The 139040-nt window shown below is 54.4% G+C and overlaps 4 protein-coding genes, 1 non-coding gene and 1 pseudogene across 16 annotated transcripts; 3 read left to right on the top strand and 3 right to left on the bottom strand.

Annotated features, from left to right (window-relative positions):
- Nucleotides 1–32949: 32949 nt before the first annotated feature.
- Nucleotides 32950–34634, bottom strand: LOC101435472 (ubiquitin-ribosomal protein eS31 fusion protein-like; annotated as a pseudogene).
- Nucleotides 34635–34945: 311 nt separating this feature from the next.
- CYB5R3 (cytochrome b5 reductase 3) lies at nucleotides 34946–57298 on the top strand. 2 transcript variants are annotated; one of them, XM_071219094.1, is made up of 10 exons: nucleotides 34946–35049; nucleotides 45059–45190; nucleotides 46183–46255; nucleotides 46519–46625; nucleotides 48981–49110; nucleotides 49623–49706; nucleotides 50072–50157; nucleotides 51998–52081; nucleotides 52228–52327; nucleotides 56275–56587. In XM_071219094.1, exons 1-10 carry the CDS (start codon nucleotides 35029–35031, stop codon nucleotides 56445–56447), a joined length of 990 nt encoding a protein of 329 aa, XP_071075195.1. In that variant the 5' UTR covers nucleotides 34946–35028; the 3' UTR covers nucleotides 56448–56587. The 2 variants fall into 2 exon arrangements, with proteins under 2 accessions (XP_071075195.1, XP_058164860.1); XM_058308877.2 differs by lacking the exon at nucleotides 51998–52081 and having other exon boundaries at nucleotides 34950–35049; nucleotides 56275–57298.
- A 4244-nt stretch (nucleotides 57299–61542) lies between these two features.
- Nucleotides 61543–61692, bottom strand: LOC111760832 (U12 minor spliceosomal RNA). The gene has a single exon (XR_002794416.1). It is a non-coding gene; the product is annotated as a U12 minor spliceosomal RNA (small nuclear RNA).
- Nucleotides 61693–61970: 278 nt separating this feature from the next.
- POLDIP3 (DNA polymerase delta interacting protein 3) lies at nucleotides 61971–91519 on the top strand. Of its 11 annotated transcripts, none has more exons than XM_071219088.1 (11): nucleotides 61977–62136; nucleotides 68617–69004; nucleotides 70167–70253; nucleotides 71964–72059; nucleotides 73794–73973; nucleotides 74090–74164; nucleotides 74931–75008; nucleotides 77814–77943; nucleotides 87698–87910; nucleotides 88439–88505; nucleotides 89269–91519. In XM_071219088.1, the coding sequence occupies exons 1-11, from the start codon at nucleotides 62078–62080 to the stop codon at nucleotides 89444–89446; spliced, it is 1551 nt and encodes a 516-aa protein (XP_071075189.1). In that variant the 5' UTR covers nucleotides 61977–62077; the 3' UTR covers nucleotides 89447–91519. The 11 variants fall into 11 exon arrangements, with proteins under 11 accessions (XP_004479628.2, XP_071075189.1, XP_071075191.1 ...); XM_071219092.1 differs by lacking the exon at nucleotides 61977–62136 and adding an exon at nucleotides 62379–63187; XM_071219090.1 differs by lacking the exon at nucleotides 70167–70253.
- A 6195-nt stretch (nucleotides 91520–97714) lies between these two features.
- Nucleotides 97715–107928, top strand: RRP7A (ribosomal RNA processing 7 homolog A). The gene is made up of 7 exons (XM_004479572.2): nucleotides 97715–97871; nucleotides 100218–100360; nucleotides 101170–101295; nucleotides 102042–102159; nucleotides 102544–102641; nucleotides 103006–103204; nucleotides 104395–107928. Exons 1-7 carry the CDS (start codon nucleotides 97730–97732, stop codon nucleotides 104478–104480), a joined length of 912 nt encoding a protein of 303 aa, XP_004479629.2. The 5' UTR covers nucleotides 97715–97729; the 3' UTR covers nucleotides 104481–107928.
- On the bottom strand, nucleotides 104879–128973 carry SERHL2 (serine hydrolase like 2). Its single transcript, XM_058309138.2, is given in 11 exon segments — nucleotides 104879–105247; nucleotides 123804–123885; nucleotides 124621–124728; nucleotides 125977–126051; nucleotides 126847–126866; nucleotides 127212–127259; nucleotides 127608–127715; nucleotides 127807–127925; nucleotides 127927–127969; nucleotides 128222–128615; nucleotides 128773–128973. Coding segments are annotated over 11 exon segments (1428 nt in total). The 3' UTR covers nucleotides 104879–105017.
- Between the last annotated feature and the right edge of the window lie 10067 nt (nucleotides 128974–139040).

Here is a 139040-nt window from a genome sequence, read left to right as displayed (position 1 = left end):
CAGGGGGGAATAAATAAAAAATAAATCTTTGAAAAAAAAAAAAAAATCACCAGAGGCAGAAAAGGTTCTGTTATTACGGGCAAGGAAACTGAGGCTCAGGGAGTTAAGTAACCAGCTCAAGGTCAAAGTAAGTGTCCAAGTCAGCCCCTCCCCCCAGGCCTGACCTCTGCACTCAGCCAAACCCCCCTCCTTGGAATTCTCCACTTATGGGGCCAAGTTCCAAGGAGAGCACAGGTGGGTTGGTGGCAAGGTTGTCACTGCTGCCCAGGAGGACAGGTGGGGCTGGAGAGAGTGCTGGATCTCCTCGGCCCCCTTGCTGGGCTCCTGTGCCTCCAGCTGGATGGAAGGAGAAGGGGTGGGGTGTGAACCTGTAGACCCCCAGCCCACCCTCACCTGGTAGCTCCCACAGTTCCCAGCTCGTTTAGAGGGGCCTGGGCCTGGAATTCCACCGTTGCACTTCCTTTGGGTTTGACAACTTTCTTGGAAAAGAGAAATGTCACTGCCAGGCCACCAGGCAGAGGGCTTCCCGGTCAGGAGAAGTCAGAGGGGGGCGCTGGGTGTGTCCTGATTTTTTCAAAAAGGAGACAGGCTCCGTTTTCAAGGAAGGCATGGAGGAAAGTTCCAGAGTGTGAGGGTTAGGGGGAGGACTGCCTGCCGCCTCCACCTCTGGGGGGCGCAGGTTCCTTGAGCACCTGCAGAAGGAACCAGTTTAGGGGCCGGGTCCTTCTGCTCAGCCACAAGTGCCCCCCAGTGACCACCCCCTGGCCCCAGCGCGGCCTGGGTCTGCCTATGGCTTGGATGGCAGGAGTCCCGTCAGCTGACGGTGGCATGTGACAGGCTGGCAGTGGGGACCCCTTACGCCCCTGCCCCTTCTGCCCTTCCCCCGCATAGTTTAAAGCCGCCGATCCCCACGGGCGGGAAAGACCGCGCGCTCCCCGCGGGGTGCGTGAAGGCAAGAGCCGGGCCCTCCTGCGCTCTGCCCTCCCCGGGTCTCCGGGGCCCACTTGGGCGCCGGGTCCCCCCTCCGCCCTCCAGGGCTCTGGGCTCACCAGCCGTCCTTCCCCGCCCTCCCGCTGGCGGGCATCCGGGCTGGCCCCTCGTCCCCGCGGGAAGCTCGCGGAACCCCCAACACCGTCCTCAGCACCCACGCGCCTTCCCGCGGGCACCCATCGGGCGGGACCTAGTTTTTCCCAAAGGTGTGGGGATGCCCCGGATGCCAGCTCTACCTCCATTCGAGACTGGCCCACCCTCTAGGGAACCCTTGGGGACGCTGGGGACGAGCTAGGGGTGCAGCGGGAAAACGGAATAAAGGCACGGCTGGGTGCCGCCACGTGGCGGCGGGACGGGGGCAGAGGCGGCCGAGCCGAGGCTCCAGGGGTGCCCGCCCCGCCTAGTGCCTCTCCCTGCTCCCCCCTCAGCTCCTCCCGCCGCGCGCGGCCCTGCGCCTGGACCCCCTTCCTCTCCCGCCACGCCTCCCGCAGCCCCCCTCGGGCAGCCGCCCCCGGCCACTCCCCGGCCCCGGGCCTCGCTCGCGCGGTCTCCCGCAGGCCCCAGCCCGCACGGCCCGAGGCTGCAGCTCCGCACAGGGGCCGCGCCCTCTCCTCGCCACGCCTGGGGGTCCCCCCGCGCGCGGAGGGGAGCGGACGAGGAAAGAGCTGGAACTTCAGGGGCAGCGGAGGGGCGGGCGGGGTTGGATAAGCCTCCAAGACCCGGAGGGCCGAAGGTGGGCCCGGGCTGCGCAGGGGAAGGGGCAGGGGAGGCGGGACCTGGGGTTCAGAGCTGGGGCGGAGGCGGCGGCTTAGGGTGGGTATTTGGGACGCGGGAGCCCGCGGGATGCGCGCGGGTTCCCGGCTCGAGGGCGCCCGCCTGGAGGCCGCGCTTCCCTGCACGCGCGTGGCGCGGCTCTGTGCGCCCCCGCGTCTGGCCTCGCAGCCAGGGACGCCTCCCGGGACCCCCAGGCTGGGCCTCCCCCGCTCTGGCCTACCCCCACGTCTCTCCAGCACCGTCTTGGGCTGGGGGAACCGACTACGGGTCCAAGTAGCCTGCGCGCCTCCTCGGTAAATCCCGGCGCCTGAGCGAGGCGGAGGGCGCAGGGCTCGGCTTCCCACGGGCCCAGACGCGCCCCGGGGCTTTCGGTCCCGGACGCCTCCTCCCCTCCCCACGCTCGGTAGACACGCACACACGTGGGCACAAACGCACGTGCAGGATGCCTACGCTCGGGCGCACGATCCACCGTATACACGCTGACATGCACACGCGTGTGCAGAGACTCGAGCGACACGGGCACACGCGGCGCTCACACACCTACGCATGCGTACACACACACACTCACGCGGGCCCACTGCCCTTTCTGTGCGTGCGGTCCACCCTCCCACCCATCTCATCTCACCCGGCTCAGCACCAGGCTGCTATCCCTCCCCTGCCACCCCCCCACCCCGCAGCACCCCACCCCCACCCACCACCACCGTGCCTTGAGTTAAATGCCTTTGGCTGCTCTGGTCGGCTGCAGTGGTTCCCTGTAATTTACTCCAGAGTGGGAACTAGCAATTCCTGGCTTCCCCAAATTCCCAGGGGTACCCACCTTCCCCACCAGGCCCCTCAGCTGCCCTCTCGCGCAGCCCCCTTGGGTGCCAGCCCTAAGCCCTGCGCTGAGAGGGGCCTTGGTGGTGGTGAAGCAGACTAGTGAGATAGGGAATCAATAGACGGATCTGGAACCTGGCAGAGTCCCCGTAGACATCAGTAACCCCACGATGGCTGCTGGAAGACCCCACCCCCATTCTGCTATCCGGAACAAAGAGTTCTTCTGAAGCCAGGAAAAGCCCCGGATATTCCCCCAAGGACTTGATCATTGGGTCCTCACTGGAGGATTGATGGGTGGGGTCATCAATCAAACCAGCAAACGGCCAGAACCCCTCTTAGCAAAGGGGTGGAATAATTAATAGTTTATAAAGCAGACCACGAGGCCTGCGTCTGGAGCAGTTCCTGCCCTCTGCGCGCCGTTCTCACCATTTTTACTCTGCAGGTAGACCTGAAAATTTATAACCTATAATGAGAAATTGTAGCCTGTGAATCAGCCCGCTTTATCACTTCTCAACCCCTTCCTCTCTACCTGGGACCCTTGATCTCCCATCTCTTCCCTCCCTACCTGAATAAATTACTGGCCTAACTCACCCGACGTGCTCTTGAAATTCATTTCTGCAGCACAGCCAAGAACCTACATAAAATCTGGTGACAGTGGGCTGGTGTGGCTACACCTTAACCCAGCTGAAGGGCTCTCTGATGGTGGCAGGGAAGGGACAGGCTGGGGGGTGGGGCTCTCAGCAGCCTCTTTCCCCTAACCCCACTCCACCAAGGTCAAAGGCCCCAGGACCTTACCTTTTAGGCCCCAACTTGGAAAAAATAATAAAGAACAGGCACTGACTTCTCTCCGTGGCTCACCGTGCAAGCCCCCCTCCCCCCATGCCTCTCCTGACCCTCAGCCCCCATCCCCCCAGCCCAGCCTCCTTCTGTCTTAGGAGAGACCATGCCCGGCCTCTGCTGCTTAGTTCCTTTTCTCTTCCCACCAACCCTGTGGATTACAAGTTCCTTCCCTATTTCACAAATAAGAAAGATCTCTCTTTTTGGAATTTTATTTGCATGTCCTTCTTGATGAGTGAGGCATTGAGGCAAGGCCCCTTTCCCGTGTGTACATTGGCTATTTGCATTTGTACATCAGGGAACCACCCACCCGGGCCTTCGCCTGTGTTCTTTATGGGTTATCTGTCTTACTGATTTGTGAAAGCTCTTTGTATGTTAGATAAATTAGCTCTTTTTTTAATGTCATATGAGTTTTATTGTATTGTCTCCAGCACAACTCATCTTTTGACCTAGTTTATGATACTTTTCACATGCAAAACTTTTACATTTTTATGGAGTTAAATTTCCCTTTTTTCCTTGAAGGCATTTCGATTTGGTACCATGGTTGGAAAAGATGGTGTGAATTATAAACACATTCATTCAGCTTCCGTAATAGAATTCTTATGGCTCTATTTTGTACATTTACATATTTGCTTCCTCTGAAATTTATGTTGATGCAAAGAATGAGCTAGAGATCCAGCTGTATTAAAAAGTCCATTTATGAGGGGTGGGGGGGCATATGGGGGCCTCATATTTTTTTAATGTAACATTAAAAAAAAAATAAAGACAAAAAAAAAAGTCCATTTATTAAATTATTCATCCCCCTGCCTCCCTAATTTGAAATAAAGCGTTTATTCTTGGGTCTATTTCTGGACTCTCAAAGGTCCCATTGATGTCATTCTGCATTGGAAAGAACGGATTTTCCTTTTATAAAGAAAACAGTAGAACCTTCTGTGGGGTTGGAAATACCCCGTCCCCTCCAACTTGCACAGAAGGGATTTTCCTTAGCACTTAGGCGTCTGGCCCCAGGGGAGAGAGGAGAGGCTGGCCTGACTGGTGAGCTGGGATTAGGAGCAGGCCTCGGGGCCAGCACCCCACCCCTAGACAGCTGCTGCCACCGTTCCTTGGAGGCAGGTATGGAAAGTTTGCCCCCCTCTGGGGCTCTGAGTTAAGTAGCCCCTTGTTTCCACCCACCTGCACCTCGCTGTGAGGGCTGGAGCTCTGTACCCCAAAAGGACAGGTTCTTAACTCAGTGCGGTCCTGTGGGGGGAACATTGTCAGTAGGACCTTTTGATGAGGTGACTGCGGTTAAGCTGTGGCCCACCTCAGTCACGTGGAGGGTTTTTTTGTTTTAGATTTATTTTTTTTATTTCTCTCCCCTTCCCACCCTGCCCCAGTTGTCTGCTCTCTGTGTCTATTTGCTGAGTGTTCTTCCGTGTCCGCGTCCATTGTTATATTGTTGTCAGTGGCACCGGGAATCTGTGTCTATTCTTGTTGCGTCATCTTGTTGTATCAGCTCTCCGTGTGTATGGCGCCATTCCTGGGCAGGCTGCACTTTCTTTCGCGCTGGGCGGCTCTCCTTACGGGGCTCACTCCTTGCGCATGGGAGGCTCCCCTGCACGGGGGACACCCCTGCGTGGCAGGGCACTCCTTGCGCACATCAGCACTGTGCATGGGCCAGCTGCACACGGGTCAAGGAGGCCCGGGGTTTGAACCGCGGACCTCCCATGTGGTAGACGGACGCCCTAACCACTGGGCCAAGTCCGCTTCCCAGTCACATGGAGTTTTAACCCTCTTACTGGAGTCCTTTATGAGCAGAATGAAAGTCAGGCAGAGAGAAGGCCACAGAGAGCAGCCAGAAGCTGAGGGTCAGTGGAACCGGAAGAGAAGGTGTTGTAGAATTTGAGAGAGGTTCAATTATTTGCGTATAGAGAGGCCCAGGACTCAGGAATGATTTTGAGAAGGAAAAATGGTTTATTGATGGCTGGCCAAACTCTGGAGCTTCCTGTTGCAAACCCGAGCCCGGAACAAGACTTTTGAGTTTCTTTTATACAGAGAGGAAAGGTTAAATGGTCCTTTTGTTTCAGTTCTCAATAGGCTTGAATCAGCATATATATCTTCCACATCTTAGGTAAGCTTTTAGCATGGACTTCAGGCATTCTAGATAAGCTTTTAGCATATTTGGTTTGCATTTCCCCTGCATACTTAAAATTTATAGACCTTGCATTGTTAAACTGTTTCCTGGGACTGGAGTCCTTGCCATGGTCACCAAGGGCAGGCCTGCAGCCTTTTATCATCCCACACCCACAAGTCACAGATAGTTTAGGTTATCTCTGAAGAGACAAAGAGCCTCCCACCCATAGCCCACATCAAAGGGAGAGGCTGGGAGAGCAGCCATGTGCTTCCTCACGTGTAGCAGTTTGATATAATTGTTGAATTCCAAAAAGATGTATTGGATTCTGCTTGTAATCTGATCTGTACCTGGGCAGGACTGAGTTATCATCAGGGCGTGGAGCCCCCACCCAGTCCCCACCCCTTGGTGGACGGAGACACAGATAAAAGGAGCAACAAAGGACAGAGCTGGAGCTTTTGATGTGGGGATTTCTGATGTTAGAGTTTGATGCTAAAGACCAGGGAAGCCAGCCCCAGGAAGGAAGGAACCTTGAACCCAGAGAAAAGCAAGCCCCAGGAATTTGGAACCCAGGAAGCCTGAGCCCTCACAGATGTCAGCAGCCGTTTTGCTCCAAATAGACTTTGGTGAGGGAAGTAAGTTAATGCTTTACAGCCTGGTATCTGTAAGCTCCTACCCCAAATAAATACCCTTTATAAAAACCAACCAGTTTCTGGTATTTTGCATCAGCACCCCTCTGGCTGCCTAATATACCACTGGACAGAAGAGCCAAGGACCGGGGGTCGCCGGCAGCCAGCCCAGAACAGCAGTCTTCTGGGAGAAAGCATCGCCCAGGTGACGCCTCGAGCTGGACTTCCAGCTGCAAAGCCACAAGCCCATAAATTCCTGTTGCTTAAGCCAAGCCGTTGGTATTTGCTTTAGCAACAAGGACACTGAAACACTCGCTCGCTAACGCAGGCTGCATCAGTGCTGGAGAGGACGTGTTGGTCTCCACCTGCCCAACTGCCACATCTTTTTAACCTGGGCAGGACAAAGAGATACAGGCCCTGAGCCCTCCAGCCTTCCCACCTACCTCCTCCCGGGGTTGTTAGGAAGGCGCTGACTCAGCTCTTGTAAAGCCCTGGGACAGCCTGAGGCCGACTTAGTGCTCAGTTATAGAGGATATATAACTCCAGCACCGCCTCTTAGAATAGCGCACGGAGATCAGCCTTCACCATCTTCCTTTACTCTTCTGGGCGAGTCATTTTGATTAAGTGTTTAAATATCCTGTTGGGATTTCGTTAAATGTATACATTGATTTATCAAAAATAGAAACTTTTATGATATGAAGTGGTAGGTTTACAGAAAAATCATGCAGAAAATACAGAGTTCCCATATCCCTCTCCCCATTATTAACACCTTGTGTTAATGTCCCTTTGTTACAACTAATGAAAGAATATTTTTATAATTGTGCTATTAACTATAGTCCAGGATTTATATCAGGGTTCCCTGCGAATGCTGTTATGCATGAGGACCTGTCTTCAGGTACTTACTCTAATCAATAGTTACACATCTATACCTAGGCAATTGATTTTTCAATATTTTGTAAGAGATGAATTTTCTAATTCTCCTGAAGTTTCTCATAGTCTTTCTAATTGATTCTCTTAGCTTTCCAGGTAATCTAGAAATGGTGGCATTTTGTCGCTATGTGTCAACCACTTAACTTTCTTTTTAGTTGCCCTGTCTAATTAATTGCACGGGCTAGTGCCCGGAAGCCACGTTACAAGGAGGCGATGACAGGAAATCTGGCCTTGTTTCTGAAGTTAGTGGGAATGGGTCTAGTGTTTCACCATTGGGTCTAACACTGGCTTTTGGTGTCCCGTATTTATTTCTTTAATCATGTTAAAGCATAAAATCTCTTCCTACTTCAATAATGTCTTTTTTAAAAATTAAGAATGGATCTACCTGGCATCTATCAAGATAATCATCTAGTGTTTCTCCTATAATCGATGAATGTGGTGAAAGGTGAGATTTTCTACAGCTCAGCCTGGGTGAGGAAATGAGACTCAGAGAAGTCAAGCAACTTGCCCAGCATCACACAGCAGGCAACCGAGCTAGGGTTGCATGCTTTCTTCTTCGAGGCCTGCCCCTGTTCCAAATGCCCGGACCTTGCAGCTCCTGGGACATCCCCCCAACTTAATCCCCCAGGTCTTACCTGTCCCTTGCCCCCAGTCCTCAGGGTCCCTGTGGCCCCTGCCCTTCTGCCCTCCTGCAGGAGAAGCCGGCCAAGTCAGCGGCCATCTGTGTCTCACCCACGAAACAGCTCAAAGCCACAGGAGTTAGGGGTGGGACAAGTGGGAGGCCTGGGCCAGGCCAGGGGTCAAGGGCTGCTCCTCCCCCCTCGGGGCCCCACCTCGGCTCTGCCAAGGCCACGCCCTTGGCCCCTTTCCCCCGAGAAACTGGAACCAGAGTCTCTGCAGAGTCCCGCTCTGCTGCTCGGCCCCCTCAGGTTCTGCTCTGGGCTCTCTCCCCTCCCTTTGACAGTCTCTGGGGCCTCTCCCCACCCCACCCTGCGGTGGCCTCTGCGCTTTCCCCTGGGGTGAGAGCCTGCACCTTTGCTGGTCCCCTGCGGGACCTGGGTTCTAGTCCTGCCTTGCCTCTCACTGGCTGTGTGGCCTTGGGCCAGAGAATGAACATCTCTGAGCCTTGGTTTCCTTCTCTGTATCAACGAGCCTGCCATTTGTGGGCCCTTGGCCCCAGGCCGAGCCCTGAGGGATTGAAGTGTATCCTTTTGTTTAACATGCACAGCAGCCCCAGGGTGGCCGGGTCCTGCTTCAAAGAGGCTGCGGGTGCTCCATTCAGCAGCCCACTCCTGGGGCCGGGGGGCCCTTCCATCTTCCCTCTCCCGTCCTGGCCTCACTCTTCCACCCCCGCCCCGCCCTCCACCCACGGTGGCCCCTGGTCAGGCAGCAGAGGTGTCGGGACCGGAAGGAGGCAATGCCGCCTCTGAGCCGCCCAAGCTCTCAGCGCGACGGGGAGTCTGGGCGTCGTGATGGGGTCAGGACGGGCTGCTGTGGGAGGCGCCTGCGCAGCCTGGGCACCCAGAAGGCTTCCTGGAGGAAGAGACCACACAGAAGCACGACCGAAGCCAGGCGGAGGCAGGCGACAGGCGGGAGGGCAGACGAGGATGCATTTAGACTTGTCCTCAAGGCCCTGCACGGATGCTTGGCTCGTAGAAGCTCACAGGAAATACCCGACGTGGCTGCAAAATCTAGTTAAATAAGTGAAGCTCTAACACAAGAGCCGGTGGCTGAAACAAGGACAAGGCAGCACCATGTGACGCTGGTCTGAGGCCGGCCCAGGAGCGGCAGTGGACCAGGCTGCCTGGCTTGCTCCCGTCCCTGTGGGCGGCACGTGCGCCCCTGCGAGGGACGCTGAGGAGACTCGCTTGTCCACACATAACCTTTTTATTTTAAAGATTAATTTTGCTTATTTCTCCCCCCTCCCCAGTTGTCTGCTCTGTGTCCGTTCACTGTGTGTTCTTCTGTGTCTGCTTGCATGCTTGTCAGGTGGCACCGGGACACTTGTTTTTGTTGTTGTTGCGTCATCTTGCTGTGCCAGCTCTCTGTGTGCCGCCCCACTCCTGGGCAGGCTGAGCTTTTTTCACTTGGGGCGGCTCTCCTTGCAGGGCACACACCCCCTATGTGGGGACACCCCCGCGTGGCACGGCACTCCTTGCATCAGCACTGTGCGTGGCCAGCTCATCACACGGGCCAGGAGGCCCTGGGGATCAAACCCTGGACCCTCCATATGGTAGGCAGATGCTCTATCAGTTGAGCCACAGCCGCTTCCCGACACATAACCTTTTTCGTCACAAACTCATAGTCCAAAGATCTTTCCCCCTGGAAACCATATAAGAGTCAGTTGCCAACCCAACACCCAGTCACCCCAACATTTCAATGTGTATTTCCCACAGACAACGACTTCCTCTTGCACACCCACAATCAACCCTTGCTGCCATCTACGCCTCAGACCCCATACAAGTTTCTCTAATTGTCCCATCAACGCCCTTTACACCCCAAGTTTCCAGGTCGGAATCCCACGCACTTCGTCATCATGTGTCTACTTTCCTTCGTTGTGGAACAGTTTCTCAGTCTCCCTGCACTTGGCGTTGTTCAGTAGAGCAAGGGTAGACAAGCTACAGCTGCAGCCAGGTGTCACCGGTGCTCAGTAAAACTCGTGTCTGTTTTGTCTTAGCTGATTTCACCCCAAGGGCAAGGCGACACACAGCCCCAGAGCCTGAACCATTCACTCCCCGGCCCTTGACAGAACATGTCCCCCGACCCTGTATTCGACAGCCCCGGGATTTGGGTTTGTCCGATGTTTCCTCATGATCAGGTCCCGGTCCCATGGCAGAAGCCAGGCTGCCTGGCCCTGGCCGCCACCCGCAGGGCCCGTGCTAGGGTGTCTGCCGGCTCCTCCGCTGTCACGGGCTGCGTGTCCCCTTTGTAAACCAGAGGTATTTGTGGGGAGGTACTGTGAGGTTGTTATAAAACCTCTCCTTCCTTGTCACAGACAATTGGATTCTGTCCCATTGAGTCATCGGGGGATAGTGCATGGCAGTTGTTCTGATGCTCAAATTGCCCCCGATTGGCCCAGCGGGAGCCCTGCGACCTGCGAGGTGAGTTTCCTCGGCCAGCTCCACCGGGCCACCCTGGTTTTCTCCCCGTCCCAGCATCCTCAGTAGAACTGTTAGCTCCACCCCCCTTGTGCACTATAGCCCCCACCCCCAGAGCACCCCTCCTCACCCCCTCCCTCCTAGCCGCAGACACCGTCCCCCTGGGCCACTGCAGTGACCCCCACTTTCCCTAAAGGACGTCACACACAGGCGTCACCCGATTTTCACACGATGTCACTGAATTGTTCAGGGAGGGAAAGGGGGAGGAAGAGAAGCGGGCAGAGCCTTCTGTGTTGGGGGAGGCGGTGGCCTGCAGCGGCTTTGAGGCGGGTGGGGGTGTGAAGTGGACACAGAGGGAGGGCAGGCTTCTGCGCACCTGGCTTAGCCACTCCCGCTGGGCTGGGTGGCCTGGAGGGGTCCGGGTGAGGCCAGGTGGCAGTGGAGGCGGCACAGGGGAGGTGCAGGCCTGCTCCCTCTTCTGCCCGCCACCCCCACCCCCAGGCTCTGACTGTTCCAGTCCAGCCTCCAGGGAAGAGCTGAACCCGGAGGCTTCTCAGGTCCCAGCAGGACAGCTGAGGAGCTGCGGGCCCACACCAGCGTTCTTCCTCCCATTTAATGCAGATGCCTCAGTTACATTTGCTCCTGGGAGCCCTCCCACCTGGAGGCAGGCAGAGCCTATCTCATTCACCCCACCTCGCAGGTGAGGCTCCGGAGGGCCCTGACCCACCCAGGCTCTTTCCGCATTCAGGGGGGCGGTGAGGGGCTGAGAGTCGAGCGTCCTGCCTCTGGCTGCAGAGGCTCTGAGCCCTGCGGGCCACGTGGGGATTCGTCAGGTGCTGACCCACCAGTGAAAACAGCTGGGTGGGGACGGGCCTCCGAGGAGCCGAGGGCCTCCCGGGATTTAATCCCGTTGGATGTCTGAAAAAATCTGGCAAGTCGAGGGAGCTGCCCGAGGTCCCAGGGCAAGTAAATGGTCGCCACCAGGCTCAGATCGCGGCCACCTGACGCGGCCCGAGCTGCCACTGCGTCTCCTGGGCCTCCGGTCCCCACCTGGGAAACGAGCGCGGCTGGTGCCCTTTTCCTTTTCCAGTCTTCGGCCATTCTCAAGGTATCCACTTGGGGGTGCTGGTGGCCTTGGCCTGATCTGGAAGCCCATAAGGGCAGTGACAGGAGCGTTGCAGAGATCCGTAACGAGAGACGCACCCCGGCCGGCCGCGGCGTCTCCCCCACCCACATGTCCTCCAGGAGCCTGGCAGACCCCCCTGCCATCCCCAGCACCCCCTTCCCACCCCCCAGCTCTAGCCAGAGCAGAGGACGGGGGGCCTGGAGCCAGGGCCAGGCCTGGGCTGAGCAAGGCCCAGCGCCTCTCGCACAGGTGCACAGGTGCAGCCCCCTCCAGTGCCTGGCCCTCGCTCTGCCACCACCAGGACTCCTCCCTGCCCTCCGTCGTCACTCCAAAGCCTGGGACCCAGCGGGCGGTGGTGGCAGGGAATGCCTACGCCCCTGGAGCTCCCACCACCCCCTCACCTTCTCTCTCTCTCTCTGTGCCTGAGCTCTCGGGACCTGTAGCCCCTCGAGGGGCCCAGTCTGACCCCCAGGGCAGGTCCCAGGAGACCTTTGTGCCGTGAGCTGAGTGAACGAACAGGACAAGTCCCCTTGCGGCAAGAGGGGGTGTGTCCAGACAGCGCAGAGCCTGGGGGGCCAGGACATGCTGGGGCCTGTGGTTGGGTCCTCTGCCCCCCACATCCCAGTGCACTGACCACGGGACTTGGCTTCTTGCTCCCCAAGAGACCAACCAAGATCTCAGAACGGCGAGCTCCTACTTTACACGGAGGGACACACCTGCGGCGTCACCTGCTCAGGTGAGCTGCCGAGGGCGGTGGGAGCCCTTGGGCCACGAGCCCAACACCCTCTCATGTGAGGCACTTGGGGTTCACCCAGCAAACCTTCCCCACTGCATTCAGCGTGGGTGCGACCCACTGGGGGTCCTTGAGTCATTTGGGGCTGAGTGGACGTGGCAGGAATTCAGTGGACCTCCAGGTGAGACGGGACTGCCTCTCAAGTCTCTCTCCAGGCTTCTGACGAGGTCAAGGGACAGCCTCAGGTCGGTACTGGGAAGCCTCGGCCGTCCGGAACACTGCTGAGCACCCTTCCTACCCAGGGGAGAGCAAGCCCCAGCTCAGGGCTCTGGCTGGCGACAGAGAATGGCTAGAACTGAACTACATTTTTTCCTTTTTGCTTATCTTTATGGCTACTTCCTATTTCTGGCAAATGATACTTGTTTTCTATGTGTGATGGCATAAAGTTTCCTTTTTTAAGGAAAAAAGTGAACCGAGATAAGGACAATAGGGAAGTGGACATGGCTCAACTGATTGAGCATCTGCCTACCATTACGGAGGGCCCAGGGTTCGATCCCCAGGGCCTCCTGACCCGTGTGGAGCTGGCCCATGCGCAGTGCTGATGAGCACAAGGAGTGCCCTGCCATGCAGGGGTGTCCCCCACATAGGGGAGCCCCGTGCAAGGAGTGCACCCCACAAGGAGAACCACCCCACATGAAAAAAGCGCAGCCTGTCGAGGAGCGGCGCCGCACACACGGAGAGCTGACGCAGCAAGATGGTGCAGCAAAAAGGGACACAGATTCCTGGTGCTGCCGAGAATGCGAACGGACACAGAAGAACGCACAGTGAATGGACACAGAGAGCAGACAACGGGATGGTGGGGGAGGGGAGAGAAAAAATAAAACAAACCTTTAAAAAAAAAGATAAGGATGTAAGGGAAGGGGGCACTCAGGTGGAGCAACCCTCGTGAAATGCCTGGGAGTGGCTGCAGCTCGGGAAATGGGGGACAAGCCCCTCTTGCTCTCCCAGCATCTCTGTAGGTGCCCACGGCTGGGATGTTGGCTCCTTGCACAGAGGAGGAAACTGAGGCCCGGAGAGGGACAGCACCCACAGGAGAGGAAGCTTTTCGACTGGGAATCTGCCAGTGCACACTCCCGACGCCCCCCTGGCAGCCCCCCAGGCCTGGAAGGGCGAAGGGCCCTGAGCAGCACGTCAGTCTGCAAAGCCCCTGTCCGGTGTGTCTTAGCACAGCCCTCTGGGGCACCCCCTCCTCGGCTGAGGGGGCACATCTGACTTGGTCTCTAGCTTCCTGGGTCTGCCTTAAAGCACCACAAAGTTGGCGGCTTCAGAGGCAGAATTTCCTTCTCTCGCAGTCGAGGAGGCCGCAAGTCTGAAGGCGAGGCGTGGGCAGCGCCGTGCTGCCTCAGACGCCCTGGGGGGCGCCTTCCCTACCTCTGCCGACTTCTGGGGGCGCCCGACCATCCTTGGCTCGTGGGCGCATCCCTCCAATGCCGGCCCCTCGCTGCCCACAGCCTTCTCCTGGGTGTCCGCAGCTGACTCTTGTCTTCTTACAAAGCCACCAGGCACGTGGATCAGGGCCATGCTCAACCAGCATGACCTCGTCTCAGCCGATGACACCTGCCCTATCTCCAAAGAAGGTCATAAAAATAAAAATAAATTAAAAATTTTTTTAAACAAAAAGCAAATAAGGTCCTCCACACAGGCCGGAGTTAGGGCTTCAGCAGATCTCTTTTGGGGCCACAGTTCAACCCCCAGCACTTTGCTATCATCCTCTCCACGCTGCAGACGGAAAGAGAGACGCCGGTCGAGTGATATTCCCAAGGTCAAACAGCTGGTGGGACTTGAACCCAGCTCCTCTGGTACCAGAACCTGTGCTCTTTCCTTTGCCTCAACTCCCAGCTCTATCAAGGGTCTGGATCCTGGAGGCCGAGTCCTTGGAGACCCTCCCCAGGTCTCCCTCTGGACACATTTCATCTTGCCGTGTTTATTCCCATGATGCTTCTCGTGGGGGCCACGCCCAGGTGGTGGGAAATGGGGGGGGGGGCTGCTGATGCCCTCCTTTGAGCTTTGATTATAGCATCTGGGAGATGGGCTCTCAGTCCCGCCTGCATACCTCGTGGGGCTCCTGTGTGGCTCCAAGGAGACAGTGGGTGGACACGCTCAGACTTGTCCTGCAGCCTGGCCCTGCCGGGGCCTCTGGCCACTCGATCCCCTTCGTCTCCCGCGCATGCGGGAGGCTGGGAACCAGTAGAGCTCCTTCGTGCTCCACAATTGGGCCCCGGGGATGGTAGGCTACAGGAAAGGGTCATTGCTTGTCGGAGCTGTGGTCGTGAATGGCTCGTGCAAGCCTTCACGTTTGCTGTAACTTCTGTAAGTGGACACCTCTCGTTTTTCTGTTGACCTGGGCGGCTGGAGCTGCCGGCTGGGGCGCGCCTCGTGCTCCCTGCCTAACCCACCCCCCTAAAGCAGCCCCCACCACGTCCAATCTGGGCTCCCCAGGGCAGGGCTGGAAGCCTCCTCTGCTTGAGCAGGCATCCACGCGCAGAGCCTTCCAGGCTCAGCGGCTTCCTCCCGCTCTCCAGCCGTCATCTCGCTCACCTAATTCGCAGGGGGTTTTAAAGCAACTGGCCTGTGTCAGGCTTGTCCGTGGAGCTTAGATTTACTTTCACAGAAAACATCATGCTTTTTTCTGTTTGCCCTGGCATTTCAGCCACTTACGTAACATTTAATTCCGTTGGGGTTACAACAGCAAGGACTCGACAGGCACAAACCGGTTTGGGGACAAAGACCCTGGATCTAGGGAAGCACGTGACGGGGTGAGGGCGGGGCCTGGAGGGGAGCCCGTGGGATGGGGTGTCAGGTAAGAGGGGCAGAGCCTGCCTCTTTTGTGGGGGTTGCAGGGACCCTGGGGGCCTCCTGGGGACCAGCCTGGGGTGACACAGTCCCTGCCTCCCCAGGGACTGTGCAAAGCCAGGCGCCCCCATGGCACTTCCATTCCTTGCATCCTACGGACAGTGGCGTGCCCTCCAGCCCCCTCCCCCGTCACACTAGGACACCCACCAGAGTGGGTGCCCCTCTCCCTTGTCCCTCATTCTCATCCCACACCTGATCAGCCAAAACCTGTGGGAACTGGTGAGGTGCCTGATACTAAGGCTCACAGCCCCCTCTTCTTTTCCTTCAGATGAGGACTGGGATGGGCTGAAGGTGCAAAACTGAAGGGGTGCCCCAATCAGTAGTCAAGGCAATAACCCAACTAAAAATGCTTTAAAAAAAAAGGCTTGCATAGCCATTTCTCCAAAAAAGACGTACACCTGGCCAATAAGCACAGGAAAAGAGGCTGAACATCATTAGTCCTTAAGGGAAATGCAATTCAAAATCACAATGGAAAAAAGACACAGTGAGTGGCCACTTCACACCCACTAGGATGGCTAGCCCTTAAAAAAAAGAAAAAGGAAAATTGGTGAGGATGTGGAGAATTGGAAACCTCCTACCCTGCTGTGGAAACAGTCTGGCAGTTCCACAAACGGTTAAGTGTAGAGTTACCACGGGAGCCAGCAATTCCGCTCCCAGGTGTAAACCCGAGAGGAATGGAAGCATGCACCCCACAAATGCTTGTCGGAGATTGTTCCGAGCTGCTCCATTCATAATAGCCCCGAAGTGGGAGCAGACGAAATTTACATCAGCTGCTGAAAGGATAAGCAAAACTTGGGGTATCCATACAACAGAATATCGTTTGGCTAGAACTTGGTTTCTAACACCATTCTCCAGGAAAAGGAACCAGGGTTCCTTGGAGAAATGGCTGATTCTAGGACTAGGGCAGGAATAAGCAATGACTCCAGTCCAGGGAAGGCAAATTAGCAGTGCAAACTCTATATACATACCAGTCAGTCCAGGGAAACTCTGATGGTGGTGATGCCGAAGCTTAAGGATTCTTGGACTTGGCCTTGAATGGGAAATATAATATAGCCTGTGCATAAATTCAAAATCATCTAATTCTGTATCCAAGTGTGCCTAGTCTCTAGGAATCCAGTTAAGTGATATAGGTCCTATAGGCTTTGAATGTTCAGAAAGGATGTAAGACTGAATGTGTACTCAAAGTTGCATCCCGACGGAATGTGGGTGAGATGTTAATTCAAGCTCACCTGAAATGTGGGATAAATTAATTCGAAACCTATCTGGTACTCAGGCAAACACTTAACTAACAAAGAAAGTAGTTTTTTTTGATAAAAGCACCATTTGACTCCCCACCCTGTATAAAAGGAACTTGAAAATCTCGTTTGTCGCTCGGATTTGAAACAGAAAGCTCCCTGTGTCTGCCGGACTTTTTCCTTCTCAAAATCATTCCCAAGTTCTGGCCTTTCTATACTCTAATAATTGAACCTCTCTCGTCTTCTACAACACCAGAAGCTAAGTACTTAAGAAGACCCAAACTCTTGGGGAGCAGATTGAGTGGTTGAGTGCCAGCTTCCCACATATGAGGTCCTGGGTTCAAACCCTGGCCCCGGTACCTCCCCCCAAAAAATAAAACTCGCAATGATGGGGCAGCTCAGTGGGACACAGGAGCCAGCTGGAAGAGCTTCCAATGGCTAAAGCTGGAATAATTTGGGGAAGGAGAAAGGAAGGAATAAGGTTTTATAACCCAAAATGTTAAAGAAATATCATGTGTCCATACTGATGATAAATAAATGACTGAATAAATAAGTGGGGAGACTAGACTGATCTCTCACACAGAAAAATTCCATATTACTTAGGGAGCCACTTCTCCCTCAAGAAGGTGGAGCAGAACTCCTCGTCCTTGAGTATAAGCCTTGCACAGTAATTCCCCCCAAAGAGGGCGGTGCAGAAAAGGGGAGGGAGGAGGGTAACTTTCTGGGGAAGAGACCTGAAACACTGCCCCAGCCCGAGTGACAGCACACTCAGATGGTGTCATGAGAAGGGCACTTTCCCGCCAGGGCCCTCTTCTCCATCCTGGGCTGAAGGGTCCCACCCAAACTCCTGTCCGTCTGGAGGCTCGCAGGGTGACCTTGTTTGGGATAAGGGTCTTTGTAGGTGAGATTACAGTAAGGATAGAGCTGAGCTCCTACTGGGTGCAGGCAGGCCCTAGGTCCAAGGAGAGGGTCCCTGGAAGAGACGGAAAAGGAGGCGCCGGAGGAGAAGCCCACGGAGGGAAAGGCCGTGTGGAGACCGAGGCTGGGCCCAGAGAGCCGCAGCCCAGCCCGGGACCACCAAGGATGGCGCGCCCCCAGAAGCGGGAAGAGGCGGGGATGGGCCCCGAGCTTTCAGGAAGGGCTCACTGCGTTGGTGGCGACTGGTGATGGGGGACCGAGGAAACCAGCACCCCAAACACATAAGCCTCGTGGAAGTGATGTGGGCTATGGGTGGCAGGCTCTTTGTCTCTTCAGAGATAACCTAAACTGTGACTTGGTTGTGGGATGATGAAAGGTTGCAGTCCTGCCCTTGGTGAGCAGGAGACAGTTTAACAATGCAAGGTCTATAAACTTTAAGTATTCAGGGGAAATGCAAAGAAAATATGCTAAAAGCTTATCGAATGCCTGAGGTCCATGCTAAAAGCTTACTAAGATGTGGAAATATATGCTAATTCAAGCCTATTGAGAACTGAAACAAAAGGACCATTTGGCCTTTCTTCTCTGTATAAAAGGGACTAAAAAATCTTATTTGGGACTCGGAATTCAAACAGAAAGTTCCCGAGTCCGGCCGGCCATCAATAAACCATTTTCCCTTCTCAAAATCATTCCTGAGTCCTGGCCTCTCTATACTCAAGTAATTGAACTTCTCTCAAATTCTACAACAGAAGGAGAACATCAGACAAACCCCTGTAAAGGAACATTCCGCAAAATACCTGACTGACGCCTGAGCGTGTCAAGGTCCTCAGAAACTAGGGATGTCTGGGAAACAGTTACGCCCGGAGGAGTCCGAGGAGCCCGGACGACTAAGTGTAAGACGGCATCCTGTCCCAGGAAATGGGCAATGGGCATCAGGGGAGAGAGGAGGAACTCCAAGCAAAGTGTGGACTTCAGTTCATAACAGGAAGGTATTGATACGGGTTCATTTGTTGGGGAAAATGTGCTGCACTCATGTAAGTTGTATGGAAAGGAAAAGCTGGGTGCAGGGTTTATGGGAACTCTCCCTACTAGTCTCACAGTTTTTCTGTAAGCCGAAAACTGTTCTAAAATAAAAAGTTTATTTTAAAAAGTTCACTAAAAAAATGACGCTTGATGCATGCCCTAACTTGGATGAAGCCTGATATAGCTCAGTGGTTGAGCCCCTGCTTTGCACAGATGAGGTCCCAGGTTCAATCCCTGGTACCCCCCTCCAAAAAAAGCATTATACTCAGTGAAAAAAGCCAGTCACAAAAACCACATATTTTCTGATTCCATTCCTATCACATTTCCAGAATAGGCTAATCTATAGAGACAGAAAGGAGATTGGCTAGGGCCGGGGGGGGGGGGGGGGGGGGGGGGGGGAGGGAGGGGTTGGGAAAAAGGAGGAGGGTGACTGCTAATGGATATGGGGTTTCACTTGGGGTGATGGAAATCTTCTAAAATTAGATTGCACAACTAATTTGTAATGTTGCCCAATTGGGCGAATACACCAAAAACCCTGAGCTGGACACTCTGAATGTGTGAGTTTTATGGTACATAAAGTTTATCTCAATGTGGGAGCCCAGAGACCAGGATCCCCCCTAAATGAAGCACAGCCTGAAGCACCTAGCCGCCCGGCAGGACCTGGACACTGACTAGTTAAAAGGTAACCGACCTCCCGGAAGGAAAGAATGTGCAAAAGGCCCTGTAAACTTTAATCCCCCGAGGCTGGACTCTCCCTTCCTTCCTGTGATGACATCACGGAATGGCAGAACAACTCCCGGGCTGGTGCCCCTCCTGTCACTTTTGCAGAAGCTCTGTTCTCATACCATGTGGAATGTCTTTGTCCTGAGACCCCTTAGGGTCCCCTCCTTTTCCTGCTTCTTTGCGAGCGATCGCTAACTTGGTACTAACTTCGTACTTCCACCAGCCGCCCGCTGCTAAAGTCTCTCCTGTTGGTAAGTCCCAATAAAGCTAATGTCTCACTATTTGCCTGATTTGTTCTTTGGTCTTGTGGCTGCCCCAACCTGTGCCCTTCAAAGTTGGGTTGAAACATCTCAATAAAACTGGGAAAAAAAAAAGATATTTTAATGTGATATTTTTTAAAAATCAAAATTAATGAAAAAAATGGAATGAACATACATCAGAATTTTAAATAAAGACAGGATCGGTATTACGGAACTTTTTTGTTTGACCTCAGGCTCCAGTATGGCTCATTTGGCACTGCCGCTGATAGACATTAATAGTTGACTAAGAAATGGGGGGTGTAATGGTCTCCTGTAATGATACCACGGGTGGCAGAATTATGCCCCCAAGAGGTCCCTGTCCTAGCCCCAGAGCCTGTGCATATGTCACCTTTATAGCTAAAGGGACTTTGCAGGTGTGATTAGTTAAGGGTCTTGAGATGGATTGATCCGGGGTAATCATCGGAAGCATCCTGGGAAGAGGGAGGCGGGAGGAGTGGGACCCGGAGCAAGACATGTGACAACAGAAGCAGAGGTTGGGGTGACGCGGGGCAGGAACGCTAGGGCTTCTGGAGGCTTGAAAGGGCAAAGGAACGTGAGGCGGGCTAGATTAGGGAATAAAAAGACAGATCTGGGACCTGGCAGAAACACATGGCCGTGAAACACGTGGCCGTGCAGACCCCACAAGGTGGCTGCTGGAAGAGCCCCGCGAGAACCCCGTTAGGAATGGGGTACCGCCCGGGATCAAGGAAAAGCCCTGGATCTTATTAAGGGGCCTTGTCATTGAGGAGTGGGGCAAACAATCAAAACAGCAAACAACTGGGATTCCTCCCCCGACATTAGCAAAGGGGCAGAATAATTAAGGATTTCAAAAGCATGGTGGAAGCTGAATCTGCCATGTGATGCCCTTTTGAAGCAGGCTAGTAAGATCGGGAACCAATAGATGGATCTGGAACCTGGTAAGAAGTCTGCGTGGACATCGGCAACCCCAAGAAGGCTGCTGAAGACCCTCCCCAAGATTGTGCCACTCAGAGGAAGACTCCTCCAGAAGCTGGGAGAAGCCCCGGGTATTCCCGAAGGACTTTATCATTGCGCCCTCCTGCGAGATGACGAGGGAAATACGCAATCAAAACAGTAAACAGCTGGAACTCCTCCCCTGCTTTTAGCAAAGGGGTGGGCTAATTAACAGTTCAAAAGCAGGCGCTCCCGCTCTCTTGCCTCTGGACCCAGACTCCAACTGCCTTCTCGGCAGCTTAGGTCTCCATGCAAGTAAAACGTAGGAATTTATAATCTGAGCCCTTTCCTCTCTACCTAGGACCCCTGATCTGTTATTTTCTCCCATTTCTCTTCCCTCCCTTCCTAAATAAATTACTGGCCTAACTCACCCGACGTGCTCTTGAAATTCATTTCTGCAGCATAGTCAAAGAACCTAAATGGAATCTGGTAACATTTCTCTCCCTAACTTGCATCCAAGTAGACCTGGGACTTGTCGTCTAATAGGGGCTTGTCGTCTGTAAATCAGCCCTTTTAGCCCTTTTTAGCCCTTTTCCTCTCTCTGCCTGGACCAATGCGCAAGTATATCGGGGACCTACAATCTGTTATTTTCTCCCACTTCTCTTCTCTCATTTACTGGCATGTTTTTAAATTCCTTTTTGGCGCATAGCCAAGAACCTAGAGAAACTCCAGCAAAAAATGGATTGTCCCCTAGAGCCTCCAGGGTGCAGCCCCGTCCCCCAACTCCCCCAACGTCAGCCCCGTGAAGCCTCGAGGGCCTGCGGCCTCCAGGGCTGTCCACCACGCACCTGTGTGAGGCCCTGAGTTTGCGGTGGTTTGTTCAGCGGCCTGGGAAACCTCATGCAGGTCCAGGGACAGGACAGCCACAGGCGCTGGGCCCTTGGCTCTGCCCGCAGGCACCAGCCTCCGCTACACACCTGCCGGCTAGTCCTTGCAGCAGCTCCGTTAGGTGGGAGCCGCTGGAACCCCACTTTACAGATGGGGGGGGCTCTGGGGCACTTTTTTCTGACTTGCATGAAGGCATCCTATAGGCCAGCAGTAGTAGGGGGGGCAGCTGGGGTCCATAGACCCCCGTCCACCCTAGCCCCTCCCCCCCCAGCCCCTCAGCCCTGGGTCCTCCTCCAGAGGGCTGGGGACACTTTCCTCCTCCTTGCTTCCAGGACCCCTGTCCCTGCTGGGAATCTCCTGCGCACCCTCCAGGCTGGCTTCTCTGCCTTCTGCACCGCCTCGCCCTTCCCCCGGGAACAGAGCACAGCCAGACTGCCCGGAAAGGGAAGAGGGAAGTACAGGGGGAAACAGGGAGAGCCAGCCGGGTGAGCAGCTCTGATCCTCCCTGCCCGCAGGCAAAGCCCTGGCTCCTGCTCCCACACAGCGCAGCCCGCCCCATCCTCCCCCATGCACACAAAGTCCCGCACGTGTTCTCAGAGCATCTTCCCATCCTCTCCTTCCTTTGCATAAAATTCCACACCTTCCCATCCTCCCCTTCATTTGCATAAAATTCCACACCGTTTTCGGAGCACCTGCCCACCGTCCCCATTCCTGGGGTCGCAAGGCAAGTCCTGGAAGGGCAGCCCAGGACCAGCCCAGGGCCCTGCGGTGCCCACACTGGAGTGGCAGCCCGCCGCCCTCAACTCCCCAGGGGCCACGGGTGTGTGGGCCCAGCTCCAGGTGCCTCCTGCCCCTGCCCAGTCCTGTGTCCCCATGGGAGTTCCCCCCCCCAGGTGACTCGGCCTCCCTCATCTGGGCGATGGGCCAAGGCGTGGGCACCTGACCCCACTGGGCCCGCCGGCGTGGTTTGCCGGAGCAGGGGCAGCTGTCTCTGGTGGGCGGTGCTTTAGACCCTTGGCCTCACTGATTGCTCCTCTGAAATTGGGATGGTAAATGATTTTACTAACCAGCCTGATCTGCTTGAGCTTCCGTAAGGAACGGAGATTAGTTTAGTTTTCACATAAAAGAAGAAAACATTAATTAATGTAACCTGGCAGCCTACTGCCTCAGTCTCCCACTCCTAGGTTAAGCAGGAACAAAGGAAATCAGCTTAAGCCAGTCCTATAGCCAGTAAAAGGGATGCACAAGAAAGAGCTAAATCAATACCAATTCAGCACTAAATTCCATTCCTTGTTTGGCAAAAGGATCAGGTAAAAGCTAAAATGGTTGGAACGTGATGGGGAAGCAGTGAATTAAAAACTTTTGCACCTGGGAAAGTTAGACTTCTCGGATAGGCTGTGACCTCTGAAGTATCCAATCTACAGAGAAGCAGGAAGGGCTTGCGTGCTAGACCTAGGGGTATAAATTGTGCCATTTTTCTTTGTTCAGGGCTCCCGCCCCGTTTTCTGGTTGTGCGCCCCTTCTTGCAAGATTGAGAATAAATTCTTTTCTTCTCCACAATGGGCAAGCCTTATTTTCTTCCAGAAGAAGATTTCTTTCTTACAGCTTCCATTTTATCCAGGGAATGAGGAAGAAGAAACGGAGGTTGACTGAAGCAGGCTGACATACCAATAATCCCTCGCGGTGCTGGTAAAAACCCCTGCCCCAGCCTGGGGGAAGAATTGTAACAAAGAGCTCTAGCCGGCACCAGGGAGGGCTGCTGTCTCACAATGACCCCAACATCCTGCTGGCTAGAGAAGGAACTGGGCCTCAAGGACGCCCTGCTCAAACAGCCCCGCAGCCCCCGAAGTCCAAGCTGCCCGCTCGATGCACCTACTAAGCACACCTCAGGCCCCCTGCATCCCCTCCCATTGCCCCACACCTCTCCTTTGTCTCAAGCAGCCATATCCGCTGCTCCCCCGGCTCACTCCTTCGAGCAGACACCTCTGTTGGCGCTGCTCCTGCATTACTGCAACTTTAGCTCAATAAACTTGCTCTGCACCCCCTTTTTAAGTCTGTCTGTTTTGTTTTCAGCACAACAGTCCAAAGATGGGCACATGACACAACGGACCAATCAGAATTCTTCCCTGGGATTTTTCCACCTGGGATCTGCTAGGTGGCAAGGGTGGGTGGGCCTGAGCCTAAAAGACTCAGCGCCAGGTGAGAAGACATCCCTGTGGCAGAGTGAGGAGGCTGCTGGCGGGAGAGGCAGAGGGGGGCAGGTGGGGCCCCATCCCCACAGCCCTGCCTCTGCTGGGCCCCCTCCTCTTACTTGGTGAGCTACCCCAAGGGCCTTCGACGAAATTCCTCCCTGCTTAGCTAGTTCGAATTAGGTTTCTGCCCAGGTGGGAGCACATCACCTTAAGAACATGGGCTCTGGAGCCAACCAGCTGGGTTTGAGCCCCCTCCACCACTCGTGAACTGTCACCACACCTCTCAGTGTCCTGCTATCCCAGTTGTTACCCCCCTTGAGTTGCTGTGGAGATTGAATCAATTATAACAGCAGCTGGCACCCAGGGAGTCCCCCACAGATGCTGGCTCTTCAGCCAGGAGCCCTCGGCCTCCTACGCCTTCAGGGGCCCCTGGTGCCTTCCCACGTGGCCCCTGTGGCCTGCTGGTCTGTCCCCTGGGGTAGCCTGGGTGTGGTTTGCCAGGGCGGTGGGTAGCTGAGTCTGGGCAGCCGCGGTTCAGCAACCAAGACGGGCGGCAGTAGGCAGTCCTGCCCTCCCTGGCCGGCTGGGGCACCATGTGTCCCTGTGGCTTGGCAAGGTGGCCGAGTGCCCACATCCAGCCTTCCATAGCCGGCAGCCCAGGTGCTGAGGGTGGCCCAGAGAGCAGAGCTGGTGATGGGTACCGAGCAATAGGCTCCTCCCAACTGCCCCTGCCCCTTCCCTCGGGGGCTAATTTGGTTTTGAGGGCCCGCTTGCTCATATGGCACCCAGAACCGTGCGTGGGACTCAGTCATTGCTGGGTCAGCTGCCCAGGTGCCCAGCGCCCCCTCCTGAGGCCAGCTCTGCTCTCAGGAGGGCCGCCCGAGCCCCAGGCTGCCCACGGCTTAGGTTCAAGCTGGAAATATCCTGTGGCCCTGCAATAACGGGGCTGTGGCAAAGAGCCTGGGAGGCACAGCTCACACACTGCCCAGTGGCGTGCACACAGGCAATTTGACGGTGAGTCTAGAAAGCTTTTAAACCGTTTTCCTTTTTGAGTGATCTATGTATCTTTTTAAAAAAAAAAAAGGCAATTAAAAAAACATTTTCCTTTTGCTCAAGCAAATCTACATCTAAGCATGTATTCTGCAGAAATAATTGGACCAATGCAAAGACATACACGCAAGGGTGTTCACCACGGCCTTGTTTCAAATGGCGAAAAATTAGGAAAAATTAGAAATCAGTGGAGCTCAGATAAATAAATGGCAGTACCTTCATGTGATGGAACATCAGGCAACTATTAATCCCAACGATGAAGGGCTGGAAAGAGGTTATGTAGTCATATGTGAAAAAAAAAAAATCATGTTTCAAAATAGTATATCTACACCAAAAAAAAAAAAAAATCCTAAGAGAAAAGATTGAAAACAGGACTTTTTTTAAAATGAAGAATTTTGCTTCATCAAACTATAACATGAAGAGGCTGGTTTCAAGTGCCAGTCCCCCGTTTACTGGCTGAACTAATCAACCCTCTCTGCCTCAGATGCTCAGCTGTCAAATGTTGGCGGCTTCTTCACGAGGTTTCTTCCAATTACCTGTGGCTGTGTAACGAACCACCCGAAACGCAGCGGCTTAAAACAACAACCAACGATCATTTATTTTGCTCACAAATCTGCCATTTGGGCAGGGCTGGGGGTGGCTCACCCCTGCTCCGCACAGGGTGAGTCGGGGTGGCACAAACGGGGACTGGAGCATCTACTTCCCGAGGGCGTACTCATCGGGTGGGAGCCGGCGCTCTGCTGGGAGCGCCACTGAGCCGAGGGTGGGAGGCTTCAGCTCGTCTCCACATGGGCCTTTCCAGGGACTCCTTGGGCTTCCCCACAGCATGGTGGCTGAGTTTCAAGAGCAAGCACCCCAAGAGACAGGAAGTGCAAGCTGCCAATATCTTAAGGCCTGGGCCCCCAAAATGGCAGAGTCACTTCTGTGTCCTGTTGGTCAAGCAGTCACAGAGCCTCGATCCAAGGGGAGGGGACACAGACCCCATCTCTCAAAGAGAGGCAGATCAGAGAACTGGCAGGCGTGTTTTAAAACTGCTGTGGGGTTGCTGTGAGGGTTAAATAACATCATGGAAACACAGTTTAGTGGATCATCTCGTTGATCACTGATAAAATATAAAGAGGGAAATACCTCTACAGGGAGGAGCACGGCAAACATGGCCTTGTCAAGGGATCAAAGCTAACCTCACAGTAGTGGGATGAATCAATATCACGCACGTCCTGATTGAATGTCCCAAGGACACACAGCTTCTCTGTGGGTTTTCCAGCCCAAACAACCATGAAGGAACATCAGACAAATCCTAAAAGGATCTCCTGCAAAACAGTGGGCCTGGACTCCTCAGGACCATCAAAGGGAAGTAAGACAAACGAGTTGGGAAGGGTAGCTGTTTAGGTTAAAGAGGTAAGACGACCGCCTGCAATGCTAGGCTTTGATTGGATGCTGGAGCAGGGAAAAATGACAGCGATGAAGGACCTGGGGTAATTGGAAACCCTAAATGTGACTGCATATTGTAGAAGAACATGATATCAGTGTTAAATCCCCTGATTCTGATCCTGGTAATGCGGTTGACTAGGAGAAGGACTTTGTTCTTCAGAGATGCAGCTCAAGTATTCAGAGATGAAGCATCACGATGTCTGGAGCTAACCCTTACATGGTTCAGCAGAATAAATAATAATACAATGTGTGTACTAGTCGGGGTCCTTTAGGGAAAGAGAGGCAACAGAAAATTTCTGTAAATATTATGCTATTTTTATAAGAATTGTCTCATGCGACTGTGGGGATGGGCAAATCCGATTTGCATAGGGCAGGCTGCAAGCTGGGACCTCCTGTGAAGATTTTGCATGACTTCCCCAGGAGAAGCTGGCTGGCTGAAACCGAGGTGGAAATTCTCTCTTCTGACGGCTGAAATGATCACTTCTCCTTTTAAAACCTTCAACTGATTGGATGAGACATTTCTCATTGTTGAAGGCAGTCTCCTCAGTTGGTTGTAGATGTAATCAGCCGTAGATGTGATCAGCTCAGAGATGGCTCAAGTCCATGAAATATCCTCATAGTAACAATCGGGTCAGTGCTTGCTTGACCAAACAAGTGGACACGATCACCTCGCCAAGTTGACACGTGACCTTAACCATCACGGTGTGTAAAAAAGGTAGGTAGATAGATAAAGGAGCGGGAGAGAGCACCACACATTTCAAACTGGTGAATCTGAGTGGAGGGGTGAGTCTTCATGGTGCTATTCTTTCAACCTTTCTGTGGGTTTAAGAGTTTTCAGAATAAAAAGTTCATAAAATTTTTCAGTAGTGAAATAATGAAAAAATAATGAAAAAAATTAAAAAGGCATGAAAAATATTTAGCACCATGCCTGGCACATAGCAGACACATGTATGTATTATAGAAAATGAGGGAAACGGACTTTGGCCCAGTGGTTAGGGCGTCCGTCTACCACATGGGAGGTCCATGGTTCAAACCCCGGGCCTCCTTGACCCGTGTGGAGCTGGCCCATGTGCAGTGCTGATGCGCGCAAGGAGTGCCGTGCCACGTAAGGGTGTCCCCTGCGTAGGGGAGCCCCACGTGCAAGGAGTGCACCCCGTAAGGAGAGCCACCCAGCGCAAAAGAAAGTGCAGCCTGCCCAGGAATGGCGCCGCCCACACTTCCCGTGCTGCTGACACAGAAGCGGACAAAGAAACAAGACGCAGCAAATAGACACCAAGAACAGACAACCAGGGGAGGGGGGGAATTAAATAAATAAATAAATCTTTAAAAAAAAAAAGAAAATGAATTATCAAATTTTTACTTCACTCCACACCATAATTATAGTTTTGTAGCCTGCTTTTATCATTTAAAATTTTATCCTGGACTTCTAGGCGTCAGTCAACACTTTTTATATCATTTAAAAGGAGGCATAAAAGCCCATCACACATAGCCCATCTCCTGTGCTGTTAGAACCGACAGCTTGTTTCCACTTTTCGTGAAGATTTTGCCCCTTGACCATTGTCCAAGTTTTTTACTCCTGAGTGATAATAGTATTTACTACATAGGATGGGTATGAGAATTAAATGAGATAATATGTTTAAAGCACTTGGAAGAGTGCCAGGGGTTTGTATTAGTTAGTGATCCCTGCATAAAATATGACCCCCAAGACTTTTTAACTTAAAACAGACATTTATCATCCTGCGGCTCCTGTGGGTCAGGAGCTCCAAGGGGGCATGGCTGGGTGGCTGTGGCTTGAGGCATGTCCTGAGTCTGCTGCGTCGTCCTCTGCTGGGGCTGCCCCTCTCCCGGCTCCACTGGGCTGGCAGGTCCGCGCTGGCTGCTGGAGGAAGCCACCCTCCCCACGTGGCGCCATAGGGCTGCTCGGGTGTCTTCACGACACGGCATGGGGAAGCTGTGAGATTTTATGACTTTGCTTTGTAAGGCAACACTGTCCCTTCCACCACATTCTGTTCCTTTGAAGGGAGTCACTAAGTCCAGCCCACAGGAAAGAGTAGGGGAAGTATGCTCTAGCGCCACCTCCGGGAGGGAGGCCCGTCAAAGAACTGTGCAGACATTTTTAAACCACCACGATTATCCTGGTCAAAATTTGCTATCACTCCTTAGATTCGATTCTAGATGGGAGATTATGGACACTAGGTCTGCCCTCCCTGGGGCCCTGGACACAGCAGCCAGCGTTGCGCCTGTTGATTCTCAACTGTGGAGAGTGCTGATCTCACCACAGCTTTGCCAGCACCAGGTGTTCTCATTTTGGCTCTACCCTGTGTGTCGGCTTGGAGTGATGTACCCCATAAAAACATGCTTTTAATCTTAATCCATTCCAGTGCGAAGAGGGGACCGTCGTTGTTTGTTGTTTTTTTATTTTTCACATTTTAAAACTTTATATTTTTTATTTTTGCAGAGGACTTTTGATGAGGTTACTTTAGTTACGCTGTGGCCCAAAAGAATCTGGGTCTTAATCCTAGTACTGGAGGCCTTATAGAGAGATGCCGTGGGGAGCAGCCGGTGGTGGGAGTCAATGGAACACAGAAGAGAAAGGCAAAGACTTTGCCATGCACATTGCCACATGATGGAAAAGCCAAGGAATGCCAAAGACAGCCGGGCGGCCAGAAGATACCGACCCTGGAGGGAGTCAAGCCCTCTAGCTTCTGGAACTGTGGGCCAATATAAATTCTTGTTGTTAGGTGAACCCATTCCACGGCATTTGCTTTAGCGGCCAGGACACTAAAATCCTCTCCTGGGCCTCCAGATCTTGGCCTTTTCTGTTCCCTGTGCCTGGCCGGCCCTTTCCAGCCTCACTGATGCCCCTGCTTCGGTCCTGGGTCGCCTTAGTCTGTTCTCCAGAGGGATCCTGGGAATACTAAATCAGAGAGGGCCACTCCTCTGCTCAAACCCTGCCCATGGCCCCAGGTCACAGGAGCAAAAGCCACAGCCCTCCTCAGGCCCCCCAGGCCGCTCCGCCTGACCGGTCTCCCTGTGCTCCTTTCTCACCCCCTCCCTCACTGCGGCCTCTTAGGGAAGCCAGCTTACCCCTGCCTCAGGGCCTGGGCAGCCTGCTGCTCCCGCTGCTCCCGCTGCTCCCGCTGCTCCCACTGCTCCAGCCGCTCCAACTGCCCCGGCTGTGCCTGCTGCCTGGAACGTCCTCCCCCAGTTAGCCACAGGACTGGCTTCCACGCCGGCGCAGGCCTCTGGACCCCACCACTTCAGGACGGCCTCTGGCCCCTTGTATAAAACAGCAACCCAGGCTACCGCCCACATCCCCCCTCCACCTTTCCCTATTTCACCTGACACCCCGGTTGTTTATTTTTATTGTTTTTGTTTATTCTGTTCTCCCCGACTAGAATGTCAGGTTGTCAAGGATAAGGACATTTGTCTGTCTTGTGCACTGCTGTACCCCAGCATCCAGATGGGGCCGGGAACATAGCAGACACTCAGTAAAGATATGGGGAATGAACGAATGGATGGATGAAACAACAAGTGTCAAATGTCACCTCCTTTGTGAGGCCTCCCTTGATTTCACCCACGCATTATGGGCGTGCTGCCCTCTCTGGGACTCAGCCCCCATCTTCAACTTGGTGTTTGTGTGACTCTGGGGCCTGAGACATGCGCAGCTCTGCGCCCCAGCCCCCATCCTTCAGTGCTCCTGGGTCGAATTGTCACCTACCCACCGAGCTGGCTTATGACGCACGTTTGTGTCCGGCATCTCAGATAATCCCCACTGCAGGCTTCTGAGCTGGGCAAGACCATCCGCAGTTCACAGGTGAGGAAATGGGGGCCCGAAAAGGACGGTGGCTGGCCCAAGGTCAGACAGCTGGGTGGGGCACAGCCACACGTGGAATCCCAGGCTCCAGCCTCCCAGGGAGCAAAAGAGCGAGAATGACAGGCCCCAGCAGGGATCTTAGAAATCAGCTCGACCAGGCGTTGCAAATCTCCGACTCCTGCTGCACCAGCCCCCCCGCTGCCCCTAGCAGGTAAACCTCGGAGCCTGAGCTCAGCGGCCGCCACCCCTGCCCGCCAGGCCCCACCCTCTGCCCGGACCCCGCATGCACCAGCCCGAGCCTCCTCACGTCACTGGCCGCTGTGGCCGCCCCGAGTTTAGCCCTGACCTTCTGTCTTGCCCCCTTCCCCCACCCCGGTAGCCGAAAGAGCCTTCTAGAACTTTCTGGCCATGGCGCTCCAGGTTTCAGTCCCTTTTCCCAGGACTGGAGCTCCTCCCAGGCGGGGAGCTCTTCCTGGCATTCAAGACCCAGCCGACCTCACCTGCCACGTCTCTCCGCTTCCCTCGGCTGATAACATCTGCCACATGTTTTAACTTATCCGTGAACAAATGATCTGCTGCTTATCTAAAATTCAGATGTAACAGAGCGTCCTGTGTTTTACCTGGCAACCCTAGCCCCAGTCCAAGCACTCAGGACGTCATGAAGTTTTAGTATCAGTTTTAGTGTACGTGTGTTCTGTGCAATGTTTGGGACATACTTATCCTAAGCAATTATTTGTTACCTGAAACTCAAATGCAACTGGGCATCCTCTATTTTATTGGCTGAATCTGGTAACCTTAGCTCCTGAGCAGGTAACAGGGGGCTGGGGGGTGGCCAGGGGTGGGGCAGCCCCAGCCTGGTTGCTAACAGCTCTGCAGTCTGCCTGACACCTGCTTTCCAAACTGCCTCTCCAGTCCCTGGAAGGGCTGGAGGCCGCAGCTGCCTGGGGGGATAGCGCCACTACCCACCCCCTCTTCTCCCCTTCTGGGCCTCAGCTTCCTCCTCTATAAAATGGAACTAAAGGTTTCTCCGGCCTGCCCACCTCCCAGCCTCTTCCAAGGTTCACACAGGGTCAGAGATTCCTACCCAGCCAGCCCTGCGTGCCTGAGGCCGGGTGGAGGTGGGGGGTGGGGATTTTCTGTGCAAGGCTCAGGGCAGGACCTGGAGAGATTACGAGGAGAGTCTTTTTTTCCCACCCCCCAAAGCAGTTTGTAAACCAGTTGAACCACCTCGGGGATGATTGGTTCAGGCAAGCATCATCAGCAAAAAACACTGGGGGAAAGTTGATTGGAATTAGGACAGTTCTCACGGTATCAAAGGAAAAGATACCTTTACAATAGGTACAACCATTCCACAGGTCCCCAGATCAAAGGAGCTTAAGGAGCCCTGAGGGAACACCACGCTTGATCTGGGAGCCCATCCTAGACCTGGGGGGAAAAAAAGATAGCAATAAAAGACATTATGGAGATATTGGATCAATATTATCTATGGATCGGATCATAGTTTTTTATCAATGTAAAGTTTCCTGAATTTGATAATTGCACAGTGATATGGAGCGAAACAGGGTCCTTGTTCTTAGGAGGTACGTGGGGAAAAGTTTAGGGTGAAGAGTCACTTGTCTGAACAGATCTCAAATGGCTCAGCAAAACAGAGAGAGAGAGAGAGAGAGGTGGTCCCACCGTGGTGAGGTGGCAGCTGCTGCCTCAGCAGGGCGTTCACTGTGCCTCCTTGCAGCTTCTCTGCCCACTGAACATTTTTTCAAAATGAAAAGTCCAGGTGGGACACTTGTCACAGATGTAGAAGGGCCCTTTGAGACCGCCCCTTCCCGAATAAAGACCCTGAGAAGGGAAGGCCACGGCTGGTGGTGACATCAAGTGCAGCAGAGCAGGCCAGAGCCTCTGCGGGTTGTGAGCGCACGGCCGCAGCGGGGTCCTCCAGCGGATTCCCACGAGCAGGAGCTCACTAATCAGGCTAATTAGTTTGAGGAGGAGGAAGAAACCAATCAAAGTTATCTCCCCCACCCCCGCCGTTTGGGGGCCGGGTCCTCCTGTCCCTGTCACGGTGTTACAGCCCCCCCAGGCTGCCCACCAATCAGCGGCCTGCAGGGGGTCAGCGGCCCCCATGGTCCAGGGGAGAAGTCCACGGCTCCCTCTCCAAAGTGGCTCGGCCACCCACGTGTGCTGCCCACCACTCCTGGAGAGGCAGCCCCTCCCTGAGGTGCAGGCGAGGTCAGCCGGGCGGGGGGAAGGGGCGCTGTAACAGTGTCCCCTCAAAGCAGCAAGTCCCAGCCATTGCGAGCAGATCCAGACCCCCGGAAGGAAATCTGTTGGGAGTTGAGGTGGAATCAGCAACTGGGCAAAATAAACTGCCCTGGGCCAGTCCCTGGCCGGGGCTGGGGGTGGCAAAGGACCACATCGCTGGGCCTGGGGACCAAGCAGGCTGGAACACGTGGGTGGCAAGGGGTCTCTGCCATGCAGGAGCTGCCCAGAGCTCATAAGCAATGTCCAGACAGCGTGAGTACCCCAAGTGGACCCCACACGCACCCCCCCATACTGACTTCCTCTTCAGCCCTTGTCCACTTCCGCATCAGATCTGCCTCCCTGTGCGCACACGTGGCCAGGGACTGAGCAGCCACACAGCCAATCAGGGGCCAAGGACAGCACGTAGCCAGGCCTGCCACGTGGCTCACTTGCTAGGGAAGCTTCTAGATGTAACAGGAATGAAATCTCCTTCTGAAGCTTGATACATTGAAGCTGTGTAAATTTCAGATTGAAAAATTGAAGCGAAATGTGTCGATAACTTATGTTGACTGTAAGCAATGTAATTTCATGTACAGAAACAGTTAGGGAGAGCAGTCAGGTAAACAGGGAAAGGGACAGGCCTAACATCTTAAGAGAGGCAGAGACAGCATGGTAACTTCAGGAAGAAAACGATTACGTTCTTGAGGCTACAAGTGCATGGAACAATCTAAGTGATGATACAAAGCAGAATAACAGGGAGATCGCATCCTAATTCCAATTTTTTTTCCTCTATTTTTAAAAAAAATGTTATGTTAAAAAACCTAATTCCAATTTTGTCGGATTACTTGCCGGTCTAGCATTTGGAAGCTTAACCTGAATAACATTTTCTGCAAGGTCTTGGAGTTTTGTTTATTTAATGCCATTAAGGCTGTGAATCTTCGAGAAGTCCAGGTGGGAATTCTTCACAGCCCATGAGGAGGATTAAGAGGGGAACGCCTACTTAGTCACCTCTAAATTTCACAAGAAGACGTTGCGGCATCACACGTTCCCAGTTCCCATCGATGATCCTTAAAACAAAAAAGGAAGAAAACCAGGAGGTACTGGGGACATGAGAAGACTGGGAGTGACCTTCTCCCCTGACCTCCAAGAAAACTGACTGTGGCACAGAGGGGGTGGCACCCCACCAGGGATTGGGAACGTACCTTTCCATGTGCTGAGGTCAAGTTTACAATCTATTTGAATGTAACATTAGAAAAAATAAAGACAAAAAAAAAGTTTACAATCTGGTCGCATCTTTATTTTTTATTTTTTAGTTCGTGTTTTTTTATTAATCCACACACAATTACTTGTCTTCTGGTCTGTGGAAGCAGTAAGTCAGACAACACTTGCCACAGTAATGCCTGTTGAAGAGGCTGGCCATAAAAACCCCAGCACCACATTTGCCGGAAGGGCACTCTCTACGGAGGCCAATGCCGCTCTCGTCCACCTTAGAGTATTTCAGGACAGCCAGCCTACCCTTCTCTCTCTTATGCTTGTTACCCTTGGGGTAGTGTAAGACTTCCTCTTCCTTTTCTTAGCATCACCACGAAGTCTCAACACAAGAAGAGTGGACTCCTTTTGAACGGTGTAGTCACACAAGGTCCGCCCACCTTCTAGCTGCTTGCCGGCAAAGATCCGTCTCTGCTGCGCAGGAGGAATTCCTTCCTTATCCTGGATCTTGGCTTTCACATCTTCTATTGTACCCGAAGGTCCAACCTCAAGAGTGATGGTCTTTACCGTCAGGGTTTTTACAGAAATCTGCATCTTGGTGGTGGTTCCACCACAGATGGCGAATCGGAAAGGATGGTCGCTTCTTCTGTAATATCAAAATTGTAATCACTGAAATGTAAATAATAGCTTATGAGATGTCAGATTTATCCTTGTATGCTATGATAATACATCTTCCCTCTGTTCTTCCTTTTCCACCATCCCCAGAGTTTCCTTTTGTCCCCCTCCTGTGATGGCGCCCTCATCTGTCTGCTCTTTGTCTGCTCGCTGTGTCTCCTCATTGTCTCTGCTCGTTGTCTGCTAGTCTTCTTTAGGAGGCACTGGGAATCAAGTCTGGGACCTCCCATGTGGCAGGCAGGTGCCCAACTGCTTGAGCCGCATCTGCTCCCCCAGAGTTTCCATTTTAAATCCAGCAGGCCACCCCACTTGTCTAGATCCACCCTGGTCTTGTGGCCCCACCCTGCCCTCACCTAGTGCCACTGTGCTCCCAGCTCTGGCCTTGCCGACCTGGTCTGTCCAGCTGGGTCCTGCCTCCAGCAGCTGTGCACCTGTTCCCTCTGCCCAGCCAGCATCACACTGCAGGGACGCAGCCGGGGCGGCCAGAGCAGCAGGAGCAGTACATCCATTCCCAAGGCCCCTCCAGGCGGGCAAGGTGCGGGAGCTGCCCTGGAGCCAGCATGGCCTCCGCAGAGGAGCTGCCCGCTGTCTGTTGGCTTCAGCCACTCAGCACGGATTTACGAGCACCTACTATGTGCCAGGAGCTGAGCCGGGCTCTGGGCACACAGGCGCCTTCAGGACAGTGGCTGCCCACAGGAAGCCCACAGTTCACTGGGACACACAGGATGACTTCAGCTGAGGGCTCTGCTGCTGACAGCCCCCGGGAGAGGGTGGCGAGGGAAGCGGGGCTGCTTGGAGAGGGGCGGTCAGGGCGAGGGGGGGACATCTGACCTGCCCAGCACTCCAAGCAGCAGCTGGACATGAGCGCTGGGGATGGGGTTCCAGAGCGACCGTGGGACCCGCTGAAGGTTCCAGAGCAAGGAGGCCAGGGCGGCCGGACACGGTGAGCTGAGGGCTCAGCGGGATCCGGGTCAGGCCAGGTGGCAGGGCCCCAGGCCTCTGAAGCCGCGGAGAAGGTTCCGGATTCCAGACTTCATTTCCGACCCTCGCAGGCTTGGGGAGGGAGGGCGCCGCGGCCCCCGCGCCCCGGGCCCCCCGGCCCCCGCGCCCCGGGCCCCCCAGCCCCCGGGTCCCCAGGCCCCCGGCCCCCGGCCCCCCGGCCCCCGGCCCCCCGGCCCCCGGCCCCCGGCCCCAGGCACTGCCAGGCCCCGCCCCGCCCCCAGGCATTGCCAGGCCCCGCCCCAAGCACTACCAGGCCCCGCCCCGGCCCCGCCCCGCCCCCAGGCACTGCCAGGCCCCGCCCCGGCCCCGCCCCGCCCCCAGGCACTGCCAGGCCCCGCCCCGGCCCCGCCTGGCCCCGCCCCCTGGGTGCCGCGCCGGGGGCGGGGCCTGGGCGCCGCGGCGAGACGAGCCTGGCGGCGGCGGAGTGAACCCGCGGCGTCGGAGCGAGCGGCGCGGCGCCACCATGGGGGCCCAGCTGAGCACGGTAGGCGGGGGCGGGCGCGGAGACCCCGGCGCGGGCCAGGCGACGGGCCGGCCCAGACCCTCGATCCCGGGCTGTGCCGACTGCCACGCGGCGCGGGGGCGCGGGGGGCGCGGGGGCCCCTCCCGGGCCCTGCTGGCTGCGGGGCGGCGGCCCGCGGGGACCGTGACTCACGCCGGACTGGTCACCGCTCGGGGGCGTGGGATCGCGTGCCCGGCCGGCCCACCCTTCCTCTCCCCCTGCCCCTCTGCATCCCCCCTCCCCCTCGACCCACTCCCCCCTCTCCATCCTTCTCCCCTCCCCCATTCTTCCCCCCCATGCTTCTCTCCCTTCCCCTCTCCCTCCCCCCATCCCTCTCTCCTCTCTCTTCCCCTCCCTTTTCTTCACTCTCCCCCTCCCCTCCCCCTCTCCCGTCCCCTCCCCCCTTTGCCCCTCCCCTTCTCTCCCCCCCAGCCCCCTCCCCCGCCCCGGCTCCCGCTCTGGTCCGCTGCTCCCTGACCCCGCCCCCCTTCCCTCTCGGCCTCCGCCTGGCCTCAGCAGCCAGTAAGAAACCCGGGCGAGTGAATGTGTGTGAGTGTGAGCGTGCCTGCGTTTCTCTGGGTGTGACAGTGTGGAATATAATTGTGGGGGGGAGTGGATGGGTGTGAGACAGGAGTTTGTAAGTGAGCGGGACGGCGTGGCTGGGATGTGTAAGTGTGCAGGAGTGTGAGTGTGTGACGTTGCGGCTCAGACACCCCTGTCTCCAGCTTCCCCCAAGCAGTAGCGGCAGCTGTCCTGGGGGCTGTCCTGGGGGCTGTCGCTGGGCTTCCAGCTCTGGCCAGCCCAGGCAGGGAGCAGGCCCCAGGGCACGCAGGGCCCAGGGCGTGGGTGCTGGCACCTGGAGCCTGCGCCCTGGAGGGCCTCCTGCTTCTCCCTCTGGATCTGAGGCTCAGGTCGGCCCGAGGCCCCTGGCCTGGGCGTTGGCTCGGAAAGGTGTGCCCAGCCCAGGACTGGGACATGTTCCGGCCCAGGGCAGCCTTGCCTAGGGTGCACCTGTGGGCACGGCTCAGCCCCTGTGTGACACCCTGTGTTCCCCAGAAGTCGCCGTGGGTCACCCCTTCCCCCCTCACTGTCCACAGTCCCCTCGGCCCTGCCCCTCCCTGGCCCTGCCCCCTCCCCCACGGCGGCTCACCTGCTGGCCGGTGCCGGTTGGCTTTGTGCCCCCTCCCCCACGGCGGCTCACCTGCTGGCAGGTGCCGGTTGGCTTTGTGGCGCCTCCGCAGCCCTGGCACCTGCTGTTGAGCAGACAAGCAGCCCCTCGGCACACTCCCTGCGTGGGGGCAGAGTCCCTTCTGCAGGGCTCGGGAGGCCCGTGGGCTCCTTGCTGGCCTGCCGGGAGGGGTCCTGCTGAGAACACGCGCAGCGGCCCCAGGCAGGCGTCCCGCAGGGCCTCCGGGAGGGCAGGGGGCCGCCTAGGCGCCCAGTGCACGGGGCATCTTATCTGGGACGCACAGGCTTCTGGGAGCCTCCTCCCAGACGCAGGGGCCCGGCGGGGGGGCTGGCACTTGGGTCTGCCAGCCTCTGGTTGGGACTTCAGGGTCTTGGCCTTTTGTCCCGCAGTGTGGTCCCCCCACCGAACGCCCAGGCCGCTGCTGCTGCAGGTAGAGTCCCCAAGGCCCTCCCACTGCCCCTTGGCAGGTCCAGACCCCACCCCGGGACAGCAGGGCCGTCTCCCACCTGGAGGCCACCCCTGCCGGGCCGGCCAGCTCCAGTCTCCAGAGCAGGCGGACGGGGCGGCCCTGCTGTCCACCTGTCCCTTGTCCTTCCCCTCCCCCCACAGTCCCCGGCCAGGAGCCCCCCACTGCACAACTTCCTCTGCTCCCTCCTCCTTCCTCCCACTTCCCAGAGAAGGGGCCCAGGGGAGCTGGACGCTGAGATCTGGTGCGGCGGCTGGCGGTGGCAGTCAGGTAGGCCAGGTGGCCTCCTGGCTTGTTGGGGGCCCCGGCAGGGAGCTGGCCCCCAGGGGGGCTCGCCTGCCGGTCCCTCTCCCACCCCCGACCTGGCCTGGGCAGGGAGGACACCAGGGTCCCATGAGGGATTGTGGGTGGTGGGCAGCAGTGCAGGGTGTCTGGGGTATGGGGGGGCAGCTCAGCTTTGGGGGCCCCTGGGGCTCCCGGGAGGTATCCTGGAGGCAGCCTCGGACTCTCTCCCGTCTTTCCTTCCCCCACCCCCTTCTGTGTTAGCAGAGGCAGGTGATGGGTCCCCTGGAGGGGAGCTGCCACCCAGACCCCCCAGACAGCTGGTATGTGTCCATATGTGTGTGCTCATGAGCCCGCGCACGTGTGTGTGTACAGCCCAGCTGAGGAGGGGTGTGTGTGTGTACAGCCCACCTAAGAAGGGGTGTGTGTATGTGTGTACACGGCACAGTTGAGGAGGGGCGTGAGTGTACACGGCCCAGCTGAGGAGGGGGGTGTGTGTGTGTACACGGCACAGCTGAGGGTGTGTGTATGTGTGTGTGTGTGTGTACACGGCACAGCTGAGGGTGTGTGTGTGTGTGTGTACACGGCACGGCTGAGGAGTGTGTGTGTACACGGTCCAGCTGAGGGTGTGTGTGTGTGTGTACACGGCACAGCTGAGGGTGTGTGTATGTATGTGTGTGTGTGTACACGGCACGGCTGAGGAGGGGTGTGTGAGTGTACACGGCACAGCTGAGGAGGGGTGCATGTGTGTGTACACGGCCCAGCTGAGGGTGTGTGTGTGTGTGTGTGTACACGGCACGGCTGAGGGTGTGTGTGTGTGTGTGTGTACACGGCACGGCTGAGGAGGAGTGTGTGTGTACACGGTCCAGCTGAGGGTGTGTGTGTGTGTACACGGCACAGCTGAGGGTGTGTGTATGTATGTGTGTGTACACGGCACGGCTGAGGAGGGGTGTGTGAGTGTACACGGCACAGCTGAGGAGGGGTGTGTGAGTGTACACGGCACAGCTGAGGAGGGGTGCATGTGTGTGTGCACGGCCCAGCTGAGGGTGTGTGTGTGTGTGTGTACATGGCACGGCTGAGGGTGTGTGTGTGTGTGTGTGTGTACACGGCACGGCTGAGGGTGTGTGTATGTGTGTGTGTGTGTGTGTGTACACGGCACGGCTGAGGAGGAGCGGGCGCGGCCCTGGCCTCAGCAGCGCCTCCTGTTCACTGCCTGCGCCTGCGCTTGGGGTTGGGGCGTGGGCCGTGGGCCGGGAGGGTCCCCAAGCCTGCGCGGCCCCCACTGCCCGTCCTGGGAGCTTGGAGAGACCCCGCTTCCCGAGGCGAAGCCTGGCCCTCCACTGCTCCTGTGCCCCCCTTCCTCGCCCGTGCCTGGCCCTCCACTGCTCCTGTGCCCCCTTCCTCGCCCGTGCCTGGCCCTCCACTGCTCCTGTGCCCCCTTCCTCGCCCGTGCCTGTCCCCCCATTGGCCAGAGCCTCGGGTGGGGCCTCCCTGGCCTGCGTCCCACGGCCCGGCACGTGGGTGGTGCCCCCCGGGTCAGTGGCCTGCAGGGCAGGGCCTCCCCAGGTCCGAGTCTGCCTGCAGCCCACCTCTGCTCCCCACGGCCAGGGCTGCCCCTGGCAGGCAGGTGCCGTGTGGCCCTGCGGTGACGCCTGGTGCGCGTCCCGCCCCCGTGCGGGCGACAGCAGCACTTGGCTCCTGGACTCGAGGTGAGCTGACCAGGCTGCCGCCTGGCCACTGCAGGGCGGGGGTGGGCTGGTAATTGCCCGTGGCATTGCCCATGGCTCTACCCAGCTCTGCAGGGCCCCCTGTTGACGTTTGTCACCTGCGCCTCTTGGGGCAGGTGTCCGCTCAGCGGGCTTGCAGGTGGGAGCTCCCAGGGGGGAGCCAGGCTCTTAGAGGGCGGTGGCTCCTGTCCTGCTTCCGGAAACTTCCAGACCAAACAGAAAGGGTCCGAGGGACTCTGGGGACTGGGGGCTTGTCGTCACACTGCCACATTCCTCAAGGGTTTTACTGAGCCCTGGGGAGACGGCGGGGTGGGGGGCACGGAGAGCCTGCCCTGGTGGGCTCCCCGCAGGCTCCGTCCTTCCGCCTGTGCCTCCAGGCGCCCAGCTGGAGCTCGTGGGTCCTTTCCACGGCCTGGACCACCCCAGGGAGAGACGCGGGGTGAGCCTCCCGCCCCCCTCGGCCCCCTGAGCCTCAGGATGTCGTTGTTCTGCCTCCCGGGCCTGGGGGAGGGTCTGCGGGCGAGTGCAGGGGGTGCACTTGGAGGACGGTGAAGCAGGGGTGCAGACGGCCGGCCGTGCAGGGGGAAATAAAGCTCCAGGAAGTGCCAAACGGTGGCCTCTTAATACCATTTTGAGTTCCTTCCAAGGCTCCCAACAACGGGGACTTCCTGAGCAGTGCCTGCACTTCTCTTTGTCCCCAGGGAGGTGGAAGGGCCTGTAGGAGGAGACTGCATAGAATGGCGCTTGCTCCTGGGAGGCAGAGAGGGGCCAGGGCTGGGGAGGCCGGATTAGGTGGGCAGGGAGCAGTCAGGGAGGGCTTCACAGGGGAGGTGACATTGCAGCTGGGCTCAGGAAGATGAGAAGGAGTTGGTGGCTGGATGAGAGCAGAGGCAGGGCGTTCAGGGTGGGAGAGGGGAGGCGTGCAGAGCCTGAGGCACGGGCGTGGGGTAGGAGCCCAGGGTTGGGCCATCCTGCAGGGCCTTTGGGCGTGGGCACTGGGGAGCCAGGGTGGGTGTTTGAGGGGGGGTGGAGTGGCCTGTGGGTCTGGGCAGCTGGGGCTGGGAGCAGGAGCTCGGGCCTCACTGCCGGAGGCGGGCTGTGGCTGCAGCATGGCAGTGGACATAGGGTGGGCGCCAGGGCGCTCAGAGGGCGGCGGCTTGGGGAGAGCAGGGCGGGCCTGACCCGAGCCCTGGCCGACCCCTGGCAGGCTGTGCGGCCCCGGGCAGGGCTCCTCGCCCTCTGCCTCCAGAGGCAGGGATGCGGTTTCGTGGTGTGGCTTGTGCGGTGGCCTGCGGGGGGGCTTCAGAGTGCTGGGAGAGGTGCTTTTCCTTTCTCCGCCTCGTCTTCTTATCTGACACTTGGCAGGAGCCGCAGCTCCTGAGGCTGGGGGCATTGGAGGGCGAGCCTGGTGACGGGGGTCCCACGTGGAGCAGGGCCGGCGGGCCGCGGCATGCGGTGGGCTGTGGGGTGCAGTGGGCTGCGGCGTGCGGCGTGCAGTGGGCCACGGCTGCGGTGACTGGGCCGTCGCACTTGCTCCACGCACGGCTCCCCCTGGCCTCCCCCCGCCCCCCCCGCCCCCCAGCCCCGACTGAACTGAGGAAAGCAGGCCCAGGCAGGACTTGAACCCAGGTCCTCCCATCCGGGCACCATGGCCGCTACCCAGGATGGGGGAGCCGGCCCGGTTCACCCAGGTGGACCAGCTGTTAACATTGCGCTGTTTGCTCATTTCTCTATAAACACACACGTGTATCTGCCTGTGTCGTGTGTCCGGCGTGGACGTGTGACGTTTTTTGAGCCATGTGAGAAGAAGATTGGCCGTTTGAAGGGGCGGTGGCGGGAGCAGGCCAGGCCTGCAGTCACCCCAGGGCCCTGGGGAGCGAGGCCTCAGCTGCACCCAGTGGGGAGGCCCTGCCTGGGGGAGCATCTGAGCCCCACAAAGGGTCTGTAACCGCAGCTGGAGCTGCGGGCGGTTTGGGGTGGGGCCGGGTCTGGTGTGGAAACGGAGCCGGCTCTGCCCTTTGCTCAGGTATCCCTCTGCCAGGTGGGCGTGGACGGAAGCGCCTTTGCTTGGGGCCCATGTTTCCTTGGGTTACAGGCCTCTCTGACCCCGGGCTCCACCTCTGTCCTCACCTCCTCCGGGAGGTCTCCACAGGAGGTCACTGAGGCCAGAGGGGCGGGCCCCTTGGCGGTTGGGGTCCTTAGCTCTTGTTTTGTTCACATCCCACTGGCACGGTGGGGGTGGGCGGGCTGCACCCACTCTGTGCCAGGCTTGTCCTGGGCCTCGTGGCGGCTGTGGCAGGGAGGGCTCAGATCCCGCCTTCCCCCTGGCCTCCAGGTTGGGGAAGGTGGAGATGCAGCCAGGTGGCTTAGGCCGTAGCCAGGGAGCCCTTCTCAGGGTGCTGGGGGGCGGGGAGGCCTGGCAGGGCATCTGGGGGTGGGGAGCAACGGGGCTGGGCCCCGGGAGGTGCAAAGCAGCTTTCTGAGCCCTGAATAGCGCAGGGACCACTTCCAGGTCAGGGCTTTGCAAATACACTGCACTGAAAGACAGTCATACCTGGGCCCACAAAAGAAGCAGAAAGGCCTCCGTGTGAACGGGGGACTTAGCTGTGAGCTTCCTGGCAGCCAGGGTGAAAAGGGGGAACTTGGAGAGTTATGATAAGAGAACACACATGGTCATTTGCAGGGAGTACCAAATTCAGGGAGGGTACCCTAGGGAAGGATAAGCAAACGAGCCGTGCAAACATCTTTGAGGGCTAGTGTTTTATGTAAACTTTTTTGGTTGTCAACTTGGTCTTTGAACCACCAGTTTGGACTCTCCTCACTCCCCCTTTTTAAAAATTTTCCCTCCTCCCTTGCAGCTTGCTTGCTGTCTGTTCTGTGTCCATTTGCTGTGCGTTCTTCTGTGTGTCTGCATTTAAAATTTTAAAAAAAATTGTTCCCTCCCCTTGCAGCTTGCTTGTTGTCTGCTCTCTCTGTCCATTCGCTGTGCACTCTTTTGTGTTTTAACTTGTCTCCCTTTTTGCTGTGTCACCTTGCTGAGTTGGCTCTCTGTGGCATGTGGGTGAGCCTGCCTTCACAAGGAGGCCCTGGGACGCGAACCCAGGGCCTCCCACATGGTAGACGGGAGCCCAGCTGGCTGAGCCGCAGCTGCTTCCCTTGCCCCCTTTTTGTTTTGAAATAGTTTCAGACTTACAGAAAGAATATTTAAAGCTACCTTTCACCCAGATGGACCAATTATTAACATTTGCATTATTCGCTTTACTTCTTTTTCTATAAACACACATATAAATGTGTATCTATATTATATATTAGGTGTGTACATATGGTATAAGTTTTGAGCCATGTGAGAGTCATTGCAGAGATGATGGCCCTTTGCCCCTGAAACTCCAGTGTGGCCCTCCTGAGGGCAAGGACGTTCTCTTGCGTAACCACTGAACATCCAATCAGGAGAGTAACACTGGCATACCGCTCCATTCGAGCCTGTGGATTTTGCACATCTCGCCAAAGTCCCGGCGTTGGCCTTTATAACTTTTGCCTGGCCTGGGATCTAATCCAGGGCACACGTTGCTCAGTTGTTCTGCCTCTTTGGCCTGGGGATTGTTCTCCAGAGCTGCCCCAACAGACTCCCTCTGACTTGGTGGCGTCAGCCCTCAGGGCCTCTTCTCTCCCGGCTCCAGAGGCCTCAGTCCCGACATCCAGGCTCGGGCAGCCCTGACCCCTCCGACAGCGCCGGGGGCCGGGCCTCGCCAGCTCCCGTGGCTCCCGTGGCTCCCGTGGCTCCAGTGGCTGGCGGCTGCGCCCCCCCCAGCCCTGCCTCGGTCTCCGCGTGTCCTCTCCTCCTCTTAGGAGGACACGTGTCATAGTTGACCCGACACGATCTCATCTCGAGATCCCTAACTTGATGATGGGTGCGAAGGCCCTTTTTCTGAATAAGGTCACATTCCCAGGTGCCGGCGGCCTTACCTTTCGGGGGTCCCCCATTCGGCCCACCCTGCTTTCACGGGCCTCTCCCTGTTTTCCGCGGCACTGGCATTTCCGCAGAGAGTCTGGAGGAGGCCCCGCGGTTTCCCAGTGGCCGCGTCAGGCGGGTGCCTCTGCAGGAAGGCGGCGGCGTGTCCTTGGTGGCGGCGTGTCCTCCGCGCGGGCTCGCTGGTGACGGCGCTGCCCATTGGGCTCTCCTCTCTGGACTCGGTCCGAGGTACCTGAGGCCCTTCTCAGCTTCTCACCTGTGGTCCAGGTGGGTGCAGGTGCCCGAGACCAGCTCCCAGAAGGCTGGGGGTGGCTGCTGTGTGGCACCTGCCCTGGGGCTGTAGGGGTCCTCTCCGGAGTGGGCGAGGGGCAGGCCCGGGGCCCACGACCCCAGGGAGTACGGTCGATGTTCCCCATTTCACAGACGGAGACGTTGAGCCCAGAGAAGCTGAGTGGTCTGCCCAGGGACAGGAGCCGCTAGTGAAGGTGGCGGCCTGGTTGTCTGTTTGCAGGGGTGTCCTGTTTCCCCGGTAAACCCTGAGCGGTGGGCTTTGTGGCCTTAGGGTCTGTGCGAGGCTGAGACGAGCGGGGCGGGGCGGCCCGGGCCTGGTGCTTAAGAGCACGATTTGGGGGAAGCAGACTTGGCCCAGTGGTTAGGGCATCCATCTACCACATGGGAGGTCCACAGTTCAAACCCCGGGCCTCCTTGACCCGTGTGGAGCTGGCCCATGCGCAGTGCTGATGTGTGCAAGGAGTGCCCTGCCACGCAGGGGTGTCCCCCATGTAGGGGAGCCCCACGCGCAAGGAGTGTGCCCCATGTGGAGAGCCACCCTGTAAGGAGAGCTGCCCAGCACAAAAAACTGGCAACCTGCCCAGGAATGGCACCTCACACACAGAGAGCTGACGCAGCAAGATGATGCAACAAAAAGAAACAGGGATTCCTTGTGCCGCTGACAAGAATATAAGTGGATGCAGAAGAACACACGGTGAATGGACACAGAGAGTAGACAGTGGGGGAGGGGGGAGAGGGCAGACAAATAAAAAATTAAATATTTTTTTTAAAAAAGCATGATTTGGGAGGCAGATGGACTTGGGCTCAGATTGCTGCTCCCCACCTGCCGGCTGTGTGACCCCAGATGAGTTGCCTCCCCTCTCTGAGCTCAGTCTCCTCTGTAAAGGGGCAACAACAACAGTACCTACTTGGTGGGGTTGCCGTGTGATGGACAACTGTGTAGTGCTCGCTCCCGGGCGGCTGCTGGCCGTGGTGTCAGAGCTTTAGGGTCTGCACCTCGGAGCCCTGTGGAGCACCTGGCCAGGTCAGAGAGGGCCAGGGACTTGCCCAGGGCCACACAGCCTGCGAGGGACAGAGCTGCTGCCAGTGCCCACCTCGGCTGCCCCTGACACCTGAAGGCCGGAACCCGGGGCACAGGGAAGCTTGTGGAGAGCAGCTGGGGCTGGTGACTCGGTTTACCCACCTCTCCCTGGTTGGTTCTCTTTGTAGCAGGCTCTGCAGGAGAGCAAGGAGGAGGCAGTGTGACCCCAGGGACTGGGTTCAGTGACACAGGACACACAATGCCAGTTGGTCAGGGAAGGCCCGTCAGGGATTCCGAGTTATCTGTTTACCTGAAGTAGGATATGACATCACTTTGTAGGGCCAAGAAACTTGACCGATTACGGGAGCACGGGTGTCCCGCCCGCAGGGTTCCGTGCAGTTGCTTGGGATCTTGCCTCCGAGCTTCCTGGCAGCCAACTGGAAAAGGACCCTGTTCCGTAGCTTTCTTTGTAGCCGTTCTCGGGGGAAGCAGACGGCTTGGCCCTAAAAGAGCTATTCCTCCAGGGGCCGAGTGCGAGGACGGAGTCCCGTGGAAGCGCAGAGCTGGGTTCCGCGAGGCCGGTGTGGCGGCTTGTCGGGCGGGCGCCGTCCCCGTTCCCCGGCTGCTCGTAGAAGCGTCGTGCAGGGTGGCTTCAACACGGGGCCTCACTGGCTCACGGTTTTGAGGCCAGGAGGCGCCCAAACCTGGGGCGCACGGTCTCCCCGAAGGCTGCGGCACCCCGGGTCTGCCTGCTGGTGATCCGTGGGCCTCGTTTTCCCGTCTTGCGGCAGCGCCTGCCCCGTCCTCTTCCGGGTTGCGCCGACAGCCCCCCCGGCCGCTCCCTGCGCGCCCCCTTCATGCCCACTTCCTCGGCCGCCCCCACCCAGCTTGGCGTCACCCTAACTGGGAACGTTTTCCGAGGCCCGCGGGCCCAGAAACGGGGACATGCGCAGTCCCCAGACGGAAGCCGGGGTTGCCTGGGCGAGGCGGGGGGCGGGGGCGGGCGGCGGGCACCCCGCTGAGGCCGCGCCGTCCTGTCCTGCAGCTGGGCAATGTGGTGCTCGCGCCCGTCTGGTTCCTGTACAGCCTGCTCAGGAGGATGTTCCAGCGCTCCAGCCCGGCCATCACCCTCGAGAGCCCGGACGTCAAGTACCCGCTGCGGCTCATCGACAAGGAGGTGGGTGCGGCTGGTGGGGGCGCGGCGGGTGCCCCGGGGGCGCCGCGCGCGGTCAGCGTCACGGCACTTCTCGAGCCTCTGTGTGCTCAGCGTGGTGCCCTCTGGGTGCGTCCTGTTAGCTGCCCATTTGACAGATGGGAAGAGTAAGGCGAGGCCCCTTGCCAAGGCCCCGGTGAGTGGCAGAGTCGGGATCTGAACCCAGGTCTCTGACTGCAGAGCCCTTTCTCTGAGTCACACTCACTGTCCCACAGAAGGTCACAGTGGGAGGGGCCCTTTGGGGTTTGGGGTCCAAGTCCCCGTTGAACAGATGGAAAAACAGGGTGAGGAGCAAGGTCGCTGGAGGTCACCCTGAGTTGGGTAGAACCTGGGCTCAGAGCCAGGCCTCCCAGGGCTTCCCGTCCAAGCGTCCAGCTCCCTGGAAAGACGACGCGCCCCACTCTGTCCTCCTCCATCCCAAGCGTCATCTGCCCACGGCCTGGCACGCAGAGTGCCCGGTGGTCGGCGCTGTGTGCCTGGAGCAGCTCGCCGGCCCCCGAGCGTGAAGAGCCGTAGGGGCTCCTGCGGCCCAGCCGGTCTTCCCCTGGCCCCACGCCACCCTGGAGGGGCCGCGGTGCCTGGCTCGGGTTCCGGGCCCCGGCGCTGCCGCACGCTTGGCCGTGGCTGCTCCGCTCTCAGGGCCTTTCGGGGCAGCGGCCTCCAGAGGGGGGCCCTTGCCTCAGCTCAGCGCCTCCTGGGCCAGGCCCAGCCCCCAGGCCGCTCCTTCAGCTGGCGGCAGAGGGGCCCTTCCCTCACCTCCTGGAAGTTTCGGGGCCACCTGGCAGTCCCCCTTTGGACCCGGGGTTCACCCCACCCCGCCCCCTCCCCGGTCCTCGCGCGCGCAGGAGCGTGGCAGCGGTGTCGCTTCTCGCGAGGACGCTCAGGAGCCCGGTGTTGGGGGTCCGCGGCCCCTCTGCCCCCGGCGCGGGCCAACGCCTTCAGGCCTCTCTTGGCAGATCATCAGCCATGACACACGGCGGTTCCGCTTCGCCCTGCCGTCGCCCGAGCACGTCCTGGGCCTCCCCGTTGGTGAGCATGGCCGCACCCCAGCCTCACCTGCGCGGGCCGGAGCGGTGGTGTGCCCCCGATAGGGCAGGGAAGGCTTCCTGGAGGAGGTGTCCTCAGAACGAGAGCTGGGGGCGGGTGGGCTGCAGCGTTCCGGGCGGTGGCACCGCTTGAGCGCAGGTGTGGAGGCGGGATGCCGGGGTGTGGGAGCCGCGGGCGGGGGGCGCGCGGAAGCCGGCGCCGGCAGGGTGGCCCCTGGCCCAGCGCCGCCGCGCCTCCCGCCGCAGGTCAGCACATCTACCTCTCGGCGCGAATTGACGGCAGCCTGGTCATCCGGCCCTACACGCCCGTGTCCAGCGACGACGACAAGGGGTTCGTGGACCTGGTCATCAAGGTGAGCTCCGGGCCGCGGCCACCGGGGGGCCCGCCCGGTCCCGGTGCCGCAGTGGGCGGTTCACCCGGGGTCCCCGAGGCCCGGGGCTGGGCTCGGGCTGGCCTCGCGCCAGGACCTTTCACTGAGAAGAGGACGCCAGGAGGGAGTGCGGTGCGCAGAGCCGCCTGCTCTTCAGGACCGCCGTTCCGCGGTTAGACGGCCAAGGCCGGGCCTCGGGGGGCCCTCTGGGGGCTGGGGCGCTGGGCGGCAGGTGGGCACAGGAGCTGGGGCGCCGTCCGGGGCTGAGTCTGGCCCCCCTCGTTGCAGTAGCCGCGCCCTGGGGTCGACCCGGGGGTCCTTCCCGAGCTTTTCTCCGCACAGCGTCCCACAGGCCGAGGGGCAGAGTGGGAGGTGCCTGCCGGGCCGCCTCTCTAGATGGGGGAGGGGGCCGGGGGCCATCATAGTGGGGGTGGTATGAGGGGGTGGGCGCAGCCATCAGGAGCAGCGGATAGAGGGGCCGGGCAGCCGGCGAGGATCTTCAGAAACCCCGGGCTGGGTGGGGCGGTGGAGCAGTGGCGGGTGTAGCATGGTGGTTTTTTTTATAAAAATTGGAAGTACGAGCTTACCGCGGCAACCCTGGTTGGCTGGTGACGGCCACCGCAGGAGAAACAGCTGGCCAGGGGCGTGGGCGGCCCTTTGCTGCCCAGGGAGAAGCCGCCGGGCCAGGCCTCCTGTTCTCCCGTGCAGCCCCTTCTTGGCTGGAGGGTCGGGCCGAGGCCCCGCCTGGCCGCGACCCCGAACCTCGCCAGGTCCCGGCTGGTGTTAGAGACTTCAGGATGGACGGGAGCTGGCTCTGGCCTGGCGTCCTCCTTCGCCTGGGTCCTTCGGAGCCACACGCCTGGGTTGGCGTCACTTAGATGCTGTGCTGGGGGCTGGGGATTCGGGGTGCCCCCGTCAGCCTGGCCCCTCCCTGGCAGCCTGTCTCTGGTTGGAGAGAAATAATCGCCCAGAGAGGTCAGGCTCGAGTCATGTCATGCCCACTCCAAGTGGCCCCAGAGCTGGGGACAGGACAAGGAGGGCTGTGCCCCTGAGCAGGCGGCAGTGAAGCGGACGTGTGAGTGGCCGAGCGGGTGTCAGTCGCCAGAGGACGAGGAGAGAAGTGTCCAGGGCAAAGGCCCTGAGGTCGAAGCGGGCGACGGATCGAACGGCCCGAGGGTGGCTATGGGGGCTGACGTCAGCGGGCCCAGGCCGCGCAGGGCCTCGGAGGCCCCTCTGAGGGTTGGGGCTTGGTCTGCAGCCCTGGGGGACGTTGGTGGGTGTCTGGGGTCCATCGCTGCCCGCTGTGGGCCAGGTGTTGTGGTTTCACAGGGAGGATGGAAAACTCATGGGTGCCCCTTGGCTTTCTGGTTTCCTTGGCCCCGGGCACGCTGCATTCCCGGCATGGCACTCGTGCCCAGGGTGGCGTCCCCTGTCCCCTCCGCTCTCTGCCCCCCACAGCATTCCTGCTTGCCCCCAGGCCCGGCGCCAACGCTCCCCCTGCCTTCCCCAGCCCCACGCGGGGCGAGCCGCTCCCCCAGCTCTTGTCCGTGTGGCCGCAGCACTGCCCTGTTCCCACGGCGGTGATCCCAGGGGCCCAGGGAAGGGAGCTCTTCCAAGAGCCTCTCGGGGACAGTGATGTTTTGTTTTGTTTTGAATTTATTTTTCTCCCCTCCCCCGCTGTTGTCTGCCGTGCCCATTTGCTGTGTGTTCTTCTGCGTCTGCTTGCATTATGGTGCGGCACTGGGAAACTGTCTCTTTTTTGTTGTGTCATCTTGCTGCGTCAGCTCTCCGTGTGTGCGGCGCCACTCCTGGGCAGGCTGCGCTTTTTTCGCACCGGGCGGCTCTCCTTGCGGGGCGCACTCCTTGCACGTGGGGGATGCCCCTGTGTGGCACGGCACTCCTCGCGCGGCAGTAGCACAGCGCGGGGGCCGGCTCATCACACTGGTCAGGAGGCCCAGGGTTTGAACCCTGGACCCTCCATATGGTAGGCAGATGCTTTATTAGTTGAGCCACGTCCGCCTCCCGACAGTGATGTTTTGATGACCGAAAACAGCACAAAATGGAAAGAACAGAAAGTTCCCCCGGAGGGGCGTGGCGGAGCAAGTGCAGAGCTTCCCTGGCGCTGAAGGGGGTCTGCTGGCAGGAGGTGGCCTCGGAGCGCGGGGTGGACGCCGCACGCGGAGCCCTCCGCGACGTGGACTCGTCCACGGGGCTGGCGCTGGGCTCCCCACGGGCGCAGGGCGGGGAGCCTGCTGGGGGCACGGGGCGTGGGCCGGCCACTCCTGCCCTCGTGACCTGGGCTGGCCTGGGGCTGAGGACGGCAGGTGTGTCTTGCAGATTTACTTCAAAAACACCCACCCCAAGTTTCCTGCCGGAGGGAAGATGTCGCAGTACCTGGAAAGCATGAATATCGGTGACACCATCGACTTCCGGGGCCCGAATGGGCTCCTGGTCTACCAGGGCAAAGGTGATTGGGGTTGGAGCCCCCGGGGACCACGCGGGTGTGGTCAGTGAGTATGAGTGCTTGGGGAGTCCTGACCACTTTTGTCTGGAGGTGATGCCAAGCCGTTTTCTCTCTGGGCCTCAGTTTCCCTGGCTGTATAGGGCCAGTGCAGGGATTGCAGGCTGGTTGTCCTGCTGGGGGCACATCCGGCCCAGCTTTGTTCAGTGTCTTCAGCATCTGGAAACAGACAAGCGATAAGCCTGTGCTGCAATCCCCCAGTCCTGGTTCCCACTGCTCCTGCTGCCAGAGGCAGCGAGGCCCTCATCCTTACACCCCCTCTGGCGTTTGAGTTTGGGACCCTGGGCTGCAGCCCCTGACCCAGCCGAGTCCCTGAGGGAGGGGTCCTGGTGTCCCCACCCGGTGCGGCTCTGGTCGTCTGGCTGCTGCCCCAGACCCTTGCAGGGGGCCTCCCCAGCCCGTCTGAGCCCCGAGCGTGGCGCGCTGGACAGCTGGCCCCACCCCTCGCTCCCTCCCAGGGAAGTTTGCCATCCGCCCGGACAAGAAGTCCAGTCCCGCCATCAAGACAGTCAAGTCCATCGGCATGATCGCGGGAGGAACAGGTACGTGGGGCCCCGGCCCCTCCCGGAGCCTGGCAGGTGGACGCGGCCCGGCGGGCGAGTGCCGTGAGCGCGAGGGGCTGGCCGTCCTGGCACCGCGGTGGCGCTAACTCAGCGGTCACGGCCGTCCATCCTGGCACTGCAGTGGCGCTTGCTCAGTGCGCTGGGGGTGGCTGTGGGGTGCGGCCTGGCTGGTGAGCGCTGTGGGCTGTGTGGGGCTGGCTGTCCTGGCACCGTGGTGGTGCATGCTCGGCAGTCAGTGTCGGCCGTCCTGGCACCGCGGTGGCGCCTGCTCAGTGCATCGGCGTCAGCCGTCCTGGCACCGCGGTGGCGCCCGCTCAGTGCGTCGGGGCCGGGCTGTTTTGCAGGCATCACCCCCATGCTGCAGGTGATCCGCGCCATCCTCAAGGACCCGGCTGACCACACCGTGTGCCACCTGCTCTTCGCCAACCAGGTCAGTGGGCGATGCCGCAGGGTGCCCGCTCGTCCTCCGAGGGGCACTGTGGGGGCCCAGCGGCTCACCGGCGCCCCCAGTGTCCCCTGCCCTGGCAGCCTCTGTGGCACTGACGCTGACTCCCACCCTCAGCCCTCGCCCTGCCAGCCGCAGCCTGCCCTGAGGCCCCTGAAGGCTGCGCCCCGCCCCCGGGCCTGGCTCCCTCCCTGGAGGGTGGGCTTGCCCGCGGGTCTCCCGGTGTTCGGGTTTGGTGACTGCACGCGTGGACCTGATGAAGTGACGTGCTTTTGCGGGAAGGCCAAGATGAGAACCCCCAGTGGCGTGGGTGTGCCCAGGGCCTCTGCGCCTCCTTGTGCTGGGTGAGCGTGTCCCCAGGGCCTGACCCGGGCCGTGCTCTTCTCCTGTGAGGACACGGTGCCCGGGGGATGGCCTTGCTGGAGGTCCTTGGGCGCAGGAGGCCCTTGTAGATAAAGCTCCAGTGGAGGGTGCAGCGGGGGCAGGGAGCACCTCCCCCTCCCCTCCCCCTCCTCTCTTCCCCTCCCCTCCCCTCCCCCTCCTCTCTTCCCCTCCCCTCCCCTCCCCCTCCTCTCTTCTCCTCCCCTCCTCCCTTCCCCTCCTCTCCCCTCCCTCGCCTCTCTTCCCCTCCCCTCCTCTGCCCTTCTCCTTCCCCTCCCCTCTCCTTCTCCTCCCTCTCCCCCTCTCCCCTCCTTCTCCCCTCCCTCTCCCCTCCCTCTCCCCTCCTCCCCTCTCTCCCCTCCCCCATTCCTCTCCCCCCTCTCCTTTTCCCCCCTCCCCTCCCCCCATCCTCTCCCCTCCCCTTCTCCTCCCCTCCTCTTCCCCCGACACAGCTGCACAGAGCTGCCGACCAGTGCAGGTGGCCCTGCCCAGGCCCAGGGGTGGAGAGAGTCATTTCTTTGTCGTGGGTGGCAGGGAGGGAGGTGGGCGGCAGTTAGACTGGGCGGTGCGGGGCTCGAGTGTCCCTGGGGCCTCTGTCGGCTGCTCGCTCCCTGGCTGCGGGGCAGTGGGATCGCCTCTTGTAGCAGTGGACGGAGGCGCAGAGAGGGCTGTGGCCTGGGTGCCCGTGCTCGGGCCAGCCGCGTCTGGCGTGGGAGTTGCGGTGTGCCAGGCCAGGCCTGCTTGTGTGTCGGGCCCGGCGGGGGCCGCCCCACGCACCCAGGGCTGGGCAGGGCATGGGGCGAGGGGAGGCGGGGGCTGCGTGCGTGGCGGCGCCCCTGGGCGTGCAGTGGGCTGGGTACTGGGGAGCGGAGAACAAGCGTCTTCCTTGCCTCCCGGGGAGGGTCTCCCCCCCGGCCCCTGCCTGATGGCCCACGAGGTCAGTCATGCCGCACCTGGCCCAAGGGCCCTGTCTGTCTGTCTGACCTGCAGACATGGGGTAGATGTGCGGGACAGACAACATGGGGTATGTGCGTGGGGCATGGGCCGATGGCTCTCATCAGAAATGGAGAGATGGGCCAGGCCAGGTGGGGAATCCGAGCAGAGCTCCCTGCTGCCTCCTGGGGAGTCTGGGAAGGCTTCCTGGAGGAGGCGGCGCCAGGTTGAACTCAAGGGCCGCGAGGAGCTGGTGGGTGGAGGAGGCCCGGGGACCATGGGGCCCGGCAGAGACCAGCTTAGGCAGGGCTATGGGGGAGCAGGTGAGATGGGGGGGGGGGGGCCAGGGTCTGAACCTCCCAAGTTACGGGTGAGGCGCCAGAGTGTGAAGACCTGCCCAAGTCCACGGGAGCCCGGGCGAGCCCTCCTCGGAGCTGTGCCTGCCGTCCGGGTGCCGCGCCCGCCTGTGCCCGCCTGTGCCCGCCTGTGTCCGCCTGTGTCCGCCCACCAGGAGCTGCTGGCGTGTCCTTCCCGCCTCCTCTCTGGGTCCTGGCGTGGGGCTCCCGGACTCGCGCTGAGCCTGCGCCTCGGGGTGGTGAGGCGGCCCCTGGGGGTGGGCATCGCTGCGGGGCTCCCTCCCTGAGCCGGGGAGCGCGCCTGAGCGTTTTCGGGAAGGCCTGTGAGGGCGGCGGCAGCGGCGCCGGCCATCCCGCCTGACCCCTCGGCCCACTGTCCCCGCAGACCGAGAAGGACATCCTGCTGCGGCCCGAGCTGGAGGAGCTGAGGAACGAGCACTCGGCCCGCTTCAAGCTCTGGTACACGGTGGACAAGGCCCCTGACGGTGAGCATGGCGCCCCGGGCGGGTGGCGACGCAGGACTTACCCCGTGCTGAGCCCAGCACGGTGCCGAGGCTGGCGCGCCTGGTCCCAGCGCCGCCCGCCGGCCCTGGGGGACGGAGGTGGCGGTAGCCATCTCGCAGCAGAGTCCCCGCGCCACGCACGGGAAACGCCAGAGCCGGCCTCGCGCTGGGTGCCCGCCTCCAGGGCCGAGGCCTTGCCCACGCTGCCCCGCCGGCCGGCGCCTCTCCTGGCCTGGGCTTCCTCGGGGGCCGGGTCTCGGGGCGGGGGCCACTGGGCCCCCTTTGCGGTCCATACCCCGTCAGGCACTTGGCGTCCATGGCCAGCCCTGGCGGGGAGACACTGGGCGGCTGCCCTCGTTCTCCCTGCCCGGCTGGTGAAGGTCTTGGCCAAGGTACACAGGAGGCGGTGAACGGGGGCTGCGGCCCCCCAGACCTGAAACGAGGCTGCTCTCTTGAAGTAGCAGGAGGATCCCAGTGTCTTCACTGTGAGAGGCGGCTGCCCGGGCCTCCCCGGGGTGCAGGCCACGCAGGCTTCAGAGCGGGGAGACTCCAGGGAGTGGGGGGCCCTGCGGCGACCCGAGAGCCCCTGCCCGCCCGGCTGTGGGCAGTCCCGCCGTGCAGGGCCCAGCCTTGCCGCTCTCCGAGAGGACCTGAGGACCGGGAGGGCCGTGGGCAGTTTCTCAGTGCGGACGCTGGCCGTTTTTGAGGCACCCTGTAGGCCCACGGGCACCCGCTTTGCAATCTGCAGGTCCCGTCCCATCATGCCACAGTCCCCCAGAGCACCCAAGTGGGGGACACTCGCCCCCCCGCCCCCGGCCTCCCTTGGAAAGCGGGCAGAGGCTCTGGGGGCCGAGGCCCGTCTCTGAGCTGGGTTGTCCGCGCCCGGCTCTGGGGGGCGCTGCCCCCCGAGGTCACCGAGTCGGGCGTCTGAGCCTCCGGCCAGAGCCAGGCCTGGGCCTGGGTGCACCTGTGGACTGGCCCCTGGGGGTGGACAAACGGGCCGCTGGCCAGGTAGGGGATTACAGAGCACGGGGTGGGACTGGGCGGTGGAGCCAGGTCAGGGCTGTTTGTCTCGGCGCTTATCCCGTCCCCATGTCCCAGTCAAAAGAGGACAAGGAGCATGACTGCAGGTGTGGTCAGGGCTGGCCTCGTGGGTCCCCGTGCCCTTCCCCTGTGCTGCCAACCCAGGCCGGGCCGCAGGAAGGGCCGCCGCTGCCCCCTGGTGGTGGCATGGCAACACGGCGGCCAAGGGCTGCCTTCCTGGGATGGGTTTTTTCAAAAAAATATTTATTTATTCTCCCCGCCCCTGCCCCCCATTATCTGCTCTCTTGTGTCCATTCACTCTGTGTTCTTCTGGGTCCGCTTGCATCCTGCGGCACTGGGAATCTCTGTCTCTTCTTGTTGCGTCATCTTGCTGCGTCAGCTCTCCGTGTGTGCGGCGCCACTCCTGGGCAGGCTGCGCTTTTTTCATGCAGGGCTGCTCGCCTTACGGGGCGCACTCCTTGCGCGTGGAGCACCCCTACATGGGGGACACCCCTGCGTGGTATGGCCGTCCTTGCGTGCGGCAGCACTGTGAGTGGGCCAGCTCACCACACGGGTCGGGAGGCCCGGGGTTTGAACCCTGGACCCTCCATATGGTAGGCGGATGCTTTATCAGTTGATCCACGTCCTCTTCCATGGGGATGGTTTTACCAAAAAAAAAAAAAAAAAAAAATAGCCAACAAGAGGTACAGTTGTGTAGTCGAGCATCTTCAAATTTATTATTGCCCTGACCCACAACCGAGTAGTTGGAGCTTTGCAATAATGTTAGTGTGAGCTGAGCTTCCAGAAGTTGGGAAGGAAACTGGTAACAAGCCAGCACAGCTGTGCCCCGCCTTGTTCCAGAAGGGGCCTTAGGCGGCTTAGGAAGACTCGTCTGGTGAGTCATAGTAGTATAAATGGAAAACGGGAGTGAGAGGAAAACAAGGGCAGGGCCAGAGACAGAATTAGGAATGAGGTTTTCACAAAAATGTAGGCTCTGATGCACAGCTGCCAGGGATGGGCCACTTATGGTATTCTGAGCTTCCCAGCAGCCAAGGTGAAAGCAGAGATGTGGTCAGTTACCTCACTCACAGTGTACATGAGGTAAAGAGGACCCCGCTGCCCAGCACAGGTGACTCTTCTTGGTCATGCAGTCAGCAGGGGGCCACCCTGGCCCCTCCCACTCCTGGGGTCCCCCCACTGGGTGGTTACAGTTTGGTGCAGTGAGCGTTGAGCATCCAGGCAAGGTCCCCTGTAGTTGGCCAACGCCCCCCTCGCCTTGGATTCTGCAGCTTGTTTCTGTTGGTGCTGAGAGCTTTAAGCTTTCCAGCAGCAGAGCCGAGCCAGGTGACCGTGGACTCTGCTAGAGGGACGTGGGGCAAGAACCGTCCCCCAGCCTCAGCCAAGCTGGCTGGGGCCCTGGGTGTGCGGCAGCCCTCCCCGGCGGGCCTTGGTGGCCAGTGTCCCTTGGACTCCTCAGCCGCTTCTAGCTCCTCCCTGCTCCTGCCCCCGCCTCTCTCTGCCCCCTATTGCAGCGCCAGAACCCAGCCACAGGGTCTCTGGGTGGGCCAGCCTACCCATTGCGGAGCTCGGGCTGGCCTGGCACAGGAGGAAGGGGCTGCCCCTGGGGTCCATCTGCCTCCCTGGGGGATGAGCTCCCCGAGCCTTGCTCTGCAGGTGTGGCTTGAGGGCGGCTGGCCCCGCTGTACCCCGGAAGGACCACTGTGGAGGTCGGTGAGCCTGCCCCCGGCTGCCCCCGCAGGCGGTCTGCCCAGGAAATCCCTCCCGGTCCCCTCGGGCCGGCCATGAAGCCCGCTCCGGGCCTGGCCCTCTCTGGGTGCGCTGAGTTAGGCCCGTGGACGTGAGTGCCAGGCGGATGCCTGGCCCCTGAGCCGCGCTGCCCCCCGAGGGTCTGCGGGCACCGGGGCCTCCATGCGGGCAGCCGAGTCTCCAGTTGCCTGAAGGCTGGGGCGTGTAGCCTGACAGCGGGGTCGCGGGGGTGCGGCTTACCCTGGCACCAGGAGGCAGGGGGGTGTTTGCCGCGCGGGCGCTGGCCGGCCTCTTCCCGGGGAAGGGGCCCTGCCCCCCTTGCCCACTCATCCAGAAGTGTCAGGGCATCTAGCAGGACCCTCAGGGAAGGCAGGGGCCACCGGGCGGCATGATCCCCCAGCCCGGGAGGTGGGCAGGTGGGGCTGAGAGCACAGAGGGAAACTGAGGCCCGAGGAGGAAGTCCGAGTCGGCTGGGCATCGCCTCTCCCCCTCCCCCTGCCTGGCCCCCCCGTCGTCAGAGCAGACCCCTGGGGTTCTCAGGCCTTGTTATTCGGGGAGTAAAAAGAAGGCTCGGGAGCTTGGGAATCCTGGAGGCACAGACTGTGTGTGTGTGCGCGTGTGTGTGTGTGCGTGTGTGCACGTGTGTGCATGGGTGAGAGCGCGGGGCAGGCCATGGAGCAGCTGACGCGTGGGGCCGGGGCCTGGCGCTGGTGTCTGGCCCTGCTGCCCTCGCTTCTGCACCAGCTCTGGGAGCCCAGCTGTGGACGAGGGTGGGTGGGCATGCTGACGGGGTGGCGGCTGGTGGCGGAGAGTGGTGCCCACCAGCCGGGGCAGGCCCAGGTTCGGGCCTCTCAGCTGCAGGTGGCTCTGCCCCTGCCCTGTTTGCCACGTGGTGGCTCTGAGGGCCACGGGAGAGGCCGGATGGGAGCCAAAGGCTTTGCCAACTGCAAAGTGCGGCGCCGGGCCCACAAAGGGCTTCCGTTCTGCCTTTCCGGCTGCTGGCCCGGGTTTGGGGGGCAGGTGCCGTCGGGGTGAGGGCCGGCTGGGCCGGACCTCCGCCCCCTCCTCCAGTGAGCGCTGGTGGAGGGGAAGGGAGGGCTCCGGGCCCACGCCACGCGTCCCTTGGCCTCTCCCCGCAGCCTGGGACTACAGCCAGGGCTTCGTGAACGAGGAGATGATCCGGGACCACCTCCCGCCCCCCGCGGAGGAGCCGCTGGTGCTGCTGTGCGGGCCCCCGCCCATGATCCAGTACGCCTGCCTGCCCAACCTGGACCGCGTGGGCCACCCCAAGGAGCGCTGCTTCGCCTTCTGAGGCCCCCCGCGCCCGCCCGCTCCTGCGCTTGCGCTGCCCGGAGCTGCCCGCGCCTCCCGCCAGGCCCAGAGCCCCCGGCCTGGGGTGGTCGTCCAGCCGGGCTGGTCCCCAGGGGCGCCCTGGGAGCCGGTCCTGGTTTGGGCGGGCCACAGCCGGGCCCCCCCCAGAGAGGCCTGGCCCTCCCGTCCTCGTCACCGTCCCGGCGCCCACACCACAGGGCTGAGCTGCCAGCCCCGGTGCCCTGCCCACCCCCGCGCCCCGGTGGTGGCCCACGGTCGGGAGGCAAATGTGGGCGCCCGGCTTCTGTCCTGCCGCCCCTCATTGCCGGCCTCAGGGCCCCGGGCCCACCCCGACCTTGGGGGTCTCAGCTCCAACACTACATGAGACGCCCTCTTGGAAGAGGGGTTTTGGGGGTGAAAGCTGCACCCCCCAACCCCAGGGCCCAGGCAGGGAGCTGGTGTGCAGAGGTCCTGGCCCAGGCCTCCGGGCTGGCACGCGGCCTTCCCTGGAACCCCAGGCCTGGCACGCGGGCCCCCCCATTACCCCTGGGCTGCCTTGGCGCTGGGGCAGAGGCCGGGGTGCCACCTCGGAGCGCCGGGCCCTGGCTGGAGCCACCAGCCCCTACAGCGGCGCGGGCGGCGGGCACCCGCTCCCTCGCCCCAGGCCCGCCGTCCTGCCCTGTCCCAGCGGGGACAGACCTTGAGCTGTGCCTCTTGTCCGAGGGACGTAGAAACACCCGGCGATCTAGACGTGGTCTTTAGACGACAGCTGCATTAGCCTCTTTGCGTATCGGCTTTTTCAGAGTCATTTATGAGTAGACGAAATTTGAAGTAAAACTTTGCTAATCTGAAGCCTGCGGCTCTCGAGGCTCTGTGGCCGCGTGGGTGGGTGCGTGGGGGCCGAGCGGGCGGCGCCACGGGCCCAGCGCTTAGCCCCGCTGCTGTGCCTGGGTTCGCCCTAGGGAATTGGGGAAGTACAGAAAAGTAGATGCAGGGGAACCAACGCCTGACGTCGAGGCAAACGCTCCCGTTGGATGGGAACCGCGGCGCGGCGGCGTGCCCGCTGCTTTGCCCTGGCACGGGACGAGCCTTCTGGACTCCAGCACGGAGGGGCCATGGTTGGTGGAGTCCCTGCCGCTGGGCCTTTAGGCGGTGCCCATTAGGGAGCGCTGTACGTCCCAACACGAAGGGGCGCTGCCTTCACCCACCTCGGGTGACTCCTCTCGGGAGATTCCTGCGCAGAGCGCCAGGCAGGACGTGGCACCGCGTGCGGCCTGGGAGCCTCCCCCAAGCCTGGCCGTGCCATCTTGGCCGCATCGAGAGGTGCCCTGGACAGTGCCAGGCGCTGCCCGTGCTCTGGGTGTCGCCCCGGGCCGCCCGTGGGGAGGAGGAGATCTGGAGGACCGTGAAAGGCCTTCAGGTGGGGGGGCCGGGGGGCTCAGCCCTGTGCAGGCCCGAGTTGTTCCCTCGTTGATGCTGGCGTTGTCGCGGCACAGGGGACGCCCAGACGGGCCCTTCCCTGCTGCGTGGCACTGGGGTTCTGTGGGGGGGTGGGGGGTGGGGGAGGACACGACATAGCACGAGGTCGCGCATAAGTGGCAAACACCAAGATAGAAACTGGTGGGGGCAATGAGACAGTGCGGGAGAGGGCTGCTCCTAAAATGGGGGCGGCAAGCCCCGGGAGTGATGCCTGGGGGGTGCAGGAGGAGCTGGCCCTGCGGGGCAGGTGTTCACGGCAGGGAGAGCAGCAAGTGCAAAGCCCTGAGTGTGGAGCAGCTGTGTCGAAGAAACTTCCAGAAACAGCTCGCAGAAGACGGGGTTGGAGGGCACCGTGGAGAGGAGGTTGGAGAGGGAGGTTGGCACTTGAGAGGAGTGGCCGCCCGTGCGAATGCCCTGGGGCAGGGACGGCCCAAGGGACACGAAGACAGGTGTGGCTGGGGCCAGGAACACTGGGAGCCCCCCCTCCCGGGAATCCACAGTCCGCAGGGGACGAACTCGGGGACCCCTGGGGCTCCAGGTGCTGTGCTGAGCCCTTGGCGTGCACTTGGCCTCCCCTCATCTCTGCCCCCACTGAGGAGGCACAAGGCGTCGCCTGGACCTGCGAAGACGGGGCTGGGATGGACCAGTCCTGACCCCATCCTGGCCTGTTCCCTCTAAAAACAAAGTGGTGAACTGAGGCAGCGGTTCTCAGAGCACCTGGCACCTCTTGTTATTGTTGTTTCTTTTCTTTTCAAATTTTTATAAAGAACAATCACACATACTATACAGGACTCCCATAGGTCCCCACACACCTCCTTACATTATTGTGACGCGTTTGATTCAAATGATGAAAACACGTCACAATCTTACTGCTCTCTAGAGTCCATCGCTTCTATTCAGTGTATTTTTCCCGCAAACATCCTATTACTAACAAAATGTCTTAGTATTATGTACGTCCCAGTTCATGAGAGAAATTCTCACGTTTGTAGTTTTTTTTTAAGATCAATTTTTCTCCCCTCCCCACGCCCTATCTGCTGTGTGTTCTGCATCCACTTGTATTATCAGGCGGCACTGGGAAACTGCATCTCTTTTGTTGCATCATCTTGCGTCAACTCTCCAAGTGTGCAGCACCACTCCTGGATGGGCTACACTTTCTTCATGTGGGGCGCGCTCCTTGTGTGTGGGGCTCCTCTACGCGGGGACACCCCTGCGTGGCAGGGCACTCCTTGCGCGCATCAGCACTGTGCATGGGCCAGCTCACCACACGGGCCAGGAGGCCCTGGGTTTGAAGCTTGGACCTCCCATGTGGTAGGCGGATGCTCTCAGTTGAGCCATGTCCGCTTCCCCACATTTGTACTCTTGACCACAGTCCATCCCTCACCACGGGGCTCACTGTGTTACACGGCCCCTGCTTTGTACGGTCCATCCAAACTGTACACTCCGTGGCTCTCGGCTTCAGCAGAGTTGTGCTATCAAACTTTATAATACAAGCCGTGGAGCTTCCCATTTTAATCTCTTTCAAATATACATTTCAGAGGTAGTAATTATATCCACAATGTTGTGCTCCCATCACCACCTTCTGTTACTAGAACTCCAGGCAGTTGATGTTTGACAAGGGTCCCGAGACCATGGTCTTTTCAAGAAATGGTGCTGGGACAATTGGTTATTTGCATGCAAAATAATGCAGATAGACCCCTACTTCACAGCATATACAAAAATTAATTCAAGATGGGTCATAGACATTAATGCAAGGCCTAAAACTAAGATTGTTAGAAGAAAACAGGAGTAAAGCATCAGCCATTACCAAAACTTTGCCATCACCCCCAAATTCTGTACCCCTTAAGCATTAACTCCCAATTCTGCCCCCCACCTGTCATTTACTTTGTTAATTTGCATATTCTAGCTGTTTCATACCTATCTTTTAGTGTGTGTCTGGCCTATTTCACTCAACATGTCTTCAAGTTTCTTCCATGTAAGAGTTATCACAACATCCTTTTTATGGCTGAATAGTACTCCATTGTATATACCACATTTTATTTTTTTGCTGTAATCATTTTACTACAATTACTTATAGCAGCCCCTTGTCTTTCCTGAAGTGAATGAGCAGGTAATATCACCTACCTATAAGCAACAAAACTCCACAAGGACTTTGTAATAAAATGTGTTTTACATATAAATGCTGGGCCTGGGGCGGGGTGGGGTCGACACCAGCTTGCCCAGATGCAGGCTCCCCAGGCTGTGTAGCCCCAAATGCAGCTGGCGCGCTTAAGACATTTCCAGACAGAACTGGGCCAAGTATCTTGGGTTTGCAGCACAGCTGCTACCCTAGAAGTGCAGTGTAGGTTCACGCCGACCGTACAGGCTCATCTAAGAGATCAGGACAGACCTCAGTCCTTCAGGCAGACCTGGGCCCATGTGAGGGCTTCCCCCCCCCCGCCTTCGGCCTGGGTTCCACCGAGAAACACCCTGCAAATGTCAATGCCTCCAGTCAGAGGGGCCCACGATCCCAGAACTAGATGTTCTCCTTTTATCACCCCGTTGTGCTGGCTTTCAAGTTTTTTGGTTTTTTTTTTTCTTTCAAGTTTTTAAGTGGCTCTTTTGTTTTGTTTTAAGAGGTACTGGGGACTGGTCCCAGGACCTTGCACTTGGGAAGCAGGTGCTCAACCACTGAGCTACATCCATCCCCTTTCAGTGACTTTTTTTTTTATTAAGATTTTATTTATTTCTTCCCACCTTATCGTTTGCATTTGCTGTGTCTGTTTGTTGTCTGCTTCTCATCTTTTTAGAGGCATCAAGAACCGAATCCGGGACCTCCCATGTGGTAGGCAGGAACTCAATCACTTGAGCCACATCCACTTCCCTCAGTGTCTTTTTTTTAATCTTCTTTTTTTCTTTTTTTTAAAGACACATAGATCACACAAAGTAACTTTTTAATGTTGAGTATTTTTGTGTTAAGACGCAGGGGATCTGACTCCTGCCGTCCTCCCAGTTTCCCCTTTTCTGCCCCCAGCCCATGATCCTCCCGGTACCGCCCTCCCTGGGTTAATGATTCCATTTTACAGGAGACCCAGCGAGGCGAAGAGCCAGAATCCAGATCACAGCGGCCCTGGTTGGAACTGGATTCCCGCGGTCTGGTGCCCAATCCCAGATACTCTACCGCCTCCTGCCCAGTTTCTCCAGGAAGCTTCTGCTGCCAGGTGTCTTAATTTTGTCTAGAGTCGACATAACTGCTTCCATTATCGGCCTTGTAAAAGAATGGTAACTCAAGGGGCTCTTTTTCAGTCTACGCCAGCCACGAGCTGTTATTGAGGCAACAAGTATTTAGGAGCACCTTCCTCATGTCAGGCCCTGCACTGGAGGAAGGGAGTACATAGATCTAATGAAGATTGATCGGATCACTGCGACAGCCAATGAGGCCGGCACTGCTTATTCCATTTCACAGACCAGGAAAAACGTCACTGCGTGGAAAGACCACGCCAGTGAAACGTAGCCTGATACAGGAGCATTAAAGTGCTTAATGACAAGGTAAAACCCCAGAAACTCTAAGCTTCCACCCACCACAACTAAACAAAGACAAAACGCTCCACCTCGTCTGTTCTTTGAGAATAGGTAGGGGTCGGGCAGATCGCGACTCCCAGGCATCCCGCAAAGTAGGCGGGTCACCTTAGGGGCAACCTTTACCCGCGCAAAAATTCGTCTCACATTCGCAGTGAGGATTCGGGCGTCACCCCGAATCGTTATTTTCCTTACTCATAAGTTTAAGGCATAAAGACAAAACAAACTTAGTTCCTTGGTAACAAATTCCATTCTCATTAGCCCTACGTTGAGTACAAAAGTGGATCGCTAAGCAGATAGACGCATTTCTTTGAAGTTCATCTTATTCATTAGTTGTTTTTTATGTCATTTTTCATTTGATTTGTTTGTCCGAAGCGAAAAAGAGAGAGTAATGCTCCGACTCGCCGTATGCAGATAAGCTGCCGGCATCGCGAAGGCTCACGGGGAGTAGTCCCCTCCCCTTCCTATGCTTTCTGGAATGAGCTGTCGCGAGAGTTCGTCAGCCGGAAGTAGTTAGTCTCTCCGGAGCTACCGAAAGGGGCGGGCTCGAGGGCGGAGGGAGTGTGAGGTGCTCCTCGGCTCGCTCGGCGGTGCAAGATGGCGGACATATCCCTGGACGAGCTCATCCGGAAGCGCGGGACGGCGGCGAAGGGGTGGTGAGTGGTCTTTTCGCCCTTCGGCGTTCAGGGTCCACGGTGTAGCGGGGCTCGGGGCGGAGGAGGGAGCGGCCCGGGTGCGACGCGGCCGGCCGTCTGCGCCCGCCCCCTGCCGCAGCCGCGCTCCTCATTGGCTCGTTCGCGCCGCCGCCTCGGGCCCGCCCGCCCACTGGCTGGAGTCGCCGTCGCTCCCCTAGGTCCGGGGAGGCTGGCGGGGCCGCGGCCGGGGTGGGGGGGGGCAGGGTGTCGGGTTCTGGGGAGCGACCCGAGCCGCCGGGAGGGGCGAGGCCGGCCCCTGGCGCCCCGGGCCTGCGTTCCCGGGGTCTGGAGGGTCTCCCCGGCGCAGGGCAGTCCCCCGAGAAGACCGCCCTGTGAGCCGCGCTCCTCCATCGTCTCCGCTGCCCTGGGTGGGCCGTAGGAGTTGAGGCCACTCAACTTTAGCGCGGAGCGACTGGCACAGACTCTGTCGCGACTCAGAGCCGGGACTTTAAATTCCAAATCCTGCTGCCGTTTCACCTCTCCCTCTGTGAAGACTCAGCGCCCTCTGGACGGCGTTCTAAGTTGCCTCAGCGCGTTGGGAGGCGCTGCCCCGTTTGCTTTCGCAGATGTTCTCCCCCTTGTACAAACGGGGAACTGGAGCCTGGGAGAGGGCGCCGCGGAGAGCCGGCGGCTGGGCTGGGTGTGCGCTAAGGACTGGCGGAGCCGGCCTCAGGCCTGGGCCGAAAAACTAGTGGGACGGGCCGGAGGCTGATTGTTGATGGGTGTAGCTCCGCACTCGCGGGGCCAGCCGTTCTTGGAACCCTGTGAGGAGCCGCGGAGATGATTGCAATTATGTACCCTCAAACTTCTAGACGCCTGGCAACTTATTAGTCATTTCCACCCTTTTTTGAGCTGAATGCACCTATATGAAGAAGTGAGAACTCTGCCAATAGTTTCCAAGTCCAGATGTCGTTGTAAACATCCACGCTGTAAAGCTGTTCGATATTGTTTCCTTGGGCAGGTGTTTTTATCTCCAGCGGGCCTGTGGCTAGAAAATAGATTCTTTTTCTAGGTATCTGAAATGTATCCCCCCTCTCCACCCCCTACGCACATATTCCACTGCATCTGTCGCCTGCCACATACAGGCATGCGATTAGTATTAGTTTCCTCACCCGCTATCCGTGAGTAATTCTTTCCCAGAGCTGCCACTGGTCACCGAGATGGAGTTGGTGCTGGATCTTCTGGCCAATTCTAAATCTCCCCATGTCTTGGGGGCTGGTTCAGCACTTGTTGGACGAACAAGCTTCCCAAGACGTGTTCCCTCTGCTCCTACTCCCCTCATTTCCCTGCTGTAGGTCTGTACTTTTTTGCTGTTAGTGTGTACAGTCTTGTGTTGGACAGGAATTGGAGCTGCAGGAAAGGGGGGATGTTTGAGTCCACAGGAAGAAGAGGGATTGTGTTGCCAGGCAGACATGGTCCCAGGCAGACACAACTGTTTGCGTCTGGCCAGGCAACCTCCGGGCTAGGCAATTTTCTTATTTGTAATGATGGTTCTTGGCAAGTCATTGAGAAGATTAAATGTGAGGATGTGTATTTTAAAGTTTGTACTGTGTAATATCTACCATGTAAGTGTTCAGCAAACGATGGCAATTATCAGAAGTCATGGACCTTTCCCTAAAGGTATAAAAAGCACACGCCTCCCAGTTATTTGTGCAACAAAGGGGGCAGAAGAGCGTGAGAGAACAGCTTTTTTCACTTTCCATGTAGTCTAGTCTTACGTAAGTTCCTTTACCATTCTGTGCCTTTTTCTTATCTATAACGTGTGTGAGTAATAGATACTCATTAGAGTATTGTCCGGATTAAGTGGATTATTTATTTAAAATACTTAGAAAAGTACTTGAGAGATACTCGTGCTCATTAGATGTTAGTTTTCATCGTTGTCCTCATCATTGATGGTTTTTAAGTAAGAAGTAACATGATCTAATTTTCTTTGTGAGACTTGTATTGTTATTTTCTTAAGATTGGATGGGGGTAAATGAGGAGCACAAGCAGAGTCTAGTGTAGAATAAAACTAGACTATATACTGTGTTTGGGTTTAAATTTGATGGAACCTCCATTTTTATTTCATTTGCACAGCCATCAAAGAGAGAAACTACATCTGGGGATCCCTGACAGAAACTGTAAAAGGTCCAAGATTTTACTGTACTTGCAAGCTAACAAGCTAGCTTGTCACAGTTTCTTGGATGTTGGTAGAAGACGCAGGATTCCTGGGTCAGAGACAAGGAACAGTTTATTACTTATGATAACTGTCACGAGAGTATCAGTATTTTTACATCAATTCCAGAACTCAGTTCCCACCGGGCAATGCCAAAAGGGCCATATGACACCTGCATCATCTGTGGGATGTATTAGAGGAACCCTGAGTTTAGGGAACCCAGATCTTTGTAATGGTAGCAGGCATGCCAGCCCTTTTGTTCTGGGGGAGCCAGCAGAAAGAACTCAATGCTTTAATAAGTTAGGAAGAACCTCTGAACATCTCAGCAAGCTTCCTTCCTCTTCTTCCTGGAATAACAAAAGGGAGAGCCTGGAGAAATGTCTATGACCTCTTTCTGCACCTTGTGCCTTGTGACTTTGAGGTATTTAAAGGTGCCTATTTCCCATAGCAGCCATTCTGTTTTGTGTTCATCACATTTGTGTGGGGGAAAAAATCATTGTCGTCATTATTATTATTACCTGGACCATCCAAAGATCCCTTGATTAATAAGAGATTAGAGAAAGGGATGAGTGATACTGCATCCAGGCCACGGTGGGACCTTCCCCAAGCACAGCACATCTCTCTTGTGACTTCTGTTGCTCTTGACCCCTGGCCGGGTCTCCCTTGGACGGCATTGGGTGCTGGCCAGCTGCCACGTGGACCTGTACCCGTCTGGATCCTTCCTTTGGATGAGAGCATTGCTGGTTAAGTTAGTCAAGGCATCCCCTCATAAGTGTTGATTTGATTGCTTTAACGTTCACAGGATAGTGGGCTGCCCCGTCTCCACTGTCTCCACGTAGTTAGATAAAAGTGGCAGCCTTAGTGGGAAGGTCGTGTGTCACAGGCCGGGAATGCACTGGAGATGAGCAGCTTTGGGCCGGAAGCACCATCTGGGAAGTGCCTGCAGCTGGGGGTGGGGTGGGGTAGTGGGTGGGTGGGTGTGGTGTACTTTTCAATTCAGGCCGGGCCTCTCTGGTCCTGGTACTCACTGCTTTTTTCCTTGTTGAAATAAGATAAAAGAAATGGAAGGAAATGAGTTGAGTTACATAACTTGGAGGGGAAGCATTAATTCAGTTTTAAAATGAAACATCTGCACAAGACTCTAGTGGATAAGGTGATAGAGTTGTATTTGTGTCCCTAGCACCAAAAGTGCCTGATTTATAATAGACCCTCAGTGATAGTTTGAACTAAACTATTTTCTCTCTATAAAAATAATCCTAACACACACATACTCACTCTAACTGCACCCAGGTACATTCCAAGAACCCCCCAAATCCACTTTAGAATAATCCAGAGCTTCTCTCCGTGGGCCCAAATCCTTCGGTCTGGATGTTGTACAGAGCCGGCTGCTGCCCCGGCCTCCACAGACAGAGCCAAGAGGGGGAGGCATTCCTTGCCCCTGACAGACCTTCTTTGGGCATCCCGTGTGCTCCAGGCTCCAGGCAGGGGCCTGGTGGGGAGAGCTCAGGGTCCCGCGGGTGTTTGCCCCTCATCCACCTGCAGCACTGAGGGTCAGAGGCAGGCAGCATGCTTCCCAGGCCCCCTAAGCAGTCAAGAGCCTTGCTCAGAACCTCCTCCCCGCCCCCTCCAAATAGTTACAGAAGCCCGAAGTGCAGAATGTGCAGAATGTGCGTGCGGAACATCAGACGGTCCCTGCTGAGGGAGGTGCACTGCCGGCAGAGGCTGGGGTCAGCAGGGAGGCAGCCTGGAGGGGCTGGGCTTTGTCTGGGAGCTTCGCATAGTTGGGGGGGGGGGGGGAGGGCAGCATAGTAGACTCTCTGTTTTAGAGCCCTATCCCCAGCATGAGTGTTTATTTGAAAAATTCCTGGTGACTAATGCCTGCCTTATAAGCAGTACCGCTGCCTGCTGCGATGAATAGCTATCTTTCCATGCAGGGAGAGGTATGGTGATTATCACAAGCCTTCACACCGAAACCCCCTAAAGCCTTCACAAAAGGAGTGTACAGAACTGGCGTTACCAGGGAACTGGATGCGTGGAACTAGGGAGTCACTTACCTCGCTGCGCCTACACTCACCACTGCCCTCACCGCCCTCCCCTAAACAGACCTTTTATCTCACTCAGAAAAGCGCTGGTACAGGGCATCCCGGTCCCCAAGCGAGTGCTCTGGTGGCCATCCTTGGAGTATGCACTTATCCCTGGTCTCTAGAAAGCCACTCTTTGTTTTTGAGTGCGACTGGAATCCTAAAATTTTCCTCAGCCTGAGGTTTGAGGGAGGGCTCACACTTGTCTTAGCTCTTCTAGTCTGGCCCGTGCTTGATTTATTGGTGCTTTAAGTAGAGGTGGTCAAGTTCGCATCTAACTTTCACCTTGAGTAGCTCTGTAATCTTGTGGCAATCTTGAACCTCGGTCTCCTCATTTACAAAATGGGGGTTATAACCTAACTCACAAGGTGGTTATGAGGGTCAAGGGGTGTGTGTCAAAGCCTATTGAATGAGTCTTTCAGAATCCCCAATGGCTATTGCCCCCTTTGTGGCCAGGGCAGACATTGCTTGTCAAGCACAGCACTCAACCTGGAGACTCTGGACATGTCTTCAGAATTCTCAGCTCCACGTTTCAGACAGCCATTACTGGTGATCGCAGCGCGGATGTGAAACTGTTGAATAAGAATATGCATAAGGTTGCAGAGGCCTGATGTCCCCTCTTTACCTGAAGGTTGACGAGAATAGAGTTGGAGTGAATTAGAAAACTTTTTGAGTCCACCTCATTCTGTATCCCTTGTTCAGGGATGTGGCACTTATTTTTAAGAACCCTATTTTTTTTTTAGTTATTCTACATAATTACAGTGAATTGGTTATCCTCTGTGCCCCCCCTTTTTCTGGGGTATGTTTTATGCTTGAATGATTAGTAAAGTTGGGTAACTGGACTTCCTGAAAGTACAGTTGGGGCTGTGGGGTCTGGGGCCCGATCCTTGTGGCATTGTAGAAGCATGGAGTGGCACGTGATGACATCGTTCCACCCCTCAGGCAGGAATACGAGGAACTGCTGTATTGAGGGGTGCCCTGGTGATGGGAGGAGGTGGACATTGGAAAAAACAGAAGAAGATGGGAAATCTGTGGATCAGGTTTGAATTGGGATGTGTGCAACTCCCTCTGTGAGTAAAACCTTTCAATTGGTTGTAGTTTACGCTCCTGTGGGAGGTCCTTGGAGCTAGCGAGAACCCGTGGCTCCTGCTCTGGGGTCAGTGCCCGCCGTGTGGGTGGTTGGAAGCTGGACCCTTGTGAGCATCTGGCTAGAGGGGAGTGCTGGCTGGGGGCGATATCTTGGTAGAGGCAGTCTCCTCTTGGAGCAACCTGTCCCAGGCAGCCGCTGCTTCTCCCTGCTTCTCCCTGTCCTTAATCTTTCCAGGGGCCTCCCAAAGAGGGACGGTAGCCACAGGAGCAGGGCTTGCCCAGGCACAGCGCCTGCCCCAGGGTGGTGGTTGGAGGCTTATGGTGGCGGGTGGGGGTAGGGGTGGGGGGAGAAGCCAGCAGACCTGAGGAAGGTCCTCCAGGGTTGTGCTTGAAAGGGTCTTCTCTTTACTCACAGACCAACAGGGGAGCCCTGGAAAGAGGGAACAGGGCCTGTTTGATGGAGTTGGTTTCTGACTTTGAGCTGCTGTTGATGTTGTTTGGGTGACTTTATTTCCCTTTTCTACCAAGTCTTTATCTCATCAGTCTGTTAGTTCCTTACGTCTCAGACCCACGCTGGCCTTCTTGGTGCCCTTTGGAGGCATCTCCCTGCATAGAGGCACAAGGCTGCCAGAGGCTGGCTGCGTGCCCTCTGTGATCACTTAACTTCTCCAAGCTTGTGTCTCCCACTACAAAATGCTTGTAAGAACATCCACCTCACAGGACACTGAGAGGGCTGATGGAGAGAATGTAGGTGGATGAGCTTTGGAAACTGTAATATTGCTGTTTGCATGTGTGGGGTTGTGATATTTTGGGGACTTGTTTATTTTATATGACTGGCATGGGTTGGAGGTTGCTGTCCAGACTAGTATCTCAAAACTTGATCTAGGGAGCAAAACAGCCTTAACTAGTGATGGAAATCACGAGGCCCTCGTTCCAAATTTAGTTTACCAAGTTCAGAAGCCTTTACTTTTATGAAGACTTTATTGTTTACTCAGGCAGGAAACAGCTTTCTGGTTTCTCCAGGACCTCCTCTTTTCCAATTTCTACCACAGCTGTCTACTTCCACAGGCACCTGTTGATTCCAGATCCACTTAATATTGCAATTTTTATTTGCAGGCTCAATGCCAGACCAGTAGGAGGTGTGCGATCTCGGGTTGGGATCCAGCCGAGCCTTCTTAGCCAGCCAGCCCGTACAGCCACCTTCCAGCAGAGGTTTGATGCCCGTCAGAAGATTGGCCTCTCAGATGCCCGACTCAGGCTGGGAGTCAAGGATGCCCGGGAGAAGCTTTTGCAGAAAGATGCCCGGTTCCGGATCAAAGGGAAAGTGCAGGATGCCAGAGAGATGCTGAACTCCCGCAAACAGCAGAGCACAGTACCCCAGAAGCCCCGGCAGGTGGCAGATGCCCGGGAAAAGATCAGCTTGAAGCGGAGCTCTCCTGCTGCTTTCGTGAGCCCGCCCGTCGGGACGGTGACCCCTGCTCTGAAGCTCACCAAAACCATCCAGGTAGGTGGTGGCTCTCATCATAAGTCCCCAGAGAGCCAGTGACAGAGGTGTATTTAGGCAGGGAACAGGGACCAGGAGTGCTGGGGAAGAAGGAAAGGTCCCCCAAGTGTTGGTACAGCATTTTTGCTGCTTACAAAGGCCTTCCGTATGAGGAAGGCAAGTTGTTAATCTCAGTTTTATCTCAGTAAAAATTAAGAAATGAAGGGACTTTCTCAAGTGAGGCGATGGAAGAGGGAGAAGGGGAAAGGATCAGAGGTCTGTGAGCAGGTGCTGTCGGAAGGCACTCTGCATGTAGTATCTTCTTTTAAAAAAAAAAATATTTATTTATTTATTTCTCTCCCCATCCCCCCCCCCTTGTCTGTTCTCTGTGTCTATTTGCTGCGGTGTTTTTGTCCGCTTCTGTTGTCAGAAGACAGGAATCTGTGTTTCTTTTTGTTGTGTCAGCTCTCCGTGTGTGCGGTGCCATTCCTGGGCAGGCTGCACTTTCGCACTGGGCAGCTCTCCTTATGGGGTGCACTCCTTGGCGCGTGGGGCTCCCCTACATGGGGGACACCCCTGTGTGGCAGGGCACTCCTTGCACGCATCAGCACTGTGCATGGGCCAGCTCCAAACAGGTCAAGGAGGCCCAGGGTTTGAACCGTGGACCTCCCATGTGGTAGGTGGATGCCCTAACCACTGGGCCAAGTCCACCGCCCTGTAGTATCTTCTTTATCTTCACTGCAACCCAAGAATTACCACCCCAGTTTTACAAAAAAAAGCATCGGAGTTTCAGAGATGTTAAATATTGTACACAAAGTTATACAGCTTGTTAGTGAGATGGCCAGGGTGGGCGCCCAGTAGATCTGCTCGCTCCTAATGGGGTGCCCTGGCCACCCTACCCAGCTGCCACCCCAGAGGGAGAGAAAAGAACATTCTTTAGTCTTTCCAGCAGCCCTGCTTACGCTAACAGCAGGCTCACTGAGCCTCCATGTACAGGATTGCTCAGTCTCTGGGATGATGGTTCTTCCTCTCACTTTTCTGTGTGTGTGGGGGTGAAGCACTCTGTAATGCCTTTTACCAGAGCCCAAAACTGGGTGCTCACCATATTTCACGTTACCTGCACTGCTCATGGAGAACGCAGGTGGACTCTGTGGGATGAGTTGTGACCCGTGGGTGTTTCTAGGTTCCTCAGCAGAAGGCCATGGTACCACTTCATGCGCATCCTGCTGGAATGAGGATCAACGTTGTCAACAACCACCAGGCCAAGCAGGTAGGGTGTGTGTGTGTGTAAACGTTTATTTACGAGCACACACGGGTTTTGCTGGGGCCTTTGGTGAGGATTGATTGAGGCCTGGCCCAAGACTCCCAGTGGGAAGTGTTGGAGGGGGATTTACATTTGAATTTTTGCAATTTATGAGTTTTAAGAAAAAACTTTTTAATAGGAGGAGGGGGATGATAAGGGACATAGAGGCAAATTGCAATTCTTTATTAATTTTTTGTTATAAAAGTAGTGTATGTGCTTAATACAGAAAATTTGCAAACTAGAGAAAGGTTAAGAGAAAGAAAAAAGTCACTCATGTTCCTATTCTTCAAAGCCAGCCACTGCTGAAATTTTGCTATGGTTTCTTCCTGAGTTTTTGTTTTATTCTTGTTTTTTGTTTTTGTCATTTATTTATTGCATATTTGTAGTTGTGTTTTTTTTTTTTAAGATTTATTTTTTTATTTATTTCTCTCCCCTCCCCCCTGGTTATCTGTTCTGTGTCTATTTGCTGTGTCTTCTTTGTCCACTTCTGTTGTTGTCAGCAGCACGGAATCTATGTCTCTTTCATTGAGTCATCTTGTTGTGTCAGCTCTCTGTGTGGGCGGCGCCATTCTTAGGCAGGCTGCATTTTCTTTCGTGCTGGACAGCTCTCCTTACGGGGCATACTCCTTGCACGTGGGGCTCCCCTACACAGGGGACACCCCTGCGTGGCATGGCACTCCTTGTACGTATCAGCACTGCACATGGGCCAGCTCCACACAGGTCAAGGAGGCCTGGGGTTTGAACTGCGGACCTCCCATGTGGTAGTTGGACGCCCTAACCGCTGGGCCAAGTCCACTTCCCTGTAGTTGTGTTCTTAACCCAATTTTGTGGTATTCCTTTTTTCACTTTATAGCTCAAGCATTTTTCTGTAGTGTTTCACACTCACTGTAAATAACATTTTAAAGATTTATTTATTTTGCTTTATTTATTCCCCCCTTGTTGTTTGCACTCATGGTCAGCTCTCTGCTGTGGCACTGGCCAGCGTGCCTTCAACAGGAGGCCTTGGAAATTGAACCCGGGGCCTCGCATATGGTAGATGGTGGCCCATTCTCTTGAGCCATGTCCGTTTCCCTTAACATTTTTTTTTAATTTATTTCTCTCCCCTGCCCCCTCCCCAGTTGTTTGCTCTTTGTGTCCATCATTTGCCTTAACATTTTAAATAACTATGTAATCCATTAAGTTGATATTGTAGTCTGTTTAAGCCACTTTCCTAGTTTTTCATGATTAGAAATCCTGCTGCTATGAGTATCTCTGTGGATAAAGCTCTTTCCAGGCTGTGAATTCATTTCTCTAGCTTAGGTTCCCTGGGATGGCCTTTCCCAGCCAAAGGATGTAAACAAGCATTTGGGGACACCTGCTGGGCTTTGCCCCTTGTAAAAGGCACTCTTGTACCCCTGGTAGTTGCAGGACTTTCATCAGGCCTTGGTAGACAGGGGTCAGCCTGTCAGGACTGGAGCCTGTCAGGACAGCCACTGAGGCCTGCCTCCCAGGCACCTCTCTCCTCCCACACCCCCACCCTGGTCCCACCTGACCCCTTGCGCTCTGTGGTGGTCATAGCCCTGCTGCGCCTGCCTGTCAGGGGCCTGCTTGGAGCACAGGCCTGGGTCTGGGTTGCAGTGAGTGCTCTGGGCGCTCCTGAATAGAGATGCATCTTAGCTTATATTCCTTTATTCTCAGAATTTATATGATCTGGATGAAGACGATGACATTATAGCTCCTGTTCCTAGTAAACAGATGAAATTTGCGGCCTCAGGCAGCTTCCTCCACCACGTGGTATGTTATTTCATGTTTTTCTTAAGCTCACTGCGTGGGTCTGAGCAGGTAGAGGGAGAGTTTATGGAGTAAGGGCTTTCACTTCAGAAGTGTCTTGGTTTGGGTCACAAGAATTTGAGGGCTGGTTATTATGGTTAATAAAAGCTGTGGCTGGGCACAGGGGCTTGCTCCAGGTCCTGCAATTGGTAAAGTGCAGAGCTGTCGCTCCCAGTTGCCGTGCTCGAGACATGTCAAGGGCACTGTGCGTAACCCCACACAGGGGTATCCCATTTTCTTTCCTTATGGTAGGCTATGTCCCTTGGTCCTCCATGGTCAGCAGCTTTGGTCCCATTTTTGAATTCTGATTTCCTTGGTTAGTAGGTTAGCAAGAATGAACCAGATCTCACCTGTGGGCTCCACCAGTTGCAGCTACATGCAGGGATATCCTGGTAGGCCAGGGTGCTGGCCAGATACCATGCCAAAAAAGAGGGAAAGAAAGAAAGCAACAAATACCTGGTTGTATCAGGGAGCTCTGCACTGCTCAGCTCAGTGGAGGTTGCCAGAGTAGAGAGATAGGAAGGCCGGGGCTATCCAGCCAGGTCCCTGTGCTAACACATCCTTTGTTTTGCCTTCAGTGGTCCAATGACTCCATTTTGGTCACTGCACTGAATGTGTGGACCAATCTCTTGGGCACTAATGAAGCTCTTACAATGACATGTCAGGCTGAGTGATGCCTGTTTTTTTATAGCTATTAACTCATTTAAGACTCCCTCCCCGACCCTGGATGGATAGCTCCATTATGCCCTTTTTACAGATGAGAAATCAGGCATAGAGAGATTTAAAACACCTACCTGAGTCCCCCAGCTTGTCAGTAGTAGATCCAGGAGTTGAGCCTAACCTGTCTGTTCCCAGGTCCATGTGTTTAACCATCATACCATATTGTCTCTTGAGACTCAGAGAGTGGCTTGGGAGTATGGAGTTCAGCAAGGGAGAAGCCTGGTAGCTGATGCCTGCCCGTGCTTTGGTCAGCCTCTCTGGCTACAGCATTCCTCCTCCTGTTCTGGGCCAGTGCCTGGTAACCCTGCCCTAATGGGCACAGCCACCTGTCTCTTGTGCTTCATGTACCCTTTTCCTCAGGCATGTTAATACAAGGGTGTTCATTGGCTTATCTTCTCAAGTGACCTCATCCCAAGTTGGGGAGAGCGGGCTGTTTTGGATGGTCCACCAGTGCTGACTGCGTGGTCCTGGCAGTGACATCCTGGGAGCCGATCAAGCAGGTCCCTGTGGGGTGCCTCCCTCTGGCTAGAGCAGGGACCATAAAGCTGGGGGTTCTGCGCCCTCTTCAGAGTGGGCTCCTGTGCTCAGCCATCCTGGAGCTGGTGGTCAGAAGCATATCTGGGAATGAACTTGATCCCAAGCTTTTGGCCATTTGACCAGCCCCAAACTGTATGGTTTCCATAAAGTCCAAATGCAGTGTGTGAGCCTCTGGTTTCTGGATGAGTTTCCAAGTCAGGATTCTATGGAAGCCTCTTGCCAAGAGCTCCTGATGCCATGGAAAGCTGCTTCTGTAAACATGTGTGCAAAGTTTGTTTTTCTCCCCTCCCTGTGGGTTATCAGTAGCAGTCTTTTTGCTCCAGGTATCTAATGGAATTCAGGAACTGGAAGGCATGGAGGGCTGGTTGTCAGCCCCTTGGGGCTTCTTCAGAAGAGTCCAGATCTTCAGCTTCTCAGCCTCTTTTCTGTCTCTTTGTTTAGGCTGGGCTGAGCAGTTCCAAGCTTTCCATGTCCAAGACTTTGCCTCTCACTAAAGTGGTTCAGAATGATGCATACACAGCCCCTGCTCTCCCCTCCTCTATTCAAACAAAAGCCTTGACCAGTGTGTCCAGGACACTGGTGAACAAGGAGGAACCCCCCAAAGAGCTGCCACCAGCTGAGGTGAGTTGAGGGTAAAGAGGAGGAAGTGACCACTCCAGTTGAGTCAGCCTGAGTGGGTGGGAGTTGCTGGGCTCTGAAGTATGTACCCCCATTGAATTCTTACTACCCTTCCACAGGGTAGTAGGCCTTGCCACCCCCAGTTTACACACAAGCAGACGAAGACAGACCGGCAGCCAGATCACTGTGCCCAGGTATAGAACAAAGGTCTACCTCAAAGAGAGCTGTTGGGAGCACTGAGGAAGAGCACCTAATTCCTCGTGGGAAATCTGGAAATGCTTCAAAAAGAAAGTGCTAGTTGAGCTGGGTGGGTCTTGAAATATGAGTAGTGTTCCAAGCAAAGAGGCTTGGGGATCTGAAAGGCCCTGGCAGAGTTGATGGTTTAGTTTCCTTGTTGCTCTAGCAAATACCATGAGGTGGTTTAGCTTAAACAACAGGAATTGATTGGCTCATGGTTATGAGGTGGAGAAGTCCAAATAGAGGTGCTTCATGACACTGCTTGATCCTGTGCTCCTCTGTCACATGGCAGGTCCATGTTGGCCTCTCTTGGCCTCCGCCTTCTCTTCTGTGTTCTCTTGCCCTTCAGCTCTTGCTGCCTGCGGCTGTCTCTGTCCCTCTGAATTTCATTCTGCTCTTAAAGGGCTGCAGTAATAGGCCTAAGGGCCATCCTGATTGAGAGGGCCACAGCTTCACTGGAGGAACCTCATGAGGTTCTGCTTAACGACAGGTTCATACCCACGGGAATGGATTATATCTAGGAACATGTTTTTCTGGGGTACCTAGCTCCAAACCACCACCGTTGGGAAATGGTGGGAGCTTCTGTTCCCTTCATAAGGGGTGGTGGGGCATGACGCCCCTCCTCGAGGGTTTCCTCTGGGCTTCCTTGCCTGGAGTAAGTTCTGTTTGTGGACATGCACGCCTGTTCTCTGACATCTGGTAATGCTCTTGTCCATGTGGCAGCCTGTCTTCAGCCCCCTGGAAGGCACCAAGATGACTGTGAACAATCTGCACCCTCGAGTCACCGAAGAGGACATTGTTGTGAGTACTGTGGCCTGCCAAATTTTAAATCTCAAACTGCTGCTGTGTCAGGGGTCCCCAAGACCACCTCAGGTTGGATGATTCTCTAGGAAGAATACAGTTGTTCTCATGGCTAAGATACTTTACAGTGAAAGGATTCAGAGCAAAATCAACAAAGGGAAAAGCCAGAGGGGATGAAGTCCTAAGTAAACCAGGCACAAGCTTCCAAAGTCTTCTCCCAGTGGAGTCACACAGGAAATGATTAATTTCCTCCAGGAACAAGTTGTGATAACATGTATGAAATGCCCACCAGGGAAGCTCATTAGAGACTCATGTCCCGTGTTTTATTGGGGGCTGATTAGATAGATGGGCAGCCTTTGCCTGGCATGTACCAAAATTCCAGACCCCAGAAGAAAAGCAGGTGTTAAGCATAAACCATATTGTTTGTACAAATAGTTTAGGCACAGTCATGTTTTAGTTTCCTTGTTTAGCACAGTTAGTTCAGGTGCTGGGAACCCTCCTGAAATCCAGGTTCCCAGACCCAGTCAAGGGCCAGCCTCGTAAACAGGCCTTTCACAGGGTAGCCGCCAAGCCTGCAAGGCCCATTTTTTTCTGTGGTTTCCAAACCAAAGCCAGACACCTGGTCCAAATCTTAGGCCAGGGAAGGTCTGTGCATAATGGGTCCTAAACGGGATCCTTTATTCCCACTGTGCAATACCCTGTGGTTGAGATTTTCCTACAAGCTTTTAGAATGGCCTTTCTCCTTTGGAAGTTTACACGATGATTCGAGAGTAAAAGGAATGAGATGGATTGGTTTTAATCTGGTCATGGGCCCCGGTGGATTGTTCTCCTTGTCCATCCTCTCCCACTCATGATAGTCATGGGTGAAACTCAGCCACCAGGCAAAATCCCCATGAGTTTAGAAATCCAGGCACACTTTTAACTGTGAACTGTCTAGTCACAGAAGGAATGCAGCAGGAGATTCTGGCCTCTTCCTGCTCCTGAGTCCCAGGTTCTTTATCAGCTCACACTGGCCACCACCTTTGTTCAGGGTTTTACATGTGAAGCACATGAGTGCTTTGTGATTTTAGAATTAAGCGGGCTCAGCAGAGGGTCCATTCTCTCCTTAGCAAGCACGCAGGGAACAGTGTACACCAAAATGGGTGTTGTAACCTCCTGTGAGTATTAACTGGTAATTCATAAAGAATTAAAAATTTTTTTGTGATTATGAAAATAATAAAAACTGCCATATAGTGAGCACTTACTGGGTGCCAGTGCTTTGTATGCCGGATCTTTGAAAATGCAGAGCAGTGGAAAGTGGAGTATATTGGTTGGGGTTCTCCAGGGAAAAGGGACTTGCAGGGGAGATGTATGTGTGTAAATCTGAGATTTATTATAGGAATTGGCTCATGCAATCATGGGGTTTGGCAAATCCGAATTCCATAAGGCAGGCCATAAGTTGGGAACTCCAGGTGAAGGTCTCAGTGACTCTGTAGGAGAAACTGGCTAGCTGAAGTAGAAACAGAAATCTTTCTTTATGACTCCTGACATGATCAGTTCTCACTGTAAGGCCTTCAACTGATTGGATGAGACTTCTTTCATTGCTGAATATGATTTCCTTTGTTGATTGTAGATGCAATCAGCCATAGATGTATTCAACTGAAAAACATAAATCCATAAAATTTTCTCACAGTACCAAGCCAGTGCTTGCTTGGCCAAACACCTAGACACCATAACCTAGCCAAGCTGACACTTGAACCATCACACTGATCATTTTTTATCCACATTACTTAGAGAAATTTGCCAATGAGAAGCACTCTCACTTCTTTTCTATGCAAATATGTAATAGTAAAACAACAAAATCAGGGTAACTCCTAGCACTCAGTTCCATGTCCTGGTTTTGATGTTTAACATTTTCCCTTTTATCATTAAAAACAAATCTCAAAGACCTTTATTTAAACTTCCTGTTTTGATCTTCACATAGCAACTTCATGAAAGGTCATTTAAGGAGAAGAAATGGCCTTGGTGCCAGTTGGCCTCTGTTCTCGCCCTGTGTATTTTCTCTGGCCTCTGACTTCTTGCCTGCAAAATGAGGAGATCAGAGTGAATGATGACGCTGGCACCTGTGGTCGGAGCCTTAGGAATTGTGTCAGCTGAGCTTTACGACAATGCTGGCCAGTCCTTTTCTGCCTGTATTCAAAAAAGAAACCTTGGCCCCAGAGAAGTTAACTAACTTGTTAGAGGTCACACAGCTGATAGGGGCAGGATCAAACCTGGGTTGATCTGAGTCTAGGTGAACAACCACTCCCATTAACCTGGGTCTGTTCCATTGTTAGCACTGGAAGTCCCATGTTCTGGGAAACCCCTCAATCCAGGCAAATTAGCAGAGCTGGAGCTCCAGAATTTGTATTTACAACAAACTCCCAGTCAGTGTATTTGCCGCTGTGTTTTTTGGATGAGCTTCCACTTGGGTTCTCATGACAGAGCTCTCTTAAGTGAAAGGTCCTGTTACCTCTGTGGAGGGAACAGCTTCTGGGGCCGGAGTACTCTTGTGGTTACGTGCAGCAGAAGGCCCCAGGGACTCCAGAGCTTATAAACCGAGGCCCGTTTCTCACTGCCAGCACAGATTGTCCTCTCAGATGTCCCGTGCTGTGAAGCCTGTGGGTGTCCCTAGGACACTGTCTAAAATGAGACTTGCTGAAATCTTGGCTATTGGGCTTTACGCAGCTGCCGGCCAACCCAAAGCCCTCGGAGCGTGTGGATGGTAGGCAAGCAGGATGGCTGCCTGAAATTCTCCCCACCTCCAACCCCTCTTGGTCTGTACAGGAGCTTTTCTGCGTGTGTGGAGCCCTCAAACGGGCTCGGTTGGTCCAACCTGGAGTAGCAGAAGTGGTCTTTGTGAAGAAAGATGATGCCATCACCGCGTATAAGAAGTACAACAACCGGTGTCTGGATGGTAAGCAGCCACCTCACCCTCCTGTTCCTCACCCTGCAGACTGTCGGGCAGCCTCCAAGGGGGTGGGAGGACGTCCTCCTTCAGCCCCTCTGTCGGGGCGCCTTTGCACCAGGAGCCAGCAGGTTGGCTCAGTCTTGTAGTGCAGAGTTGGGTGTTCCAAAGCCCTGGATTTTCACTCAGCCCTAGCACTTAAGACAGTGAGAAGGGATACACCATTTCTCCATGGTTGACTCAAGGCATCTTCCCTGGGAAGCCACGAGCCACAGCCCCTTCCCCCTCCAGATGTTGGTACCTGGATGAGTAAACCACTGATCCTGCTGAATTCAGGTTCATGTTACTCATCTCAGGATAGCCGATAAAGAGGAGTCTGTCTGCCCCACTCCTTCCCACTTACTGTGCTTTCCTGTTTTTTGAGTGCCTTTTGTGAACTAATGCCCTGCTAGAAGTAGAGATGCAGAGATGGAAAAACATGGCCTCTGCCTTCCCTGATGATACACCTTTTAATCAGAGGGTTTCATTTACTATAATTATCCATATAATTGGGTTTAACTCTACCCTTGTACTACCTTTTTTTTATTAGTCCAGTCTGTTCTCTGTTCACTTTCTCCTTCTTGTATTGCCATATCTTGGACTGAATATTTTCCATGATTCATTTTATCTTCACTGTTGGCTTATAAGTATACTTCCGTTTTATTTTTTTAGTCATTGGCTAACCACATACATTATACACCTTTAACTTACCACATTGTACCTTGAAATGATGTTATTATACCTCACATATATTGTAAAGACCTTACACAACAGTGCAATTCTGTTTTCCTTTCTGTCTAGTTTCCTATTACTGCTGTAACCATTTACCACAAACTTAGTGACTTAAAACAACATAAATACATTATCTTACAGTTCTGGAGTCAGAAATCCTAAAATCAGGGTGTCACCAGGACTGCGTTATGTTCCTTCTGGAATCCCCACAGAAGAGTCTGTTTTGTTACCTTTTCTATTAATAGCTTCTAGGGGCCACCTGCATTCCTAGTCATGTGGCCTAATGCTCCATCTTCAAAGCCAATCACATAACATCTTCCAATTTCTCTTTCTCTTTCTCAACTTCCTGCTTCCCTCTTATGAGGACCCTTGTGATTAGATGGGCCCATCCGGATAATCCAGGATATTCTCCCTATCTCAAGAACCTTAACTTAATCACACCTGCAAAGTCTCTCTTGCCATGTAAGGTAACTTGTTTACAGGTTCTGGGGATTCACATGTAGACTTCTTTGGGGGGCCATTATTCAGCCTACAACTCTGTATTCTGTGTTGTGTTTTTCATACATTTTAATTCTACGTATGTCATAAACTCAACAATACATTGTTACATTTTTGCTTTAAACAATTTTTAAGTAAAAATTTTTTTAGGAGGTACTGGGGATTTAATCTGGGACCTTGTACATGGGAAACAGGTGCTCAACCACTGAGCTATACCTGCTCCCCTTAAGTAAAAATTTTAAGGTAATATTCGTATACGGTACAATTGACCCATTTAAAGTATGTAGTTTCGTGGTTTCTACTATATTCACAGAGCTGTGCAGCCACCACTACAGTCAACTTTAGAATATTTTCATTACCTTACTTTACATTCCCATCTCTACCCACCCCACCCTGGGTAACCACTAATCTACTTCCTGTCTATATGGATTTGCCTATTTTGAACCTTTTATATAAATGGAAATTTGTATGAATCTCGTTGATTAGTTGTCTCAAATCCTGTATCTCATCTGGGGCTTTGATATATTCCTTTGCGTAGGCCATTTTTTCCATTTTCCTAGTGTGGTTTGTAATTTTTTTGCTGATGTGTAGGCATCACTTTTTTGGCCCTCATATATCATTGAAATGCCTGTTCAGATCCTTTGCTCATCTTTTAATTGGGTTATTTATCTTTTCATTATTTAGGTGTAAGGGTTTCTTATATATTTTGATTACAACTCCCTATCAGATAAATGATTTGTTGCTGTATTCTCAAGTTCTGTGGGTTGCCTTATCACACTTTTTAAATGTATGCATTTACAGTTACATATTTCCCTCTCAGAACTGCTTTAGCTCTGTCCCATTAAGTTTTGTGTTTTTTTTTTTTTTTAAGTTTTATTTTATTTATTTCTCTCCCCTTCTCTCCCACCCCGGTGGTCTGTTCTCTGTGTCTGTTTGCTGCGTCTTCTTTTTGTCCACTTCTGTTGTTGTCAGCAGCACAGGAATCTGTGTCTCTTTTTGTTGCGTCATCTTGTTATGTCAGCTTTCCATGTGGGTGGCACCATTCTTAGGCAGGCTGCACTTTCTTTTGCACTGGGCGGCTCTCTCCACAGGGCGCACTCCTTGCACGTGGGGCTCCCCTACGCAGGGGACACCCCTGCGTGGCACGGCACTCCTTGCGCGCATCAGCACTGTGCATGGGCCAGCTCCACACGGGACAAGGAGGCCCGGGGTTTGAACCGTGGACCTCCCATGTGGTAGACGGATGCCCTAACTGCTGGGCAAAGTCCGCTTCCCTGTCCCATAAGTTTTGATATGTTGTATATTCAATCTCATTTACTTCAAAGTATTTTCTAATTTCCTTTTTGATTTTTTTTTCTTTAACCTTGTTTAATTTCCACATATTGTGAGTTTCCCAAATTTCTGTTACTGATTACTAATTTCATTTCATTGTGGTCAGAGAACATGCTTTGAATGACTTTAGTCATGTAAATTTATTGAGACTTACTTTATGGCATAGCGAATGGTCGTCTATCCTGGAGACTGTTCCCTTTGCACTTGGGAATGTGAATTCTGCAATTGAGTGGAGTGTTCTAAGAGGTCTGTTAGGCCTAGGTGGTTTGTAGTGTTCAAATCTTTAATTTTTTTAAAGATTTATTTATTCCCCGCCCGCCCCTCCCCTCCCCCCGTTGTCTGCTCTCTCTGTCCATTCGCAGTATGTTCTTCTGTGACTGCTTCTATCCTTATCAGTGGCACCAGGAATCTATGTTTCTTTTTGTTGTGTCATCTTGTGTGTCAGCTCTCCATGTGTGCGGCACCATTCTTGGTTAGGCTGCATTTTCTTTCGTGCTGGGCGGCTCTCTTTATGGGGCACACTCCTTGTGCGTGCGGCTCCCCTACACTGGGGACACCACTGCATGGCAGGGCACTCCTTGCACGCATCAGCACTGCGCATGGGCCAGCTCCACACATGTCAAGGAGGCCTTGGGTTTGAACCACGGACCTCCCATGTGGTAGGCGGATGCCCCATCCATTGTGCCAAGTCCACTTCCCTGTTCAAATCTTTTGACACTATTTGTTGATCTGCCTGGTGGTTTTATCCATTAATGAAAGAAGGTATTGAAATATTTATTGTTGGCAGTAGACTTGGCCCAGTGGTTAGGGCGTCTGTCTACCAAATGGGAGGTCCTCAGTTCAAACCCCGGGCCTCCTTGACCCGTGTGGAGCTGGCCCGTGTGCAGTGCTGATGTGCGCAAGGAGTGCCGTGCCACGAAGAGGTGTCCCCCGTGTAGGGGAGCCCCACGTGCAAGGAGTGTACCCCGTAAGGAGAGCTGCCTAGCGCGAAAGAAAGTGCAGCCTGCCCAGGAATGGTGCCACACACTGAGAGCTGACACAAGATGACACAAGAAAAAGAAACACAGATTCCCGTCCCGCTGACAACAACAGAAGCAGACAAAGAAGACACAGCAAATAGACACAGAACAGACAACCGGGATGGGGGGGAAGGGGGAGAAATAAATAAATAAATAAATCTTTTTTTAAAAAAAAGAAATCTTTACTGTTATTGTCTATTATTTCTCCCCACTTTTGTCAGTTTTTGCTTCCTGTAGTTTGAGATTCTGTCATTGTGTATTTGTTTATAATTATGATTTCTTGATATATTGACCTTTTTATCATTATAAAATGTCACTATCTCTGGTAACTTTTTGTTTTAAAGTCCATTGTCACTAATAAGTTAGCTGTTAATCTGTGGTTCTCTTGTACAGGATGAATTGTTTTTTCTCTTGCTTCTTTCACAATTTCCTCTTTTAGTTGGCTTTCAGTTTCTTTACTCTTAATATATCTGTGTGGATCTCTGCTTTTATTCTGCCTGGAGTTCATTGAGCTTACTGGATGTGTACATTAATTTGTTTTTCATCAAATTCGGAATTTGCCATTTCTTAGAATTTTTTTTTTCTCAATTTTTTTTTTTTTAGTTTATTTCTATCCCCTTCCGCCCCCCCCCCAATTGTCCGCTGTCTGTGTCCATTTGCTGTGTTTTTAAAAAAAGATTTATTTATTTAATTCCCCCCCCCCTCCCCTGGTTGTCTGTTCTCTGTGTCTATTTGCTGCGTCTTGTTTCTTTGTCCGCTTCTGTTGTCGTCAGCGGCACGGGAAGTGTGGGCAGCGCCATTCCTGGGCAGGCTGCACTCTGTTTCGTGCTGGGCGGCTCTCCTTACGGGGCGCACTCCTTGCGCGTGGGGCTCCCCTACACGGGGGACACCCCTGCGTGGCAGGGCACTCCTTGCGCGCATCAGCACTGCGCATGGGCCAGCTGCACACGGGTCAAGGAGGCCCGGGGTTTGAACCGCGGACCTCCCATGTGGTAGACGAACGCCCTAACCACTGGGCCAAGTCCGTTTCCCTGCTGTGTTTTTCTGTGTCACTTGTATTCTTGTCAGCGGCACTGGGAATCTGCGTCTCCCATTGTTGCATCATCTTGCTGCATCAGCTCTCTGTGTATGCAGTGCCACTCGTGGGCAGGCTACGCTTTTCTCACGTGGGATGGCTCTCCTTATAGGGCACACTCCCTGCACGTGGGGCTTCCCCACATGGGGGACATCCCCACATGGCACGGCACTCCCCGCGCATGTCAGTTCTGTGTGTGGGCCAGCTCACCACACAGGTGAGGAGGCTCTGGGTTTGAACCCTGGACCTCCCATATGGTAGGCGGAAGCTCTATCAGTTGAGCCAAATCCGCTTCCCTTAGAATATTTTTAATGCTCTTTGTCTCCTCTCCTCCCGGTATTCCCATTTGTCATATGTTGTCCTTGATGGTATCCTGCATTTCTCTGAGGTTCCATTCACTTTGCCTCATTCTTTTATCTCGCTATTCTTTGGATTGCATATTTTCTGTCAGTCTTCTAAGTTCACTGAATCTTACTTCTGCCAGCTCAGCTTTTTTTTTTTTCAAGGAGGTACCAGGGATTGAACCTGTAACTTCATACATAGGAAGCAGGTGTTCAACCACTGAGCTACACCTGCTTCTTCATTTTTGAGTTCCCTCAGAGAATTCCTCATTCTGGTTATTTTAATTTTCAACTCTAAAAATTTCCCTTTGATTCTGTTTTATAATTTTTGTGTCTTTATCGATGAGATATTGCCATCACACCTTCCTTTACTTTTTTTTTCTTTCTTTTAAGATTTATTTTTTATCCCCCCCCCCCCCACCATCGTCTGCTCTCTATATCAGCTTGCATTCTTGTCAGTGGCACCAGGAATCTATCTCTCTTTTTTGTTGCATCATCTTGCTGTATCAGCTCTCCATGTGTGCGGTGCCATTCCTGGGCAGGGTGCGCTTTTTTCACATGGGCGGCTCTCCTTATGGGGTGCGCTCCTTGCATGTGGGACTCCCCTGTGCAGGGGACACCCCTGCGTGGCAGGGCACTCCTTGCATGCATCAGCACTGCGCATGGGTCGGCTCCCCACATGGGGCAGGAGGTCCTGTGTTTGAACCCTGGACCTCCCATGTGGTAGGCAGACGCTTTATCAATTGAGCCAAATCCACTTCCCCCTTTACTTTTCTAAGTATAGTTTCCTTTAGTTCTTTGAAAATATTTTAATGGCAGCATTGAAGTATTTATTAAATTCAACATCTGGGCCATCTTAGAGGCAGTTTCTGTTGCCTGCTTTATTTCTACTGAATGGGTCATGATTTTCTGGTTTTTTGCATGTCTCATGATTTTTTTGTTGAAAACTGGACGTTTTAGATAATCTGTTGCAGCAACTCTGGATGCTGGTCCTATTCCCCTTCTGGGGCTGCTTGCTCTTTTTGCTTGCTTGTTTAGTGAGCTGGCCAGACCTTTTAAGTGAAGTCTGTTTCCCTAGCAGAAGAGCAACTCGGGCAGGCATACAGCCACCCTAAGATGACAGTGGTTTCAGCAGGGCTGGCTTTGAGTCTTTCTTTGTTTTCTCTTAAACTGTTTGGCCCTGTTGGTATCATAGCTGTTAGTTTCTATTAATTGTCAAATCATTGCTGCTTTGTTTTCAGCAGTACCTTGGGGCTTTCATTGCTCAAAAGTCTTGTCCAATTAATTTTGGGCTCTTTTGCAGAGGTAGTCTTTGAGGCCAGTCTTTGAGGCTTGTTCTGATCCTAGGATTTTTCTTAACTGTCTCTTTTCCTGCCTTTTTTGGTTAAACTTGTAGACGTTCTGGAGTCTAGTTTTTTGCTCTCAAGCCACCAGCTTTCTCTTAATTGTTGCCACCAAATTCTCCATTGCTTTTGACAGTGCCCGTAGGCTTGAACTTTCTCACGCTCTGTTCTGCTTTGGAGTGCTCCATTCTTATGGTCTGCCTTTCCCTCTGGGCCAAACCTCTGAGCCAGTGCTCTGGAGCTGGGTTAAAGGCCCACTTTTCTTGGAATGACATCAGTTATTTTGAGTAGAGCTCTAGGAAGAGACAATAGCCTTCTCAGACTGTGTATTCTAGCATTGAACCTCCTATTCTGTAAGAGCTAAGGTTAGGGCAAGCAAGGCACTAGTATTTTCAGATTGCCTCTCTTTGGTAGAGCTTCTGCCCTACAAGTTGGAGCTGGGTACAGTAGCCACAGACTTCTCAGCCTCTGCCTGGAATAGAACCTGTACAGCCCAGAGCTGGGAGGATGGGAAATGCTGGCTGCCTCCCCATCCTGGGAGTTGAGTGGACTAGAAGCCCTGTCCTCTTGGCTGTACCCGCCTGGGTTGGAACTTTGTCATGTGACCTTGGGGTGAGGGGAAAGTGGGTCATGGCTTGAATTCCACAGGTCTCAGTGATGTTACTGAGATTTAGTCCGTTATCTTGAATAAATGTTTCTTTGCTTGCTGTATGCTTTAGAACAGTTTCCAGGGACTTCAACATTTCTTTTTCTTTGTTTTTTTTTTTTTTTTATAATTTGCAACAGTGTTTGGCTGAAGAAAGAATCCACAGAATTCCTTACGCCACCATTTTGGAATTTGTTCTCTTCAGTTATCTTTTAAGGAGACTAAAATATGAGATACCAAAATATCTTTTATATTTACTCATATAGTAACTATTTTCTTTGTGTAATGCTTGTCTGCTGGCAATGAATTCTCTCAGGTCTGTATGAGAAAAGTATTTCACTGATTTTTTGAAGATATTTTCACTGGGTATCATATTCTGGGCTTGGCAGTTTTTCTTGAAGCATTTTAAACATGTTTGCCTTTTGGCTGCATAATTTCTAACAAGAAGTATATTAGTATTCTAACTATTCTATAGATTTTTTGGGGGGGTCTGGCTGCTTTTAAGTTTTTCTCTTTACTGCAGTTTTACTCTTTTCAGCAGTTTGAATATGATATGCTTAAATGTGGTTTTCTTTAAGATTATTCTGCTTTGGGTTTGTTGAGCTACTTAGATCCACGGGTTTATAGTTTCAGCAATGTTGGAAAAATTTAAGCCATTATTCCTTCAAGTATTCCCTCCTTTTCCTCATGAGACTCCAACTACATATATATTAGACCACTTGACATTGTTCCACAGGCTATTGTAGCTCTGTTTGTTATTTTGTTTCATTTTAGATAGTATTCTTATGATGTTTTCATGTTCACTGGTCTTTTCTTGTGCATTGTCTAATCTGTTAATCTTATTCAATGACTTTCTAATTTTATTTTATTTTATTTTTTTTAAAGATTTATTTTTTATTTATTTTCCTCCCCTTCCCTGCCCTCCCCCTCCCACTTGTCTGCTCTCTGTGTCCATTCACTGTGTGTTCTTTTTTTTTTTTTTAATTGACTTTGTAATAATATTACATTAAAAATATATATGTGAGGTCCCATTCAACCCCACCCCCCCACCCCCCCACCCCCTCACCCCCTCCCAACAACACTCATTCCCATCATCATGACACATCCATTGGATTTGGTAAGTACATCTTTGGGCACCTCTGCACCTCATAGACAATGGTTCACATCATGGCCCATACTCTCCTCCATTCCATCCAGTGGGCCCTGTGAGGATTTACAATGTCCGGTGATTACCTCTGAAGCACCATCCAGGGCAGCTCCATGTCCCAAAGACGCCTCCACCTCTCATCTCTTCCTGCCTTTCCCCATACCCATCAGCCACCATGTCCACTTTTCCCAATCCAATGCCACCTTTTCTCTGTGGACATTGGATTGGTTGTGTCCATTGCACCTCTATGTCAAGAGGAGGCTCAGATTCCACATGGATGCTGGATGCAATCCTCCCATTTTCAGTTGTAATCACTCTAGGCTCCATGGTGTGGTGGTTGTCCTTCTTCAACTCCATCTTAGCTGAGTGTGGTAAGTCCAATAGATCAGATTGTAGGTGCTGGAGTCTGTTGAGGCTCAGGACCTGGCTATCACATTGTCAGTCCAGAGATTCAAATCCCCTAAATATATCTTAAACCCCAACATTAACTGCACCTCCAGCACATTAGCATGAAAGTCTTATGAAGGGAGATCCCATCTGAGTCCAGATTCATCACACATAAACACCATTTCCAAAGAGGGGCCATCTGCCCTGGTAGTTAACCCCATCGGCCATGACCATAACTCCCATGGGTCTCTTTAGCCTTCAAAGGAACCAATATCTGGGGGTTGTATCTGCTTTATCTGTCTCTCTGACTCTGCTCAGTTGTGCATGAGGGCAATCCTTCTGCCAGCCTCCAGACTCTTTTTTAGAAACTCGTAGCCATAGAAACTCATTTCTCCTTTCCATTTCCCCCTTACTTTAGGTCAAACAGCATTTTAAAGTCATGGTATTTTATGTAGACATGGATATTCTGCTGATCCGCATTGAACCTTCCGTATAAGGTCATTTTCCAGTTGCATCATCAGTTGGTAGTTGATAGTGGTCCCTCGTTGCCAGGGAGGCTCATCCCCGGGTGTCATGTCCCACGCTGGGGGGAAGGCGACTTTCTAATTTTAGATACTGTCTTTTTCATCTTTAGAAATTCAGTTAGCTGTTTCATATTTCCATTTCTTTCCTTCTTGTGTTTGTTTTCCTTTACCTCCTTGAATATATCCGTCGTATTTATAATACCTGTTTTAATGTCACTGTTAATTCCATTATATCTATCATTTCTAGGTCTGTTTTCTTCACTGGCTTTCCTCCTGGTTATAGACATTTTCCTTCTCTCATAGGTCTGGTAATTACTGCTTGAATGCTGGACATTGATTTTTATGTTGAGTGCTGAATTTTGTTGAATTCACTAAGTGTATTTCTTGCTAGTAGGTAAATTGCAGATTACTTTGATCCTTTTGAAGCTTGGAAAACTCTCTTATGATGCTCTAGAATAGACTTTATTCTTATGCTAATTTAGCCACACTACTAAGGCATGACACAGTTGATTGCCTCATATATTCAGTGAGGTCCCTCTACTGTGGCTGGAGGAAACTTGAACAATTCATGGCCAAGTGTGTGCTCTAGGAATTTGCTTCCTAAAGTTGCCCAGAAAGTGTTCTTTGTTTGGAGGTTCTACTTTCCCAGCCTTATGAAGTTTTACCCTAAATGTGTACAGATTGGAATTCAGCCACAGATCCAAGGGGACCTCTGCAGATTGCTAGAACTCTTCTTCCATGGCGCTCCCTCCCCTTTAGAGAACCCTGTTGCACAAATTCTAGCTGCCTCAGCTTCCCTGAACACCTATCTCTGGCTCTTCTACATATCAAGACCACCCGGCTCTGTTTGGATTCCCCTCCTTGTGCTGTGGCCCGGAAACTACTGCCAGGAGGTGAGCTGGGCAATAGTAGGGCATATCTCATATTTTTTCCTTCTTCCAGTGAGCGCAGTCCTTTACTGCCTGTTGTCCAGTGTCCAAAAAAAATGTCACATATTTTGTTTGGTTTTCGAGTTGTTCAGAGTAGGAGTGCAGTTGTCGTAGCTTCATGGGAGAAGCAGAGGTCTGTAACTAAAAGACTTTGGATCCTCTTACTTAATTTCACAGCATAAATATTTTTCCTTGTTTCACAAATGGTTTTGAATGCTCCACGCTGAGTACAGTTTCTCCGTCCCTTCCACTCTCCTCTCTACCATGCAAAGCAGTTTGTTGCTACTTTGCTTCTTGGTGCTGTCATTCCCATTGGGCCCCACACCTGGTATTTTCATAGTTTCTGGGCTCGGCTAAAATCCTGCAGCCACATCCCTAGCTGTGGACCCAGAAATCCAGTGGTGGATGCTGTGGCCCTTGGTGATGGCCCTTGTCCTTTTATCTGAGGAGCTGCAGTCTCAAAGTGGGGCCTTTTCTTTCTTGGTTTTTCAGGGCAACCAATGAAGTGCAACCTTCACATGAATGGGAATGTTATCACCTCAGACCAGCCCATCCTTTTGTAAGTTCCAGAGGCAGGGGTGCTGGGCCGGGGTGCTGGGCTGGGGTGGGATCTTTCTGGGAGCTTGCTCTGCGTGATCATCTCTCTTCCTTCCAAGAGGTCAGTTGCCTGCTTCACAGCTTTCCTCCTGCCCTTCCTCCATTCCTTTCCCTCTCTTCCTGTGGTGCTGCCCTTCATGAGTTCCTGCTCTGGTCAGCCATGCTATGTGGTTATAAATTGTGATAAGCCTGGAAGGAAATGGCAGGGGGAGGGGTGGGGGACCCCTGTGCTGGAGAATAAGAGCAATGGGCTGCTTTAATTCAGGGAGGAAGAAGGGGTGCAGGGCAGGCCTGACATAGGTTTCAAAAATTTAAAAGGCCAGGATTTGAACCCTGAGTAATGAATTGTGTGATTTGGACAAGTTTCTTAATCTGTGTTCTGGAAAGTTGTGTTCTGAAAAATACTAAGATTTTGTGACCTAATAAATTTTCAAAACATTGGGCTAAAAAGAGACTTCTCAGAATGTACGATGTGCTAATGTGTCGTGTGCCTGGCTAGAAGGGACATGCAGTAATTCCTAAACTTATAACCCCAGAACACAGCAGACTGCATCTGTGTTCCCATCAGTAAACTTAAAAAATGATAGGTTTGCTACCAAATGAATGAGAAGAAGGGGTATGGAAAGCATTACACCCAGTGCCCAGCTTATATCAGATGCTCAGTAGATGCTGGGTCCACTCCCTGAGGGAAAAATGACAAGATTTTGACTCTGCACTCTCCACAGACGCCTGAGTGACAGCCCCTCAGTGAAGAAGGAGAGTGAGATGCCTCGCAGGGTGAATTCTGCCACCTCATCCAACCCTCCTGCCGAAGTGGACCCTGACACCATCCTGAAGGCACTCTTCAAGTCCTCAGGGGCCTCCGTGACCATGCAGCCCACAGAATTCAAAATCAAACTTTGAGCAGGGAGCAGGCCAGCCATCAGTGGGGGCAGAGGAGGGTGGCTCTGCTTCCCAAAGCAAAGCTTGTGACCAATGGGCCGCGGGACTGGAGGCCCCTGTGAGTGGGAAGGTTCGCCCAGGTAGCACTCCTCCTTCCTGGACGGGACCGCCTTTCTGTGTTGTGTTCTACCCTGCGCTCTTCTCTGTGTTAACATTTCCTGCTCTTTGTTTCTTCTCCCCTTTGCCTCACTACCCAGGTAGGCTTGTGTTTCTCAGAGTGTCCTCCTCACCTCAGCCCCAAACTGAATTCTTATTGGAAATGGAGCCCTAAATTCCCTGCGAGGCCCTCCTGTGGCCCTGTGGTATATAGAATAGGGGCTATATTGAAGACTGCTTTCTGCAGGGGGCGAGGGGTGCCTTCCCCCCTTTCTCTTCTAAACCTCTCAGTCCAAGGGGGAAATGGAAACCCCTTCCGTCGCGGTGGGAGCCAGGTCGCTGTGCTGCTCACACTCCTGGTTGGTGGAGGTGACTGGGTGGGGATCGGGTCCTGGCGTGATGATATGCTTCATGAGGAGGGCCGTGTGGCAAAGGCAGGAGGAGGCCACTGCTCGGCTGTGAGGGATGCACCTGCAGCTCTTGGCTTGGAGGGCCCTTGTTGTCTCGGGTACTCCAGAGTCAATTCTCAGAGTCCACATTTCCCTTTTTTCTTGAGTTGTGCCGAACGCTCTGCCCCAGCTGTTTTAGCCTTGTGGGTTTTCACTGCTGGGAGGGGCTTACACTGGTAGCTCTCCCGGTCTCCATATGGCATGGCACTCATCACCCCCTTGGGTTTGGTGCAAACGCTACCTGGGTCAGCTCTCCATTCGTTGGATCTTCAGAGGCTTGACCCTTGTTCTGCAACACTGGGGGTTTGGGGAGTGGTGAATAGAAGATGTTAGCTGCAGCTTGCTCCTGGCTCCTCTTCTCTGGCCTCAGATATCTGTAGAATAATATTCCAGACATATTTGCAGCTGCCACCATTGGGCACTGTCTCTGCCACTGTGAGACACACACACCCCCGGGGGGGGGGGTGATAATTTAGGGAGTAGAGCAGCCCTTCTAGGCAAACCAGTGGCTAGTTCCTCCAGTATGGTCCAGGCAGTTGTGCCCCTCGCCCTACCCGAGGCAGCATTGCTGCTGGTATCACTCAGTCTTCTGCTGGTTTGTCGGGACTCTAGGCTCATTCTTCTCTAGGTTTTTTTGGGACTGCTGGAGGTCGGGGCGTCAGAGCTGAAGCAGGTTAGGCAGCAGGATCCTGGCAGCTCTACGAAACCACTAGCAAGGGCTGTGACAGGCACAAGGCAGGCAAGTCAACCCCAGACCTGAAGCACTAAGAACTTCTCAGGCCCTGCCTGGGTTTAGTCCAGTGAAAAAAAACCTAGAAATTAATCTTTCCATAGTTGATAAATCTGTCAAGGGTTTCAACCCATCTTCAGTCCTCTAGCTTTGTTTGGCCAGACCTAGAAAGTGGAAGGAGCCAGGAAGGTACTCCACTTTCACGTTTTTTCCAAGAATGCTGCTTTTCTTCCCTTGTCCCCCTTTGAATGGGTACAAACTTAGGTCTCTTCAGCAGCTGGAAAACATGCCTCTCACACTTACCCTTCCTGGCCCAACAGAGCATCTAGAAGGCAGTAGGACTTCGTTTTTCAGATGCTGAAAACAGTCGGATCATTGCTTGCACTCTGCCTATAATAGGGATGGTAAATTACCACCTGAATGACTTTACCCTTCTCTTTTTTTCCTATGCCAGACTGCTTTGTTTATTGCAGTTTCATTGAGCCCAGCTGCAGCCTTTTATTGCACCCCAGGCTTTGGAAGGTGGCGGGGATGGAGTGGGGTGGTGGAACATTCTTGCCTCCTCTGCTGTACCTGATGTCATCTTGGGAATCGGGCAAGAGAAGGTGGTGGACCAATCTTTGTCTCCCTCTCCACTTCCCACACCTGTACATTACCCATCTGTCTCTTTTGTTCAAAATGAGAGGAAGAAGCATTAAGTGATGGAGAAGACTATGTATTACCCATTTCTGAATAAACATTTGTTATTTCTTCCTTTGAGGTATAGGTGCTTTGTTTTGTTTGTTTTTTTAGGAGGTACTGGGGATTGAACCCAGGACCTCATACATGGTAAGGAGGCGCTCAGCCACTTGAGCTACATCTGTACCCTTATCATTTAAAAGATTCTCTTAAGTGGCCAGGTGGGACTTGGCATCAGAAGACAGGAATTTGTTTCTTTGCTTTACACTCACCAGCTGGGACCTTGGGCCAGTTACAGGACTCACTGAACCTCTGTCTTTGCAGCTGAGAGAATGTGACTGTTAATTTTAAGACTGGGACTGAGTTCCCTGGATTTTCTTTTGCCTTTAAATATATTCCAAACTTGGTGCTGGAGAAGCTGGCAACCTAAAAATGCCAGTGAATGCAGATAAAAATAGCCCCAAGAAAAGCCACCTCTCTCGAGCCAAAGGACCAGGAAAGCAGGACTGAAAATCACAGCCAGACATTGCAGAAAAAAATGCAGCCCCATCTTCACCAGCAAAGGACAGGTCAGGAGCCTAGAATTCCACTCTGCCCAGCTGAACTGAACTACCAAGGCTGGAGTGGTTGAGAGAAGGCTGCATAAGGAGCTAGAACTTTCAGCTGGTGTTAGCAGAGGCTATATGAGAAGAAATAAGGTATGCCAGCTCCTCCATGCCAGGCTGTTCTCAACTGAGGTGTAATGGGAAAATCGATCTCCACCTGCCTAGCAGTAATATGGAGCACCTCACAACCTCAGTGTCAACAGAGGTCAAGTGGGGATCCTGGACTTTTCTCCCCTTCCTGGAAGTAATAAAGCAATCCCTCTCCATTCCCTACCAAAGGAGTATCAAAGGATGCCTGCTATAACAAGATTCAGGGCCTCATGAGATAATAATCAAAATGTCCAGGTTTCAGTAAAAAAAAATCACCCATACCAAGAACCAGGAAAGTCTTAACTCAAGAAAATACAATAGGCACCAAAACTGAGATGACATTAGAATTATCTGATGGATTTTGGAGCAGCCTTCATAAAAATGCTTCAACAGGCAAGTTGTGAATGTGTTTGAATAAGTGAAAAATTATGTTTAGCAAAAAAAAAAAAAAAAGACTAGACATTTTAGAGTTAAAAAATATAGTAACAACAACAAAAAACAGGAAAACGGACTTTGGCCCAGTGGTTAGGGCGTCCGTCTACCATATGGGAGGTCCGCGGTTCAAACCCCGGGCCTCCTTGACCCGTGTGGAGCTGGCCCATGTGCAGTGCTGATGCGCGCAAGGAGTGCCGTGCCACGCAAGGGTGTCCCCCGCGTGGGGGAGCCCCACGCGCAAGGAGTGCGCCCGTGAGGAAAGCCGCCCAGTGTGAAAAGAAAGAGCAGCCTGCCCAGAAATGGCGCCGCCCACACTTCCCGTGCCGCTGACGACAACGGAAGCAGACAAAGAAACAAGACGCAGCAAATAGACACCAAGAACAGACAACCGGGGGGGGGGGGGGGGGGGGGGGGGGGGGGAATTAAATAAATAAATAAATCTTTAAAAAAAAACAACAAAAAACAGAATGGAGGAGAAAGAGGACTCAGTGAACTAGTTTGAAGATAGACCAGTTACTCAGTTCTGAGGCAGCAGAAAATAGACCACCACCAACAACAGCCAGGAAGTGGTACTATAACAACAATCTAAAATTTTTGGTTTTGGAGTCCCAGAGGGAGAGGAGGAGGAGGGTGAGTTGAAAAAGTATTTGAGGGAAACGGACGTGGCTCAACTGGTAGAGCATCCGCCTACCATATGGAGGGTCCCGAGTTCGATCCCCAGGGCCTCCTCACCTGTGCGGTGAGCTGGTCCACGTACAGCGCTGTTGTGCATGCAAGGAGTGCCATGCCTTGCAGGGGTGCCCCCGAGTAGGGGTGCCCTATGTGCAGGGAGTGCGCCCTGCAAGGAGAGCCACCCCGTGTGAAAAAATGCAGCCTGCCCAGGAGTGGGGCCGCAAGCACGGAGAGGTGATGCAGCAAGATGATGCAACAAAAAAGAGACCCTTTCCCAGTGCTACCTGATAATACAAGCAGATGCAGAACACACAATGAATGGACACAGAGCAGACAATGGGAGGCGGGGAGAGAAATAAATTTTAAAAATTCTTTTTAAAGTATTTGAAGTAGTAATGGCTAAAATGGCTGAAATTTGGCAAAAAAAGAAAAACGTGCAGATTGGACAAGCCCAATGAACCCCAAAGAGGAAAAATCCAAAGATGTATACACTAAGATATATCATAGTCAAACTTTTGAGAACTAAAGACTGAAAAAAAAAAGCATTAAAAGCAATTAAGTTTGGGGCCATTTGTTACACAGCATTAGCTAACATATGGTGAGAACACGTGGCATGCAGAATCTTCATAATCATTAAGACATCTAGGGAAGCAGATGTGGTTCAAGTGATGAGCTCCCACCTACCACATGGACCATCTGGGTTTAGTGCCTGGTGCCTCCTAAAGAAGACAAGAAAGCGAGCTGACGCAACAGGATGATGCACCAGGAGACACGGAGGAAAACAATGAGAGATCCAAAAAAGCAGCAGAGGTGGTTCAAGCAATTAGGCACCTCCCTCCCACATGGGAGGTCCCAGATTTGGTTCCTGGTGCCTCCTGAAAAAAACCAAAACCCAACAAACAGACAAAGCAAATGCAAACAAGGGGCTGGGGTGGGGGGGAATAAAATTTTTAAATAGGGAAGCAGGTTGGCTCAGGGGACTTAGCTCCCACCCACCACATGGGAGATTGCTGGTTTGGATCCCAGTGCCTCCTAAAGACAGTGAACTGGTGCAGCGGGTAAGTGCAGCAAGCTGGCTCAACAAGAGACACAAGAAGAAAAAATAATGAGAGATCCAAAGCAGGGAGCTGATGCAACAAGAGATGCAGGGAGGAAAAGCATAATGAGAGATGACAAAAGCAGGGAGTGGAGGTGGCTTAAGCAATTAAGCACCTTCCTCCCACATCAGAGGTCCTGGGTTTAGTTTCTGTGCTTCCTAAAGAAATAAGATGAACAGAGACACAGGAAGTGCAGACAATGAGAGGGTGGGGGGAAATAAATAAATCTTTAAAAATAAAGGATTTTTTCATTGGGATGGAGCGGGGGTGGGGAGGGCTGTACAGGCCTAGGCAATATCTCAACATTGGAGGTATACAGGGCAATGGTAATTGGAAAGTGGGGTTGGTTGACTGTTGTTAAGTGGTATCTATATGTTGAAGGCAGAATATGGGCTCTTAACTCATAGCACGGTGTGAAAGAAGGCTTCCATAGCAGAATTTAAAGAGACTCGTCTCCGGAGCTAGAGGGCAGCCTGCTGGCCAAGGCCCAGAACCTGATTGTGAGTAGAGTGGTATTCCAGGTGAGGCCACTCTGGTAAGTTGTGTGCTCAAGGCAAGGTCACAGAAGCAGGACACTGAGACCTAGGAGGAGATCATTTGAATAGACGGACTTGAGGATCTTGTACTCCCAGATTTCCATGAGCCCTCCAAGCAGAAGTGGCCCTTTCCTCTTTACTAAAGCAGCTTCCTTTCCCTCTTTGACATCTGCCCTCACTTTCTCTTGTCACTTATAGTCAAATGGCTAAGATCAAGTCTCCCCATATATGGCCCAACTGGGGAAGTTCTGTGCCTGCTAAGAGGAAAGAGCTACCAAAATTGCTGCAGAAGCTGACCACTGTGTACCAGCAGGAATAAGAAGAACATGCCTGAGAATGATCTTGAGGGTTCTGGAGTGGAGGGAGTGGAGTATAAGGTGGGGTTAGGAAGTATGACAAGATATAAATTGAGCTACTGTCCCATCACTTGGGATATAACATTCTGGCAAGGACACCTGGAGCCAGTGCTGACACACTATTTTTTTAAAAGATTATTTAGCCCCCCCTCCCCCCATTGTTTTGGGTTTGCTGTCTGCGCTCTGTGACTGCTTGTCTTCTCTTTAGGAGGCATCAGGAACCCACCCCAGGACTTCCCATGTGGGAGAGAGGCGCCCAATCACTTGAGCCACCTCAGTTCCCTGCTTTGTTGTCTTCTCTCATTATCTTTCCTCTTTGTGTCTCCTTGTTGTGTCATCTTGTTGCACCAGCTTGCTGTCTTGCTTGTCTTCTCCAGAAGGCACTGGGAACTGAACCCAGGACCTCCATGTTGTAGGTAGGAGCTCAACTGCTTGAGCCACATTTGCTTCCTGTGAACAAATGGTGGCCCCCAGTAAATGAGATGGAGTTAAAAGAACAATCTTGGCAGGGTACCGAAGAAGGGGAAACGCTCAGAAATAAATCTATGCTGACATGCCAGTGTAGATTTATTATGTAAGACCTGAGAACCCAGCTGACTGTGCTCCCCCTGAGGGCCCATGGGAAGCTTCCTTCATGAAAGCAAACATGAAGGCGGCAGCAAGAACCACTGACGTCACTGAAAGCTTGGTGGGGTTGACCTCTGAGGCCAAGGCCGAAAAGGGAAGATACTTGCTTTGGAGCTGAGCTCCCAAAGGTCAGTGGGATGACAGGAGTCAAGAGAGCAGAAGTCCAGTTCTGTTCTGGTCCAATCCCAGAAGCAAGGCCAGAGTCAGCCAGGAAGCTCAGGCCTGTGATGACAGCTAGTACACCATGGTCCTTGCGGGGACCAGAGACAAGCAACCGTGATATTGCTTGACTTTTATAATCAAAGAAAGATAAAAAGCAACCAAGCAGGAGGCTAAGGCCAGCTGCTAATGGAAAAATCTGTCTCTCACCCAGTTTCCAGGTCTAGGTCAGTCCTTGGACCCAGAGTTTACTAACTGAAAGGGACGCTGGGTCCACTTGACAAGAACCCTGTGAAGTTACAGAAAGTCTGTGCAGTAGTAATTCCCTCAATCCTTCCCCCCCAAGAGGCCCTACAACCATTTCCAAGTACAACTGCACTGGGAAAGGGAATACTAGGTATTTCCAGGGCTGTTGGATACAGGGTCTGAGCAGACGCTGATACTGGGAACCTAAAATGCCACTGTGGCCCCTGTGGGCTTTTGGAGGGCAGATAAATGGAGCCCTCAGACCTTTCCTACCCAAACGGACTCCCTGGTGATCTCCCCCTCTTTCACAGCTTTTAATGCTGTGTAGCCACTGCCAGCAGGCCAAACCCCTCCTCCGATCTTCAAGTCTCACATCTATCTGCCCACTACTGAATGGCTCCTGCACTATCTAATGGGCATCGCGACATAGCTCACACTAAACTCCTAATCTGCCTGCCCTTCGCCTGAGCTTACTTCTACCATCTTCCCCTCTCAGTAAATGACAACATCTTTCTAGTTGCTCAGACCAAAACACTAGCAGTAGTCCTGGATCTGTGTTATACCGTCCATTCAATCAAGAAATCCTGGAATTCTTTCAGAACATAACCCAGAATCTGACCACCTCTCACCAGCTCTCACCACCTCCACTGCCACTCCCCTGGTGACTGAGCCACCAACTCTCCTCTGGATTATTGCAATGATGTCTGAAACGTTGGCCCTGCTGCTGCCCTCACCCTCCCACAGTCCAATCACAGTACAGCAGCCAGAGTGATAGTGCTTACTCGTCACTCCTCTCGGCTCAAAATCCCACAGTGGCCCAGAGCAATCACACTCAGAGTAACAACTAAAGTGCCTCTGGTGATCTACCAGATCCCATGAGATCTGCCAGTTCTCTCCCCTACCCTTTAGGCCACCTCTGGCTCACTCTGCTACAGCCACCCCCACCCCCATCCCCCCTTGCTATTTCTCTCTATACCAAATAGGCTCCAGCCTTAGGGCCTTTGCACGAGCCATTCCCTCTACCCAGAATACTCTTCTCCGAGATACCTGAGTGCCCTGCATCATCTCAACGAGGCCATCACCCTATATAAAACAGCACCCCCCTCTTCATTTTTCTCTTCAGCACTTACCAATAAGGCATACGCTTTCTATTTTGCTTCTTTGCGTGTTTACTGTCTGTCTCTCCCTCATTGGGGTGTAAATATCGGGAAGCCAGGATTTTTTTTTGACGACTGTATCCCTAGGGCCCACGACCGTGCCTGAAGCACTCACCGGTATTTGTGGGACAAATGAACGAATGAGTGAGCGAGCAAATGAGCGGGCCCCGCCGACGCGGACGCTTTCGCCGGCGTTCACGCGCCCACTTTATTCTGAGCCACTGAAGGGATGCTCAGCGTCCGGGCACGGCGCCGGCCGGAGAGGCGGGTCCCGAACCAAGAAGGCGTGGCGCCCACGCGGCGCTGTCGTCATGGCGACGCGCCGGCGCACCGCGCCGCACTCCAGTTCCCGGCGGGCCTCGCGGCTTCCGGGCGACAAGATGGTGGCGCGCAAGCGGAAGCGTGTGGCGCGGGCGGCGGAGGAGGGGATCCCGAGCCCGCCGGGCTACTCAGGTAGGGGCGCCTGGGTGCGGGGCCCGGGACCTCCAGGCTCCTCGGAGAGGCTGCTCGGGGTCGGCGGGCGGCGCCAGCTGGGGACCCCGGGAGCGGCCACGCGGGTGGGCGTGCGGCCTGGGCCTCGGCCCGTCGTGCGTTCCTCTGGGCGCTCAAGACCCATGCGGCGCCCTTCCCGTGTCTGCCCACGCCCCCGGGGCGAGCCGGTCGCGCTGTCTGTTCTTCCCCCGGGGTTAACCCATCTCCGATACGCCTCCCCCGGGTGAGCTCCATCTCCGTCCCGCTCGAGGAGTCTGTCTCAGACCACAGCCTGCCCGGCAGCGCTTGCCTTTCCTCCCACTCTCAGGCGGGCATCGTCTCTGCACGTCTTCTCCCTCTTCCCCGCCGAGCCGGTGCGCTGTCCCCGGGCGGAGGCCACGCCTGCTCTCACTCCCCCAGGCGAGCACTTGACCACCACCGTCGTCGGCTCGCACCCTGACTGTCAGGAACCCTCTGAGTTGGTTCTCTGGTTTCTACTCTTGCCCCTGCCTACTCCACCCAGATTCCAGAATGTTCTTTCATAGTCTTTTTTTTCCCCGGTGACTGCACGTGTTCTGGTTCTTGGTGATGTCTCTGCCCTCCTCCCCTTCTGCTGCCCCTCACCCTTAGACAGGCCAAGCCCTTTTCTGTTCCTTTGAAGCACCAACCTCCCTCCAGCCGCAGGGTTTTTGCACTTATTGTGCTTTCGTCCTGAAACAGCACTGTCCCTCACTGTTGTCATTGTAGTCCTGCCTTGAATGTTATTTCCTCAAAGAGGTCATCGGAGCAGTCTGTCTCAAGTCCTCTGTGCCCGCCCCCCCCCATCACCCTAGACCAGGGGTTCTTAGCCGTTTTTTTTCTACGGACCTCTTTGTCAGTCAGGTGAAAGCCACTGACTCCTTACTAAGTCCACACTGTAGTGCGTATTGTTTAATAAATAGATCACACCTGCACCAACATGTCCCCACAGAATAATTTTTTTAAATTTAAACTCAAGCTCATGGACTCCTAGTTAAGAACCCCTACCCTAAACTGACCTTGTCTTGTGTGTTTCATTTAGAGCTTATATTTGATACAAGCTTGTTAAGTGTGTACTTGTTCTTCTTAGTTTTCCCCATTACAATGTAAGTGTCTGAGTGCAGGCACTGCAACTCTTTTTTTTTTTTTTTTTTAAAGATTTATTTATATCTCTCCCCTTCCGCCCATTGTCTGCTCGCTCTGTCCATTCTATGTGTTCTTCTGTGTCCACTTGCATTCTTGTCAGTGGCATCGGGAATCTGTCTTTTTTTGTTGTGTCATCTTGCGGTGTCAGCTCTCCGTGTGTGTGGCACCACTCTTGGGCAGGCTGTGCTTTTTTCGTGCAGGGCAGCTGTCCTTACAGGGCACACTTCTTGCACGTGGGCTCGCCTACGCAGGGGACACCCCTGCGTGGCAGGGCACTCCTTGCGCGCATCAGCACTGTGCCTGGGCCAGCTGCACACGGGTCAGGAGGCCCTGGGTTTGAACCTTGGACCTCCCATGTGGTAGGCGGATGCTCTGTCCCTCCAGCCAAAACCGCTTCCTTGCAACTGTATCTTCACTCTATTGTAAAGACAGTGGTGAGAAAAACAAAGCAGTCCCTAATGCTATGAGGGTTATAATTTTGTGGGAATGCTGCAATTAACCAAATAAACACACACATATTCTAGACTGGGGGCAGGATCTGTGGAAGCCTGGAACAAGGGGCTCTAACTTGGCTGCAGGGCTTGGGGGTGGTAGGGAAGGCTTTTCTGAGGAAGTGAGGTTTGAGCTACATCCTGAAGAATGGGTGGAGGGAAGAGCGTTGCTGTGCCAGGTGGAGGGAGAGTATGCGTGAGGAAGGAGTAGGCAGAAGGAAGGCAGGCTTATTGCAGGAACAGCAGGCCAGAGAGGCCAGCGTGCAGAGGGTGAGGGAGGGTGGTGGGAAAAGAGGCCCCGAGGAGGGCAGAGGCCAGGTCCTGCAGGCTTCCAGTGACTCCCGGTTCACCCACAGAGCAGCAGGGAGCCACTGGGGGGAAGGTTTGAGCTGCCCCCTCACAGCGCTCCCCACCTGTAGCAATTGCCTACCTACAGTTTCCCTCTCCCCTACCATCTCAGGAGATTCTCTGTCCATTTACTCGTGTGGCCCCAGCATACTATACAGTCCTTTCCAGGAGGAGGCCTTAATGTCGGATGGATGGACAGATGGAATAGAAAGGGACATGGAGAAAGGATTTGTGTCAAGGCTCAGCTAAGGGTATCTCTGGTGGGCCTCGCTATAGCCTGAACCTGGCACTCAGGCCGTTCCTTCCTGCCCTGTTTCCCTTTCAGCCATTCCAGTCAAGTTCTCTGAAAAGCAGCAGGCCTGTCATTACCTCTACGTGAGAGAGCACAGAGTTCGAGAAGGCACCAAGTCCACCTGGCCTCAGAAGCGGACCCTTTTTGTCCTCAATGTGCCCCCATACTGCAGAGAGGTGAGCATCTGGGAGGAGCTTGTGGGCTTGGGGATAGACGGCAGCCCAACTGATTGAGCCACAGCTGCTTCCCAAGAGTTATTCATTTCTAAAAGATTCCTCCCAAGGTCTAAAGGAGCCTGAGAGAAAGGAGGGGTGTCATGTCTGTGCTTAATTTAAGGGTAGTGTATGCGCAGGAAGTGCTGGGGTCGTTGGCCCAGAGCGGGCTTCCCTTGAACCCGCAGACCCCTCATCAGCCCAGAGCCAGGGACGGCGTCGGTGGGCCCCTCCCCCATGCTGATTCTAAGAGATTTCAGTCTAGTTTCAAATGACTGATTCAGGTCGGAAAATGTAATTGGTTTATCATCAAATCAGGACGCCAAAAATGTCCCTCCCTATTTTTGTAAAAATCTTTTTAAACATTTATAACCTCACCCTCCTTTAGGGATCATTCTCCCAGAGGAACCGATAGGAAGAACTAATCTTTTAGCAGAATGGCCTTGAAGTGAGGGGTCCCTTTCAGGGACAGCCCGTCTCCATTCCGGGCTTGCGAGTGGATCAGGGCCTTCCCTCGAAGCCAGAGGCCAGAGCTGAGCTCAGGGCGCCCTGGCTGCTGCCTCCTTCCTGAGCCCCTCGCCACTGGACGTGTGGCTCTTTTCCCGATTTTTTTTTACCTGAAAACTCAAGGTTATTTCCGGGTGCCCATGGGAGGGCAGGAACTTTGACCTCGGTGTTGTCGGTGAGGGAGCAGGGAGAGGGCCGCGGCGGCTGGGCAGATGTGGGCTCCGGGGAGGGCTCCACAGGCCCTGATGCCAGTCTTCCCGCTGCAGGAGTGCCTGTCCCGCCTCCTCTCCCCCTGCGGCCCCATCCAGTCCGTGGAGTTGCAGGAGAAGCCCGTCCTTGCTGAGGGCCCTGAGGAGCCAAAGTCCTCATTTTTCCACCCCAAGCCGGTTCCGGTAAGCCCCCTGGCCCCTGGGCTCTGTGAAGGGGGCCTGGGCAGAGTGTCGGGGAGATGTGGTGAGGGCTTGGCAGTGGGGTGTTCAGAGCTCCCCTGCAGCATTAGGGCTTGGTCTGTGGAGGGTCCTGGGGGCTGTCGGGTCAAACAGGCTCCACTTTTTACCCAGATTTGCCACATGGTTTAACTTCCTGTCTGACTTTTTCCTTCCTGCCGTGTCACATACAGTCCTGAAGGGCCTCCTCGAGCTCCCCACCCATTTCCTCACTAAGTAGATTCTCCTACAGGGAGAGTGGCCTCGGCCCTCAGGAGTGCTGGCCTTGGCGCCTTCTGTGTCCCTTGAGCCCACACCTGCCCCCGGCACGGTGGAGCCTGCATCAGAGTGTGGGCCCTACCAGTCCACACCTGGCCCCTGGCTTCCGAGGAGCCTGGTCTGACCATCCTGTCCTGGCCCAGGACACCCCTTTTCATTGAGTCTCACGCATACCAGAAGAAAGGCCCTGCCTACCTCCCCCTCTCCCTGGGGACGAGGCGGGAGCAGATGCTACTGCTAGCAGCCATTGGATAACGAGTAGGTGGCTGTCTGTCTCTCACCTGAGGGGTCCTGGGGTGACAGCTTGTCTGCACACATCAGGAGCAGCCTGCACCATCTCTCCTGGTCCCGTGACAGGTTAGGGCCTGGGCAGGTGTGCGGTAGGGATTGTGGGGAGGAATGGAAGGCTGCCCACGCTCAGTCTCTCCCCCCAGGGGTTCCAGGTGGCCTACGTGGTGTTCCAGAAGGCCAGTGGAGTGACAGCTGCCTTGGCCCTGAAGGACCCTTTGCTGGTCTCGACAGAGAGTCACCCTGTGAAAACTGGCATTCACAGTGAGTACCACTGCCGGCGGCTGGCGCCTCCTTCCTGGTCCCGGGGTTGGTGGGGAAGCTTTATGGGACAGCCTCAGAGATGCCAGGAGCTGCGTCCACTTCTCCTCAGGAGCGGTGTGTGGAGGCCTGAGCAGGCATCTGGCTGGCCTGCCAGTCTGTGTCTGGGACGTATCAGGGAAACGCTAGCCTGAGCCTTTGGCACCGAGTGGCTCAGGCCCAGGAAGGGAGGAAGAGAAGGCACAGCTTCCCGCACTAGAACCTTCTTTACCACCAGGAAGGAAGCCCCTGCAGCCCTGGGTATGGAGACCCTGTCGTGGCAGGCCCTCAGGCGGGGCCTGGCGTTGCGCCTGAGCTGCCTGCTTCCCTTGTTTTCTCCTCCCTCAGAGTGGATCAGTGACTACGCGGACTCAGTGCTGGACCCCGAGGCCCTGCGGCTCGAGGTGGACACGTTCATGGAGGCGTATGACAAGAAGGTGGCCGAGGTGGGAGCTTTGGCAGCCCAGCCACCTGGTGTGGCAGTGGGGCAGGTGCCCCCAGGCGTCGTGGTGTGACCCCTGGTGGGGGGTCACCCTGTGGAGCCGAAGCTCAGGCTTCCTCCTGCCCTGCTGAATCCCAGGCCTGGTGGGACGGTGTCCACATTCCGAATCATCTCTGGGTGAGGGTGGGGAGGACGGGAGCCGCAGGGGCCTGTGTGTGCCCAGAGCGGGTGTCCAGCGGAGGCTGTGCCCCTGCAGGAGGGGAGAGGGCCTGGAGAGGAGGAAGTGGCGGCTCCTCGAGTGGGAGAGTGGGTCCCTGGGCCACCCTTGCTGGGGAGCCCACCTGTCAGCAGGCTCACATTCCTTGCAGGAGGAGGCCAAGGCCAAGGAGGAGGAGGGAGTTCCTGACGAGGAGGGCTGGGTGAAGGTGACGCGGCGTGGCCGGCGGCCTGTGCTCCCCCGGACGGAGGCAGCCAGCCTGCGGGTGCTGGAAAAGGAGAAGCGGAAGCGCGCCCGCAAGGAGCTGCTCAACTTCTATGCCTGGCAGCACCGCGAGACCAAGATGGAGCGTAAGGCGCCCCCACCCTCAGCCCCAGCGCCTGGGTGTCCAGCCCCAGTGGCCCTGGGAGGGCAGTGCCTGCGCGGGGAGGTGGTAGCCCTCAGCCGCCAGCTGGAATCCCGTGAGCAGCCCCGTCGCAGGCAGAGCGTGGTGCTGCGGGCAGCGGCCCTGGGGACCCGGGCGTCCTCCGGCTCAGGCCTCCCAGCAGACTTGGGGCGTTTCAGTCCCAGCCGGGCAGTGTTCCTGTGTGGGGTTCCCGTTGCTCCCAGGGGACCCTGGGTTACTTGGAGCCCGCGGGGGACCCACCCTCAGGTCCCCGGAGGAGTTAGTGCTGGAATCTGCGCCTCCAGCCAGGAGCCCACCCAGCGGCAGTGTGGATCTCAGCTGCTGGGCCATGCACCTCTGAGTGCACACCTGCATGTCAGTGTGCATTTGTGTGTGTGCGGGGGGGGGGGGGGGGGGGGGGTGAGCACGTGTGCGCCTGCGCAGAGCGCTCTCCTCACGAGCCCCCACGGCCTGCGACTCTGCTCTTCCGGTCTGCTGCTGAGGCCCTGCCCCTGCTGCTGGTGTCCCCGCTGAGGAACACTGGTGTCCTCACTGCAGGACAGCTTCCCCTGGGCCCACAAAAGCCCTGGCCCAGGTGGGGGGCACTGAGCCGTTTCCCGGGTCTCCCCCACACGTGGCCCCCCTCGGCGTGTGAGTCTGCATCGTCCCCGCCAGCCTCCACGCACCCGACTCCCGGCACGCAGTCTCTACCCTCCTGTCAGGGTCCTCCAGGCAGGACCTGTCTGGGGGCTGCTGGCGTAGTAGGGAGGGTGGGGAGAGGCACCCAGGGGCGTCCCCCAGAACCCTCAGAGCCATCTTCCTTCACCTCATGTGGACACGGTAAAGGGGCAAGTGCCTCTTGGCTTTCTTTCTGTGAATTTTTTCCTTTTCCTGGTGAATTTTTTTATCTCAGAACTCAGGCATGCTGTCTTCTCCCACTACAGCCCGCCAGCCTCGTCCACTTATTTGCAGTCTAGCTGTTTCCTTCTGGTACCCTGGCATTTCCCCAGGACAGCCAGGGGAAGAAAAGGCCCCCTGAGCTGAGGAGGGGCAAGCACGGGCTGAGGCTGGTGGCCAGGGGCAGCAGGGCAGACTTCACACGGGAAGCCAGATGTGCCGTTTGATGTGACCCCGTGTTTCTCTTCACACCCCCAGATCTGGCACAACTGCGCAAGAAGTTCGAGGAAGATAAGCAGAGGATCGAACTGATGCGGGCCCAGCGCAAATTCCGACCCTACTGAGCTGTCCTGGCCTCTGGTCCCCAGGGAGAGACGGGGGCTGACCAAGAGTGGAGGTGCCTGGCCAGTGGGGAAAGGAGTGTCGGGCAGAGCTTGAAACTCTCACCTCTGGGCTGGTGTGCCCTGGCAAGTGGACACTGCGCCAAGGCGTGCCACACGGGCTGGCAACAGGACACTGTCACCCTTGGCTCTTGTGCTTTGGGCTCTCTGGGGAGCATGAGGGTATGGCCCTGAGGAGGCCACCTCCAGGCAGCAGCCCCTCCCCTCGCCTGGTCTCTTGTTGCCAGCTTGTCTACAGCCTCCTTACGAGAGGACTGGCCTGAGAGGGAAATGGGACCCAGTGTCTGCCACGCCCTCCCCTTGCCCGCAGTGGAAAAGCCCTTGCTGGCAGTGAACCAGCCTCAGAAGCAGTGCAGTTTATTTCTCACCTGACCACCGAGGTTGCTGGGCTGCAGCCCCTGTGCCAGCCACAGCCAGCTCCCTGCAGGTTATTAGTCACGAAACCGTCAACTCCCAGATCTACGGTCACCAATGGCAAAGTCAGAATCTCGGCCACCGCCCTCCGCTCGGCCGTGGGGTCCTCTGCCAGCCCACAATGAGCTCTCCAGACCTGTGCGAGCCTGTTGTGGGCGCCTGGCCTTGCGAGGGCGTGAGCATCAGGAGCCCGGGCTTTCCTGGCTCCGTAAGAAGATGCTGACGATCGGAGCCACAAGGTGGGCCGCGTTCATGTGGACGTAGTAATTGCCGGAGACTTCCACGTACTGGAACCGCTGGAGGAGGAAGGCAGGGTGCTGAGGCGGGCTTGGCAGAGGCACTCGGGGAAGCACCCCTGAGGCATCCAGGGTGCACCAAGGCCCCCACGGGGCCAGCCACAGCCCAGTGGTTCACAAGTGCCCGCCACGCTGAGCTAGGGGGCTGCAGCTGATACTGCCCCACACACGATTCCTTGGGGCCTCGCTCAGCCCAGTCAGGTTCCAGCTCTGAGCCAGTGTCAAAGGCCTGGCTGGAGAGGCTGTGTCCAATCAGGGCCCTAGGCAAGGCCTTGCCGGGGGGTTCTGGGCTTTGCTGGGCTGCGCAGCAGGGAGGGGTTGGGGAACAGCCTGCCTGGGCCCAGCGCAGGAGGCTGGCCGTAGACAGGCGGGCCCACTTGGCAGGGAGTTGGGGCCTGGGAGGGCAAGCCAGCTTGCCAGCCTGCTGCTGCTGGGGGCGAGGAGTGCCTACCTTGGCTGCCCCTCTGCCGACTGGCCAGCCACCAACAGGCTCCTCTTGTGCTCTCAGCTTGGGATGATCATAAAAGGCAGGGGGCTTCCAGGGGCTGGACACGGGTCCGAGTCACAGCCCAAGCCCTGGCCACCACAGCCCCTTTAGGGCTGGTCACCCACAGGCAGCACGAGGCAGGCAAGGGACCAGCCGTGACACGGGCCTTTATGGAACAGCAGGGCCTCCTCTGGCCGGGTGAGCATTGGCTCTGGGGCTTTAGGGCTGGGAGAGCCCCTCCGTTTCCTGAGATGCAGTTTACCTGTGACCCCAGGGGGAGAGTGAGGCCCGGTAGTTCCTGGGGTCACTTGGCCCATGCTGGGTCTCTATCAGGCCTGGGGCCAGGCCAGGGGTCCCAGTGCCGGATACCCAGAGGCCACCTCTAGGCCCCTGCACCCAGCGCACTCACCTCCCTCAGGATGGATTTCATCGTTTCAATCATAAAAAGCGTGGACTCCCTGTTGCTCTTGCCTGCTGGCTTCATGCTGTAATACCCTTGCTGGGGTCTTGAGAGCAGAAGGCACCAGGCTCACCCTGCGGCCGCCCCCCGGCAGTGCCCTTCCGCCTGGGCCTGGCCGCCCTCCAGTGCTCCCCCAGCCCGGCCCTCAGGTTCATCAGTGGTAGCCGACTAGACCCCCGCCCAGAGCGCCCCTGGGGCCCAGCGCTGCCATAGGACAGCCTGGCGACCTGCCCTCAGGGCCAGCAGGTGACAGCCGGGTCCTGGGTGGGCTCTCCAGTCTGAGCTCCAGCCCCCTTGCTGGGACCCTGGCAGCCCCTGTGCTGGGTCTCTGAGCCAAAGATGTGCCCGGGAAGTCACCCTTTGCCACTTGAAGACCACGGAGCAGGGCGGTCAGTGGAAGGATCTAAGCCACAATAAGGAGTGTCCCCCAGGGGTGCCCCAGGCAGCAGGACTGCCTCTGGCTGGGGATGTGCAGGGACACAGGCTGGACAGCAGGCTGGGCCCCTGCTTTCCTGTGGGGCCCTCCACGGAACCCCTCCCTCCAAGAAAGGTCACACTGGGGACCGTCCAGCCTGGGGCACCTCCTGGGGACCCCAGCACCGAAGCCTTCAGCTGCAGGCCTGCAGCTTCCCAATGGCATGCATGAGCAGCTCCCTGCTGACGAAGTCCACACAGTGCTCCGGCTGCAGAGACACAGGCCACCGTGACGACTTGCCAGAAGGCACCTGCAACTCCCAGGGCCATGGCCATCTTCAGCCCGGGGTGGACCCCAGAGCCCGGGCACATCACCTGGGCAGAGGCCTCTCACCTCCCTTGGGCTCTTCTCCCAACCCTGTTCTTGCTTCTGGGTTCACGGCTGCCCGGCCAGGGTGCATTTCCCAGGCACCCTTCGACCAGGTGTGGCCAGGGTGGCAGCCGGGCTTGGATTTAAGGCAGAGGTGAGGCCCCACCACAGCCCCTTTCCTGGTCCACAGGTGGTGTCTGTCACCCAGCCAGCCCCGGGCCCTGGGCCCTTCACCCAGCAGAGCCACCTTAGCCTGTGCCAGACATTCTGTGGGAAAGAAATCCACTTTGCTTCTGCGTGGGCCATCGGGCAGATTTGGTCCCCTGGCTCACCCCCCACAGACCCCCTGACACCTATCTTTTTCATATCACCACTTCTTAAGCCTCAGTTGGTGTGGTCCAATGTGGAAACTGCCAATTGCAGGTGTAAAATGTGCACTGGGTTTTGAAGACTTAGTACGGAGAAAGAATGTAAACCGAAACGATTTTCTATATTGAAATAATACTTAGGGTGATCTACTGAGTTAATATATTACAGAATGGGAAGTGGATTTGGCTCAACTGATAGAGCGTCCGCCTACCACATGGGAGGTCCAGGGTCTAAACCCAGGGCCTTCTGACCCGTGTGGAGCTGGCCCACACGCAGTGTTGATGCACGCAAGGAGTGCCGTGCCGTGCCGTGCCATGCCATGCTGGGGTGTCCCCTGCATAGGGGAACCCCATGCGCAAGGAGTGCACCCCATATGGAGAAAAAAAGTACAGCCCACCCAGGAGTGTTGCCGCGCACATGGAGAGCCGATGCAGCAAGATGATACAACAAAAAGAGACAGATTCCCAGTGCCGCTGACAAGAATGCAAGTGGACACAGAAGAACACACAGCAGACAACTGGGGGTGATTGGGGGGGGAGAGAAAAAAATACCTTTAAAAAAATATATTACAGTTAATTATAGCTGTTTCTTTTTACTCTCTTCATGTGGCTTCTAGAGTGTAAAATGGCATGTGTGGCACCCCTTCTACGTTTACTGGAACGTGCTGCCTGGGGCTGCAGGGCTCAGGAGTTTCTCTGTATCCACAGTGGCCAGCACATGGTGTTTAGATAGAAGGTGCTCGATAAACGCATGTTGAGTGGACTGAGTCCACACTGACTGGCTAGGGGGGCCTGCACCCCTACTCCATTGTGGAGAACATCAGATTGTCAGGGGCACACTCAGCCACGAAAACTCTGTGCCCTTGTTCTATCCCAAATCTTCCCAGCCATGTCCTGCCAGAGGGCCCTGGGGCGTTATTCTAGAAATGCAGATCCCCAGTGCCGGATGAACTTGGGACAGAGGAAAGCTAAAATCTCCCAATGACCCAGACAGGCTACACAGCGTCTCCTTTGGCAGCAAGTGGTGAGGGAGAGCAGGTGAGCAAGGCAGCTGGTCCAGGGAGCACCTGGGTGGGTGCCTGCACGTGGGAGGGGTTTACTTGGCAGAGTGGGCTAAAGGCCCCCCCACCCCCAAATTCCCGTCCATCCAGAGTGGTGCAGTGTGACCTTATTTGGGATAAGGGTCTTTGCAGGTGAGACGAAGGTAAGGATGGAGCTGAGCTCCTACTGGATCCCGGCAGACCCTAGGTCCAAGGCGAGGGTCCTTAAAAGAGACAGAAAGGCACCACAGACACACAGACAGACACGCGGAGGAAAAGTCCACGTGTCGACGGAGGCAGGGACTGGTGTGAGGCAGCCACGAGCCCAGGAATGCCAAGGATGGCCCTTGGCCGGCAGCCCCCGGACGCCCGAGAGGCGGGGCATGGGCCAGCCCACCGGACACCTCGGTTTTGGACTTCTGGGCCCCAGAACTGTGTGCTGGAGGCCCGCAATGCAAGCTCCCGGGTCTGGTCCTTGGTGACAGCTGCCTGGGGGCCGCCCGTGCTGGGTGCAGCGCCAGTGCGCCCCAAAGTAAGCGCTTTCAGGAGGAGGGGACGGAGGGTCCGAGGCGCCTGGGGCTGTGGTACAGGCCACGAGGACAGGCCACGGCGCCAGCAGCAAGCCCGAGGCGGGCTCCTCCACTCCCGCTGAGCCTGGTTTGGCGCTTCCTTTTCGGCCAGGACTGGGGCGCGCTCGCCTGTGGGCATGGCCAGGCCCTCACTGGAGTCCATCTGGGACCCCGGGCGAGGACGGAGCAGCACCCTTCCAGCGCGTGCCCGTGCGGGGCTTGAGTGTCGCAGCAGTTTCCTGAAGGGCCACAATGTGAGGTTATTTCTCCCAGAAAGCATATGAATGACAGCTGCCAGCTGTGCCTTTTTCTTTTCTCTTTTCTCTCTTCCTACCCATCTCTGTTTTTTGCTTCTTTCCCTGCATTCCCTGATCCATACTGTTCTTAAAAAATTAAGCTCTGTCTTCTGGCAATGCCCACGGGTCTGTTCCCTTTTACATATGAACACAGCCGGGTACGCGGCCCAAAGCCAGCACCCAGCGGGGCCCCTCGTGCTCCCTCCACTCAGCACGCTCCCGGGAGACCACTATTCTGACCTCTGTCCCCACAGATTAACTCTGCCTGGTTCTGAACCTCATAGAACTGAAATCCTCCACGTGTACTCTGGAAAGTCGATGTACGTACATTTACGGCGCTTGACCCACGCTGGTGCGTGTAAAATAGTTGGTTATTTTTCTTAGGGCTCCATCCTGTGACTGCACGGCCGCTTACACGTTCTGTTGTTGATGGGCACGCGAGGCACCCCCGGCTGGGGGCTCTTAGGAATAAAGCTGCCGTGCGCTGTCTCTCTTATCCCTGAGACGCGCATGCCCTGCGCTGCCCATGCATGTTTTCGGTGGACACGGCACCCATTTCTGCTGGGTATCTGCGAGGGGGGTTACTGGGTCAGAAGGTTTGCATCAGTTTTCTAAAACAGCTGCATCACTTTCCATTTCCACCTGCAGGGTTGGAGTTCCACTTCCTCCACGTTTGCTAGGACAGGTGGTGTTTCCAATTTAGCTACTTTTTGGGGGTGGGGGGTTGCAGCAGTAACTCAGGGGAGTCTCCTTGCTGAAAATCAACTGGCCATAAACGTGTGGATTTAACTCTGGACTCTTCATTCTATCCCATTGGTCCATAAATGTACACTTATGCCAGCACCACACTCTTAATTACGGCAGCTGTGTAGTAAATTCTGAAGTCAGAAGTGTGACACTCCACCTCTGTTCTTTTTCCAGATTGTTTGGCTCTTCAGGGCCCCTTGCCATTCCACATGAAATTGAGGATCGCCTTTTCCATTTCTGAAAAAAAAAAAAAAAGCTGCTGGCTTTTGATAGGGCTTGCAGTGAATTTGTGGATAACTTTAGGCATAATTGACATCTTAACAATATGTAGCCTTCCAATCCATGAACACGGGATGTTTTTCCGTTCATTTGATAGGTCTTTAATTTCTTTCAGCAATATTTTGTAGTTTTCAGTGTATAAATCTTTCATCTCTGGTTAAATTTATTCTGAGGTATTTTATTTTATTCTTTTAGATGCTACTGTAAATGGATTTGTTTTCTTGATTTCCTTTTTACATTGTTCTTTACCGGCATATAGAAACCCAACTGACTTGTGTGTGTTTATCTTGTATCCTGCAACTTTGCTGAACTCTTTTAGCTTTCTGGTAGATTCCTTGGATTTTCTCTATGTAGGATTATGTCCTCTGAGAATAGCGATGATCTGATTTCTTCTTTTTCCATTTGGATGCCTTTTCTTTCTTTCTCTTGCCTGGTTGCTCTGGCTAGAACTTCCAGAACAATGTTGAATAACAGTAGTGACAGTGGGTATCCTTGTCTTGTTCCTGATCTTAGAGGGAAAGCTATCAGTCTTTCACCACTGAGTATCATATTTGATGTGGGTTTTTCATAAAACTCACATATCGTATTGAGAAAGTTCCCTTCTCATTTCTGAGTGTTTTTTTAAAAATGTGAAACGATGTTGGATTTTGTGAAATGCCTTTTCTGCCTCACTTGAGATGATCATGTGTTTTCGTCCTTCCTCTATTCATGCGGTGTATTACATTGGTTAATTTATTTTTCTAAGATTCTAAAATTTTATTTCTCTCCCCTTCCCCGCCACCGCTCCCTGTGTCCATTCACTGTGTGTTCTTCTGTGTCCGCTTGTATTCTTGTCAGTGGCACTGGGAATCCGTATCTCTTTTTGTTGTGTCATCTTGCTGCGTCAGCTCTCCGTGTATGCGGTGCCACTCCTGGGCAAGCTGTGGTCTTTTTTTTTTTTTGCACGGGGCGGCCCCCCTTGCAGTGTGCACTCCTTGCGCGTGGGGCTCCCCTACGTGGGGGACACCCCTGCATGTCATGGCACTCCTTGAATGTCAGCACTGCACATGGGCCAGCTCACCACATGGATCAGGAGGGCCTGGGTTCAAACCCTGGACCTCCTACATGGTAGGTGGACACTCTATCGGTTGAGCCAAATCTGCTTCCACCAATGTGTTTTTATGTATGTAAATTCTAAATCTTAATAAAGCCCTATTTATCCATATTTTCTTTGACTCATGGCATGCAAATTCATGTGTTCTGTTCTATTAAAAAATCTTTGTTCACCCCAAAGTCATGAAGATATTCCTGATGTTTTCTTCTAGTACCTTCACTGTTTTACCACTCGCTTTTTTATCTGTGATCCATTTTGAATTGCTTCTTTTTTTTTGTACTTAGGCTTAACCTTTATTCCAACTTAAAAAAAAAAGCTGAACACTTTAAAAAAATCTGCAATTATAAATAAGAATAGAAAAAAATATCACAATCTAAGTTTTGCTATTAGATATGGGAAAGTATGTACCATAAGGAATTCAAATTCAGCTAACAGAGGCTTTGATTTATAAAAAGTAAAGTGTTAGCTGTGTTCCTTCAGGACCAGAATGTAGCTTAGCAGAATGCACTTGACACTTTGAAATGGAATAAAGGTATAACATTAAATAGCTAGGCTTTAGGGATAAGAAAATCTAAATCTGGTATTATTTTTCTATTGTTTACAATTTTTACTACATATTTCATACAGACTGAATTAACTTTTGCATATAGTGTGAGCCAGGGATCTAGGGCCAGACTTTTCCAGATGAATAACCAATTGCCCAGACCCCACTGAGTTGAGGTGGCCCGTTTGTTTTAAAACAGGCGATCCTACTTAAGAATTTTTACAATAAATTCCCAAAGTATTCTACAAATTCAGTGCAATCCCATTAGAATTTTAAACACAAGTTGATAATTCTAAACTTCATCTGAAAGTGAAAATGTGCCAGAAAAACAAAGGAAACGCTGAGAAAGAACAAGGGGGCGTGGGTTTGCCCTACTAAACATGCAAACGCATTAACAAGAAATAGGAATTGGAGCGGGGTGGTTTGGCTCAGAAATGGACAATTTGGACTTTGTCGGTTCTTTTGGTTTATGCCCCGGGGCTCTGCGGATAGGCCGGGCAGGCCTGTCCTTCAGTGCTCCAGTCCCACCCGTCCCCGCCTCCCCGCCCCCACAGCACAGCTAACTGCCGCCTAAGGCACAGCCCTGCCGAGAGGCAGGGGTGCTCCACAGCTCCCTCAAAAACCATCCAGCAGCCAAGGCTGCTCTCGAGGGAGTGGCGACGTGGGCCGAGCTGCAGGGGGCAGGGTGCCCCCGGAGTCCAGGGAGCCCTGCGGGTGGTGGGGAGGGGCTGGCCCGGGTGGGGGCTGGTGGCACCGGCAGGAAGCAGCAGGAGCAGACCCACTGCCCGGGCCCAGGCCCCAGGCTCTCAGGCCAGAGACCAACCCGCCCACGGGAGACGAGCCACTCTGCGTGGGGCCGGACGGGCCCCCCACCTGCTGTTGGGGCAGCTGGAGGTCCTTCTGGGAACCAAAGGAAAAGGGGTCCTGGCCTTGCGCCACACTCAAAGACCAGCCCCAGAGGGATCCGAGACCCGCGCCCTCGGCGCTGGAGCTGGCGGCGGCTCAACGTGGTCGCCCTGAGCCCAGAGCCTCCCCGCCACCACGGACGGCGCCTTGACGACGTTAGGCTGTGTACCTTTTGCAGCAGCACCAGCATCTAAGAGCACCTGCAGGGCCCGCCCCGGGCAAGGGGCCTCGACACCCAGGACCTCTGCGAGTCCTCACAGCAACCCGCACAGGCAGGGCAGGGGCCGGCACCACGGGTGCCCATTAATGGGCCGAATGAATGAGTGAATGAACGAGGGTGCTTTCTTTTTGCACAGGTGCCAGCAGAGGAAACGGAAGTGCAGAGCGGTGAAGCGCCTTGCCCGAGGTCACACAGCCGCCGAGGGGCAGAGAAGCACCCGGCCGCCCAGCTCCACGCCTGTGACTGGCCACCAGCTTGTCAGAAAGCCTCCTCTGTCCCCTTTTCGTCCTCACCCCTCCATCAGGAACCTAAGAGACCGCGCTGGCTCCTAGCTGGCCCTGGGCGGTCACCACCTCTCTCCCCAACCCCATCCCACCCACCGGGGCCCAGCAAAAGGCCCCCTCCTCTGAGAAGGCCCCTGACCACCCCAGCTGCCAGTGCTCCAGTCCCGCCCTCCCACTCCCCTTTCGGATAACTCCTTTGAGCACGTAGGGGCCTCCGAGATTTGCTCTGCGGCACCCAGTGTGGCCCTGGCGGGACCTAATGGCTGTGGTTTAATGCTGACGGTGGGCGGCGGACTTGGCCCAGTGGGTAGGGTGTCCATATACCACCTGGGAGGTCCAAGGTTCAAACCCCGGGCCTCCTTGACCCGTGTGGAGCTGGCCCATGCGCAGTGCTGATGTGCGCAGGGAGTGCCCTGCCACGCAGGGGTGTCCCCCGCGTAGGGGAGCCCCACGCGCAAGGAGTGCGCCCCGTAAGGAGAGCCGCCCAGCGCGAAAGAAAGTGCAGCTTGCCCAAGAATGGTGCTGCACACACGGAGAGCTGACACAACAAGATGATGCAACAAAAAGAATTCCCGCGCTGCTGACAACAACAGAAGCGGACAAAGAAGATGCAGCAAATAGACATAGAGAACAGACAACCAGGGTGGGAGGGGGAGGGGAGATAAATAAATAAATCTTAAAAAAAAAATGCTGACGGTGGCCTCCGGCCAGCCTCTGGCCTGCTCCACCCAGTTCCCTCCTGGGCCAGTGAGGGAGGATTCCCGGGAATGGGAGCGCCCTCACGGCCCCAGGCTCGAGCCAGCCTGCCCCAGCCCCCAGCTGGGCGGGGACACCTCTTGATTCTGGGGTTTCTGGATCCCTCACCCACGTCATATCTCTTCTTCCCTCTCCCATATGATGTGGGGGCATTTTCAGGACTTGGAGTTGTCCTGGGTGGTACTACAGGGACAGATGCTGGACGTTGTATGTCCTGCCCATCCGTCAGGGTGAGGGGACACCCCACCCCAGGCCCTTCCCACCAGCCTCATTTCCTTGGTGTCCTGGGCTGCCCCGGCGCCCCCTCTAGGGTGTCGGCTGAGCGGAGCTGGGCCACAACCCGTCCCCCTGTCCCTGGCTGGCGCAGCCCCTGCGGGCACCTCACGGGGCCACCCCGAACGGGCAGCATGGAGGGACAGTGTGGGCGGTCACTCCAACTGACATCATCAAGCGCCTGGCGCTGAGGACCCTCAGGAAGGAGCGAAGCATCGTGTCTCCTTTTCTCAGAGAGAAACGGGAGCGGGGGAAACACATGCCTCGGCAGATTCCACAGACCAGGGTGGCCACCAGCTCCCGCGACACCGAGCTCCCTGCCCTGGCCCCATGGAGGAGAGAGCAGGTCCAGCAAGCCCACCCCTGGGCCATCGCCCCGAGAAGCGCCCGTGCGGTGGGGACCGGAGGACACTGGCCGCAGCGCTGTGGCCAATTGCCAGACAGATCGTCACCATGGAAGTAGGCAGACTAAAGTGAGGCAGGCCCTTCATCTAATATGACTGGTGTCCTTAAAAACCAGGAAATCTGGGCATGGCAACAGATAGGGGGTAGGCCATGTGATGGCCGAGGCAGAGCACACCAGAGTCCCCGGTGGACTGTGGCCCCTGGCCCCTGGCCTGCAAGACTGAGACAACAAAGGGACTGCTTTCAGCCCCTGGCTGGTGGCCCTTTGCTCAGCAGCCCCAGGAAACAAAGCAGAGTGCAGGGGACACTGGACCCTCTCCAGGGGGCGGGAGCTGCAGGGGGTCCACGTAGACGAATGCCAGGGAGGGAAGCTCGGAAAATGTAGACCAGGTAATCCCACTTACTGGACTGGTAAATGGAACTTGCTGACCCGTCTACTGCCCATGGGACCGTGCCCCAGGGGCCACCCTTGGCTGCCAAGTGGCTGAGAAAACGGCGGCTGCTTCCTCCCTTCCTCCCAGCTTTGCTCAAACACCACCTGTGCTGACCCTCTCCTTTAAGCAGGAGCCTCTCCAGGTTTGTTTCCTCAAAAGCACAGCTGTGTCCCTAGGCCCAAGAATCTGCCACACAGTAGGTGCTCAAGAAGCGCTTGCTGAATGAATAAACAGATGTTTACCTCTGGGGGTGGGGAGAGGATGGGGTCCAGGAGGGGCACGGCAGGGGTTAGGGGGCCACGGGTCAGGAGGGGATTCAAAGGGATGGGTGCTGGTCTTTTATTTTTGCTGGGAGACAAGTAAGTGGGAGTTAATGCGATTATTATTTTATTTAAACCTTTTTTGTTCCACGGACCCCTTTGCCAGTCAGGTGAAAACTATGGACCCGTTACTAAGTCCACACTCTACTGTGTATTATTTATATCACACCTGCACCAACACGTCCCCATGAGAACAATGCTTTTTTGGATTTCAATTCAAGCTCACAGACCCCTTAGGAACCCCTGATTTAAATCATACATATATGATATACCAACAAGATTTTGGGGATGAACTAAAATACCTGATCCTAAACTTCAGATGGAAAAATAAGTGCGAATAGCAGGGAAACTCTGAAAAAGAACCCAGAAAGAAGCATGCCCTACCAGATTTTTTTCCTCTATTTTTTTTTTTAATGTTACATTAAAAAAATAAAAGAGGTCCCCATATACCCCCCACCTACCAGATATTAAAACACACTGCAAGGCTTTAATAATTTAAACAGCCAGGTGCTGGTAAATGATAGCCAGACCCACTAAAGAGAAAGAACGTCCAGAAACAGACCCAAATACAGATGAGAAGTCAGGTATGATGTGGGTAGGGAGGAGGCTGGCGAGCCCTGCACCAGCCTATTCAGGTAACTGCAGGCACCTTTGGCTGGCACAGACTGAATAACTGGAAGTCTACGGAGCAACTGTGGTCATCTTGGACCCGCACTGCATAGATTGCTGCCCACACCTGCAGCTCCATCTCCACTCCAGGCAGGGGAGGAAGGCGTGTGAAGCTTCATCAGGCTCTCTGGGAAACTACAGTCTAGGCCTGCATGACTTGGATTATTCCACACAGCTGTGACTCTGTTCCTGACCCTGGCAAAGGAGAAAGTTGGGAGAAGTGTCATTGGTCCCTGGGGCAATGAGGAGAGCTTGAGCCTCCACAACTTATAGCACGAACTACATCCTTGGCTCCTACTGCACAACCAGCAAGGGAGAAAGGGCAGGAAGCCCTAAACTAAAGAGAAAAACTGCACCCAGAATAAATACTCTAGTAATCCAGATGCCAAGATACCAACAAAAAATTACAATCCACACCAAGAAACAGGAAGATATCACCCAGGTAAAGGAACAAGATAAGCCTCCAGATGACATAAAGGAGTTGAGACAACTAATCAAAGATGTTCAAACAAATCTCCTTAATAAATTCAATGAGATGGTTAAAGAGTTTAAGGATATTAAGCTGACACTGGATGAGCACAAATTTGAAAGAATATGTAGAAAAATAGCAGATCTTATGAGAATGAAAGGTGCAATAAATGAAATTTTAAAAATATTGGAATCATATAATAGCAGATTTGAGGAGGCAGAAGAAAGGATTGGTGAGCTTGAAGAAATGGCCTCTGAAAGTGAACATACAAAAGAACAGATGAAGAATGGAAAAAACTGAACAAGGTTTCAGAGAATTAAATGACAGCAAAAGATGTGCAAACATATGTGTCATGGGTGTCCCAGAAGGAGAAGAGAAGGGAAAAGGGGCAGAAGGAATATCTGAAGAAATAATGGTAGAAAATTCCCCAACCCTATTGAGGGACATAGATATCCATGTCCAAGAAGCACAACGTACTCCCATCTGAAAAAATCCAAACAGACCAATTCCAAGACACATACTAATCAGAATGTCAAATGCCAAAGACAAAGAGAGAATTCTGAGAATAGCAAGAGAAAAGCAATGCATAACTTATAAGGGATACCCAATAAGATTAAGGGTTGATTTCTCACCAAAAACCAGGAGGCAAGAAGACAGTGGTCTGATATATTTAAGATAATACAAGAGAAAAACTTCCAGCCAAGAATTTTATATCCAGCAAGACTATCTTTCAAAAATGGGGGCGAGTTTAGAATACTCACAGATAAACAGACACTGAAAGAATTTCTAAGCAAGAGACCAGATTTTCAGGAAATACTAATGGGTGTGCTAGGGCCTGAAAAAAAAAGGAGAGAGAAGCCTGGAAGAGAGTCTAGAAATGAAAATTATATCAATAAAAGCAAAATTGTCAAAAGAGTGATGAAAATAAAACATGACAGATAAAACTCAAATAGTCAGGAATGAACTTAACCAACAATGTAAAGCACCTATATTAAGAAAACTGCAACTCAGTGTTAAAAGAAATCGGAAAAGTCCTAAATAACTGGAAGAACATTCCATGCTCATGGATTGGAAGACTAAATATCATTAAGATGTCAATTCTACTCAAATTGATACACAGATTCAATGCAATCCTGACAAAAATTCCACCAGCATTTAAAAAAAAATTGAAAACACGATTATCAAATTTATTTGGAGGGGTAAGGGGTCCTGAATAGCCAGAAACATCATAAAAAGGAAAAATGAAACCTCATCTCCAGACTTTAAATCATATTACTTAGCTATAGTGGTAAAAACAGCATGGTACTGGCATAAAGACAGACACATAGACAAATGGAACCAAATTGATGGTTCAGAAACAGACCCTCACATGTATGGTCAAGTGATTTTTGACTAGCCTGTCAAACCCACACAGCTCGGGCAGAACAGTCCATTCAACAAATGGTGCTGAAAGAACTGGATATCCATAGCCAAAAGAAGGAAAGAGGACCCCTATTTCACACCTTATCCAAAAATTAACTCCAAATGTATCAAAAACCTAAAAATAAAAGCAAGAACCATAAAGCTTCTAGAATAAATTGTAGGGAAATATCTTCAGGACCTGGTGGTAGGTGGTAGATTCTTAAAGGAGAGAAGAGGAGGACTGAGATGGACTACTGAAGTTTAATGTATGTAGAAGTTTTGGGAAGCGGACGTGGCTCAACTGACAGAGCGTCCGCCTACCATATAGGAGGGCCCAGGGTTCGATCCCCAGGGCCTCCTGACCATGTGGTGAGCTGGCCCACGCACAGAGATGCTGTGCGCAAGGAGTGCCATGCCACGTAGGGGTGCCCCCACGTGGGGGTGCCCCATGAGTGAGGAGTGCGCCCTGCAAGGAGAGCCGCCCTGTATGAAAGACACAACAAAAAAGAGATGCAGTTTCCCAGTGCCGCTGAGGGTGAAAGTAGACACAGAAGAACACACAGCAAGTAGACACAGCGAGCAGACACGGTAGGTGGGTGGGGGGGAGAAATAAATAAAAAGTAAATAAAAAAAAATGTATGTAGAAGTTTTAATTACCTTTACTATAAAAGTGTGGAAATGTATAAAGTGGATGGTGACAAATAATGAGTAATAGCTTGTTTATAAATGGGGATATCACTGAAAATGGTAGTCTAGGTATATAAATGCCAATTGGCAGAATGCTAGAGAACAATCTAGGAATTGATTAGCACAGTAAACCAAGAGGTGGGTGAGAATTGTGACTGATGGTACAGATGTAAGAGTGTCCTTTGTGAGTTAGAGCAAATGTACATCACTACTGCAGGGTGCTGGGAATGTGGAGAAGCATGGGAAAAATAACAGCTGGAGTGACCTGTGGGCTGTGGTTACCAGTAATAATATTCTTGCATCTATGCCAAAGTTGATAATGGGGCTGTATGGAAAATGTACACTATGACATGGCAAACAATCAGATGATATTATCTTATCTGTAACAAATGTTCCACCACTGTGTGGTGTGTGGATGGAGGGGTGTTGTTTGGGAATTCTGAACATGTGCATGATTGTTTTATAAGTTTACAACTTCCGTCATAAAAAAATATATTTTAAAAATAATAACAGGGTGGGTTGAGGGAAAAACACACCAAATGTAAGATAAGGACTATAATTAGTAGTAAGATTTTGACAATATTCTTTCATAATTTGTAACAAACATCTCACGACAATGCAAGGTGTTGGTGGAGGGTTGATGTATGGGACCCCTCTATGATGTTATGCATTTCTGCTTTGTAAGTTCACAACTTTTACTATACACTTAATTGCTTATGTATGTTCATATATAAAGGATATAAATAATAATAGGTGTGGGTTGGGGGAAAATACTTTGGTTAGTAGAAATATTTCGACAATGCTCTTTAATCATTAGTTAGAAATGTTTATCAACAATGCAAGGTATTGGTAGTAGAGTGAGGTAGGAGTCCTGTATGATGTTATAAATGTTTTGTAAGTTCACAACTATTACTATACACTTATTGTTTATGTATGTTTATGTATGAGTGATATACTTCAATAAATTAAAAAAAAATAAGGGGGAGTGTAACTGCTGACTAACGCAGATTTATTGGTATTGAAGTTATTATCTTGTGTTAACTCAGTAACATGTTAACATTGATATAAAAAATAAATTAAAAAAAAGGAAAAAATAGAACCTCAATTCCTCGGCATGGGTTGCGAGGCCTTCCCCCTCTGTGCCCCTCGAAGGCCCGGCGCCCACCCCCCGCCCCCTGGGCTTGCCCGCCTCCCCGCCCACCCCGCCCCCGGGCTTGCCTACTGCTTTTTCCTGCCTCTGTGTCTGGAATGACCCCCTCCTCAGCAGCACCTGCGCCTAGAAACCCCCCTGGCCTTCCAGCGCGCCTCTGGTGTGGACAGGGGGTAACAGTGCACTTGGCAATGAAGGAAGGCAAGGGAGACCATTATCTTCTAACTTGCCCATTTTCTAGACACTGGACCTTCCTCTTGGGCCTCCAGGAATAAGAGGAAGCTGCCCCCAGATGCAGGGACACTCCGGTCACCACCAGATGGCCCCCTCACTACACCCCGTGGGGGAAAAGTCCAGCTCAGAACACTCTTGGAGTTTTCTACGAGGACCGGGGAGTTTTCAGGCACCCCCAGCAGGAGCTCTTCTGTTCCACTAAATCCTGGTGGTCCCTTAAAAAGAATCCTCAGCCAATAGTGATAAGGAAGCAGAGAGCCACTGCTTGGCTGCCTGGTCCCTCTTGCCTTGACTGGTCAGTGGCCTGGGCCCCACACTGCAGCCCAGCGCCAGTTTGGAAATGCAAATCTGACCCTTGCCCCACCCACGTTAAAACCCTCCATGGGGAAGCAGATGCGGCTCAACAGACAGAGCGTCCATCTACCACATGGGAGGTCCAGGGTTCAAACCCCGGGCCTCCTGACCTGCGTGCAGCTGGCCCAAGCGTACTGCTGCCGCGTGCAAGGAGTGCTGTGCCACGCAGGGGTGTCCCCCGTGTAAGGGCGCCCCCTGCACAAGAAGTGGCCCCTGCACAAAGAGAGCTGCCCTGCATGAAACTGCAGCCTGCCCAGGAATGGCACCACACACATGGAGAGCTGACCTAGCAAGATGACGCAACAAAGAGAGACACAGATCCTCGGTGCCGCCTGATGAGAATACAAGCAGACAGAGAAGAACATACAGCAAATGGACACAGATAGCAGACAGTGGAGAGGGGGGAGAAATAAATAAATCTAAAAACAAACAAACAAAACCTCTCCACCAACTCCTCTTCGCTTTTCCAATAAATTCCACAATCACTGGCATGGCTTGCTGGGCCCTGCTCTGCACCCTTCAACCCCCCCTTCCCTGCAGCCCCCCCCATCTCCCCCAGGGCCCCACCCTCCCTCTAGTCACAGGCAGGGCTCCTGCACAGAGGGCTCCCTCATCTGGAAAGCTCCCCTGCCACCCCCTCCTCCCCAGCCACCCGGACACAGCCTCACCGGCTAGGGCGCGCTTCTCCTGGGCAGGGCCCACAGCTCGGGCGCCCCTCTCTCCGGTAACTGTCAAGGGAGCGATGCGCCCCAAGCCAGCTCTGCCCTGGCCCTGTGCTCTCGCCTTCTGGGGCACTAGGATTTTCTGTCCACTCTGTCTCCCTGGGCGATCGGGGGCCTGCAGGGCTGGGATGGCTTCTGTCTTGTTCCCTAGCCAGCCCCAGTGCCCTAGAGCAGAGGTTCTTACCCAGGGGTCCACAGACCCCAAAGATTTCAAGGGGTCCGTAAGCTTGAACTGAAAATTCAAAAAATTATTCTTGTGGGGACGCGTTGGTGCGGGTGTGATCTAGTTATTAAATAATACACAGTGGAGTGTGGATTTAGTAAGGGGTCTGTGGTTTTCACCTGACTGGCAAAGGGGTCCATGGAACAAACAAGGTTAAAAGCCCCTGCCCTAGAGGGTACCTGGCACGGGGCAGGTCCTCCGGGCAGGGCCATGGGGCAGAATGAACAAGCGTGGGAGGGAGAGAGGGCGGGCGGGGGAGGGAGGCTGCCCTGGCCTCCCCCTCCCCCCAGCATGGCACATGGGCGGCCAGGGGGCACTGGGGACGCACGCCATGGGGTCTGTGGGCCGGCTCTGTCTCCTACGTTAACTCAGGACCCCAGAAGGGCAGCATCTGACGTGACGCCGCGGTCCAGCTCCCTGCCCTGTCCGGCAGCACCTGGGTGCTCGCCCCCCTTCTCAGCCCTCCCCTCCCTGGCTCAGGGTCTGTCCTCACCACGTTTTGTTAAATCCTGGCCTAATCAGCTTCCCCAACGCAGCCAACTCCAGATTAGCCCACTTCTGCGCCTGGGGCCCTGGGGCGGGCCACCCGTGCTGTTCCGGGCAAGCTGAAGCTTCGGCCCCCTGCTCTCCACTTTCCCACTTCCCATCAGAGATGGTCATGAGTCCCAACACAGGTCACAAAATGGCAGCCTGTGGCCGAAACAGCTCCTAGGCACATTTCCTTAGCAGCTCATAGTGTGCTGTCAATTTCTGGATGTTACCAATGCAGAAAAACATTAACAGCCGATCTCCAGCTTCTCCTGATCAACTGTGAATTCTGCCCGCCCTAGACCCATGTTCCCCGTTGATAATCACAGACTGGGGCCGCCGCTTCACATTCACGCAGTCCGCACCATTCCCTACTGCCTCACTTCCAGCCAGCAAGGTTATTCCCACAGTTGGCTCAGTCCCCACGGGAACTCAGGTTTTTGACCCCTGCCTTCCTGAGTATGTTATAAACTGAAGTCACATTTGCCACCCTGCTTGAGCCCATGAGCCTCTGGAGTAAATCGAGCTGAGATCTCACTCCTTGTGACATGAGAAAACAGAGAGACTTGTCCAAGATCACTCAGCCAACGGGTCAGGAATCGAACCCGTGTCTTCATGCCCAGTTAGTAATCAGTGCACTTCCATTCTGCCGCACTATTACCTCCTCTGAGTGCCATTTCCTGACCACCCTTTGGGAGAGCCCCTCCCCACCCCCAAAGTCTCTCCCCAAGGCACCCTGTATATTCTCTTTATTATACTTATGAAATGTCTAACTACTGGTTTGTCTGCTGACTGTTTATCATATGTCTCTCCTCTGAGAATGTAAGTTTCCTCCCTGGCCTCTTTTTTGACTACAAGGGAGTCACTTTCAAAGTGGGCACTCCAAAGAGGGTGCCCTTGCAGTTGTGCCAGCCAGAGGGACTGGCCTGTGACACTTGCAGCCTATTTAGGGCCAGGAAGGAACAGAATCTGGGTCAAGTTTTCCTGGAGGAAAGTATCAGAAAACAAGCTGCAGAAAATACTTGTGTCTGAAGCTGCCCTGAAGCCAAGTGCGATGGTTAATTTCAAGAGTCACCTTGGCTAGGTGATGGTGTTCAGTTGTTAGATCCAGCAAACACTGGCCTGACTGGCACTGTGAAGGTATTTGGTGGACAGATTTGCAAATTGCATCTACAAGCAACAAGAGATTACCTTCAACAATGAAGGAGTCTCCTCGTCCAATCTGTCCGAGGTCTTAAAAACCAGAACTGAGGATTTCAGGAGTCAGAAAGAAGACTTTCTGCCTCTGCTCAGCCCGCCAGTGTCTCCTGGGGAATTCAGCTACACCTTCATCAGAGTTCCCAATTTGTGGTCTGTACTATGGATTTCGGACTTGCCAATCCTTACAGTTGCATAAACCAATTCCTCTAAGAAATCCCTTAGTAGTACATATATCTCCTGTTACTTCTCTTTTCTCTGGAGAACCCTAATGCACCAAGGTACTACCAATCCCACTTCTCAGTTTTGAAAAAACTGTTCCAAGCGGCTTGGCACCCTGGGACATTCTGGCAGCCTTCCTCTGTCACAGTCATATTCGCATTTTGTCCCAAGACATAGGTCAATTCTTCCCTTGGAACAGTGGCTTTCTGGGAGGTACATCAGCTGTAGGACTTTGGACAAGGTGCTTGGCCAAGCCTGTTTCTCCTACTCTAAATGGGATGTGGATGGGGCACCAGGACGACTACCTGACATGCTATCTGCAGAGCACTTGGCATCGCATCTCGTCCAGAGCAAGTACTGGATAAACATTAGCCACTGAAATTCACTGGAAAGAACACTGATGGAAGCAATGGCCTCGGGCCGTGAATGCCTTACCAGTGGCCGCCTGTGTGGTTCCTCTTTGCAGAAGGAGTTTCCCACACTCCTCACCCACGGAAATATTGTTCTTCAGGAACCTAGGGCGCCAGAGGGAGTAGAATGCCTTGGGTCAGGGGAGAACAGAAGAGGGCAGGGAAAGGGAGACTGCGTGTCTGGGTCAACACAGACGTTTACCGCAGCGGCATGCAAGTGTGCGCGCGTGGGAATGCGTGCCCGCCAGGAAGTGGTGAGGGACAAGTGGGCCCAGAAGCGCAGAGAAGCAGAGGGCTCAGGCTGGAGGGCAGAGTGTGGAGCTGTGGGGGGCCACTGAGGAGCAGAGTTGTGTGAGCCTGTGTGTCTTCAGAACTTTAAACAACGAATGTCCACGAGGTCCCATCAGCCACTAGCTACACGGCCAGGGAGCATGGGTGACTAAATCAGCGGCTGTCCCCACCTACCCTCCTGGGCTCCAACGCCATCCCATCGGGAGGAAACGGGCGAATCCTCAGCTCTCGTGAGCCCTGAGGTTGCCGATGGGGGATGGGCTGCTCCCCTGGGGACTCGGCAGGCTTCCCAGAGCAGTGACTGCCAGCTGAGGCCCGAGGGGGGGGTGGGGGCTTTAGCCAGGTGCAGGCAGAGGATCCGGGTGGAGTCCCAAGGGGGAGACAAGGTGTGGAAGGAGCTGGTGGGTGGGCCTGGGGGGCCAGGAGAGAGTGTGCAGAGGTGCAGGGCAGGGCTCTGGAGAGGAGGGTGGAGGCGATGAAATCCCCCATGGGGTCCACTCCCGGAGCGGGGGAGGGGGCTTGGTGTGGCTCTGTGAGTAGAAGCGTCTACTCTGCAGCATCTCCTCCGGGCTGACCACTTGGGGGGGTTTCTGCGAGGCCTCCAGCTGCATCATGTGCTCGATGGCTCTCCGCTTGTAGGTCAGCAGGTGCTCCACTTCCTAAGGGGCCAGGAGTTCCGGCGGTGGGCGGGGCTCACGGCGGGAGACAGAGGGGCCTCCAGCCCCGCCCTCGGCACCCCCTTAGCCAGCGGGCGGACTCCGAGCCAGGCCTCTGCCTCGGCCGCTGCTGTGCCTCTCGCAGCCAGCCCAGCCCTGCCTGCAGTCCGGGACACTCAGAGGGACCGGGCCGGGCCGTGGGACTCTGACAACTGCCGAGGGCTTTGCAAAGGGGCCGGCCATTTCATTTGGTTCAAATAATGCTGTCACTTCCTAATGGTGGAGAGGAGATGAGGCAGGGGTAAGGGGTACAGGAGGGACAGTTCTGGGGCTTCTAGCCCCTCCCGCCCCAAGTGTGTCTATTTTCAGCCCTGTTCCCTCAATGAGAACAGCCTGGCACTGTCCACACCCATCCCCTCCCGGAGTAGAGGGGGGCCCCCAGTGCCCACCAAGAAGCGCCCGGGAGGTAGAGCCTGTGGGCGCGGGACTTGGCGACTCAGTGAGCGAAATACATAAAGACAGGCGCGAGCTCATCCACCCAGTCTCCCTGCATCCTCACCGTGAGCCAGAGGTAGCTGGTTCTCTACCATGGATTTTTGAGCACTTACTATGCATGGGGATTAGGGATGTGGTGACAGACAGACAGACATGGTTCCTGCCCTGAGGAATCTGTGGTCGCTTTGCAGATGAGAAAACGGGGACCGATGCGGAAGCACAATCAAAGAGCTGAGCCCGCGGGACCCAAATGACAGCACGCCCAAGCTGGCAGGGGGCCCGCAGGTGAGGAAACCGAGGCCCAGGCAGGTGAGGCGACTTGGCCAAGGTCACACAGCGGGAAAGGGGCAGGGTCAGGGCTGCGACCCAGAGACGGTGCTGGCTGTTACAGTGGGGTCAGGACATGCCCATCACTCCACACTCAGTGCAGCTGTGGACGGGTGAGTGTTGCACGCACAGCACAGAGGAATTCTGTGGGAGTTGGGGCGGTGGGCTCACCAGGCTGGGTGCCCCCTGGCTGCCTCAGGACCCACTGGGTGCTCTACAGAAGCAGGTCATGCCCAGGGCGTCCCAGGGCTTCTGGGACTACAAAGGGCCCACACCCCTTCCTTGGCCGTGCCCAGGGGCAAGAGCAGAACACTGTCCCCCAGGGGCTGCCACTCCTTGGCATCCTCGGCCACCTGCTCCTCTTCTCGAGCCCCCACCGAAAGAGGCCCAGGCCTTCCCCGGTGACAGCATGGCTGCTCCCCTGCTCACGTCAGAGTCCAGGAAAAATGGCACAGAGTCCAGCAAGATGAGCTTATCCATCATCTCCGGGAAGACACAGGCAAACTATGATGAGACGCGTCGGAGAAAAATAAATAGGAGATGGGAAGTGGACTTGGCCCAGTGGTTACAGCGTCTGCCTACCACATGGGAGGTTCCCGGGCCTTCTGACCCGTGTGGAGCTGGCCCATGCGCAGTGCTGATGCGCGCAAGGAGTGCCGTGCCACGCAGGGGTGTCCCCCGCATAGGGGAGCCCCATGAGCAAGGACTGAGCCCCGTAAGGAGAGCCACCCAGTGCAAAAAAAAGCGCAGCCCGCCCAGAAATGGTGCTGCACACATGGAGAGCTGACACAGCAAGATGACACAACAAAAGAGACACAAAAAGAGACACAGATTCCCAGTGCCACTGATGACACAGAAGAACACACAGTGAATAGACAAAGAGAGCAGACTTGGGGGGGGAAGGGGAGAGAAATACAGAGAGAAATAAAAAAAACAAAAACAAAAAAAAACAGAAAGGAGAGGAAGAAGGCCAAGGACTCCGAGTTTTCCCTGGGGACATCGGTGTTTCTGGAACATCTTTCAGGCTGACCGAGCTTCCAAGCACAGCGGAGACAGGTAAACTTAAATTGACACGCCCCAAGAATCCCGGAGGGTTCACAGGCCTTCGCACACTACTCTTCCCATACTGGGTGAAGGGCCTTGCAGCTCCCAAAGCCAAATGGAACTCAGTTCACAGAAGGCCGACTGCTGGAGCCGGGGGCTGGAAGAGCACTTCCCCTCCCAGGTAGCACCCCCCTCCGCACCCCACCCCCTAAGGAAGAGCCCCAAGGTGAAAGTGAAGTAGAGCCATCTACTCACCATTCCGCCCACAACGCCACCTGGGGACAAAAGGGGGTCAGCTGAGATCCCCTTGCCAACCTCCCCTGCTCCCAAAATCCTACGTACAGCTTCCTCGAAGGGGGCTGCCAGAAACCCAACCCCAGGCCAGGGGCCAAGCCCTCTCTCCCCACAGCGGGTGGGGGCTTTGCACTCCTGTCAAACTTGGGGCTCCCTCCCGGGCCATTGGGGCCCCTCCATCATCTCTGACCCCTCAGAAGGCCACCTTTCCCTCCTCAGATCGAGAGAATGGCTGGGGGCCCATGTGACATACTGTCTCACCGTCAGGGCCACCCTCCCTCCCAGCCCCATCCCACAGCAGCCGGGTCGCCCCAGGCCCTACTTACCAAAACTGTGGCCCAACAGGGAAAAGCGATTCCATTTCAAGGCTGAAAACACAGGGAGCCCAGGGGGTGTGCAGGGGCCCAGGCTCACCCTGCCCTGGGTCCTCAGTCCTGGTCCCAGGAAATCCCTTCCCAGCAGCTGGGCTGCCCCACCCCAGGCGCACTTAGAGGAGCCCCAGCTCCACAGCAGAGGGACAGGCTCATCGTGGCAGCCATCCCCAGAGTCCCCAAAGTTACCCACGAATTCCTGGCAGGACCCAGCCAGACCCCAGGGCCCACCCTGGCCCAGCGTTGCTTTTTCCATACCACAGCCCACTCCAACATGGCATAGGAGGTCTCGGGGCTCCCCCATGTCCTGCCCTGCGCCCCCCCCCACCTCGTTCTCTTCCTCATCTTACACAACTCTTCGAACCTCATTCACAAAGTCTTGGAAGTGATAGAGGAAACCTGGACTGTAATGGGACGAGAGCCCATGACCCCCGAAATCCATGGCGACGTAATGAAACACTAAGGCCAAGAGAAGGGTCTTCATCAGGCGTCTTTCCTGCCCTCCTCATTCACTGGCCCCCCAGCTCTCCCCCCCAGTCCCCAGCCCCACCTTGTGGGAGAAGAGAGATGAGTTTGTTGAAAGAGTTGGCATTGTCCAGCCAGCGGTGCAGGCAGAGGACGGGGTGGGGGGTGGGAGGCGGGGCGCCCAGGGAGCCCCAGGCTTTGGCGGATGTGGCCCCAGAGTACAGCCACCGTCAGCTCTGAGAGCAGATCTGAAAGAGCCAGTCCTTCATTCCCTCACGGCCTCAGGCGCCCAGCGCTTCCCCTGCGCCCCAAGGGCAAGGGGCATGGGTGCAACGGGGGCTCAGGCTCCTGCCCCGGGAAAGACATGCCAGCAGCGTGGGTGAGGCTGGGGAAGCGTGGGGGCTCCCAGGCTGCACCCCATCTGAGCTGGGGCGGACCTTCCTAGACTGGCCGGCGGGTCCTGCCCCTTGCCAGCTGGGTGACCTTCCACAGGTGCCTACGCCCCCGAGTCTCATTTTCCTCCTCTGTAAAAGGGGGGCACACGGCGTAATTACAGTAGCTGGCGTTTTCCAGGCCCTCACCGGCGCCCACCGACTCCCGCAGCCCTCGCGGGCAGGGCAAGACCTGCTCTACGTCACTCGGAGAGAAGGAAGGGGAGCGAGGATTCAGGGCAGAAGCGGGACCCCCGGCCGGACAGCGAGCGCTCACCGCCTCGGCCCCGCTCGGGTCAGGGCTGGCCTCACACCCCGGGGCCCGGCCCGCGCCCCCCACCCCCGCCGCCTCCGGGGTCCGCGCCCCCACGGACACGCGCGCGCTCCGCCGCTCCCCTGACGTGGGGGCCCCGGCGTAGGGAACCCCACCCCGCCGCCGGCCCGGCTGCACCTGCTCCCGGGGCTACTGAGGAAGGAGTCGCGACGGCGGCGTGGTCGTCACCCCCTCCCCGGCACGCGCCCTCCTCCGCGACCCCGAGTGGGTGGGCGAGGACGAGAGGGTGCACGCTCCTGGCTGCCCCCCGCCCCAGGCTCTGGGCCCCTGGAGTGGGTGTCTTCACCCATAGCTCGCGTTCTGCCCGGCCGCCGCCGCGCCACTGCCGCCAAATTGCGCCCAGAGGCCGGGAGCCGGAGGGTCGTTCCGGGGGCCGCCCCGCCCCGCCGGCCCCGCCCACCCTTCTGACCCCGCCCCGGCCCCGCGTCTCCAGCGCCGGGCCGCGCCGCGCCGCGCATCTGGCCCCTCCCCGGCCCCGCCCCGCCATCTGGCCCCGCCCCTGCCCCGCCCACCTGGCCCCGGCCCCGCCCCGCCCACCTGGCCTCGGCACAGCCCGGCCCCGCCTCTCCGGCCCCGCCCCGCCCTCTGGCCCCGGCCCCGCCCCGCCCACCTGGCCTCGGCACAGCCCGGCCCCGCCTCTCCGGCCCCCGCCCACCCTCTGACCCCGCCCCGGCCCCGCGTCTCCAGCGCCGGGCCGCGCCGCCCCGCCCATCTGGCCCCTCCCCGGCCCCGCCCCGCCCTCTGGCCCCAGCCCCGCCCACCTGGCCGTGGCACAGCCCGGCCCCGCCTCTCCGGCCCCGCCCCGCCCTCTGGCCCCGGCCCCGCCCCGCCCACCTGGCCTCGGCACAGCCCGGCCCCGCCTCTCAGGCCCCGCCCCGCCCTCTGGCCCCCGCCCCGCCCCGCCCACATGGCCTCGGCACAGCCCGGCCCCGCCTCTCCGGCCCCCGCCCACCCTCTGACCCCGCCCCGGCCCCGCGTCTCCAGCGCCGGGCCGCGCCGCCCCGCCCATCTGGCCCCTCCCCGGCCCCGCCCCGCCCTCTGGCCCCAGCCCCGCCCACCTGGCCGTGGCACAGCCCGGCCCCGCCTCTCCGGCCCCGCCCCGCCCTCTGGCCCCGGCCCCGCCCCGCCCACCTGGCCTCGGCACAGCCCGGCCCCGCCTCTCAGGCCCCGCCCCGCCCTCTGGCCCCCGCCCCGCCCCGCCCACATGGCCTCGGCACAGCCCGGCCCCGCCTCTCCGGCCCCCGCCCACCCTCTGACCCCGCCCCGGCCCCGCGTCTCCAGCGCCGGGCCGCGCCGCCCCGCCCATCTGGCCCCTCCCCGGCCCCGCCCCGCCCTCTGGCCCCAGCCCCGCCCACCTGGCCGTGGCACAGCCCGGCCCCGCCTCCCCGGCCCCGCCCCGCCCACCTGGCCTCGGCGCAGCCCGGCCCCGCCTCCCCGGCCCCGCCCCGCCCACCTGGCCTCGGCACAGCCCGGCCCCGCCTCCCCGGCCCCGCCCCGCCCTCTGGCCCCGGCCCCGCCCCGCCCACCTGGCCTCTCCGGCCCCGCCTCTCCGGCCCCGCCCCGCCCCTCCCATCTGACCCCGCCTCGGGGCGAGCGGCCCCTACCCTTCCCTACCTCCTCCCCTTCCCGCCTGCGGCTGGAGCCCAAGAGGGACCCCACCCGGGCATCGCGCTCCCGGGCACGGCCCCCGGCAGCGGCACCGCCCGGGCAGCCAGCCCGCGCCCGCCCGCCGGAGGCCCCGAGCGGAGCGGCGGGAGAGCCCGGGAGTCCCCTCTGCGGGAGCCCAGCGGCCTCCAGACTTCCCGGCTCCAAGGAGGCTTCGCTTGACACGTGGGCGGCGGAGCCCAGCTCCTGGGCAGAGCCCACCCCGTGCGGGACCAGGAGCTCGCGAAGCCCAGGGGGGGCCACAGCGAGCGGGGCAACCCCGGGGCCCTCACTGGCCCGCCACGGTCCCCGCGGAGGCCGGCCCTTAGCGGCGCCGGGCACAACCAGCCGTGGTTGGATAAGTGAGCAGATGAATGAGTGAGTGAATGAATGAATTGGGACGTGGAGGAGCTCCAAAGTGAGGAAGAACTAAAAGCAGCCCTCCTGTTAACCCAGCAGAAACTCTTGCATGCACTCCATTGACTGATTCCTGAGATGCTAGGGTTTTAAAGGGAGAAAGAGTTTATTGCTAAGCCAGAAAGAGGAGACCAGATGGCCTTCGTGTGGCCTTGGTTTGCCACAGGACTGCCAAAGTACCAGAAATAGGTTGGCCTTTAGAAAGGAGATTTGTCTGGGGTGAAGGCTTACCGTTCCCAGGCTGTGAAATGTCCGACTCAAGGCACCATCAGAGATGCTTTCTCTACATATTAATAAACTATAAATCCATCCAAAGTGTAAAAAACAAAAACAACAACAAAAAAGATGCTTTCTCACTGTAGCAGTTTGATACTATTTATGATTTCCAAAAATAGATATTGGATTATGTTTGTAAACCTGGCTGTGTCTCTGGGCATATTAGAGTGTATTAAATTCAGAGTTTCACTTTTACTTGATTAAATTAGGATTAGGGTTTTGATTGGGCCACGTCAGTAGGATGTTGAGTCCCTGCCCCCTTGGTGGGTGAGGACTCAGAGAAAATGACGTGGCAAAGGAGGGAGTTTGAGTTTTGGATGCTGGAGCTCCAGGGAGTAAGTCAACCCAAAGGCTTCATAGCTTGCAAGTGAAGAGACCAGAGCCCTGAGCAGCTGAACCTGAAAAGAGAAGCGCCCTCGAGCCTACAGCTGAGACTGGAAGAGACCAGGTCCACGTAGCTTTAAGAGAAAAAGGAAGACTGACCCCTCTTGGGCATTCCCTGCCGTCTTGTGTCAACAGGTGGCAACAGACTTGGGTGAGGGAAGTAACTTATGCTTTATGGCCTTATGACTATAAACTTCTGCTCCAAATAAATACCCATTATAAATGCCAACAGATTTCTGGCATTTTGCATCAGCACCCTTTTAGCTGACTAATACAGAATTTGGTACCAGAGAGTGGGATTGTGCTTTTGCAATTACCAAAGTCCTGGAATGGTTTTATAAAAGGGTAAAAGGAGGGAGCTGAGGTGGCTCGAGTGACTGAGCACCTCTCTCCCACATGGGAGGTCCCAGGTTCGGTTCCTGGTGCCTCATAAAGAGAAAACAGATACAGTGTGTGCACAATGAATGGACACAGAGAGCAGACAGCAAGTACAAACAACAAGGGGGGGGGGAATAAAAAATTAAAAGGGTAAAAGGTATATTTTTGGAGGAATTGTGAGATGCTTGATGGAAAAGGCCTAGAGTGCTTTGAAGAGACTGTTGATAGGACTATGGAGACATTTTATGAGGCCTTATGTATTAGGGTTCTCTAGGAAACAGAACCAACAAGGGATATCTGTCGATAGTAAGAGATTTATCAGAGTCTCTCACGCAGCCGTGGGAATGCACGAGTCCAGGTTCCACAGGCAGGTGCAACCAGGAGCTCCCATGGAAGTCCATTGAAGGTTCTTGATAGTTCTGGGAGATGATGGCTGTCCAGAGATGAGCTGGGAAAATCTCTCTCGATACTGGAATCACTTCCCCTTTTAAGGGATTTGTGTCAACTCGGCCAGGTAATTGTGTCCAGTTGTTTGGTCAAGCAAGCCCTGGGCTAACTGTAATACAAGGGCATTTATGGACTTTAGTCACCATTGACTTTACTGCAGTGGTGAATCATAGATAGCTGGCTATAATTACACCAATCAGGGAGATTGCCATCAGCAGTGAGTGATACTTAACCCAATCAATTGAATTCCTTAAATAGGTTTTTAAAATATAGTTAGTTTTTTCTACGATAGCTTGTCCTTGGGGATTATAGGGGATTCCAGTGCTCTGTTGGATATTCCATGTTTTACAGAAATTAGAAAATGATTAACAAGTATATGCAGGGCCATTGTCAGTTTTAATCTTATTAGGCACACCCATAATAGCCATAGTGGCAAGACAATAATGAATAACATGTTTTGCAATTTTTCCTGTCATAGCAGAAGCCTAAGTAAATCCACTACAGGTATCTACAGTTACATGGATATATGCTAATTTGCAAAAAGGAGGAAAATGAGTGACATTCATTTGCCATAATTGACCACTACTTAAACCTTGTGGATTAACACCTTTTATTTAATGAGGGATAAAATATTTTTAGTATTTTAGCAATATTACAAACTCTATTAAGATGAGAAAACAATGTACGTTATTAATTACAGCAAAGAGTATAGTTTTGTTTTACCCAACCAAACAACATTTAAGAATTTGCTAGAGCAGTAGGGACCTTGCAGCCTGTTCTAATTGTTTGCCTATGTCAGGTTTTTAAGATAAGAAACTATTATTTCTGATGGCTCTTTTCATTTTGGAAAATTGATTACTGGCCAACAAAATGTCATCAGTAGGGTTTCAGCCACAGATTTTTCCTATGCAGCCAGACTTTTTATCACCATGCCTGGACAAATGGTTGGGCTATGCACACAGCCTTGGGGAAGCACTGCAAAAGTCCGTTGTTGGGTTTTCCACAGATAGGGGAATGCAGGCTGGCTTGACTTGTCTAAGAAGATACCAAAGAAAGTTTTTCTTGGAAGTTTTAAAACAAAGTGATAGTGATGCAGTTGGATATTAATTTTTTGCAACAAACTAGCAGTATTTGGGATTGCTGGGTACTATAGTGTTGTTACTTTAACTGATGATAAGAGGTTGTTTCTGTGACACATAGTTTTTGTAAATAATTAAAACCATATTGGGGAAGTGGACTTGGCCCAATGGATAGGGCATCTGCCTACCACATGGGAGATCCTAGGTTCAAACCCTGGATCTCCTTGACCCGTGCGGAGCTGGCCCATGCGCAGTGCTGATGTGCGCAAGGAGTGCCGTGCCACGCAGGGGTGTCCCCGTGCGTAGGGGAGCCCCACGCACAAGGAGTGCACCCTGTAAGGAGAGCTGCCCAGCACGAAAGAAAGTACAGCTGATGACGTAGCTAGAAAATGACCTTGAATTAAAGGTTGAACATGGACCAACAGAATATCCCTGTCTACATATAATAACAGGAGTTAAAAATGCTTTTTGACCTAAATTAAGGGGGAAATGGAAAGGACAAATGAGTTTATATGGCTATGAGTCTCTAAAAAAGAGTCTGGAGGTTGTCAGAAGGATTGCCCTTATGCACACCTGAGCAGAGTCTCAGAGACAGATAAAGTAGATACAACCCCAGGTATTGGTTCTTTCGAGTGCTAGGGAGACCCACAGGTTTTATGGTCATGGCAGATGGGGTTCACTGCCATGTCAGTTGGCCCTTCTCTGGAGTTGGTGTTTTAGCATTATGGAGCTGGACTCCAACGTGATCTCTTTTCACAAGCCTTTCCTACTACTTTACTGGAATTGTAGCTGGTGCTAGGGTTTAAGATATATCTAGGGGATCTGAATCTCTGGACTGACCATATGATAGCCAGGCCCTGAGCCTCAACAGACTTCAGCTCCTACACTCTGGTTTATTGGACTTACTCCACTCAGCTAACATGGAGTTGAAGAATGTCAACCACCACACCATGGAGCCTAGAGTGCCTACACCTGAAAGCAGGAGGATTGCATCCAGTATCCATGTGGAATCTAAGCCCCCTCTTGACATAGATGTGGAATGGACACAACCAAGCCAAGGTCCACAGGAAGGAGGAATACAGTAAGGATTAGAGTGGACTTACTGATATTCTATTCATGAACTATTGTGGTTAGTAATCGAGAAAATGTGGCATTGGTGTGGAGAAAGTGGCCATGGTGGCTGCTGGGTGCCGGGAATGGGAGGAAGAGATAGATGTGGAGGCATTTTCGGGACTTGGAGTTGTCCTGGGTGGTGCTGCAGGGACAATTACCGGACATTGTATGTCCTCCCATGGCCCACTGGATGGAACTTGGGAGAGCATGGGCTATTATGTAAACCATTGACCATGAGGTACAGCGATGCCCAGAGATGTACTCACCAAATGCAATGGATGTGTCATGATGATGGGGGAGAGTGTTGCTGTGGGGGGAGTGGTGGGGTGGGGGCGGTGGGGGTGAATGGGGACCTCATATTTTTTAATGTAATATTTTTTAAAAAATGAATTAAAAAAAATAAAAAAAAGAAAGTACAGCCTGCCCAGGAATGGCGCCGCACACATGGAGAGCTGACACAGCAAGATGACGCAACATAAAGAAACACAGATTCCTGGAAAAGAAACACAGAGTCCCGGTGCCGTGTGACAAGAATGCAAGTGGACACAGAAGAACACACAGCTAATGGACACAGAGAGCAGACAATGGGGGGGAAGGGGAGAAAAATAAATAAAATAAATCTTAAAAAATAAAAAAACCCAACCATATTGTACTTTCGTTTAATATTATGCTGAAATATTGGCAGATTTATACACTCTTAAGTCTTCATATGAACTTTTTATTCTTATAAGTTTAATTAACAGAGGGTTAAAAAAAACCTTTTAATTTTATAACACTTTTAAACACTTTCTATTTGACTTATAACATATTAAAGGAACCTAACTATTTCATTACTTTACTTTTTTCAAGATAAAAGAACAAATCTTCTGCAAGAGTTTGAAATAAAAAGATACCTTTCAGGATCTGACCTTGAGAAAGCAGGTTTGAACATTATGTTCCTTTGAAAATGATAAGACTTGCTTTTTCGTAGAAAACCAAGGACATTATAAGGTTAAATTACAAGAAGCTATTTTGATAAAACATTCTTTCTTTGTATACTGATTATTCAGGAGAAAAACTCTTTATAATCTTTTACTAAAACAGACTAATGACTTGAGAAACATTGAGAAATAACAAAATTTAACTTTGTGTTAGTATACTAATTGATTCTAAAGCTTTTAAAACTTTATAGATAGGCCCATCAAATTTTACATAACTTTAACCATAAACAAACTTGTTAAAATAATAATTCAATTGGATATATGCAAATATCATTTTTCTTTCTTTCAAATAGTAGCATACAATACTAGAAACAGTTTTTAGAAGCAAGTTGGCAGGGAAGGCTCACTGCCAACACGCTTTCCTGTTATACAATTACTTTTTGTTGTTATCAATTCAGTTTTTGTTTAATAATGACTTCTTGGAATTAGCCATTTAAACACTTCAATTTAAACAATGCTTATAAACTTATTGTTATGTATAACCATATAGACTATAATTATATTATCCTAAGACAAATTTTACCTTTATAGAAAGTTACCACAATACCCTCTATAACTTACCACGTGCGTTCAAGTCCCGTCCTGCCTATGTTCTTTCTGATTTTATGAAAATCAGCTGTCTTATTTTAGGACAAAACACACTTTTTTGAACAAACATCAAATTTTAGCCAGCACTTCTACAAACTTTTACCTTTTAAAATATTCATTTAAGTTTTATATCCTTTATTTTATTTTGTGAAGAAAAATAAACTATTCATTTCAGTTTAGGCAAGAACCATTTTTTTTGAAGAGACATAGTAATTTCATTAATTAAGACTTACAATTTTTATCATTGTACAGATCTCATTAACATTTAAACTTAAGTATTAATATAAGCATTTATTTAATTTTTGGCCATTTGAATAGAACCCTTAGAAATTTTTATTTATTAATTTATATTACCATCTGGGATATTAAAATATACATTAAGATTGAACAGACAAACACAAAAACAATTACAACACACCAACAGAAGCATAAAGTTTATAATTTGCTTATAAATATTACTTTCTCACCTTTTGGGTATAGCTGTTCTTAAGCTCTCCATCATTTCACATCTTAGGTTTTACTGTTTTTAAGATTTCTTCTGGAATCCATGTTGCCTGTAACATGCAAGCTTGTTCTTGGAAACAATTTTATTAGTTATCAGCAGCCAGTTAAGATAAATTGAGCAGCATAAGTGCAGTTAAGCTTTATTTTAGCAGTTTAGACAGACAGTTAACATACATTTTTTAGATTACTGCTTTTAATTTTATTTTTTAAAGTTTTTGTTTTTTTTTTTTAAAGATTTATTTATTTATTTAATTCCCCTCCCCTCCCCCGGTTGTTCTCTGTGTCTTTTTGCTCCGTCTTGTTTCTTTGTCCGCTTCTGTTGTCGTCAGCGGCACGGGAAGTGTGGGCGGCACCATTCCTGGGCAGGCTGCTCTTTCTTTTCACGCTGGGCGGCTTTCCTCACGGGCGCACTCCTTGCGCGTTGGGCTCCCCCACGCGGGGAACACCCTTGCGTGGCACGGCACTCCTTGCGCGCATCAGCACTGCGCATGGCCAGCTCCACACGGGTCAAGGAGGCCCGGTGTTTGAACCGCGGACCTCCCATGTGGTAGACGGACGCCCTAACCACTGGGCCAAAGTCCGTTTCCCATTATTTAGCACTTTTTTTCCTTTGTGAGTTGTTGCACTTGTTGCAAAGGCTCATGGGCTCCTATGCCTGTAAGCACGTCCAAGGTAATAGTGATATTGTGAGCCTGATTACGTTTAGTCTGAGCACTGCATTCTTTAAACCAGTTACTTTTCCATGACAAATAGTGACTGGACTCAGATGGGATCTCTCTTCATAAGACTTTCATGCTAATGTGCTGGAGTTGCAGTTAGTGTTGGGGTTTAAGATATATCTAGGGGATTTGAATCTCTGGACTGACAATGTGATAGCCAGGTCCTGAGCCTCAACAGACTCCAGCACCTACAATCTGATTTATTGGACTCACCACACTCAGCTAAGATGGAGTTGAAGAAGGACAACCACCACACCATGGCGCCTAGAGTGCCTACAACTGAAAGTGGGAGGATTGCATCCAGCATCCATGTGGAATCTGAGCCTCCTCTTGACATAGAGGTGCAATGGACACAACCAATCCAATGTCCACATAGAAAAGGTGGCATTGGATTGGGAAAAGTGGACATGGTGACTGATGGGTATGGGGAAAGGCAGGAAGAGATGAGAGGTGGAGGCGTCTTTGGGACATGGAGCTGCCCTGGATGGTGCTTCAGGGGCAATCACCGGACATTGTAAATCCTCACAGGGCCCACTGGATGGAATGGGGGAGAGTATGGGCCATGATGTGGACCATTGACCATGAGGTGCAGAGGTGCCCAAAGATGTACTTACCAAATGCAATGGATGTGTCATGATGATGGGAATGAGTGTTGCTGGGGGGGGAGAGGTGGGGTGGGGGTGGTGGGGTTGAATGGGACCTCATATATATATATTTTTAATGTAATATTATTACAAAGTCAATAAAAAAAAATAGTGGCCTCCTGTCAAGCAAGCTTTAACTAAAACCATCCAATCTTTGGGACAAAGAGGATTTTGACTTGCTGATTCTACCAAGGATAAAGTGAACGGGACAGGCCATTTTCCTTCCTCCTTGTTATTATCTAATGCAAAAATCCCATAATTATTATTAGGTTTTGGTTCATCCACTATCTCTGTTTGACTTTCTTTACATTTGCAAGATTTACATCGTGCCCAAGGGCATATCTGTAATAAAGAAATAAACCGAGGGCCAGCAGTATTAAGCAATTTATTTTCCTCATCAGATGAAGTATCTGAAGAAGAACTAGACTCAAAATCGAAGTAATATCAGAATCAGTATTTTCAGTCTCACTTTGTAATGGTTGCAAAGCTAATATAATAGAATTTATCAATAACCAGACTTTTAAAGGAATAACATGTCCATCTTAATCCACTCTTTGTAGAGCTTTTGAAACTAGTTTCCTTTGCTTTACATCCAACAAATGTTCTCCCTGCAGTTGAAACCAGGGGCAACATTGTTGTACCAAAACAAACAATTTTCTAAATGTTTTTTATTTAGTTTTTATCCGAGTACTTTCTGAAAACATACACAACAACTGTATATATTCATTCCATTGTGACTGAAAATTCCCCATTACCCTGATGCTACAGGGGACAGTCCATCTGTCTTACCAGTTCGTCTGGAAATCCCCAGATTCCGTTGTCATTCAGGTCCCTGTTTGGGCACCACTTGTTGTAGGACCTGTATGAACGCAGAGGTGAAGAAAAAAAGAAGACACAACACAGTGGGGCTCAGGGGGCCATCATCTCTAAAGGAATGAGGCAATTCTTCTTTATTGAACTGCCCTTTTATATCTTTTGCTGACCTACTTAATAAATTCTCCTTATCTGGCTCTGGCAATGATTGTCACTCCCACTTTCTCTCCTTCATGTCCTTGGACACAGAACAGGAATTAGGAGGATGCTGAGTTCCTCTTAATCTCAAGCACACCTGCTTTTATTTTCCAGATTGTCATTCTTTGTGCCCTTTTCCCAGGTAATAAGTGTGTCTTAACCAGGGCCACAGCATCTCACAGAGGAGAACTGAGATAGACTACTGATGTTTAATGTATGTAGAAGTTTTAATTTGCTTTATTGTAAAATGTCAAAATGTATGGAATGGATGGAAACACATAGTGGCTAACTGCTGGTTTATAAATGGGGGTATGACTGAAAATGGTAGTCTGTTATGCAAATGCCAGTTGACAGAATGCTAGAGAATAAT

This window comes from Dasypus novemcinctus, chromosome 12 (assembly GCF_030445035.2).
Source record: "Dasypus novemcinctus isolate mDasNov1 chromosome 12, mDasNov1.1.hap2, whole genome shotgun sequence".
NCBI lineage: Eukaryota > Metazoa > Chordata > Mammalia > Cingulata > Dasypodidae > Dasypus > Dasypus novemcinctus.
Note: the sequence above shows the minus strand (reverse complement) of the source record. Positions and strands in the feature narration are given on the sequence as shown.

Bases quoted from the DNA above. Each gene is read 5' to 3' on its own strand.
- RRP7A (XM_004479572.2), top strand. From the start codon at position 97,730: ATGGCGACGCGCCGGCGCACCGCGCCGCACTCCAGTTCCCGGCGGGCC. The intron at 100,361-101,169 runs GTGAGCATCTGG...TTCCCGCTGCAG, and splicing joins TGCCCCCATACTGCAGAGAG to GAGTGCCTGTCCCGCCTCCT. The intron at 102,642-103,005 runs GTGGGAGCTTTG...CATTCCTTGCAG, and splicing joins ATGACAAGAAGGTGGCCGAG to GAGGAGGCCAAGGCCAAGGA.
- POLDIP3 (XM_071219088.1), top strand. From the start codon at position 62,078: ATGGCGGACATATCCCTGGACGAGCTCATCCGGAAGCGCGGGACGGCG. The intron at 69,005-70,166 runs GTAGGTGGTGGC...GGGTGTTTCTAG, and splicing joins AGCTCACCAAAACCATCCAG to GTTCCTCAGCAGAAGGCCAT. The intron at 75,009-77,813 runs GTGAGTACTGTG...TGGTCTGTACAG, and splicing joins TCACCGAAGAGGACATTGTT to GAGCTTTTCTGCGTGTGTGG.
- CYB5R3 (XM_071219094.1), top strand. From the start codon at position 35,029: ATGGGGGCCCAGCTGAGCACG. The intron at 45,191-46,182 runs GTGGGTGCGGCT...CTCTCTTGGCAG, and splicing joins TGCGGCTCATCGACAAGGAG to ATCATCAGCCATGACACACG. The intron at 52,328-56,274 runs GTGAGCATGGCG...CTCTCCCCGCAG, and splicing joins GGTGGACAAGGCCCCTGACG to CCTGGGACTACAGCCAGGGC.